The 121,896-nt window shown below is 55.7% G+C and overlaps 9 protein-coding genes across 38 annotated transcripts; 4 read left to right on the plus strand and 5 right to left on the minus strand.

The window, feature by feature from the left end:
- The first annotated feature begins 901 nt into the window (after positions 1 to 901).
- Positions 902 to 6,842, plus strand: NRGN (neurogranin). 2 transcript variants are annotated; one of them, XM_037409879.1, is made up of 3 exons: positions 902 to 1,071; positions 3,222 to 3,431; positions 5,825 to 6,842. In XM_037409879.1, the coding sequence occupies exons 1-2, from the start codon at positions 1,057 to 1,059 to the stop codon at positions 3,429 to 3,431; spliced, it is 225 nt and encodes a 74-aa protein (XP_037265776.1). In that variant the 5' UTR covers positions 902 to 1,056; the 3' UTR covers positions 5,825 to 6,842. The 2 variants fall into 2 exon arrangements, with proteins under 2 accessions (XP_037265776.1, XP_037265777.1); XM_037409880.1 differs by having other exon boundaries at positions 3,225 to 3,431.
- Positions 6,795 to 19,943, minus strand: ESAM (endothelial cell adhesion molecule). 3 transcript variants are annotated; one of them, XM_037409874.1, is made up of 8 exons: positions 19,305 to 19,598; positions 18,951 to 19,069; positions 12,637 to 12,794; positions 11,232 to 11,445; positions 10,983 to 11,138; positions 8,195 to 8,317; positions 7,918 to 8,056; positions 6,795 to 7,462 (listed from the first exon to the last, which is right to left on the minus strand). In XM_037409874.1, exons 1-8 carry the CDS (start codon positions 19,511 to 19,513, stop codon positions 7,111 to 7,113), a joined length of 1,470 nt encoding a protein of 489 aa, XP_037265771.1. In that variant the 5' UTR covers positions 19,514 to 19,598; the 3' UTR covers positions 6,795 to 7,110. The 3 variants fall into 3 exon arrangements, with proteins under 3 accessions (XP_037265771.1, XP_037265772.1, XP_037265774.1); XM_037409875.1 differs by lacking the exon at positions 10,983 to 11,138 and having other exon boundaries at positions 19,305 to 19,943; XM_037409877.1 differs by lacking the exons at positions 18,951 to 19,069; positions 19,305 to 19,598 and adding an exon at positions 18,472 to 18,554.
- A 255-nt stretch (positions 19,944 to 20,198) lies between these two features.
- MSANTD2 (Myb/SANT DNA binding domain containing 2) lies at positions 20,199 to 44,124 on the minus strand. Of its 14 annotated transcripts, XR_005107806.1 has the most exons (6): positions 43,603 to 44,124; positions 34,007 to 34,076; positions 33,885 to 33,931; positions 32,313 to 32,395; positions 31,620 to 31,664; positions 30,940 to 30,987 (listed from the first exon to the last, which is right to left on the minus strand). XR_005107806.1 is itself a non-coding variant. In XM_037409832.1 (5 exons), exons 1-5 carry the CDS (start codon positions 44,107 to 44,109, stop codon positions 20,869 to 20,871), a joined length of 1,725 nt encoding a protein of 574 aa, XP_037265729.1. In that variant the 5' UTR covers positions 44,110 to 44,124; the 3' UTR covers positions 20,199 to 20,868. The 14 variants fall into 14 exon arrangements, 9 of the variants coding, with proteins under 9 accessions (XP_037265729.1, XP_037265723.1, XP_037265720.1 ...); XM_037409832.1 differs by lacking the exons at positions 32,313 to 32,395; positions 33,885 to 33,931; positions 34,007 to 34,076 and adding exons at positions 20,199 to 21,721; positions 28,855 to 28,915 and having other exon boundaries at positions 30,729 to 30,987; XM_037409826.1 differs by lacking the exons at positions 33,885 to 33,931; positions 34,007 to 34,076; positions 43,603 to 44,124 and adding exons at positions 20,199 to 21,721; positions 28,855 to 28,915 and having other exon boundaries at positions 30,729 to 30,987; positions 31,620 to 31,661; positions 32,313 to 33,627.
- Positions 44,125 to 53,115: 8,991 nt separating this feature from the next.
- ROBO3 (roundabout guidance receptor 3) lies at positions 53,116 to 64,931 on the plus strand. The gene is given in 25 exon segments (XM_037410079.1): positions 53,116 to 53,263; positions 55,689 to 56,015; positions 56,779 to 56,936; positions 57,024 to 57,144; positions 57,223 to 57,361; positions 57,918 to 58,045; positions 58,131 to 58,255; positions 58,845 to 59,016; positions 59,114 to 59,325; positions 59,759 to 60,093; positions 60,180 to 60,346; positions 60,700 to 60,821; positions 60,903 to 61,122; positions 61,200 to 61,312; positions 61,449 to 61,620; positions 61,740 to 61,925; positions 62,011 to 62,137; positions 62,216 to 62,382; positions 62,384 to 62,551; positions 62,718 to 62,862; positions 62,935 to 63,102; positions 63,245 to 63,299; positions 64,281 to 64,407; positions 64,488 to 64,595; positions 64,678 to 64,931. Coding segments are annotated over 25 exon segments (4,125 nt in total). The 3' UTR covers positions 64,893 to 64,931.
- A 14-nt stretch (positions 64,932 to 64,945) lies between these two features.
- Positions 64,946 to 73,242, minus strand: ROBO4 (roundabout guidance receptor 4). 4 transcript variants are annotated; one of them, XM_037409975.1, is made up of 20 exons: positions 73,121 to 73,242; positions 72,948 to 72,992; positions 72,555 to 72,833; positions 72,339 to 72,477; positions 72,137 to 72,264; positions 71,271 to 71,383; positions 70,937 to 71,156; positions 70,720 to 70,841; positions 70,184 to 70,355; positions 69,953 to 70,103; positions 69,736 to 69,866; positions 69,005 to 69,181; positions 68,628 to 68,922; positions 68,049 to 68,534; positions 67,569 to 67,958; positions 67,299 to 67,448; positions 67,035 to 67,184; positions 66,638 to 66,954; positions 66,385 to 66,522; positions 64,946 to 66,290 (listed from the first exon to the last, which is right to left on the minus strand). In XM_037409975.1, the coding sequence occupies exons 1-20, from the start codon at positions 73,182 to 73,184 to the stop codon at positions 66,145 to 66,147; spliced, it is 3,813 nt and encodes a 1,270-aa protein (XP_037265872.1). In that variant the 5' UTR covers positions 73,185 to 73,242; the 3' UTR covers positions 64,946 to 66,144. The 4 variants fall into 4 exon arrangements, with proteins under 4 accessions (XP_037265872.1, XP_037265871.1, XP_037265870.1 ...); XM_037409974.1 differs by having other exon boundaries at positions 67,569 to 67,961; XM_037409973.1 differs by having other exon boundaries at positions 66,385 to 66,519; positions 67,569 to 68,534.
- Positions 73,243 to 75,175: 1,933 nt separating this feature from the next.
- On the minus strand, positions 75,176 to 80,184 carry HEPACAM (hepatic and glial cell adhesion molecule). The gene is made up of 7 exons (XM_037410105.1): positions 79,843 to 80,184; positions 77,180 to 77,521; positions 76,692 to 76,973; positions 76,490 to 76,583; positions 75,815 to 75,888; positions 75,660 to 75,730; positions 75,176 to 75,577 (listed from the first exon to the last, which is right to left on the minus strand). The coding sequence occupies exons 1-7, from the start codon at positions 79,925 to 79,927 to the stop codon at positions 75,290 to 75,292; spliced, it is 1,236 nt and encodes a 411-aa protein (XP_037266002.1). The 5' UTR covers positions 79,928 to 80,184; the 3' UTR covers positions 75,176 to 75,289.
- Positions 80,185 to 80,591: 407 nt separating this feature from the next.
- On the plus strand, positions 80,592 to 97,255 carry CCDC15 (coiled-coil domain containing 15). 5 transcript variants are annotated; one of them, XM_037409919.1, is made up of 11 exons: positions 80,592 to 80,687; positions 82,059 to 82,253; positions 84,364 to 84,513; positions 85,386 to 85,568; positions 86,445 to 86,549; positions 90,265 to 90,429; positions 91,612 to 91,731; positions 93,475 to 93,578; positions 95,834 to 96,013; positions 96,079 to 96,227; positions 96,848 to 97,255. In XM_037409919.1, exons 2-11 carry the CDS (start codon positions 82,083 to 82,085, stop codon positions 97,189 to 97,191), a joined length of 1,671 nt encoding a protein of 556 aa, XP_037265816.1. In that variant the 5' UTR covers positions 80,592 to 80,687; positions 82,059 to 82,082; the 3' UTR covers positions 97,192 to 97,255. The 5 variants fall into 5 exon arrangements, with proteins under 5 accessions (XP_037265816.1, XP_037265815.1, XP_037265818.1 ...); XM_037409918.1 differs by lacking the exon at positions 80,592 to 80,687 and adding an exon at positions 81,381 to 81,434; XM_037409921.1 differs by lacking the exon at positions 80,592 to 80,687 and adding an exon at positions 81,381 to 81,434 and having other exon boundaries at positions 96,901 to 97,143.
- A 1,459-nt stretch (positions 97,256 to 98,714) lies between these two features.
- SLC37A2 (solute carrier family 37 member 2) lies at positions 98,715 to 109,054 on the plus strand. Of its 6 annotated transcripts, XM_037409989.1 has the most exons (20): positions 98,715 to 98,808; positions 101,264 to 101,345; positions 101,440 to 101,527; positions 101,867 to 101,945; positions 102,132 to 102,267; positions 102,702 to 102,778; positions 102,874 to 103,040; positions 103,466 to 103,503; positions 103,741 to 103,923; positions 104,096 to 104,186; positions 104,265 to 104,327; positions 104,836 to 104,921; positions 105,816 to 105,864; positions 106,171 to 106,244; positions 106,726 to 106,804; positions 106,921 to 107,018; positions 107,366 to 107,430; positions 107,709 to 107,757; positions 108,287 to 108,319; positions 108,797 to 109,054. In XM_037409989.1, the coding sequence occupies exons 1-18, from the start codon at positions 98,750 to 98,752 to the stop codon at positions 107,749 to 107,751; spliced, it is 1,557 nt and encodes a 518-aa protein (XP_037265886.1). In that variant the 5' UTR covers positions 98,715 to 98,749; the 3' UTR covers positions 107,752 to 107,757; positions 108,287 to 108,319; positions 108,797 to 109,054. The 6 variants fall into 6 exon arrangements, with proteins under 6 accessions (XP_037265886.1, XP_037265884.1, XP_037265885.1 ...); XM_037409987.1 differs by lacking the exon at positions 108,287 to 108,319; XM_037409988.1 differs by lacking the exon at positions 108,797 to 109,054 and having other exon boundaries at positions 108,287 to 108,789.
- A 5,118-nt stretch (positions 109,055 to 114,172) lies between these two features.
- Positions 114,173 to 117,116, minus strand: TMEM218 (transmembrane protein 218). 2 transcript variants are annotated; one of them, XR_005107824.1, is made up of 4 exons: positions 116,991 to 117,116; positions 116,805 to 116,907; positions 114,509 to 114,732; positions 114,173 to 114,314 (listed from the first exon to the last, which is right to left on the minus strand). XR_005107824.1 is itself a non-coding variant. In XM_037410056.1 (3 exons), exons 1-3 carry the CDS (start codon positions 117,098 to 117,100, stop codon positions 114,598 to 114,600), a joined length of 348 nt encoding a protein of 115 aa, XP_037265953.1. In that variant the 5' UTR covers positions 117,101 to 117,116; the 3' UTR covers positions 114,173 to 114,597. The 2 variants fall into 2 exon arrangements, 1 of the variants encoding a protein (XP_037265953.1); XM_037410056.1 differs by having other exon boundaries at positions 114,173 to 114,732.
- Between the last annotated feature and the right edge of the window lie 4,780 nt (positions 117,117 to 121,896).

Here is a 121,896-nt window from a genome sequence, read left to right on the forward strand (position 1 = left end):
CTTATGCAGTTGCTTAGCAACTCCCAAACCCGGATTAGAGGCGAGTGAGGCAGGCGATGGGGGGGCTGCGAGCTGCAGCCCCCCACATTGCCCTGGGCATCTCTCCTCTTTCCTGGGGTCCCCCCATCTCACCCCATCAGCCCTGGCACCTTGGCGTGGTCTGAAGGCAAAAGCAGGGTCCGCAGATAGCACCAAGGGCTGGAAAAATGGCTGGGTCTGCAGGTCTGACTGGCAACCCCCCCACATTTGGGGGGTGGGATGCTCCTGTGAGCAGGGGAGGGATCCCCAAACCTCAAAAATAGAGCCCCCTCCTCTGCGTAGAGTCCACGTCTGGGCACATCACCCCGGGCCTTCAGCAGATGCTCGGTGGGATGTAGTGTCCCGCCATGCCCACCCTTCCTTGTCATCCTCATCCTCGCCATCCTCGTCCTTACCATCCTCATCCTCACACTCCTCAGGACCAAGACCGAAGTAGGTCATGAAGGTTTTACCCCCGTGTCCCGTGCAAACAAACCCAGGGGGCAAAACCCTCCTCCAGCATCACTGGGGGCCAAGCAACACCCCCCCCAGACAAATAACCCATCACCCCCCTTTTGTCGCAGCTTCACCCCTCTCCGTCCCCCAAAAAGTCACTGCAAATTTCAGCACGGCCCTATTAAACCCGCCACACCGAGGGCGAAACCCGAAAGCGCCGTTAAATATTTGATCGCATCCTCTGCGTGTAATTTTATATTACACAAAACTCCGACGCGAGCTGCCGGCTCCTTTAAGCATTAGGAGGGAGTTGGAGGCTGCGAAATAAAATTGGAGGAGGTTAAAAAAAAAAAAAAAAAAAAAAAAAGAGGAGAAAGGGAAAAAAAAAAAAAAAAAAAAATAAAAACCCCCCCAACTAAAAGCCTGGCAGGGGTGTAGGGCTGATAGGCTCGCCCGGAGGAAAGCACATTACGTAGGCAAGCGGCTCCGCTCAACTTGCCACCTGCGCCGGGAGAGCTGCCGGGGAAGCGAGACCCTGCCGGAGCCCCTCGCCCATCGCTGGCCGCCCACCCGTCCTCCGCCATGGACTGCTGCAACGTAGGTTTCCCCCTTTCCCCCCAGCATCTCACCTTTCTGCATTTAATTGATTAATATTGTTATTGCCCCCCCCTCCCCCCCAACCTCCTCCTGGAGCGGGGTACGGGGGCGGTGGAGGGGATTTGGGGTGGTGATGTAGGTGGGGGGGTATTTGCAGGGGGGTGATGCTGCGGATGGGTGCTGCACCCAACAGCTCAACCAACTCTGCGTCCATCCCCCCCTCACCCGGTGCTGCTGCAGCCCCCCAGGCCCATACCCCCACCCCAGAGCCCCCCCCCCCTCCCATTTCACACCAGTTCAGGATCCATCCCGCTGGGGCCAGCAGCCAGCCTGCACCATGGGCAGCATCCCATATCCCGGTCAGGAAAGTCCCCCCATCCCCAAATCCAGCTGCCAGGATGAGGGGTTCTGCTTTTATTCAGCTTTTTCTCACTTCACCCCCTGCTCCCCGCCCCCCCCCCCCAATTCCAATTACTCTCCAGGCAGGATCAGGGGTGGCTTGATGAATAAAGGGATAAATTGGGGCAAGCAAGGGGGCTGTACCCCTCCGTCCCCACCTGAGGGTGAGCACCCCTTGCCACCCAACCGCCAGTCGGCTCAGGGAGCTGATCCAGCGGGAAAGCACAACGTTTTTCCTCCCTTTCTCCCTCCCCTCCCTCTTTTTTTCCCCCTTTCCCCCCTTTTTTCCCCTTTTTCCCCCTCCTGCTTAGCCGCCAGCAGACAGTAGCTCCCATCTCCCCTCCTGGGCACCTCCAGAGAGGCAAAGCCCACCCTGGGTATAGGATTTATCCCCCCTGGATATAGGATATTCCCCGCCATATATAGGATTTCTCCCTCTAAATTTAGGATTTTTCCCTGGATACAGGTTTTTACCCTCTGCATGTAGGATTTCTCCCCCTGGATATAGGATTTCTCCTCTGGATATAGGTGTCTGTCATCGTCCCCCCATATAGGATTTCTCCCCTGCATATAGGATTTCTTTCCTGGATATAGGCTTTCTCCCCCTGGGTATAGGTTTTCTCTCCTGAATATAGGATTTCTTTCCTGGATATAGTATTTCTCCCCCTGGATATAGGATTTCTCTCCTGGATATAGGTCCCTGCTCCCCCATATAGGATTTCTCCCCTGAATATAGGATTCCTTCCCCCTGGATATAGGATTTCTTCCCCCTGGATATAGGATTTCTCCCATGGATATAGGATTTCCAGCCCTGGCTATAACATTTCCACCCTGGACATATCATTTCCCCCTCGGACCCGTCACTTAAGCCGCCGCCGCTCTTTTGCTCCCCTCACCTTTCACGACAGTAAAACAACCCGAGCAACTTTACGGAGCCGCGGCAAGCTCCGAGGGGAAGAGCATCCTCCTCAAATCTGCAGCTTCCAAAAAAACCCAAAACTCTTTTTAAGTCCTTTAAAGCCCTCCTGGGGTGATGAGAAGGATGCACCCCCGCCGCTGCTGGCACCAGAGTGTCCAGCACCAGCTTGCTCCTGTCTCGTTTATTTTTCCCGTGGGATTTTTCCCTCCTTGACCTCGGCGCTGGGTCCAACCGCTCCGGTGGGATGTGGCAGCAGGGGAGTGGGCTGTGGTGATTTATCCCTGGGGAGGCTTTTCCTCCCCTCCGGCATCACTCCCTTCCCTAATTTCCTGGTGTTTTCAGCCAAAGCCCTGAGGAGGTATGCGGGAAGATGCAACAGGCTGTGAGGGAAGGGGAAACTGAGGCAGAGCCAGCTTGGCTTGTGCAGTGTGACCCCCCCTGTGCCAAAAATCCCCTCCCTCAAACCCACCCTCTGCTCCCATGGATGTTCCTCTCCCTGTATCACACCCTTCGAGGAAGCAGGATCCAGCCCCAGCGGGGCTGGTGGGGTCCGGCTTCCTGCAGCCAGGTGGTCCAGGGGATAGATTTAGGGACGAGCAGGGGGCGAAGCATCTCCCCCTGCCGCACCTTCGGTTGCCCATCCCCTGAGACACCCGCAAGGCACCCTGATTTTTAGCAAAGGACCCTGATTTTTAACAAAGGACCCTGATTTTTAGCCAAGAAACCTAACTTTTAGCACAGGGGCTAATTTAGGACCTTATTTAATGGATTTAATTGGGGAGGGATGCCCTTTCTGGCGTGCCACCGGCCATAACCCTCCTGTTGGCGCCAGCAGGAGGGAGCCTGCACAAAGCTGGACGAGGACATCCTGGACATCCCTTTGGATGATCCTGACGCCAACGCGGCGGCCGCCAAGATCCAGGCTAGTTTCCGCGGCCATATGACCCGCAAGAAGATCAAAGGGGGTGAGATCGATCGGAAAACCAAGGACGCCGAGTGCGCCAACAGCACCCGCGGCGGCGACCTCCGCAACGGCGACTAGGTACGCCCCGAATCTCCCTTTTTCCCTCCAAAATCAGGTCATTTTTACAAGGATGCTGCTCCAAGCATCCTTCCCCATGCCGATTCGGGACGGAGAAGGGATTTTTCTTCCCAGGAGGTAAAAGCACGCAGGCAGGCAGCCCCTGCCTGCCCTAATTTTGGGAGCGCGCCGTAGTAGTTAGCATGGGAAGGCGAAGCCCTAGATTTGAATTGAATTTCTCCCTTAGCAACACCACCCCAAACGCCTCGCCTCAGCACATGCTATTTTTAAAAGCCTATGTCACAGTCTCCTGGCAGGAAAAGGTAAATTTAAAAAGCGCCCACGATGCCGAGGCCGCGTGGCATTGGGGCCTGGGGGGTGGTTGTGCCATGCCCTGTGCCGTGCCGGCGTGGCGAGCAGAGAACGGCCCCGGCTGCGCCGAAGGCTGGTTTGGGATTAGTGGTGGGGAGGTCTTGCTGCCGGCTTGGCCACGTGTGTGTGTGTCGGGGCTGGTGGGGATGCAGATGGGATGGAACTGGGGTGCAGTGGGGATTCAACGGGGATGAAGCAGGGATGCGGTAAGGATGCAATGGGGGTACAGTGAGAGTTCAGTGGGGATGCACTAAAGGATGCAGTGGGAATGCAGTAGGAAAGAACTGGGGATGCAGTGGGGACCAAACTAAAGATGCAGTGGGGATGCAGTGGGGATGCAAGCGGGATGAACTGGGTATGCAGTGAGGATGCAGTGAGAATGCAGTGGGAATGAGCTGAGGATGCAACAGGGATTCAGTGAGGATGCGATGAGCACGGACTGAGTATGCAGTGGGGATGCAATCGGGATGCAGTGGGGATTCAGCGAGGGTGCTGTGGGGCTGCACTGGAAAGGCAATGGGAAAGCAACGGGCAGTCAGTGGGGCTGCAGTGGGGATTCAGCGAGGATGCAGTCGGGAGTCAGTGGGACTGCAGGGAGGATGCCATGGGGATGCAACAGGGAAGCAACTGCCAAGTGCAGGGGCTGTGAAGCTTATTAGGGCCATGGGGTTTGTTAGGGCTGCCTCGTTAGGTGGGCTGGGCAGGCTTGCATCGGGTGAGCTGGGTTCACCCCCTCCCACCGGGGTCCTCTGGCCTGGGGGGCCCAGGCTGGGTGTCCCCCCACCCCCGGCTGCTGGGATGGGGCTGGGCGAGGGCAGGTTGCAGGCAGCAGGACACGGGTGCAGGAGCAGGGCACAGGCAGGGTGTGGGCGGGCTGCAAGTAGGGCATGGGCAGGGTGCAGGCAGGGTGTGGGCAGGGCATGGAGAGGATGAGAGCTGCAGGAGCAGGGCGTGGGCAGGGTGCAGGCAGGGGTGCTGGCAGGGGGGGGACGGGGCACGGAGAGGGTGCAGGATGCAGCAGCAAGGTGCAAGAACAGGGCACGGGCAGGGTAGGGGCAGGGTGGAGGGGCAGGGTGCAGGCAGGGTGCAGGCAGGACACAGGGTGCAGGAGCAGGGTGCAGGGACAGGGTGCAGGCAGGACACAGGGTGCAGGAGCAGGGTGCAGCAGCAGGGTGTGGGCAGGGTGCAGGCAGGGCGCAGGGTGCAGCAGCAGGGTGTGGGCAGGGTGCAGGGTGCAGGAGCAGGGTGCAGGCAGGGCACAGGGTGCAGCAGCAGGGTGCAGGAGCAGGGTGCAGGAGCAGGGTGCAGGCAGGGCACAGGGTGCAGGAGCAGGGTGCAGGAGCAGGGTGCAGGAGCAGGGTGCAGGAGCAGGGTGCAGGCAGGGCACAGGGTGCAGGAGCAGGGTGCAGGAGCAGGGTGCAGGAGCAGGGTGCAGGAGCAGGGTGCAGGCAGGGCGCAGGGTGCAGGAGCAGGGTGCAGGAGCAGGGTGCAGGAGCAGGGTGCAGGAGCAGGGTGCAGGCAGGGCGCAGGGTGCAGGAGCAGGGTGCAGGAGCAGGGTGCAGGAACACGGTGCAGGGTGCAGGAGCAGGGTGCAGGCAGGGCGCAGGGTGCAGGAGCAGGGTGTGGGCAGGGCGCAGGGTGCAGGAGCAGGGTGCAGGAGCAGGGTGCAGGCAGGGCACAGGGTGCAGCAGCAGGGTGCAGCAGCAGGGTGCAGGAGCAGGGTGCAGGAGCAGGGTGCAGGCAGGGCGCAGGGTGCAGGAGCAGGGTGCAGGAGCAGGGTGCAGGCAGGGCGCAGGGTGCAGGAGCAGGGTGCAGGAGCAGGGTGCGGGCAGGGCGCAGGGTGCAGGAGCAGGGTGCAGGAGCAGGGTGCAGGCAGGGCGCAGGGTGCAGGAGCAGGGTGCAGGAGCAAGGTGCAGGCAGGGCGCAGGGTGCAGGAGCAGGGTGCAAGCAGGGCGCAGGGTGCAGGGTGCAGGAGCAGGGTGCAGGAGCAGGGTGCAGGAGCAGGGTGCAGGCAGGGCTGACTGCTCTCTCCTTGCTTGCAGGGGCCACCAGGCGCTCCCCGGACCCCCTCACCGCCGAGCCCCCGCTGACCACAGAGGCCCAGGAGCCCCCGCTTCGCCCCGCCACCCCCCCGCATGCACCCCCCGGGGTCCCCCCACAGCCAGGCTCTGCCCCTGCCCCCGGCCGCTGCCCCCTGCCCCAGCCCCCCCCCACCCCAATAAACATCCCTGCCAGAGGCCCTGCCTGTCCTTTGTGCCCTTCGATGTCACCCGGCAGAGTGGTGAGGTCACAGCGGTGCGAAGGTGGGATGGTCACGGGGCGGGTGATGCCATACATGCATGTGTGACGTCACTGGCAGGCGTGTGGTGGCTGGTGTGACACCATCCAGCCACATGTGACATCACTGCAGGGCGTGCGATGGCTGGCGTGACGTCACGCAAGCGTGCGTGGTATGGCATGATGCCGCTCCTGAGTGGGAGACAGCTCATGTCACGCTTTGCAGCCATGAGCTGGGTGGTGTGACGTCACTGCTGGACGTGTGACAGCTGGTGTGACATCACATAGGCATGTGTCATGTCACCCCTGGCTGTGTGATGGCGGGTGTGACATCACACAGGCGCACACGACATCGCCGATGGATGCGGCAGCCAGCGGGGGGTCACACCGGCATGAGCTGGGTGCTGTGATGTCACACACTCGTTGTGACATCATCCTGCCTGACACAGGGTGTGACATCACGGTGACGGACCAGCGATGGGCCTTGGGGTGTGACAACACACACATGCCACAGAGGCTACCCTGAGGACCCCGGCCGGTGCGCTGTGACATCACACAGCCGCTATGACATCACCCGGAGGGACATGGGGCCCCCAACTCCCTGAATCCCCACAAACTCACCCAAAACGAAGGCGCCGAACAGCGCGGCCACTTTTAATCAGAAAACCCCTAAAAAAAGTGCGTGCCCCACCCCCACCCCCGACCCCTCGTTTGCCCCCCCTGCTTCTAATGCTCTTTTATGAAAAAATCCCCCATTTCAACTGATATATATATATATATATATATATATATATATAAAAAATAAGAGGATCCCCCCCTCCAGGCGGGGCCAGGGCTATTTTGGGGTGTTATATTTACGGGGAGACTCGGCCCCCCCAAACCCGAGGAGCCTCCCGCATCCATTAAACAACCCCACGACGAGTCCAGCTGCTTGAGGCGTCTTTTAAAAAGGAAAAAACCAACCCAAAAAGGGGAAAAAAAACACCCCAGAAAATGAGGGGGTGTCTGCGTTCTGCATACGAGCACCCCTTTCTTTTGGGGGTGGGGGGGCTCACACCAAGGAGCCGGCTCGGCTCTGTGCCGGCACCATGACGGGGATGGCGCCTGCCCGTGCCAAGCTGGAGGGGGGCAACGACCCCGGGGGGGCGGCCGGATCCTGGCGGCGCTGGGGGACCCCGTTAATGGTGGGGGGGGAGAGGCTGGGGACGCGTCCCCCTCCCCGGGGTGGGGGTCCCCGGTAGCTGCCGGTGGTGGTGAGGATGGAGGCGGTGTCGGAGGGGGGTTTGGCACCGTAGGGTCTCTCCCGGGTGCCGGCGATGGAGGACAAGGTGCTGGTTTTGGAGATGGTGTCCGAAGCCGGGCTCCTCGCCCACGTGGGGGTTTTGGGGGCCACGGCGTCTTCCCTGCCGAGAGGGGACAACGTCGGAGAGATCAGCGCTGAGCAAGCCCAATATTCCCCTCCCCAGCAGCCCCCCACCAAAGCAATGGGGCCCCCAAGGTGGTGCCACAGCTCCTGGACCCCAAAAGAGGGGAGCAAGAGGGAAAGGGGGGGGAAACAGAAGCGGAAAATGCCCTTGTTAATTCTGAAACCTAATGACGGCTGGCTGGAGATGGAAACCTCCTCCCCCATTAGCTCTGAAAACTAGCAATGACTGGCCAGAAATGGAAACCTCCTCCCCACTCCCGTTAACTCTGAAACCTAATGATGACTGGCCAGAGATGGAAACCTTCCTCCCCACCCCTCGTTAACTCTGAAACCTAATGATGACTGGCCAGAGATGGAAACCTCCTCCTCCCTCATTAACCCTGAAAGCTAGCGATGACAACTTGAACCGCCTCCGCAGGAGGGGCGCCTCACTTGATCTCGTTGGCTGCCTCCTCCTGGCAGTCACGTTTCTTCCTCCGGTAGCCAACGACTCGCTGGGCGAAGAAGATGACAGTGGCAAGGGCACCCAGGGAGCCCAGCACGGCGCCGGCGATGACTGCTTTGGTGCTAGCTGCCGGAGAGAGGCAGGGAGGTGGCGGGGACGGGGGGAGGTCGCCTCCCTCCTTATTTCCATGTGGACCCCACAGGGACCTCGTGGGGACCGTGCTCCCACACTCCCCAGCCCTGTGGACACGTACTCAGTACTCACTTGAGTGCACCTCCAGGAGGATGCTGCACTCGGCTGAACCCGCTTGGTTCTCAGCCACGCAGACGTAGAGACCCGACATGTCCAGGGAGAGGTTGGTCAGCTTGAGGGTGCCCCTGGCCCGGTCTGCGGGCGAGAAATTCAGGTGCTGCCCTGGGACCACCGGCCTGTGCCCCCCAAAACCTCCTTGGACAGGGAGCGGGCAGGGTTAGGGGGACATTGCCCTGGGGCAGGGTTAGGGGGACACTCTCCTGGGGCAGGGTTAGGGGGACACTCCCCTGGGGCAGGGTTAGGGGGACATTCCCCTGGGGCAGGGTTAAGGGGACAGTGCCCTGGGGCAGGGTTAGGGGGACACTCTCCTGGGGCAGGGTTAGGGGGACACTCTCCTGGGGCAGGGTTAGGGGGACATTCCCCTGGGGCAGGGTTAGGGGGACACTCCCCTGGGGCAGGGTTAGGGGGACATTGCCCTGGGGCAGGGTTAGGGGGACACTCTCCTGGGGCAGGGTTAGGGGGACACTCCCCTGGGGCAGGGTTAGGGGGACATTGCCCTGGGGCAGGGTTAGGGGGACACTCTCCTGGGGCAGGGTTAGGGGGACACTCTCCTGGGGCAGGGTTAGGGGGACACTCTCCTGGGGCAGGGTTAGGGGGACATTCCCCTGGGGCAGGGTTAGGGGGACACTCCCCTGGGGCAGGGTTAGGGGGACATTGCCCTGGGGCAGGGTTAGGGGGACATTGCCCTGGGGCAGGGTTAGGGGGACACTCTCCTGGGGCAGGGTTAGGGGGACAGTGCCCTGGGGCAGGGTTAGGGGGACACTCTCCTGGGGCAGGGTTAGGGGGACACTCCCCTGGGGCAGGGTTAGGGGGACAGTGCCCTGGGGCAGGGTTAGGGGGACATTGCCCTGGGGCAGGGTTTGGGGGGACACTCTCCTGGGGCAGGGTTAGGGGACACTCTCTGGGGCAGGGTTAGGGGGACATTGCCTGGGGCAGGGTTAGGGGGACACTCTCCTGGGGCAGGGTTCGGGGGACACTCCCCTGGGGCAGGGTTTGGGGGGACATTGCCCTGGGGCAGGGTTAGGGGGACACTCTCCTGGGGCGGGTTAGGGGGACACTTCTGGGGCAGGGTTAGGGGGACACTCTCCCTGGGGCAGGGTTAGGGGGACATTGCCCTGGGGCAGGGTTAGGGGGACACTCTCCTGGGGCAGGGTTAGGGGGACACTTCCTGGGGCAGGGTTAGGGGACATTGCCCTGGGGCAGGGTTAGGGGACACTCTCTGGGGCAGGGTTAGGGGGACATTGCCTGGGGCTGGGTTAGGGGGACACTCTCCTGGGGCAGGGTTAGGGGGACACTCTCCTGGGGCAGGGTTTAGGGGGACATTGCCCTGGGGCAGGGTTAGGGGGACACTCTCCTGGGGCGGGTTAGGGGGACACTTCTGGGGCAGGGTTAGGGGGACACTCTCCCTGGGGCAGGGTTAGGGGGACATTGCCCTGGGGCAGGGTTAGGGGGACACTCTCCTGGGGCAGGGTTAGGGGGACACTCTCCTGGGGCAGGGTTAGGGGGACATTGCCCTGGGGCAGGGTTAGGGGGACATTGCCCTGGGGCAGGGTTAGGGGGACACTCTCCTGGGGCAGGGTTGGGGGACATTGCCCTGGGGCAGGGTTAGGGGGACATTCCTGGGGCAGGGTTAGGGGGACACTCCCTGGGGCAGGGTTAGGGGGACACTCTCCTGGGGCAGGGTTAGGGGACACTCTGGGGCAGGGTTAGGGGGACACTCCCTGGGCAGGGTTAGGGGGACATTGCCCTGGGCAGGGTTAGGGGGACACTCTCCTGGGGCAGGGTTAGGGGGACACTCCCTGGGGCAGGGTTAGGGGACATTGCCCTGGGGCAGGGTTAGGGGGACACTCCCTGGGGCAGGGTTAGGGGGACACTCTCCTGGGGCAGGGTTAGGGGGACATTGCCCTGGGGCAGGGTTAGGGGGACATGCCTGGGGCAGGGTTAGGGGGACACTCCCTGGGGCAGGGTTAGGGGGACACTCCCTGGGGCAGGGTTAGGGGACATTGCCCTGGGCAGGGTTAGGGGGACAGTGCCCTGGGGCAGGGTTAGGGGGACATTGCCCTGGGGCAGGGTTAGGGGGACACTCTCCTGGGGCAGGGTTAGGGGGACACTCTCCTGGGGCAGGGTTAGGGGGACATTGCCCTGGGGCAGGGTTAGGGGGACAGTGCCCTGGGGCAGGGTTAGGGGGACACTCCCCTGGGGCAGGGTTAGGGGGACAGTGCCCTGGGGCAGGGTTAGGGGGACACTCCCCTGGGGCAGGGTTAGGGGGACATTGCCCTGGGGCAGGGTTAGGGGGACACTCCCCTGGGGCAGGGTTAGGGGGACATTGCCCTGGGGCAGGGTTAGGGGGACAGTGCCCTGGGGCAGGGTTAGGGGGACACTCCCCTGGGGCAGGGTTAGGGGGACACTCTCCTGGGGCAGGGTTAGGGGGACATTGCCCTGGGGCAGGGTTAGGGGGACACTCCCCTGGGGCAGGGTTAGGGGGGACACTCTCCTGGGGCAGGGTTAGGGGGACATTGCCCTGGGGCAGGGTTAGGGGGACACTCTCCTGGGGCAGGGTTAGGGGGACACTCTCCTGGGGCAGGGTTAGGGGGACATTGCCCTGGGGCAGGGTTAGGGGGACACTCTCCTGGGGCAGGGTTAGGGGGACAAAGCTGAAAGCATCCCCCAGCTGAAGCTTCCCAGGATTTTCCAACCCCCCCGCCCCCCGCCCCGCCAGCCCCCCGCTGTGCCACCTTACCCTGGGCAGGGGGGAAGAAGACCTGCAGGGTGGGGGCCGTGCGCTGCCACTGGTACCCGGGCGAGGGCTTCCCCTTCTCGGAGGCACAGCTCAGCGTCACGTTGGCTCCCACGGTGGGGCTGCCGTGCAGCTGGCAGCTGGGGGTGGCTGGTGGCACTGCAGGCACCCACATTAATCCCCAGAGACACCGGGGTGGGGGTGGGGGAGGGGGATTGTCCAAAGGAGCCGGGGTGACCAGCCGAGCCTTACCCAGGACGGTGAGGTTGATGACACCGATGTTCTTGCCTGTGCTGGTGTCGTCATCCACCACGTTGACGGTGCACATGTACTGGCCCGAGTCACGCTCCCGGGTGGCGTTGATGAACACCGAGATGTTGTGGGTGAGGATGGGGTACAGGAATCCCACGCGGGGCTTCAGCTCTGTCTCCTCCACCTTTGCCACCCCGTCCAGGTAGGTCAGGATCTGCATGGGGGAAAACACCTGCTTGGTCACATCTGGATGGTGTTGCAGGAGAGGAACCCCTCTGACAAATCCTGAATTTTGTGGAGTAGCCGTTGCTGCAGGAGCTCCCCGCATCCTCAGGTGTCCTGAGCATCCATGGCATGGGAACCGTGGGCATCTCCCCACCGTGGGCAGCACAAGTACCCCCCTGCCATGGGCACCATGAGCAGCTACCCTGTCATGAGCATCTCCCCATCATGGGCACCACGCGCATCCTCCCATCACGGGCACCACACGCATCCTCCCATCACGGGCATCTCCCCATCACAGGTACCATGAGCACCTCCCCAGCACAGGCACTATGATCATGCCCCCACTGTGGGCATCTCTGCATCATGGGCACCATGAGCATCCCCCAGTCCTGGGCATCTTCCCTTCATGGGTATCTCCCTGTTGCAAGCACCACAGACATGCTCCCATCGTGGGCACCGACCCATCATCACGAGCTTCCCCCCATTGCAGGCACCTCTGCATCATGGGCACCACAATCATCCCCCCACTGTGGGCACCTCCCCAGTGTGGGCACCATGAGCATCTTCCTACCAAGGGCATCTCCCCATCTTGGCTACCTCCCCACTGTGGGCACCACAAGCATCTCCCCATTGCAGGCACCACAGACATGACCTCATCGTGGGCATCTACACGTCACCATCACCATGAGCATCTCCCCATCAAGGGCGCCTCTCCATTGCAGGCACCATGAGCTTGCCTGTCATGGGCACCGTGGGCACCTCCATGTAGTGGGCACCTCTGCATGGTGGGCACCATGAGCAGCTCCCCATCATGGGCACCTCCCCATCATGGGCACCACTCCATGGTGGGCACCACGAGCATCTCCCCATCATGGGCACCATGGGCACCACTCCATCACGGGTACCATGAGCATCTCGCCATCATGGGCGCCACTCCATCATGGGCACCATGAGCTTTCCCCCACCACAGGCACCACAGGCACCTCCCCATTGCAGGCGCTACTGGCATGGCCCCATCATAGCCATCTCCCCATCACAAGTACCATGGGCACCTTCCCGTGGTGGACCTCTCCTCATCATAGGCACCACAAGCATCTCCCCATCGCGGGCACCTCCCCACCATGGGCACTGCCTGGCTTGTCCCCTCCCTCTCCCCCCACATCCCCTCCCCACTTCTCACCTGGAAGGGGCCAGCATCTTCCTTGTTCAGCAGCCAGGTGATGTAGGGCTTCTTCTGGGAGTGGCTGGTGTACCAGGCGGGCAGCACCGCTTGCTGCCCCTCCACCGAGAAGACCAAGCTTGTCCCCACGTGCACCTCCAGCACAGCCGAGGAGACACCTGCCCACAGCCGGAGAGAGAAGAAAACGGGACGTGACTCAACCCCATGCCATTTTCCCACAAAACCCCACCAATTGTTGCAAATCCTCCCCATTCCCAAGGGAAACCCCAACAATCCCAAGTTATTGCCGGGAGCTGGGCCAGCAGAACGTTCTTCCTCCTTCCCTGCCATGGGAAGGGCTTTCCGGCCGCTCTGGAGGATGCAGGACAATGCCGCTCCCTCCCATCCCCCTTTTACCCCCTGCCTGGGGTGGGGAAACCCCCCCAACTCCTGGGGGACCGCTGCCTCTCCCCAGGGGGCTCCCGCAGCCGGACACCCCCCTTTAGCACAGCACTGGGGTACCCCTGACCACCCCGATGCTGCACCAGATCCTCCATCCCATGGGATTTATTTTGAGGGGAGGCGCCCACATGCACCCCACAAGGCCTTCCTGTCATCCCAGCACCCCCCCTTTCTGCTGCTGGTGCTAAACTGGGATTATTCACGGGTGGCCTCCCCTGAACCCCCATCTCACCCCATCCCAACTCCTATCCCATCCCAAATACCCCATCCTTACACTCCCTGTGTCCCAGCATCCCCCCCAAACGCCACTGGGAGGAGGCAATGGGATACCAGTGGGTACCACGGACCGGAGAAGGATGCTCCGGCTCCCAGGGGAAGATTACTCCCCGGCTTTGCCTGTAAGGCTCAGCTGGAAAATTAATCGGCTCAGGCGAGGTCGGGTTTGCGCTGGGGTTGGTTTGTTTTTTTTTTTTCCCGGGGGAATGCCACCGAGGACCTGCATCCCGGCAGCTCCATCCCTGCATCCCGCCCATCGATCCATGTCCCCAGCTGGCCCCAGTCCTGCCAGCGCCCCAGGGATGCTCTGGGTTGGGATGCAGGGTGGGAAGGATGATGCTACCCCATCATCCCAAATCTTTGCTGCCACCTGGAATTTGGGGGAAAAAAACCTGGTTTTGAAGGATTTAGGGAGGCTCCAACAGCCTCACCTTCTTCTCTACAGACTCAAGGGTTTTAATTTGATATTTCCAGGGTGGGAAGAGGAAAACAAGGCCCCAGGGGGTATTTTTAGCCTCCTCCCTGCATCCGTTCATCCCCCTCCCGACAAGGCATCGGCACAGTTTCCGGACGGAGCCTTCCAGCTCCAGGCAGGAAACTCTGCTTCGGCCGATAAGTCTTCCCAGGAATTTAAAAAAAAAAATAAAAAAAATCAAATTTCCCTTCTCTGGTGAAAAACCGGGAGAAATCAGCCCCAGTCTGGTGAGGATGCTTAAAAATAGCTCACCCAGGCTAAGAACATAAACCCTTAAGTCCTGGCGAGGGGGAAGAAAAACGGCTGCCGGGCGAGGGAGGTGGCAGGGGGGAGCCTGCGTGCCACCCTAGCGTGGGCAAAATAATTGCTGCTATTATTATTATTAATTATAGACAGCTATGGCATGGAATAAAATCAACAGTATGGAAAAAGGACGTTAATTGTCTTGGAAATCTATGTCACGATCAAGATAGTTGTATTAAATTTAGTATAGAAGAAAATATATGATATCTAATAATTCTGTTGTAATTTATATAGTAAAATAGATAAGAGATAATATGCATTCTATAATCATAAATATACATATATAGTATAATAATCACAAATAAGCATATGTTTTTATAAGAACAGTGATAATAGTGGGGATGTGATAGTGCTATTAGTTACCATAACACTCATAGGAATGATAGTAGTGATAAAACCGATGTTAATTCTAATAATAATGATGTTAATGTTAATGCTAATAATAATAATAATAATATAGTTCATTAATGATGCAGATGGCATCATTAAATGACACCAGAGCTCCTAAACTTCTGTGCATCCCCAACAGCTGGGAAAATCCAGGTTTTTTCAGCCCAGCTTCTCCATCACTGTACATATAATTGTATTAAATTTAGATAATCTAGAAGAAAATATGATGTATATAATAATTATATTGTATTTTCTATAATAAAAGAGATAATGTCATGTACATTATATAATAATTATGAATATAATTATATTTTATAACAATGAAAATGATAGTTATATTAATTATATTATTGTTATTATTATTATGGCTCATTAATGATGCTAATGGCATCATTAAATGACACCACAACTCCTAAACCTCTGTGCGTCCCCAACAGCTGGGAAAATCCCGGTTTTCCAGCCCGGCTTCTCCATCAGCAACATTTTTTGGGCACAAAAAAGGTGATGGGCCAACAGGCGCTGCGGGTCCCTGGGGAAATCCAGGCTCTGGAAGATGAAAAGATGCTCCGGCACCGCCTGTCGTACCCCAAGGCATCCAAACAGCCCCATGTACTGCAACTGCAGCAAACCTGCCGGTGCCGGCTGCGGGCCAGGCCCCCCGTGTCCTCACCAGGGTGTGTTAACTCTGAAACCTAATGATGACGATGTTAATAGCGCTCTGTGGTTGCAGCTTTGCTCTGTCATCCTGAAACCGCGGTGGCAGGAGATTGCAGCTCCATCATCCCCCCCTCCAGCACAACAGGGAGAGGTGGATGGATCCAAATCTGGAGGCTGCTCGGTCCCCAAAATCCCCTTTTTCTTGCAGAATTCACCCCAAATTTCTCATCTGGGACAAATCTGACCCTAAAAAAGGGTTGGGAGAGCTGGTGCTCGAGCTGCAGGCAGGGGACCGAACCCTTTGGCATCAGCTCCAGCTTTAGCCACCTCGCCGCTTCAAATCCTCTAATGCTTTAACCAGATCGAAAAAATTAAGCTGCTCCCAGTGCTCATAGGCATATCAGCGGGGGTGGGGGGGAACCCTGGGACCGCCCGGCTGCTCTTTGGGCTGAAAAATCTGGATTTTTATCCAGCTGCCCTGAGCTAAGCACCTGCCCAGGAGTTTTCCCTCTGCTCCAGGCCATCTGCTTGGATTTTTTTCCATATGGAAAAAAAACCCCTTTACATTTACCTTTCGAAATACTTTTACATTTTTCCCCCCCCCCACGGAAAAAAAAAATAAATCTTTAAATGCACCTTTGAATTTTTTCCCTAGGAAAAAAATACCTTTAAATCCTTGCGCACCTGCAGCAACCTCGGGATTCATCCCCACACCTATATTAAACACCCCATCCTCATCCAAAATCGCATCGTTTCACCCCAAAAAAGCTGCTTCCCAGCTCAAGGTGCAGCCTGGACCTCCCCCCAAATTATCCCCCCCTCCCCAAATCAGCATTCCCCCCCCCCCCCCCCCCCCCCCCCCCCCCGACCCTATAAGCTATTAACCGTATGGGGAATTAATGCCTGGAGGCGGTTGGGGTTTGATGACCCCATTCGATAGGATTAAGGCGCCGGAGTCATGTGAAACCCAGACCCAAATTAAATCCTGAGAGACCAAGTTTGGGATTTAAAACACACAGCGGGAATCTGGCCGGAAAAATGAGTCCTTAAAAAAAAAAAATAACCCTTGGAAAAAGGTCAAGGAGCATCTCAGCGATGCGACGCAGCCACCCAGCTTTTTTTTTTTATTATTTTTGGGGGATTTTTTTTTTTTTCTCCCCTTAACTCCAACTATTTATAAACGGGCAGATAGGAGATGCCGGGCTGCGGAGCAGCGTCCGTTGGGAAAATCCACGGTGGCTTTTCTCATGACCCTGGGCGGGGGTGAGGGGCAGAAAGCGCCGTATCCTCCAGAGAGACCAAATTTGGGGAAAAAGAATTAAATAAAATAATAATAATACTACTACGTGACTTTGCTACAGATGGAAACGCGCTTTAATTCCTGATGCGGGAGAAGGAGGCGGCGATGGGATGGGAATGGGGATGGGATGGGGACAGGGATGCTGAGCATCACCCCTCATTCCGCTTATCCCCATCACGATCCCGTACGGAGCCTGCAGGGTGGGGACGGGCTGTTTGAAAGCGAATTTCCAAGGAATAACACCCGTTTGGGGCTTCAAAGCATCTTTTTGCTGCGGTTTTGTGCTCTTGGGCTCTACAGCATCACCCCCCAGGGCTCGGCATGACTTTTCTGGGGGGATCCATGAGGACCCCATGCAAATTAACGCTGTCGGGCTGCAGCAAAGGAGCATCCCGGTGGGATTTAAGGATGAAGTGACCACCACGCCTCATCTCAACGCCCTTCAATTAACTTTTATCAAGGAAAAAAAAACCTTCCAGGAGGGAAAATCAGTGGCTCCGGGTGCAGGGACCCCCACCCAGCATCCCGCCAGGGAGGAAACGCCACTGCCATTGTTTTTGGGGCCATTTCCTTTCCCCAAAGGCCTCTCCTCCGCTGGGAACGCCAAGGGATGTTTGCCTTTGGAGCAACCATGGCGTTTCCAAAAAACCTCAAATAGGGCTAGAGATTAGGGGGGGAAGGAGGGGAAAATGCCAGAGACAGAGGGAGGTTGAGACCCGTCACCCCAAAACCCACTGGGGTGGCCGTAAAGCACCAGTCAACAAGGGAAGGGGCAGGTTTTTATGGGAAAGAGGAAAAAAATTTGATTTTTTCCTGCCCGACGCCATGCAGGGAGGTGAATTACTGGCTCTGGCACATCGGGGTCCCCCCGCCATGGGGTGGCTTTTGGTTTGGGGGTGCTGGAAGGTGCCATTCAGCAGCTCCAAGGAACAAAGTGGCTTTTCCCGGGGGACCCTGATTTCTTCCTCTTGGGGCACCCCAAAGAGGGGATGGGGGTGGATCGCCACACACACACCCCCCCCAGCACCCACTTTCCTGTTGGGGTGGGGGGATCGAGAGCACGGAGAGGGGCTGGGGAGTGCCATGAGTCCCCCGGTACCCCTGTGTCCCACCCGGTGCCCCATGAAAGCTCCCCAGGGGGGGTCCCTGGGCTCCCATGCATCTGGCTGGATGCCACCCCACTGCTCCGCACCCTGCTCAGTGAGCCCCCAGTACCCCCGCGTCCTGCCCGGTGCCCCCCAGCTCCTCCACGCCCTGCCTGGTGCATCCCGGTACCCCCATGTCCTGCCCGGTGCCCCCACAGAACCCATAGGTCCTGTCCGGTGCTCTCCCAGTACCCCTGGGTCCTGCCTGGTGCGCCCCCCAGTATCCCGGGTCCTACCTGGTGCCCCACCAGTACCACCCCAGTACCCCATGTCCCGCCCGGTGCACCCCCCCCCAGTATTCCGGGTCCTCCCCGGTGCCCCCCCCCCCCCCGGTACACCGGGTCCTCCCCAGTACCCCCCCAGTACCCCTGGGTCCTGCGCGGTACCCACCCGGTACCCCGGGTCCTCCTCGGTGCCCCCCCCGGTACCTTGGGTCCTGCCCGGTGCCCTCCTCGGTACCCCCCGGTACCCTGGGTCCTGCCCGGTGCCCTCCCCCGGTACCAACCCGTACCCCGGGTCCTGCCCGGTGCCCTCCTCGATACCCCCCGGCACCCCCCGGGTACCGCGGGTCCTGCACGGTGCCTGCCCCCGGTACCCCCCGGTAACCCCCCGGCACCCCATGTCCTGCTCGGTGCCATCCCCGGTACCGCGGGTCCTGCCCGGTGCCCTCCCCCGGTACCCCCCGGTACCCCGGGTCCTGCCCGGTGCCATCCCCGGTACCCCGGGTCCTGCCCGCTGCTTCTCTGGCTCCTGCACATCCTGCCCGGTCCCCCCCAGCTCGCCCCCCCCCCCCCGCAACCCCCCGGTCCCCCCGGTCCCCCCGGTCCCCCCGGTGCGGCGGGGCTCACCCAGCAGCGCAGCCAGCGCCAGCGCAGCCCGCGGCAGCGCGCCCATGGCCGGACCCGCAGGTGCCAGAGGGGGGGGGCCGGGACCCGGGGGGGGGGGGGGGGGGGGGAGCCGCCCGCAGGTGGGGGCGGAGCCTCCGAGGGGGAGGGGCATGGGGAAGGGGCGGGGCCTCTTCCCACCCCAGGGGGGGTATCCCAGCCCCAGGCACTGCCCTCCCCCCCCCACACCGGGGTCCAAAGCAGCCCCCAGCCCCAGGCATGAAAACCAGCCCTGCACCGACAAATCGGTGGTAATCATTAATTATTTGGGTTATTATTAATTATGATATTAAGGGCACAATGTGGCACCCCAATGTCACCCACTGGGGGGGGCACAGGGACCCCTAAACCCTCCCCGGCTCCATCCTTCACCCTCCTCCTGCCAACACCCCCAGGGACCTTCAGATAAACACATTCATCCTTAAAAGCAAATCAAAAAATACCCCAAAAAAGGAGATTTGGGATTCTCCGGCTCCAGCTCCCTGGTTTCACGGAGCCTCGGGACGAATCCTGCCCGGCTCGGCCCAGGTTATCCCGGTCCTCGATCCAACCGGGGTCAGACCTCAAAGCAGGAGAGATTAGACGGTGGAGGAGGAGGAGGAGGAGGAGGAGGAGGGGCGGGGGGGGGGTTGGAATTAATCCCTTCTCGCCCTCGTCTCCCCCTCTAAATCCAGCCCGGCCGCCGGGATTGCAGGATCCCGCCTCGGGGAGCGAGGAAGCTTTGGGGGGATCAACCTGGCCAGATCCCACCGGGATCCCACCTTCCCCCTGCCAGCACCTCCTGCCTACCACCTCACCTCCTGGTCCACCTGACGCTTCGCTCTCGCTCCTGGCAGAGGCTCCTGGGGGCAACTCGCCCTCTTTTGGGGACGTTCACCCTATTTCGGGCACCGGGAGTGAGGGATCGACCCCATCCTCCTCCTCCTCCTCCTCCTCCTCCTCCTCCTCCTCCTCCTCCTCTTCCTTCTCCTCTTCCTCTCTCCGCCATCTCAGGGCTCAACTGCATCCGAAGATGACGCCAAACGCCAGCCGGGCAGCGGTCCTCACATTTTCAAACATTTTAGGCATCTCCACGGGGAAGGAAACCAGCTCCAGCGGCACTCCCCCCCCCCCCCCCCAAAGAAAAATAAAAATTAAACATCTCACATAATAACGACCCCTGGAACAAAGCCCTGGTGGAAATAACCCAGGAGAAGACCTCCGCATCCCGCCAGAATTCCCCCCTCGAGGAGGAGAAAGACATTTGCCGACGCCCGTACGTGTTTGTTTGATTTTATTAGGACCGACACATTCATCGTATGTCACAACTTCACCGATCGATGAGCTTTAGAAAATAAAAAACAACCGAAACCGCCAGCGCCAGCCAGCAAGATAATGGGGCTTATATAGTAACACGTCTGAAAAAGGCATTAAATGCGTCCTCCCCGTCCCCGTGTCCCCCCCCCGTCCCCATGTCCCTCCCCATCCCCAAATCCCACTTCCCCATTCTCACAGCTTTGATTGTATCCATAAGCATGGTTTGACAGGAAAAAAAAAAAAAAAAATGTTTCCCAGCTGCCAGGTTATTCTCACAAAGAGGCTAACTAGAATTAAAAAAAAAAAAACAACCAAAAAAAAAACCAACCAAAAAACCCCCAAACCCCCCCACCCCCCCAAAAAAAAACCCCACAACAAACAAACAAAAAAAAAAAAAAAAAGAAAAATAAAAAGGCCAGGAATTATTTTAATGTTAAAAAATAAAATAAAATAAAAGCAGATATGGCAACACTACTAGTAAAGTGGAATACATCACAGAAACCAAAGTCTTTTTGCAGGCAACACTGTTTGGAGAGAGGAGAACACTTGATGGGTGAAAAAAGTGAAGTTCTAAATTATATACAATAGTATCTAAGGGTGGCTTTGAAAAACAGTCTCCTTTAACGTGATTCAAGGTTTAACTTGCCGTTATCTATTGCTTATTTATTCAGATCCATAATAACACTTAGAGAGACGGATGCGTAAAAATGAGACACCGTGGAATAAAGAAAAACCAAAAAAACCAGCTTTTCGTATGAAAACGCCACGTGTACGCGCTTGTCCAATGTGGAATGTACCTACAGTCATTTCATGGGCCGGGGGCTTCTCCTCGCTGCGCCGCTCCGGTGGGAAAACCGGCCGGTCCGGCTGGCGGGAGAGCCAGGACGCGCTCGCCTGCTGGCGATGAGCTCGTGGGAAGCGCCCACAAGCCTCTTATCACCCCAAAACTCGTTTCCAGGCGGAAAAGTCTGACTTGCCCGGCTGTGAACGGACAGGATCCGAAAGCGTCTGGTAGCGAGATGGAAAAAAGGGGCAGAAAGCCCTGATCCTTATGAAGGACGAGACTCAGTTGTTAAATTTTAAGGGGTATCCGATGGCTTTTTCCAGGCACTCTACCAAAGAGCCGGCGGAAAGAAAATCCCTCTCCACTTCCACAAATTTGATGTAGATGGATTTGGGCGACACGCCGGGCTCAACGATGCAGTTCTGAGATAAAAAGGCGTTGATCCCGACCCAATCTTTGCTGAAGGTTTTGGTGTTTGCCTGAAAGTGTAAAAACAGGCACTGCTGGAGAGTCCGGACCTCGGCGATGCCGAGGTAACAGTAGATAATCCGGGCGGATTCCATGTCCACCCGGAGGGAGGCTTGCGGCGAAGGGACCTCCAGCTCCCCTTGAGTCTCATTGCCAGGATCGGTCCCCCTGTGCTCGGCTAGCGGGGAGAGGGGCTTCTCGTGGCACTCTTCATAACCGATGGCGTACAAGCCGGGGCTTTTGGGGATCCCTCCCGGCAATAAATACTGGACGACGTTTCCCCCGGTGGGTTTGGAGTGAGCAATAGGTATCCAGTCGATCTCCATGTGCAGCTCCAGGCATCGGGCTTCGCTGATGGTGATCTCCAGGAATTTGTAATAAACGTTTTTCCAGTTCATTTTCTGCACTCTGGTCATGATAACCCGACCCTCCGGTTTTTCCGAGTTGAAATATTCCCGGAGCCGCTTGCCGAGGGGTACCTGCGAGCTGATCTCCGCGTAGTGGTAACGAATATCCTCCTTCCAGCGGGTGTTGTAACCGATGCCGAAAATGGCCAGTTTGTTAGAAAGATGTAGCCGGGAGAAGTCCGTCCAGCTCTGAAACAGCTCCCACTTCAACTGGACCGACTCCAAGATTTGCATAATATTCTGCATGACGTCACGCTTCCTGGAAATTAAAAAACACAGACAGAAGCATAAAGGCATCAGTAAACTGGCGCTGTGAAACCATCCTGGCAACCTGCAGAAAATATTAATCCCCTTCAGCTTCCTCAGCTGCTTTTTAAGCCATAGGTATTTTATTACTATATACCTCCTATATTGCTACGTGACTTTCTGGTTTATAACCCCGCCCCGATGGTTGCTTTTTAATTAATCTCAGCAAAATCACAGAAAAACCCAACCCAACCCCCTTCCAGTATCGGAAGCAAACTCCGATCTCTGCTGGAAATGGAATTGCATGCCAAAAGTTCTGCGGGAGAGAACCCGGGAAAGCAAACGATCGCCGATAAACCCCCAAGTCCAGCTTCCAAGAACGATTTCTGCTCTTCCCAACCCCCAAAAAAGACACAGCATGGAAACGTCCTTCTCCCACCTGCGTTGGTCCGAAGCAACCGCAAGCGAACACGTGCCCGGCACCACTGAACAAACTCAGTTTCTGGGAGAGTAACTGTAAAAAATAATGACAGCCCGCGGTCTGTCACAGACCACCGGAGCTGCAGCCCTAATTTGCAGCTGCCACTCAAAAAGCTTCCATTTCAAATTTACCCCCAAATTAAGTCCAGCGAATGAGGCTGGAATTGTAAAAACCACAAAGCGGTGCGCCAAGCCCCTCCGAAAGGCTCGGTCCCGGAGCTGCATCCCAAACACGGCTCAAGGGACCGACCCCGCAGGGCAGAAGATGCCGGTGAAGGTGACACAACCGATGCGGCCACCCGCTGCGGGACGGACGGCAGAAATCCCTCTGGAGAGCCAATAAAGAAATCCCCGCGTTTCCAAAAGTTTCTTTTCGCTTCCAGTAACGACGCCGGCATCCAAGCAAGTTTCCACGGATGGATTTACGCTTTGCTAAGCCATCGGGAGAACGCGTTCGCGTGCGCCTGAAGCAAGCTGGAACGGCTTCCTCTAGGATGAATGAGGCAGTTAGGGCGTAATTAGCTAGTGAGGAGAACTACTAATTTTAGGAGTTATTGTCCTATAATCAAAGCTGTAGGAAGATAATGCGACTCGCTTGGTAATAGAGAAATCTCTCTCGGTCCAACAAACGGGATTTAAGTTTGCTCCGTGCAAGCCCTCGCCTGTAGCTGCTGTGCCGCACCTGTAAAGCCGAACTGCAATCACACCGGGGTCCCCACGTGCCCACAAGGACCTTTCCTCCCCCCACGAGGACCCTTTCTCCCCCCCCATCCCACCAGGAGAACATCTTCAGTTCCACGTGACACCAGTTTTCTTCTTTTCAAACCTCCCTCCTCTCGCCGGTTCCTTTGCCGCAGTTGCTGGCGGGCCGGAGATCAGCCTTTCCCAGCAGCTTCCCAGTGGAGTCCAGCACGAGACTGGTGAGGGACACGGAAGGCTTTAAGCAAGAGCAGATATGACCTCCCTCAAACGGCACAAGGAAACCCCTGGGACTGACACTCTGGCAGCTGCATTTCTGCCCAATAAATCTCTACTTGGAGATTCTTCCATCAAATCAACATAGAGTTTCAAAAAATAGAACAAGGGTTGGGAGCTGCAGACCCCGGCTGTGGTGCTGGAGAGGTCCAACCTCGCAGCACCCGCTCTTATAGGTGTGAACACAACGCAGGTGATTTTGGGAAGGTTCTCCAAGCGCTGGTTGTCCTTTAGGTGATCCGGTACCCACGGGGCAGAGCGCGGGCACCAGGCTCAGCACTGCGGAGCTTCGTGTCGAGCAGTTCCGTGCACGACGGCTGGAGCACACCAGCGCTGCCAACCTCCAAGCTCCCCGGAGTGGGTCCGAGCAGTCCAGGCTGGGATCGCTCACTCCTCGGAGCGACAGGAGGGACCACATCCATCCACGTGCCGTCTATCCTAACTATTTAGCAGCAGTATCCATGCCAGAAGATTCCCGGATAGACCTTCAGAGGCGTTTTGGCAAGCACACCTCCGCCACCATCGGAGATCGGAGCCTAAACGAGTTTCCAGAGCACCAAGGAGGGGACCTGCCTGGCAAGCGGGGCTGAGTTTGAACCAGGGGGGTTTAGAAACGCCTGTTGCACTGTCAACAAACTCCTGCCCCTTATTTTAAGAGACTTCTGAGGAGTCATTTCCACTTCCCCCCGTCTAGCAGCAAGGGGAGGAACACCATACAAGAGAAACCCAAATTCACCCCAAATCCATTTCTGTTTACATACAAGCACCGCGGCACTCCCGAACTGTTTCAAAGCTTCTCTACAGCTTCTTCAGATGCCGAGCAGCACGGCACGGCTACGTTTGGAAAATGTCTTTTTTTTTTTTTAGGCTTTTGGATGTTGTGGGTTTATTAGTAAAATTAAGGTTTGCATCTGAAACCAAAGGTTTATATGAAAAACGTAGCATTGTTCACCCATTAAGGAAAAGTATAAAATCGAAGAGCTCCGAGGATGGGACACGGCTGTAGCCGACTATGAGGAATCCACTGGGACGGCAACTCCCTGCAACACCCCACAGAGGGTGGAGCGGAGCGGAGCCTCCGTGGTGATAAATGGGAAAAAATGGTCCTCTAGCACTGATAACCAGCCCATCTGGTCCCCTGAGCCAACGGTTTCTTGAGACCTTGCCGAAGTGCTATCCTCTTGTGAACTTTGCCCATTTTAGTATCATTTTAATACCAAAACGCACCTCCACCCCGAAGGCTACCCGCCTCCAAGAAGCGACCGCTCCTCTCTGAGTCTGCGTCCTCCATTTCTTGTCAACTATACCTTTACGTGAAGCGAGAGAAACGTACACCGATCGTGGTAAAAGGTACGTAGGACTACAGTCGCTCAAACTCCACCTCGAAGGTAGAAAGGATATAAAATAGCCAGGGAAATGGGGAATTTTTGGAGGAGAAGATATCACTGTGGGCAAGTCAAGGGAAATTCCATCTCAGCCTACCGGGATCGGCCGACGGGCTGAGCCTTGCTTCTCCCCCCCTTGGGTGAGATTGACACTGAGCACTTTTCTCAGGAATCTTAAAAAAAAAAATCTCTCTAGAGAGTACTCCCTAACATTTATAGCCAGGCTGTGTTATTTATAACCTTTTCATGCATTTTATACTTAATAACATCATATTTGCACGCGCTTTCTTGCAGGCAGAAATCACCGGCAATCCAAAAAACCCCGTTATATCTGTTGCACAAATAAAACCGCAACGTTTAAGTAGCCACTTGTCACAGTTTCTCACTGAACACGACCAAACCCTGGAGTATGACAGGACTGAAGGTGCAGACCACTCTTAGTGCATCCAGAACAGTGATGGTTTAATTTACACATTAAACATGACAGGACTAGTAGTGGCAAATTGGATATCACTCAGAATTGAAACCTTGCTGCACCCAACCTCCCGTTCCGGTGAGGAGAGTTGGAAAGCAAGGGGGTTTACTTTCTGCCAAATTTCTCCATCTCTTGGAGCGTAACAGATGTGCAAGGCCACCTTTGGGGGGGGACGATGGACACGGCCAGCGCTGGCGGAGCATCGGGCTGTTTGGTGGCACGCAGCCGCGTTCCCCTGCTGTTACACACTCAGCCGACTCGAGACAGACAGCTGAAGTCAATTTAAAGAAATCAGCCCCATCCAAACCCAGAGACAGGAGAAAGCAGCGTGGGTAGATTTTCATTCAACAGAGCTAAGAACCGAGAGAGAGAGAGGAAAAAAAAAAAAAAAAAAAAAAAAAAAAAGGAAGAAAAAAGCCCCCACCTTTATTAATTACACTATAAATACTGTCGCTAAGTTTAGTGCGGCACAAAATAGAGCTGAAGCTCTGGTGAAAAAAATTAGTCACTCAAACTGCTCCTGCTGGGAAGAGGAATAATTTTGCTAGAGATGATCTCCAGCAGCACCTCACGTATGGGAGAGAAGGGCTTTCCACAGGGGGAATCCATCACTTCGAGCCCAGAGGAAGCAATAGGAAAACCAGAATTTTAAAAAGCTCTGCTTTTTGGTTTTAGCATCTCCTCTTCCTGCTTCCACCAGGACTTGATGGCTCGGGGCATCCTGCTGAGCTTTGCTTTCCCAGGCTTTATCCAGCATCTCCACAACTCAGCCGAGCAGAGGTATTACAAGCAGCAAAGAGTCAAACTGTTACCATTATTTATTTTTCAACAGAAAAAAAAAATCTCAGCTAGCAGAGGGTTTTTACCCTGTGTCACAGGACAATCTCATTTTTCATCTGCAGAAGGTGCCCTAGAGCTTGATTTCACCCTATCGTCACACCACTACCTCCCTGCTGGAGACTGGCCATCTGCATTTCTTTCTCCTCGGAAGCTTTTGCAATTCAAATGAGGAAACACGCGAGACAAGACGTGGTGCAAATTTGTTCTAAGGCTGTTTCCAAACAAAAGCAGACTTCAAAGAGGCTGAAACAGCTGGTTTCAGTGAAGGACCCAGCTCCCCGAGCTTTTTCTAGTTCATCTTCACAAAGCCCGCAAGTGAATCAAACCGCTCCTCAAATAAATTGAAAATAGCAGAACAGAGTCTTAAGTAGCGTTTCACTTTTTCAAAACAGTTTATTTGGAGGCAGCAGCGTGCCAAGGGGATGCAACAGCCGAGCCGACGTGGGGAAGGAGCATCCAGTTGACGGAGCACAGGACCTGGATGCAGCTTACCTATTGCTCTTCGCTTCTTACACCGCTGAAAATTAGGCGGCCCAGGAAATTCTTACACACCTTGGAGGCCAGTTATTTACTACCTGAAGCTAAGGGAGGCAGCGCTGCCCGTGCTAACGTGCCGTGCAGCTTGCTTGGAGACGCAACGTGTTAGGTTTGCTGGTGCGTGATCAGGTCCCGGCACCGGCAAGAACAGCCGAACCCTCGCAGGCAGCAGCAGCAAAGCGAGTTCCCTCTGTCTCTGCAGGTTTGTGGCCAGTTGACAGCGACAGAAGCCTCACAGGTGTGTGTTTTATTGGGAAAAGAAGGGCCAGAACAAATTCCAGCACCCAAAGGGCTCAGGGATAAATTTCCCATAGCGAGCATCTCGGTGGCACTCTCCCACCCTTCTCTGCTAGAAAAATAATGTCATGGTGCACATCTGCTCCCGTGGTTTTCTGCAAGCTGCTTAGCTCCAAAAAAGCCCTTCGAGAAAACCCAGGGGAGGGACAGAAGGAAGCAAAAGCAAGATTTTAGCAATACATGTGCTTATAGTCCAGCATGGTCACTTTGCAATTTCTCTGTGTCAATAATCACATCACAAGGTTCAGCAAAGAATTTGAAAGCGCTGCCGCTCCCCCCAATTTTATTGAGATTATTTCTCCCAAGAATCTGCACTTGACCAAGAATGCAGATGAACCGAAGCCCCCTACCTTCTTTGAAATAAGTTATACGTATTTCAGAACGCTGGCCAAAGAGGTGAAAAAGTTTGGCATCTATTTATCGTCTGTGGCTTTTAAGAATGGGCGCAATTTTACTTTTTGAAGATAATAAATAAATACTCAGCTTATCTTCACATCAGCCATGCTTCCCCTGACTGCTTTTAATCTACTAAGTCAGAGTTTAAAAGTTCCTTGCTCTCATAAAGCAGGGGGAAAAAGCAGTTTTCTGCAAAACTCTGTGTTGGAAGATACTTTGTGCTTCCACTGAGCACGTAAGATGTGCTTATCACCCGCACGCTTCACAAAATATCCGACAGTTCAGAGACTTCTGTGCACTTTACAGGGAGCTTGGGGAGGGCAGAGGGGAAGACCAGAAAACTCTGGAAGGTCTAATCTACCAAATCTAATCCAGCCGTCCATCTGCACATCAAAACCTGAAGAGAAGATTCAGGCAGTTCAAGCCTCCACCCCAGAAAATTCAGGATTATTTTCTATGCAGCTCCCTAAAGCACACCTTGAAAGGTAGAATTATCCCAGAACAGTCCTAAGAAACCGTTCAAAGAGGTAATAGTAACATTTATCGTGAAAAAAATTAATTTTTCTCCATGTCATCCCTGACTTGCTAAACCGAATTTGCTCCACGTTAGCAAAAGAGTCACCTGCAGGTACTGTGAAAATCCATCTGAAGCAAGGAGTTTGATGCAGTGAGGCCATTACAATGAAAACCGCTGCTGCTTTTTTTGTTGTTGTTGTTTTGGAGGATATTTTTTATTTAGTTACAGTAAAAAGCCTCTGTTGCATTACTAACCAGGGACACTACATTAATGTATACCACGCTGATGGCTTCCTACCCTACAGGAGCTCCTCTTCCAGCGAAGGAAACACCAGATTGATTCTGGATGACTCTACAAATGCCTGTCGGGGATCTCGCGTGTGGAACCCACCCAGAGGGGTCTGCGAGCCAATTTGTGACGGGTCACTCCCTCTGCAGAGAGATCTGCAACCACCCTGCACGTTTTAAACCCCCCTAAAGGTCAGAAGCAAGCAGACCCTGGTCCGAGTAAACACGGCACAATTCCTTTCATTTTTTGCAATGCTCTGTGTTATTGTTGGCGAGGCAAGGGACGTTCGCATGCTCAAAGCATTTGAAATGCTCCAGTATACGTCTGATTAAACTGATCCAAAAGGTTACAAGTCAGCTCTGGAAAGTTATAAAAATAATAATAATAAAAAATAACAAGCTTTGGCATGCCTTCCCACCAAGGGGGAGAGATGCATGAACTTTTCCTGCAAGCATTACTCACACCAAGCCAACAGTACACACCACTACTGGGTTGATGCGTCCCTCTTCTCGCTCTTTCTTTCCTCCTGTATTCTCCTTTTTCCTTACATCCAAAGGAGCAAACTTCAGGCAAATGGGAAAAAACCCCACCAAAACCCAATCAAAACCAGGATTACAAATAAATCCAAGAGTTTGGCCTCGTGTCACGATACCCACAGCCTGCTCAAACACAGCCCTGATGAATCTGATATGTATTTTATCCACATTTTAAGTCCTTGCATTCATGTAGTAAGTTCTTGTTTCATTTGCTGAATGACGAAGCCAAGAAGAAACAGAGTTGTGAAGCTTTTCAGATGTTCTGAGGTAACTGGAATAATGCATAAAGCAGATTCAACTGTATGAATAGTCTTGCACAATGTATTTATAATTATAATCAGAAGTCTCAAATATCCTCCCCTCCTGCACAGCATCCCCAGGGAAATACTTTTCAGGGTAAAACATTCATAAATTACTTACTGTGCATCTTCTGAAGATTCCTGTTTTATCTTTAAAGTTCTTTTTGTGGTAGGCATTTCATCTGAAAGGTAAAATTCCAACACATTATTATATTTTAAATAACGTTCCCGGGGCATTTTTTTTTTTTTTTAAAGGCCAAAATTAAATAAAAAAAATAAATCAGAGTTACTTCCTAAGCTAGGCTAGAGTTCTGCACGAGACAGCCCCAGTTCCTAAATCCTGCATAATTGAACAGTGTTGGGGCGTTTTTTTCTCCTTGGAAGTTAAGATCTGCATCTATCTCTGCAAGTGCAAAACCTTTCAAGTACAAGACTACAATTCCTGCTATTAAATCACAAATCATTTTAATTGCAAACTACATTGTTTAAAAAAAAAAAAAAAAAAAAGGGAAAAAGAAAGAAAAAAGGCTGGTCTGCTTTCAATGGTGCGTTTGAAGAGCAAGGACCCGAACAAATGCATCTGTATTCCATTTAGATGCTGTGTGCTAAGTGCTTTTCTCATAACTTCTCTGAACATTACGAATATTGTCAGCCCAAGTGCACGCAAATGCCTCCGATTTGACTGAAGGAAAATGGTGACAAACTGGGAAACCACAGTTTGACTCACTAGAACGAGTCGAACTAGATTGAATTACCCATCGTTTACATACATTTTGGAACACACTCTTCTCCCCACTGTTTCTCTCCCATATATTTCTGACTTCTAAATCCCCTGGGGAAGGAGTCGGCGGGAACTGGAATGCAGTTAACAACCAACTCACAAATTTTAACGTTAAACTGTGATTTAAGCCTCTTTCAAAGCATCCCAATTCACCGGTCCCCCGAACACAGGTGAGTACAGATACATGACTGCATCTCCTCTCCCTGTTTCATCCTACAAACCACAACGGAAAAAAACCCATCATCGTACCATAAGCCTTTTTATCCAATTCACCTCCTAACTACTGCTTCGCTTGGGTGTCCGTTGAATTTGACCGACTTAAATTTGATGCTGTGAAAACAACCCCCTTGCTCAGACGATGGAGGAACACGCACCCTTAGGATCAGTGGCTCAAGAGAGATAAATATGCTTAAAGAAACCCACTTCTCCACAGAACTACTCAGATCAGTGTGCGTTTTCAAGCAAAATGTGGTACCTTGCTCCATGTGACACAGTTCAGTAAGCCACAAGCAACAACCAAGTCTCCAAATTAATTAATATATTGATCTTTCTGCAGAGACACCAGTAATTCAGGCAAGAAAAGCATGCGGAAGAGTTCAGTTTAGGTTTCAATTCTGGAGCTTGAGCTTGCCTTTTTTTTTTTTTATTTAAAAAGGCCACACATCTGGATATAAGCATATTTACATGTGGAAAACATGTATACAGAGTATAAGTGAAGAAGGAGTAACATTCTTTTTTTATAGTCATTGGTATTAATAGCAGCAGTTTGAAGTTCTGTTCATAATTAAAGCCAACGGGGTTTGAACAGCAACGTCCAGGTTCAACTGGCACCCAAGGACCTCCAAAGCATGGCAGCACTGAAAGGGAAAGTGTCTCCCTAATCCTGCGAGGGGAAGTAAAACTGAGGGGAAGGAGAGACAGGGAATGCATCACCTCCTCCCTCCACCGTTTCTGGCCACACAGCCCTTATTTCCTCCTGTTAGGCTCCTTAAACTCAAGTCCTGATGATAAAATACTTCAGGAACCACGGTTTGCTTTTGATGACGATCTGGGGAATTTCCTTCCCTTTTCTCCCCAAGGACATCCCAGCGTCTCGAGCACATCATGTCCAAAATGTGGAAGCTGGTACTGAGATATGCACACACCAGATAGGTATGAGCACAGAGCACAGGTAAAATCAGAGGATGAAGATCCTCCAAGGTGGGATTTCTTACCCAATTCCTGTTCACCGGTCTGGTAGCAATGAAGATCCTGACTGTGGTTTCCCCAGTCCTCCTGGGAATACTCCTCCATCGTGCTGCCGTCCGACTCCAGCTCCTGGTACAAGCCGCTGCTGTTGATGAGGACAGGCTGGCAGGGCTGGGAGTCCCATCCTCCCTGCCCAAACACCTGCTCCAGCTGTTCAAACGTGTAGCTGCTTTTCCTCTTCCCAACACCATGCTCCTTCACGCGGCTGTAGCACCTGCGAAGGGTCTAAGACAGAAAAAAAGCACGTTAATCAGGGGGCAACCGGTTGGAAGGACATACATTCACTTGCAGACAGTTACACAGCTGCTAGGCAGAGTTTAGGGTTTGGGTTTTTTACTTGTGCTGATGAGTATTTGTCTCAGGCTCACGAGCTAAATGCAATGCTCCCGAATTAATCTACACCCACCAGGAAGCATTGTACGTATCTGACATTGCCACTGCAGCAATTTAGCGTTAACATCTACGACACAGGACAAAGTTGTGTAGCAGCTACAGGTTCGTCAGATTTAACTTGGGCGATTTATTCTCTTCCCCACGTCAAAAAAATCCCCAGATCTGCTATGTAACAAAGGGGGAAAAAAAAAAAAAATATTATATAACAAAAATACCAAGAAACCCCCAGTCAGAGATACCAACCAGCCAAGAAAATGCACACCTACTACGAGGAGGAGAAAAGCAGAGCTGGTGTTGTGCCCACAGCTTGGAGAAGGTGAAGCAGGGAGGGGAGAGAAAAGAAAAGAGAAAGAAGAGTCCCCCAAAGCAAAGACGGTCCAACCTTCCTCACTCTGGTAAGAAGACACAAAGGTGCAAAATGTATATGCCTAAACTATTTAGCTAGGAAAATATATATTACTTACATATTTTGCATTCCTTACTAACTCACTCTGCCTCTTGTGAAGCTGCTGAAATTTAAAAGAGGTCAAATCAATAATGCTCCAAATTCCCAGACTTCGATATCAAGCATTAAGAAACAATGCTAAGACGGCTCTGTCTAATAAACCTTTAAAAACAGCGCTGAGGCCGAAACCTCCCACACAGACAAGATGCAAAAGCCTCATCTACTTTTGGGGATCCCTTTAACACCCCGCACTGATGGCTGACGCTGCACAATCGCAAGGCAAAGCCATAGAAGCCTACAATCTCCATCCGTTTTCCCCTGAATCCGGAGGAACACACAACTATTTGGGGGTAAAAAAATAAAAATACATCTTTATGCGCATCCCTCAACGTGGTTTTCATTTTAGCGCTGCTCTGCTTTTGAAAAATAATGATGCGCCCCAGGTTTGATGGACTTTGATGGTTTTCAGATTGGTAGAGCGCTAGAAAATATTTTTTTTCATATTAAATCTATTAGATTGTTCAGGTTCTAGCTTGAATGACAAAGCCGCCTCTGTACTTCAAGAGAGGCATTAATTTGGGAAGAGCTAGTCCTGTCACCTTGCTTTCTGGAGAAGGACTGTAACGGACTTTCAAACACATACAATTGCAAAAACCGCTTGTTTTTTCCCCCCAAAAAGCAACTTTTACATCTCCAGCAAGCTCAAACCTACCTAATGCTCCTCATATACTGGTTTAACAGCATCAGCGGGAAAGGAATACATTTCTAACCAGTTTCCTCGTCATATTCAGAGCCCTGGGGGCAGAAGCAAAACTGCTAAGCAGCAAGTCAGTTTTACCCTGCTGTTTCAAAAACAAACACACACACACAAAAAAAGACACACACAGAAAGAACACAAAATAAAAAAAAACCCATATAAATACACAGGGAGCAATAAGCAGAGTTATTCAGTGGTTTAAGGTGGAACCTTTCCCAGTTCTGCCTTCGCTACCTCTCGGGATAAACAGGCAGATCCTCTTTGGATGGGCACCAGCACATTTTCAGTTTCTGTCTGCAAGCAGGGTAGAAAACAACCGCCTATGTCAACCTGAAACCAAAGACCCGGCCAAGAAACCTGTCAATATTCACCGGATGCAAACTAGGTGTCCTAGCACTTGGGGTACAGATAAATTTGGTTGTTAAAAATTGGGTTTTTCACTCCCATTTCTCTCCTTTCAGCTCAAATCTCACCGAGCGATACAGGCGAGCTCTTGTTTCGCTCCCAAACTCTTTCTCTAATCCACCCAGGTCAGATTTTCTTGAAATATATTTCCCAAACCCCAGTTCTTACATCTGCCTCAGCTTATCCGTCGGAGTTAACCGCAGATTTAGAGCCTCTAGCTGAATTATTATTAGCAGCCTTTAAGCTAAGCAAACCGTCTCCAGTGCAGTTAACCAAAAACCATCAAAACTCTTGCCCAAGCCCTCTCGGGAACCCTCAACATCCACAGTCACTTGCTCTGTTTTAAGCGTGTGCTTCAAACATCTCTCTCTACCGATGGAGCTAGAGTATCTCACGCCAGGTTGCAGTCTAGTAGCAATTAATTATTTCATTCAGGCTGCAAACTGGCTTATTTTACCATGAAAATAACTTGGCATCAAGTCGATGGAGACTAGGACAAGAATTAAAGGGAGCAATGCAGAAAGGGGGCAAAAATAAATGAACAATACTCTCACTGCTCATTAGTCTTGCAAATCAAGAGTACTTTTGAGGTTCCTGCCTAGATGCTTCTGGACCTGACTGCGTGAGCTATCTTTTACCTCCACTTCTGGCGGCAGATAACCTAAGACTTGAGTGAGGTAATCTCACATTTGGTGCTTTCAAAAGCACCACAAGGCCTGTGGCCAAGCAGCTGGTGGCTCCTTGGTCTTGCTTCCTGGAGAACAGAGATTCCCCACTAGCTCTTTCTTCTTGGAGGCACTCTCCAGTTTCTCCAACAGGCAGCCCCCAACGCTTCTCTAAGTGATGTTCACCTCTGCATAACACGGGTCAGGTCCATTTCATGGATGCCCACACGCTTCTACGTGGCAGGGGGTGAGGCGGACCAGATCGATGGTTCTTCTTCTGCGGTCGTTTGCACCTCCCATGATGGTTTTCTTCAGAGACCTTGGTAAGACCTAAATAACTGCTCTGACTTCGGCAAACCTCCCCTGGACATTTTATAGCACTCAATGGTTCAGACACCTTTCTCCCAGCAGGTTATTCTGACTGCCAAGATTTAAGATTTAGGTTTTTCTTACGCACCTCCTCTATTCCTCCCGGTGTCCAGCTCAACTCCTGCTCCGTGGTTCCTAAAGTGCACATACATATATTGATACATACAGACAAGAAACCAGTAAATTTAGGACAAGTAACTGAAAACAGACCTGATAACTGCCCAGTGACTGCACAGACTGGAAGAGACCGAGGCTTTTGCTTATTGTTCTGCAGCACTGCCTGCAATACGAAGACAGATTATCCCGCTTAATTTGGAATTATGAAATCCGAAGGAGGAGACAGTCAAAAGCTCAACGTGGTTCTTCCTCACCGTTTCTAACTTACGAGCCCTCATCTTCTCTACAAGTGAAGCCACAGGAGAACTGATCACTCTGCAGGAACTACAGCACGACAATCAGAAACACTGGTCAGAAAAGCCTTAGGAAACGACTTCGAGGAAGCCTGTAGACAAAGTTCTCCTCCCAGCAAAAAATAAGATGAGGGAGAACCACACCACAGCAAGCTTTTTCTATATAACCCCAGAGATGGTCCAACACAAGAAACTCCAGATCCCTGATCCGAGATGTGCTCTTACTCAGGGAGATGCTACAAGCTCTGCAGAGCAGCTGGGTGGCCTACAGGTGTGTCCACTTTAATCTATTTAAGTCAATTAAATGATAGCAGTTGCCCTAGAAGGGGTCCCAATGGCACAGAGCACCACTTAGCACAACACTCAGCTCTGAAGATGCTCTTTTACTTAATGGGAGAGAGAAGTTCTTGGCTTTACGTCCCCAAATGAAGAACAGCAGTATCAAATAGCTTCCTCCCTCATCGTGCCAGGATACTCACAAGCAACACGAGATGAAACTATAGCAAGGCAAAAGAAATGGCTTCTGAAACCTGGAGTGGCTGTAGGGCATGGAGGGCCAACCGGCACAGCGGAAGGTCTTGCCGTCTTCATTCCCAGGTTAGATGGTGGGAGTACAAGAGAACAGGGCTACAGCAGCTGGACAGCTCTGCTCAATCCGCTAGCTCACAAACTTTCAGGTTAAAAGGCGTGTGCAAGGAGAACATGAGACCTACACAGGATATTTCTGTGGTCTGTTCAGAATAAAAGAAGAAAGAGCACCTTAAACTCTCAAGAGAGCCATATATCACTGCGGAAAGGTAGCTGAGGATTTCAATGTGTCTCCAACACAAGACACCAAGTTGTAATACTCCTCTGCAAAATACAAGCAGCCCTGTACAAACCCACCCCCACCCCCCCTCAGACTTTGCAGGTGTGCACTGCAGGAGCTGCTGGACCTTTCTGCAAAGGCTCCAGCCCCACAGGTGGCTGCACATCTGCCAGATCACAGCACTCAGGGACACACCAGCAGTCAAAATAAATCACGCCTTGCACTGAAGAGCAAAGCCTCAATTGTATCCTGATGTGCCCCAAACCCACAGGACTTCCTGCAGGATTTGGCTCTGGCCCAGAGGTCTCTGGTATGGAACAAGGAAAGCGATGAGAATGTCCCGAGAGGAGAAAGGCGGTGAGGGGGAACACAGACAAGTTGATCATCTGATCGAGATAGGAATCGGAGATCTCTCTGGACAATGACATGAAGCAGCAAAGTCACCGCAGAAGACACAGATAAGGGATGTCAGTCAAGGCAGGTAAGCCATGTGTTTTCAAGTTAGGTTAGTTAGCGAGAGCTAGAACCCAACAAAAAAAACACACAGCAGATTTTCTACCGCTGCCGATTTCTAAATCACAATTAAACGTATTAAAAAAATAAGCTCTTGCCCGGACAGGAATGATTTACAGAAACACTACAGCCAATTGCAGAGGTAAACATAGATGAGGCAGGACTTTGCCAGTGACCAAGAGAGAACGAAGCCAGGGTACAACGAGCTGTGGGCCAGCCAGGTGAGGAAGTCACGCAGCGATACGTGGTGCTGAGAGCCAATGAACTTCCCCACAGCAGTGGCAGACTGCACCTCACATCTCAAAATAGTCACCTGCAAAGATGCCCTGTGAGTTGCTGCTATTAGAGAGCTGAGAATAAAATTATTCATACCCTTCTCAGGGATTTGATGTTAATCAGGCTAGACAGAGAGAAGAAACTCTCCAGTATTGCCTGTGGAAAGGTACCTCCACACCTGGGCACCTCCATCTGTCGACGTACTGAGCTCCTGGTTTAAGACAGCACTGGAGGAAGAGTAACTAGTTAGAGCTTGAGAAGGCAGGCCAGGAAAACCTTCTGCCATGCCCACACCCACCACAGCCAACAACTTTTGGCTCTGTGAAGAGTCTCCATGGGATGGATGCATCCCACAGGCGGAGCCTGGCTTCCAGAGATGCATGAGTAAGGTTCAGCCCACTCCTGGCATGACCTGCTCTAACCCGTTGCTACTCACTTTAGAGCAACGAAAGCCACACTTCAGTAGATTGTCTTGCTTTCAGAAACACCCAATTCCTAAAATCAAACTTGGAAGTTTCACACCTCCACTGCGATCAGGACAGACATCTTTATGCCACCCACAAAACCTTCCTTTCAAGGAACACACGAACTGCAGCAGTGTAGACCAAAGAGGTCCGAGATGTCCTCAAGAGGTCACATCTCTGCTATCAGCAAGCCACAAGAGACCACACAGACTCAAATTCCTGCTGGTTCTCACTCTCACATGAACAAGTGGAGCAAGGCCAGAAGCCCCTCCAGAAGATGAAAAGCAGCACAAACCTTCCCACAAGTGGGAGGGAAAACGCTCCTCTCCAGAACAAGCTTCAGCCGAGTGACATGAAGCATCAGTGTGGGTGGCACCACGGGGCAAGCTTCTCATGCAGTTCAGAAAGCTAAAAACTTTACAGACAACAGCATCCTAGTAGCGTGTCGCTGCCAATCCTGGGGCCGAGGGTCTCTAGAGGAAGGTCCATGCCATTTGCCTTCAGCAGTGTTGAGAAAATGTCACCAGTGGAAAGCAATACCTAAATCCACAGGAAAAGCTGGAAGTGAAATACCAAAGGTAGCTTTAACTCCAATTTTCACCAGGACCAGTGGTTGAGGGTTGGTGACTAATGAGACCACAACAGTTCGGAGAGCATCACCTACTCGGCCCTCAAATTTATACACCTAACAGCACGGACCATAACCAGGGAGAGTCATAAAAGTGAATCTGCCTCTGCACTGGTGCTCAAAGCTGTGTGCTTTCACACCAGCTTCATTCCGGTGAGCATTTCAGGTGCATCCAGTCACTTCTGAAATAATTAAAGTCCATGATCAACCATCCAACACCTCCTGCACTGTTGCTGTTGGCACTCTTCCCTGATGTCAAAACAGCCTCTGCAATAACTGATGCTGATGGGATGTCCAAAATTTCTGCCTGCCTGCATGTGCTGGGCTAAGGGCAAGTGATAAAAATCGGGAGGAGGATTTTTAACACCTTCCCAAGTCAAAGAGCATGACAGGGAAAAATTGTGTGCTCCCACACAAAGATTTAATGTTCATACATCTCCCAAACTGAGATTTAATGTTCAAGTTTAACAAGTTTGTCCTTCTGCAATGAGATCCTGGCCATCAATCCTTTCTGCCTCAATGACATATCCTGCCAGCTCGCTCCCAACTCCCTCTGGGAATCATTTTGCACCCATGCAATGAGCGCTGGCCGACCCAGGTACACCAGAATGACCAGACGAGAACATCAGAGAGGCACAGCGTGGCTGGAGAAGCTGCTGGACAGTGAAGACACTAATCCTGCATGTGCAACGTGAGCCAGGTTCCTACCAGCACAACACTGCTCCGCAAATACCCCGGCTGAAGAGAGTGGATACAGCTGCTCTGCAAGAGGGTTTGCTCCACATGATGCTCACCTCCCAGAGATGCTCCTCTGCTGCAGCCCCACAGTACGTCCAAGAAGGAGTAAAACAAATAAATCTGTTCTTTGTTACTGAAAAGTTTAGTTTTTCCAGCTTATACATGTCAACAGAAAGTTGCTCCAAACTACCGGGGCCCGTGATACCCTCCAGTGAGAAGCTGGGCTGCTGGAGAGGATTCAAGAAATGGCAAGAAACACCCAGCCTGGAAAACCCAGCACATCTGAATCTATTTAAGCCAAAGAAAGATCTGGAGGTAACCTGAACGCTGCCTGCACACACTGCAGCCGGTGGAGCTACCGGGACAAGGACCTGAGCCTGAGATAACAAACACAAGACAAAGACAAAAGGCATTAAAAATAAATAGGAAGCAAAGCTGTTTTGAAGGTGGGCAGTTGGCTACGAAATGTACTGATGCTCCATCATTTGAGGTCTTCCAATTAAAAGAGAGCCACTCTGCTCAACACCATTGGACCCAATGATGAAATTCTGGGTGAAATCCCATCTCCCATATCACACAGGAGGTCAAACTAGATTACAGCAAGCATCACTTCTGACACAGTCTAGTTAGCGCAGCTTTTCCTTCCTTAAATCTTGAGTGAAGTTGTTTTTAAAATTAGATTGTTTACATTGTAGAGCAGCTGAAACCACAGCCCCATTACAAATAAGCCCCTGTTGTCATTGCTTTACATATGGCTTAAAGCAAGAAAACACCAAGAGCTGATACTCAGGTGTAATTTTTCACTCCTTCCCATTTCATGTGGGTTCGTGGCACTCCCTTCTCCCCTTTGTGCCCGCATTGTCTATGAGTGCTTAAGCAGTGTCTTCAAGGTATTTATTTTTCCTTTGAAAAATGAATGACATGTTTAGCGGACAACCACAACCCCGCAGAATCCTCCAGTCACTCATCCAGGGCGAGGAGGAGGTCACTACATACAGAAAATCCATCACCAGGGGAGCAGGTTTGAGATCGGCAGTGAGACTCACGAATTCCTGCAGCCAGGAGTTACATGTTGAAGCTGCTTCTCTTTGAATCAATGCCTTGGCATCAACTCCGGGGAGAAGCAAACAAATTTCAGTGATGCTCTCACCAAATAAAAGCAGAAGCTGCATTTCCGCAGTAGCTGAAGAACTGACATGTTAAAAATGCCCCTGAATTAATTTTAACAGTCTCCTGCCGCTGAATGGCAACTTTTAAGGAGGGATTTATCTCTGCTTGAGAAAGGCTCGCTAGCCCCAACCGCAGCCAGGGAATCTCTAGCACTGAAACACTCTCGCAGCTCAGCTAAGCAAAGCGCTGTCAGGAGAGCGGGTCTTTGATTTCTTTCTTCCAGGAAGAAAGATGCATGCAACAGAAGTAGAAATTCTTCCACGGATTTAAAAAAATGCCTAAGATCCGGTATCGAAAAAAAAAACCAAACCCACAACTGGAGCACATAAATTCAAGAACACTCCTTTAAAATAAAGCAAGACTTTGTTGCCTGAAAATTCCCCTTGACTCGCACAGCTCTGCGCTCTCAGCAGCAACTGTAAAACCTGAGCTCACCTGCACTTTCCCAGAGTATCCCCCTGCCACTGCAGCCACGTGTGAAGGCTGGAAGAGGATGAAACGATGATGTCCCGGCGTATTACCCGATGGAAAGCGATCTCAAAGAACACATACTGCATATGTCGACTTTTGGCCTTCATACGGCAACTTCACAGCATGAGGCGACGGCTCATTTTTCTGTGGTTAAAAGCAGCTCAAGTTAACAGCTAACCTCCCGCTCCCTGGCTGATCCACCACCACCAGGGGAAGGGCACAAAAATCAGCGCGCAAGTCTGGGAAGGGTTTTGCCAAATATTCCGTTGCCTGCCTCAAAACACCAGCGCTAAGGTCAAACCTTAAAACTTAAAAGGCTCTCCACGCACTTGCTGCGGAGAGGCGACGAGTTTCAGGATACACAAACCAGGCTAAATCCTTCACCGGGAACATACTTGGGAAATAGGAGGAGGGCTGGATGAAAAGCACGTGCGCTTTTGTAAATTACTCTAACGAGAGCTCTGCATCAAAGGGACAGTCAGAATACATTGCTAAACAAGCAAGGATTAAGGATACAACTTGACATGCCAGGATGAGGAAAACTACAGAGCACAAGACAGCTTTTCCAGGAACCTAACAGGCAGAAATCGAGACGTTTCAATCCTCCTGCAGCTCCCAGTCACTGAGCTCACCAATCCACTGACCTCAGAGCCAACTCAGAGTCATGGTCTCTTTCCAAAGGAAGAAACCAGCAAAAGCTGCTGGAACTCTTACATGTGAATCCCTAAATTTGAAACAGACACTTCCAGAGCGGCTCAAACCCAACAGCAGTCTCATTCCCAGCTTGCAGGCCAGCACTGCTTATGTGCAGAAAAGCACATGCAGATGTTAAAGAGACAGACGAAAATCTGAACCGGGACCTTACTTTGCATCCTGTTTGAATTAGGAGAGAATGCATCTATGCGATACAACTGGAAAACTTTCTTCTTCGGAGTTGACTTTTTCCTTTCCAGCTCATTTCTAACTCGCTCTTCAAGATCTGGCAGAGTCCAGGGAAGGCAGGTGTCCCGAAGAAAGCCAGTATCGAGTTCTTATCTAAAACGCATTTATAAAAGAAGTTGAATCCAATACGGTTTAAGCACGATTTACATTTATAATACATCAGCAAAACCTTCACACTACTGTCCCTCGGTGGGCATTAAGTATCCCATAAAATCATGGAAATATGGAACATTACGGATAATAAATGGGATGATGCAGCTATATGCTCCTTCATCACCATCTCCCCGGTTCTATTTTCAGCTCAGACAGCTGACAGTGGAGGACCACGGAGTACCTGTGACCTCCTTGTTCCAACAGTGCGTTCAAGTCGTCCTACTCTGTCTTAGAGATGACTTCAGGCATTGACCCTCCACACCCAGAAGCGATTTTCACTCTTGGCCAAGCTTGAGAGCCAAGCAGCCGATTCCACCTGGAATCCGACAAAAATTGGAATCTTAGGGTTGGGAGAAGCTACCGCAACTATCCTGACAATCCCCGTACGAAGGTCAACTCTTGGCTCTCACAAGAAACCCCAGCTTTCAATGAGCATTCATTTCACAGCGATTCCAGTCAAAAAACCTACGGGGAGCCCAAAGGCTTTGAAAATGACAAACATTTTTGCTCCTCCAGATGAAGACCCCCATGGAGGGAAATCCAGGATATGCAAAAGCTCAGGTAGGTGTAGGGCACCGGACACAACTGATGTCAAACTGTTCTTCACCCGGCAGATGGCCTGAGGACAGGCCAACCTGTGAGTGACCACAGGCACAAGACAGCACACAGATGGAAAGCGGACAACTCCCTTCCAGCCAGACCTTTCAACTGGACGTTACAGTACTGAAGAAAAATCCGCCCTGATGTACTGCGTGTTGATCTAGAAACACCTAACAGGTCTGCTCTCAGAGCTGTTGCAAGGTGATAAATATAAGCCTTGAGGTCTTTTATTCCCTCTGCGCTGTTTGACAGGTGCGTGATGTGTGGTTCTTTCAAGCTTGAACATTTCACGGGCAAAATGTGTTCAAGCATCACTTCTTAAGGGAAAGGGGGGAATTGTCCTCTCCGACAAGCTCACAAACCGCTGGGAGGACGGGATCTTCCAGCAGTCACCACAACGCTTGCTCTGGCCCCAAAGCAGCCACAACCTGCAACCAGCTCCATCCAAAAGCATCATCTGAACTGGAAAAGCTAGCTCTGGGCTGCTTGAGTAGCGAGACCTCTCCTCACAACCTGCTCAGCATCCCCCAAAGCACTGATGGTTGCAGAGTCTGCAGCCAAAATTGGGGTAATGATCCTCTGCATTTGCTGCCCAAACTCCCACCACAACCCGAAACCATCAGAGTCTTGCGGACAAAGACAAACCACGTCAAGCAACTTTTCCATCGTGCATCAGCCTCCGGCAAAGCCCGAAGTTTTACAGAACCAATTTAAGCAACAAGCACCTTGAAAGCCTCTGAGAAAACAAGGGGCTCAAAGAGGTTTCACGGTGCAACAACATTCCTCTCAAAAATATTTGGATGCATTCAGGAGAAATAAATCCCTGAGCAGCAAATACGTGGAGTCAATGAGATGACACAAGGAAAATACACTGAGAAACTAAAATTTCCATAGGAAGGGCATTTGTTTTGACCAACTACTTGAAGAGATGAAGGCTGTTCTAATTAACAGGGACTAGAGGGCGAGTCTCTCACTTATTCCTGGGCATCCTCGATACTGCAGAATACCTTAATTCATGTATTTTGCAAATCAAAAACAGCCCGGGCATATACACCTGCAGAATCCCAGCCTAGTTGGGCTGGCTCAGCTGTATTTAATGGATGAGAAGAGGAACAGAGAAACAAACAGCCTCACTGACCCCTAGCAATAACAAGATACTACTTTTTAAACTGATCGGTATTTTAAGCAGCTGCATGGGCAGGGAAAAGGGGAAAATAAAAGCCGGAGGAAGCTTGGAACATTTAACTTGCCCTTCCAACCTTCATTCACATTTAGAAACTGAAAACCCCACAGAAATTCCCACCCCATTCCATGACCCTTCCAAATATCTCCTCTTCAGAAAAGCAGGATGCGTGGAGCGGCTGCTCCCAAGATGGACACCAAACCCAGCCTTTCCCTTTTCCCCAGGGAACGATGCAACTGGAAAGATCCCTCTTTAAAACCTGCCGCCAAAGGAAACGCAGCCCATCAGGCTGTTTAACGCAGCTCAATTATTAAAGGGGTTTCTGAGACTGCAGCACGCTCTGGTGCAAGCCAGGGGAAGACGTACCCTGTTAAGCAACTCCAAAGCAATGGAGGGAGCCACAAGTGTAAGAGGGCAACCAGAGGCCAAGCCACCCATCATCACTGGATTAACTGGGAGCCCCCTTTTGCAATGGGGGTTCAGGGAGCAGCAAGTGCCACCCTCTCACAGGCAGAAGATGCTGGAGGACATGTAAGGGGGCTGAGTCAACCCATCCAAGGCCACAGTGCCCACCACACTCGGGGCTGAAGGAGGCAACCCAGGGGATGCAGTGCCCAAAAACCCAGGGGAAATGATGCTGCTGGGGGCTGTCCACGCAAGCTGTCCACAGACGGCTGGGACGCTGTGTCCCTCCCCCCTCAGGACCAAAGGATGCTGCCTCAGCCCATCCATGGAGGAGCAACTGAGTGGCTGAACCCAAAGAATGCAGCACTTGGGTCTGAAAGATGCTGCTGGAGGCTGCAGGTGTTAGGGGTGAACCCACAGGACGCAGCCCCCAGCCCACTCCTGGCCAGGAGATACCAACTGGGTGTTGCAGGGAGCCAGTGCACTGAGCCCAGAAGTAGGGTGCCCTGCACCCAGGGGCACAAAGGCTGGGCTGAGCCCAGGGGACATCCGCAGCCAAGGCAAAGATGCTCCAGAAAACTGCCTGTGTGGGGAAACCCTGACCGGGTGCGCCCAGGAGATGGGCTGCCCCACACCCAAGGCCAAAGGATGCTGGGGAAAACTGCTGCTGTGGAGAGACCCTGAAAGGCTGAGCCCTGGGGACACGGTGCCCCCAAACCCAGGGCCAGAGGAAGGGCTGAGCTCAGGGGACGCCCACAGCCACGGCCAAAGGAGGCTTCAGGGAAGATCCGGAAAGGATGGAGCTCAGGGGACGCGGTACCCCCGCACCTCGGGCCAAAACCCGGGCTGAGCCCTGGGGACACAGCGGCTCTGTGACACAGGATGCTCTGGAAGACGGCTGGCGTGGGGACACCCCGCGGGGTGATCGCACGGACGGGCCGCGCCCCCCCCCACCCCAGGGCCACAGGACGCCCCGGGAGATGGCCACCCGGGCCACCCCCGCCCCGCGCCCCGGGGACGAGCCGCCCGCCACCCGCCGGGGTACCTTGATGCGCTCCCGGCACTGGGAGGGGGTGCGCTCGTAGCCCAGCTCGGCCAGGGCGCGGGAGACGCGCTCGTACATGGCGGGCCCGGGGGCCTTGCTGCCGAAGACGGTGCCGGCGCCCTCCAGCTGCTGGTACCGCGCCTCCACGAGCCGCTCGTTGCCCCAGACGGCGATCAGCGCGTTGGTCTCCGCCGGCGTCCAGGACATCCCGCGGCAAGCGGCGGCAGCGGCGGCGGCGGCGGCGCCGCCCGGCGAGAAGGAGACGGAGGGCGAGGCCCCGCCGCGGCCCCCCGCCCCGCCGCCGCCGCCCCCCAGCCCGGCCCCGCCGGCCGCTGGCCCCGGCCCCGGGCCGAGAGGGGAGGCGCCGCTGGGGGTGGAGGGGTCGGAGAGGCTGGGGTTGCCGTCGCTCAGCGCTCCCGGCGAGCCCGGCGACAGCACCTCCATCTTGGGGATCTTCAGCGGCGGCTCGGCAGCCGGGAGCTGCGAGGAGCCGCAGGACGCCGCCATATTGGAGATGCCGGACCGAGCGGGCGGAAGTGACGCGAGGCTCCCCCGGCGGGCGGGACTTCCGGCACGGCCGCCGCGGCGGGCGGGGCGGGGCCAACGGGGGCGGGGCCCGGTGCGGGGAGGGAGACAAGGGGCGTGGCTTGATGCCAGGGGGCGTGTCCCGCGGGGCCAGGGGGCGGGGCGTGCTGCCGGGGGTGCGGTCGTGAGGGAAGAGGCGTGGCCAATGGGGGAGGGGCGTGGTTTGGATGGAGGGGGCGTGGCCAGAGCGGGGCGGGGCTCATAGGGTGAGGCCAAGGGGGAGTGGGCGTGGTTCCGGGAGTGGGCGTGGCCCCGGGGCTCCGTCCCGAGGAGTCCCCATAGGCCCTGCGCGCTTAGAGCCCACGGACCCCGTAGGGGCAGGGAATCCCACCAGGGACAGCGGCGCCCCAAACCCCTCATAACCCTCCGGGCCGCATGCGCCTGGGGGCTGAGCACGCCCCGAATGTGGGGCTGAGCATCCCCCACATGTCGGGCTGAGCATCCTCTAGCCCTGGGCCTGAGCACCCCCCGAATGTGGGGCTGAGCATCCCCCAACCCTGGCGCTGAGCACCCCCGGATGCGGGCCTGCGCACCCCTCACGTATAGGGCTGCCCCTCCCCAGGCACTGAGCCCCCCAAACAGCAGGGCTCCCCTCGCCCTCGGGGCCCGGGGGGGGCCACGCCCGCAGCTGCCCCCCAGCCCCGGTGCCGGCCCGGAGGGAGCCCCCCCCGCCCGCCGAGCTCCCCGTTACCGGGGCTGCGGGGCGAGGGGGGGCAGCTGCGGGAGGGGCGGGGCAGCTCGGCGGGGGGGTCCCGGCCCCCAGCTGCGCCCCCAGCTCTGCTTTAAGCCGACACTGACAAGCGCCGATGAGATCTGATCCCCCCAAGCTCCCCCCCGCCCCCCCCGAGCAGCGGGGATGGGTTTGGGGGTCCTATGGGGCCCCCCCGGCTTGGCATCGCGGTCCGGGCTCCTTAATTAAACGCTTTAATTAGGGCCATGTTGGTTAAACAAAATGGGGGGGGGGGGTGCGGAGAAAGGGCAGGATTAGGGGGGGCTGCCCGCTCCTGCCTGCTGCAGCACATCTGGCAGGAGAGCGGCCGGGAGCAATCAGGGGCCGTAATTATCCCCTTCTAATTACGGGGATTAGGGGCTGGCGGAGGTGCGGGGCTGCGGCGGGGGGGGGGGGGGGGGGCGGACGACATTAACCCCCGCCTTACCGGGCAGGGGCCGGCAGGCTCTTTGTCGCCGGCTGCCTATCCCCAGGGGGATGTCCCCAGTGCCAGCCCTGGGACCCTCCCCAAAGGGGTGGCCAGCCCTGTGTCCCCAAAGGGATGTCCCCAGTGCCACCCCTGTGTCATGTCCCCAAAGGGACGTACCCGCCGCCACCCTTGTGGAGTGTCCCCAAAGGGTAATACCCACTGCCACCCCTGTGGAGTGTCCCCAAAGGGATGTCCCCAGTGCCACCCCTGTGTCCCCAAAGGGATGTACCCGCCGCCACCCTTGTGGAGTGTCCCCAAAGGGTTGTCCTCACTGCCACCCTTGTGGAGTGTCCCCAAAGGGATGTCCCCAGTGCCACCCCTGTGTCCCCAAAGGGATGTACCCGCCGCCACCATTGCCACCATGTCCCTAAAGGGATATCCCCACTGCCACCCCTGTGTCATGTCCCCAGTTCCACCCCTGTGTCCCCAAAGGGATGTACCCGCCGCCACCCTTGTGGAGTGTCCCCAAAGGGTTGTACTCACTGCCACCCCTGTGGCGTGTCCCCAAAGGGATGTCCCCAGTGCCACCCCTGTGACCCCAAAGGGATGTACCCACTGTCACCCTTGTGGAGTGTCCCCAAAGGGTTGTACTCACTGCCACCCCTGTGGCGTGTCCCCAAAGGGATGTCCCCAGTGCCACCCCTGTGTCCCCAAAGGGATGTACCCACTGCCACCCTTGTGGAGTGTCCCCAAAGGGTTGTACTCACTGCCACCCCTGTGGTGTGTCCCCAAAGGGATGTCCCCAGTGCCACCCCTGTGATCCCAAAGGGATGTCCCCACTGTCACCCTTGTGGAGTGTCCCCAAAGGGTTGTACTCACTGCCACCCCTGTGGCGTGTCCCCAAAGGGATGTCCCCAGTGCCACCCCTGTGTCCCCAAAGGGATGTACCCACTGCCACCCTTGTGGAGTGTCCCCAAAGGGTTGTACTCACTGCCACCCCTGTGGTGTGTCCCCAAAGGGATGTCCCCAGTGCCACCCCTGTGTCCCCAAAGGGATGTCCCCACTGCCACCCTTGTGGAGTGTCCCCAAAGGGTTGTACTCACTGCCACCCCTGTGGTGTGTCCCCAAAGGGATGTCCCCAGTGCCACCCCTGTGTCCCCAAAGGGATGTCCCCACTGCCACCCCTGTGGAGTGTCCCCAAAGGGATGTACCTGCTGCCACCCTTGTGGAATGTCCCCAAAGGGTTGTACGCACTGCCAGCCCTGTGCCATGTCCCCAAAGAGATGTCCCTACTGCCACCCCTGTGTCCCCAAAGGGATGTCCCTGCCACCACCATAAACCCAAAGAGATGTGCCCATTGCCACCATGTCCCTAAAGGGATATCCCCACTGCCACCCATGTGTCATGTCCCCAAAGGGACGTACCCACTGCCACCCCTGTGGAGTGTCCCCAAAAAGATGTGCCCACTGCAACTGTGTTCCCAAAGGGCTGCACCCGCTGCCACCCCTGTGTCCCCAAAGGGATGTCCCCACTGCGAGCCCTACATTGTGTCCCCAGAGCGCTGTACCCACCATCAGCCTTGCCATGTGTCCACAAAGCAGGGTCCCCAAAGGGATGTCCCCACTGCTGCCGGTGTCCCCAGAGCCAGCTGTCCATGGGGACACACCCACTGCCAGCGTGTCCCCGAGCCTAGGGGGCCACCAGCCCCTTCCCCCCATCCCTGAGCCCACCAGTGCTGAGCCGTATGGAAACACCCCTGCTCAGGAGCTAATCAGGCCCCAATTAGAGGGGCTCGCTGTAAGCTGGGGGAGGAATGCAAATGAGGTTAACGGTTAATTAGGGATTGAAAAATTCATTATTCCTCTAGAGCAGCTGATTGCGATGCAGCCCCGCGTCCCCATTAGGGCCATTTGACCGCTTGCTAATGACACAGCAGCAGGGGGCTCGTGGGTGTCCCCCAACCCACTAAATGCCTCAGAGACTCATTCCTGTAGCGAGTTGTGCCTGTTCTCAGCCTCCCTGCAGTGGGGCACCGTGAGCAACGAGCTGTGGCTGTTCTCAGTGGGGCTCACCCGTGCACCGAGTTGTAGCTGTTCTCAGTGGGGCTCACCCATGCAATGAGTTGTGGTCGTTCTCAGTGGGAATCACCTGTGCAATGAGTTGTGGCCATCCTCAGCTCCCCAGGAACAGGGGAATGGCAGGACAAGCAGCTTGGGGCAGCGGTGGGGAAGCAACCCCTGCTCCCCGGCGCTCCCCTGCTGCCTCGTTCAAGCCAACCTTCCAATTCAGTAAGGATAATTAACAATTAGCCAAAAAGCCAAGCAGACAAGTCATTAGATACAGCTTAGTGTTTACTGCAATTTTCTGACCAGTTCATAATTAACCTCCCGTCTCCCAAATATGCTGCCAAAAAGAAGTATAAACTTATTAATGGTGATGGTGGCTAATTAAAGCCAAAGCTCTAATTATCCTGAGACATGGCCGCAGGCAGGAAACCGTGGTGACCGATGAAAGGCGAGCAACGATGCTGGATGCAATATTTAGGATGATGCGGGGATGCTGAGCGAGGCAGCGCCCTGCTGCCATGTGCTGGTACCCATCAGCATCCTCAGGGGCTGCATCCTACATCCAGCTGCCCTGCCGGCTGCACAAAGGGGACCCAGGCGGGCTAATTCGGCGTGGGGGCCAGCGCCACGCCTCTGCCTTTGTCTCCCTTTCAAAGCCAATATCCCGGCCCCAGATGGGTTAATACATAATGCAGACAAGCAAGTAATTGCTTGCCTTTGTAGGGCCGTCAGCGCTGGGTCCCCGGCCCTCTGATCCCCCATTAGCGGCCATGCAAACAAGCCTTCCACCCAATTAAGCCCAGCTTTGATAGAGCCTTTCCCAATGATGTGCTGGTCCCAAACTAGCGATTCGCACATGAGCCACTACCTGTTAAACCCGGAGTCAGCTTCCTTCGGGGATGAGCATCCCTCGCCTCTCACCGTGACCCAGCTGCCGAGCTCTGCCTGGCTTCCCCTGGCCCTGAAGGGAGCCTTGGCTGATAAATGATCTCGACAAACTCTATATTAAAGAGGTGGAAATGGGATGTTAATATACCCCGAGTCGCTTGTCTTGAGAACACATGGGCTCCGGCTTCCCGAAGACGGCAGTAATGAGGCAGGCTGGGATGCCCCACAAGGAGACCTCAACCCACCGGCCTCCTGCGTCTGCCAGGTGTGGAGGAAAGACAGCCTGACACCCGTCCTCCAAGGCATCCCACACCATCCCACGGAGCATCCCCAGGTCATCCCCTAAAGCATCTCAATCTGCTCACCTAAAGCATCCCAGCATCATCCCCTAAAGCATGTCAATGTGCTCCCCTAAACCATCTCAGTGTTATCCATCCCTTAGCGCATGCTGGCACCATCCCCTAACGCATCCCAGCACCATTCCCTAAAGCATCCCAGCATCATCCCCTAAAGCATCCCAGTGCACTCCCCTAAAGCATCCCAGTGTGCTCCCCCAAAGCTTCCCAGTGTCATCCCCTCAAGCACCCCAACAGGCTCCCCTAAAGCATCCCTGCACCATCCCCTAAAAGATCCTGGCATCAGCTCCTACAGCAACCCTAAAGGATCCTACTATCATCCCCTAAAGCTTCCCAGGATCATTCTCTTTCACATCCAGACACCAGCCTCTAAAACATCCCACCATCATCTGAAGTTTCCCAATACGCTCACCTAAAACATCCCAGTGTATCTCACTGTCACCCCCCAATACCTCCCAGCATCCCTCCATGCATGCCAGCATCATCCCCTGAGGCATTTCAGTGACATCCCCTACAGCATCCCAGCATTATCCTCCAAATCATTCCCATATGCTCCCCTAAAACATGCCAGCTTCCTTCCTTAAAACATCCCACCATCATCTCCTAAAGCACCCCAGTAAGCTCCCTGAAAACATCCCAGCATCTTTCCTTAGGGCATGGCAGCAGCACCCCCTAAAGCATCCCACCATCATCCCCTAAAGCATCCCAGTGTCGTTCTGTAAAGCATCCCAGTACGCTCACCAAAAACATCCCACCATCATCCCCTAAAGCATTCCACCATCATCCCCTAAAGTATCCCAGTGTCATCCCCCACAGCATCCCAGTATCATTCCTGTATGCTCCCCTAAAACACCTCAGCATCATTCCTTAGCGCTTCCCACTATTATCCCCTAATTCATCCCAGTATGTTCCCCCCAAACATCCCACCATCATCCCTTAGCGCGTCCTGGCATCACCCCCTAAAGCATCCCAGTAGAATCCCCTACAGCATCCCAGTGTCACCCCCTACAGCATCCCAGTAGGCTCCCCAAAACCCTCGCAACATCACCCCCAATTGCCTCAGTGTCACCCCCCAACCCACTCAAGCACCCTCCCCCAGCACCCCAGCACTGCCCCTCTCCAGACTGCCCCCCCCCCAGCCCCTCTCTGTGTATGTGTGTCCCCCCCCCAGCCCATGTGCCGTGCCACAACCTCTATAAATATTCAAAAAGCCGCATTTTCTGGCAAACTGCCCAGCTCGGGGTGGGGGGCTCTCAGGGGGGATGGTAATAACGGAGCTGTGAGGGATTTACACCACCCCCCCCCCCATCGGCACAGGGGGGTCCCAGCCGTTCATTTGCCCATACAAATATCTTGTCGCTCGTCATTGCTGCCAGCTCCTTTGTGCCTCAGTTTCCCCACCCTGATGCTGCCCGGCGATGCTGTGGAGGGTTGGGAAAGATAAGGATAAATAACGATGGAGCAAAAATAAGGAGGAATAACGAGGATATTGAAGTCCAGGGGAAGCTTCCCCCCCACCCTCCAAAAAATTTTGGGAGGTGATTTTGGGCTGTGGCAGCGAGAGGTTTGGGCAAAGCCTGCGCAAACAGCTGCTAATCGCCGAATAAAAGGGCAATTAAACGCCTTGGTAGCGGTAATAAATCTGCTAACAAGGAGGCGATGCCCCCCGCGCTCGCTGTTTGCCCAGCTGATTAACGGGGATGAATGGGGGGGGGAGGATTATCCATCGGGATGAGGCTGCTCCTTTGTCTCCGTTCCCCATCCCAAGCCGTTCTGGAGGAGGTATCAGCGATGTGCCACCCCCGGGAGACCCTCGCCGCAGCCTTGGGCCTTGGAGTGGGATTAACACAGAGGTGCTTCCATTCCTGGGGTTCCCCAAAAGCTCCGGGATTCCCATTACAAACTCTCCTCTCTTGAAAACGCTCCATGAAATGAGGCCCAAAAGCTCTCCGGGGATTAACATCCCTTTCCATCCCCGATTCCCGGGTCGGAGATGTCCCATCCCCATGGCTCAGCTTTTCAGGGACACCCAAAAGGAGACGTGGAGGGACAAAATGCCACCACATTTAATATTCCAGCATCACCTGAAATTCCCATCCCAGAGAATTATTTGGATAATAGTTGGACAAACCTGCTCTTCTATGGCTAATTTATTTTTCCTTCTTCTTCTTTTTTTTTTTTTTTGTTTTAATCCTATCGGGAAATCCTTGGGCTGCCGCATCCCCAGCAGGAGAAACGGAAAAGCTTTGTGGTCCTATTAAATTAATATTTATTTACTTTCTCCAGGCCTGGCTATGAGAGGGAGGGATGAATAATGCATCGCCCCCAAGACGCCCAGGTCGGAGCTTTGCTGCCGCTGGCACTGCCGGGACCGGGCAGATTTGGTGGGATACAGAGAGCCTGGAGACTGCCGGGGAGGCTGAGCAGTCCCAGATGTGTGCAGAGGTCCAGATGTGCACCTGTCTGCAGCCCCAGCACAGCTCTGAGTGGAGGTGACCGTGCTTATGTGAGCTCTCCAGATGTGTGCCCAGATGTGTGCTTGCCCATCTCCTACCTGCGACTCCAGATGTGCACGAATGCAAAGCACCCGGCTCGCCAGATGTGCTTGGGCACTCCTGTGCCTTCAGATGTGTGCACAGCTGTGACCCAGGGACCCCTCCAGCTGTGGCCTGAGCCCTCCAGCTGTTTGCCTGAATGTGCACGCATCCCCCAGACCACCCAACCCTCCCAGATGTGAACATCACGGAGACCCTCAGTGCCCCAGATGTGCATGGAAAAGCCCCCCCCCTCCCCCAGCTGTACCCCAAGAGCCCTCCAGATGTGAACCCCCTTTGGGTCACGTCCATACCCCCTCCAGATGAGCAAAAGCGCACGGGCCCACTTCACCTACTGCTGCGCATCCAGATGTGAGACCCCTTCTCCTGCTCACCCTGCCCATCGTGCCCCAGATGTGTATGTCCCTCCCGGTCCCCCCCCATCGCCCCTTCCCCTCCCTACCCCACCTCCTCTCTCCGCCCCAGGCTGCCCAATCCACCCCCCCCCCCCCCCCGGGGTCCCCCTGCTTCTGACACCCCCTTTCCCCCTGCCATCCCCCCTCATCACACCCACCTTTGCCCTACGCCAAGGTGATCGTTAGTGCCACCGTAACAAAGCCCCCCCCATAACAAGCCCCCCAGTAACAAGCTGGGGGTCTTACTGGAAGAGGCGCATTGCTTCACACCTCAGCCCCAGCGCATTAATTAAGTAGCTAATTGCTAATTATGAATTCAGCAGCATCATTCACTGCTGCTTGTCGTCATGTCCCCCCGCCCCCCCAAGTTCAAGGCCACGGGTGGTCCCAGCACCCCCAGAAGTGGCACCTGCCTCTGCCAGGGCCCCCCGGTGCCGGGGTGAGGACCACATTCCCCGGGGGGGGTGAACTGCCTTTTGGGGTTCACTGCGGGGGGGGGGGGGGGGGCGGGGGGGACTGCGGCTGGGGGGGGCAGCCCCGGGAGGAGCCGTGCTGCTGGGGTGAGGCTGGGCAGCTGCTGCCTCTCTGCCCCTCTTCCTCCTCCTCCCTCCTCCAGCCCGACCCCCCCACCCCACTTTCCTCTGCCCCCCGCAAAGGTCACCCCAACCCCCCTCCGCTCCCTACCACGGCGCCCCCATCACATATCCCCCCCTTCACCCCCATCCCCCTTCTCAAAAGGGGGGGGGGCAGGGACCCCCCCACCCCCTCTCACGGCGCTGACCGCGCCCCCGCTCCCCGCCGGACCCGGGGGGCGGCGCCGCGGGCTGAGCCGAGCCGAGCTGAGCCGTGCGGGGCTGAGCCGGGCTCAGCCGAGCTCAGCCGCGCTGGGTCGGGTCGTGCAGAGCCCAACCAAACCGAGCCGAACTGAGCCGTGCGGGGCCGGACCGAGCTGAGACGAGCTGAGCCGCGCTGGGTCGGACCGAGCTGAGCCGGACCGAACCGAGCCGCGCTGGGTCGGACCGAGCTGAGCCGAGCCGAGCTGAGCCGTGCTGGGTCAGACTGACCTGAGCCGAGCCGAGCTGAGCCGCGCTGGGTCGGACCGAGCTGAGCCGGACCGAACCGAGCCGCGCTGGGTCGGACCGAGCTGAGCCGTGCTGGGTCAGACTGACCTGAGCCGAGCCGAGCTGAGCCGTGCTGGGTCGGACCGTGCTGAGCCGAGCCGAGCTGAGCCGCGCTGGGTCGGACCGTGCTGAGCCGAGCCGAGCTGAGCCGCGCTGGGTCGGACCGTGCTGAGCCGAGCCGAGCTGAGCCGCGCTGGGTCGGACCGTGCTGAGCCGAGCCGACCTGAGCCGTGCTGGGTCGGACCGTGCTGGGTCGGACCGTGCTGAGCCGAGCCGAGCTGAGCCGTGCTGGGTCGGACCGCGCTGAGTCGGACCGTGCTGGGTCGGACCGCGCTGGGTCGGACCGCGCTGAGCCGAGCCAAGTTGTGCAGAGCCGAGCTCAGCAGAGCCGAGCCGAGCCGAGCCAGGATGCTGCGGTACCTGCTGAAGACGCTGCTGCAGATGAACCTGTTCGCCGACTCGCTGGGGGCCGAGGGCTCCAACTCCTCCCAGCTGCTGCTGGGCATCAACCGCAGCATCGCCGCGCTGCACCTCCCCGGCCTCGGCCCCGGCAACGGTACGTGCCCACGGGTCCCGCTGTCCCCGTGTCCCGCTGTCCTGGGGTCCTGGAATCCCGCTGTCCCCGTGGTCCCGCTATCCCCGTGTCCCGGGGCCCCCGTGTCCCTGTGTCCCCGCTGTCCCGGGATCCCTCTGTCCCGTCCCCGGGTCCACTGTTCCCGTGTCCCGCTATCCCGTGGTCTCGGGCTGCTGTTGTCCGGGTGTCCCACCATCCCGGTGTCCCACTGTCCTGGTGTCCCTGGTCCCGGTGTACTGGTGATGCTGGCAATAGCCGCAGTCCCTCAGCCCCAGCTGAGACCCCACCGGGACCAGCGCCGGGTTCCCAGACCGCAAACCGGGAGTGATTCCGTGTCCCGAGATAGTCCCCATGACCCCAAACCGGGACCGTCCCCAAATTTGGAACAACCCCGTGTCTCCAAACCGGCCCCTAGACCCCAAGCCAGGACCATCCCGGTGTCCCCAAGCCAGGTCTGTGTCCCCAGATCCTGAACCAGGAGCTAACCCCTGTTCCCAAACTGGCCCGTGTCCCTACACTGGCCCCCAGACCATGAACCAGGACTGACCCTGTGTCCCCAGATTGTCCCCACACCAATTCCCAGACTCGGAACCAGGACTACCCCCAAACTCCCTGTGTCTCCAAACCAACCCCCAGACCCTGAGCTGGGGGGACCCCAGTGTCCCTAAACCAGCCTGGTGTCCCCAAACCATCCCCATATCCCCGAGCTGGGATGGAGTGGGAGGGCAGAGGGGGACAGCCCGGGCCAGCTATGGGTACTCTGGGTGAGGGAGGGGGTGTCTGCCTGAATTTTAAGGCTTTTTGAGCTTTTCCTCTCTTTTTAGTCTGAACTTCCCTCTCCAGCTGTCTCAGGGTGTCTGATGACAGGGGGGGTGCCCCCAAACCCCCCCTGGGACCCCCTGCCCCAGCACAGCCACCCAGGCACAGGAGGGGGCCTGGTCTGACCCCCTGGTCATCCCAATTAGCCACTGGGCCCAGCTGCGGCCCCTTTGCCCCCCGCTGTGCCCACCCCATCCCGCTGCTGCCCCACGGGGTACCCAGTACCCCGCAGCATCCCTCCTCGTCCCCATGGCAGCTGCATCCCATCCCCATGGCAACCCATCCCGCCTGCCCAGGGTGCCCCAAGTCGCAGCCATCCCCCTGCCACCCTGTGATGCTCAGGAGCTGGGCCAGGAGCAGGCAAAGGGCGTGTGTGCATGCGTGTGTGTGTGTGCAAATGGGGGGGCACGTGTGTGCAGTGGGCATGCATGTGCATGCGTGTGCATGTGTGGATATGCAGGGATGTGGGTGAGCACAGGCTTGTGCAACCCACATGAATGCGTGTGTGGATGTTCATGGATGTGCACACCCGTGTGCATGTGCAAATGCGTGTGCAAGTGCATGTCTGTGTGTGCATACGTGCCCCTGTGGGAATACACGTGTGTGTGCACCTCTGTGTGTGCATAGGTTCGTGCATGCACACCCCTGTGTGAATGCACACGTGTGCATGCATCTGCATGTCCATGTGCATGCAGGCATGCCCCTGCACAAATGCATGCATACACATGTGCACCTGCATGTGCATGTGTGTAAGTGCATGCACATGTGCAAATGCGTGCTGGTGCATACACACCTGCCTCCGCCTGGCAGCATGCTGGTTCATGCATGTGGGTGCATGTGCGTGCACACACGTGTGGGTGCAAGCTGCACGCGTGTGAATGCACATGCACGCCTGGGTGTGCGTTTGCATGTGCGTGTGCATGCAGCTGGTGTCTGGGACAGCAGTGACACTCAGTGACCACAGCCTGAACTGCAGTGCCAGCCGGGGGTGGCACTGGGGACACGGGTGGGCCATGCCATCCGGACCCAGCCAGTTAGACCCCAGCATTAATGAGTGTTAATTATCCCAGCATTAATGAGCATTCATTAATTCCTGTGCCTTAACGGTGGGGATTTTCCTGAAACAACCCCACAGACCCAACATATTTTTTTAAACTTAAAATTAAGTGTTTTCTGTAACACCAGCACCGCTACAGAAAATCGTCACTTGCAGCTGATGGAAAAATCCCCTTTTTGGGTGAATTTAGCGCCAGTCCCATTTCCCCAGGAATGCCCAGTTGGAAAATGGGTAGAAAAGCGGCGCTACTGGGAGCAGAGCTGCTTTGGCCCCCTGTCCCCATCCCCTGGTGTGTCTGAGGCCTGACGCCCACCCAGTCCTGCTCCCACCCTGCGCTGGGGGGGTGCACACAGCTGAGACCTGGCCACACTTCATCTCACCTCCTGCCCACCAAGCAAAGCAGGGGATGGTGCCCCAAAAACCCCAGCTGATGGAGGATGCTCACTCCCCACAAGGCCCCCCTCCCCACCTCCCTGGGAGCAAGGGGGGGCTAGTGGGGACACCCCCCCCCCCCCCTTACTTTTCCTGCAGGGTCCCACCCTCAGCTGGAGGACACAGCACCCCGTATTGTGGAGCATCCCACGGATCTCCTGGTCTCCAAGGGGGAACCGGCCACCTTGAGCTGCAAAGCTGAGGGGCGCCCATCCCCGGCAGTGGAGTGGTACAAAGATGGGGAGCGGGTGGAGACGGACCGGGAGGACCCCCGCTCTCACCGCACCCTCCTGCCGGGGGGGTCCCTCTTCTTCCTCCGCATCCTCCACGGCCGCCGGGGGAAGCCTGACGAGGGGGTCTATGTCTGCGTGGCCAGGAATTACCTGGGGGAGGCCACCAGCAGGAATGCCTCCCTGGAGGTGGCCGGTGAGTCCCTGGAGGGGGGACAATGGGGAGGTGCTGGGGTTGGGGGGGCGTTTTGGGTTGGGGGGGGGATTTGGGGGGGCTGGGGGAGTCTGGTGTCACCGCTGAGCCTACCACGTAGGCAGCTGTGGGGGTGAGGGGCTGCAAACCCCCCAGGCTGCTGGGTGAAAAGAGGTGAAAGGAAGTGAAAATAGAAGAAAAGGAGTGAAAAGAAATGAAAATAATTGAAAATAAGTGAAAAGAAATGAAAAGTAGTGAAAATCAGTATAAACAGATGAAAGTGAAAAGAAGCAAAGAAGTGAAAATAATTGAAAATCAATGCAAAGAAATGAAAATAAGTGAAAACTAATGAAATTAATCAGAAATACTTGAAAATTAATCAAAACAAATTAAAATCAATGAAAACACTGTCCCTGGGGCTCCCCCCAGCCCCCCCCCCCCCCAGCTTTGGCTGCTGGATGGCTCCGGGTGTCCCGCTGAGCCGCAGCTCAGGGTCAGACCCAGGACCGGGATGATGCCGGAGTTAAATCCAGACCAGGCTTAGACCGGGATGAGCGCTCAGCTCAGTCACCAGGGGTTATTCGGGGGGGACGGGGTAGGTTTGGGGGGGGTCACACCCTGCTTTGGGGGTCAGACCCAGGTCCTGCATTGCTAAGCTTTATTATCTCCATGGGGGGAAAGGGGGGGGATCCCCAGCACAAGGGGTGCAGGGGTGGGGAAACTGAGGCAGAGCTGACATCATGCCCCCCCCCCCCCCCCCCCGCAGTGCTGCGGGATGATTTTCGGCAGCCCCCCGGGGACGTGGTGGTGGCGGCAGGTGAACCAGCTGTCCTGGAGTGCGTCCCCCCCCGCGGCCACCCTGAACCCAGTGTCTCCTGGAAGAAGAATGGTGCCCGGCTCAGCGACAAGGACGAGCGCCTGACGGTGAGGGATACATAGGGGGGGGTGGTCCCAAAATCTGGGTTGGGGGGTCTGAGCCCCCCACCCCGGTTGAGTGGGACTGCTTGGCAGATCCGCGGTGGGAAGCTGATGCTGGCCAGCACCCGCAAGAGCGACGCCGGCATCTACGTCTGCGTGGCCACCAACGTGGTGGGGGAGAGGGACAGCGAGCCGGCAGAGCTGGTGGTCTTCGGTGCGTGGGGACAGGGATGTCCTTTTTGGGGTGTTGTGGGTGGCTGCCATCCCGGCAGGACTGATGGCTGCTCCACAGAGCGCCCGGCGTTCGGCAAGAGGCCCCTCAACCAAGCGGTGCTGGTGGAGGGGACGGTGGAGTTTCCCTGCGAGGTGGTGGGGGACCCCCGGCCAGTGGCTCGCTGGCGCAAGGAGGAGGGCGAGATGCCACCGGGAAGGTAAGCGCTGGGTGAGGGGGTGGCTGAGGGGCGGCTGGGTGGCGTCGCTGCCTGCTGGTCTGGTGTGCTCGTCGCATCCCGCATCCCCATGGCTGCAAGCATCCCCATCACATCCCATATCCCTGTTGCATCCTCCATCCCACATCCCCACTGCATCTCGCATCCTCGTTGCATCCTGCCTCCCCATTGCAGCCCCCATTTCCCTTGCATCCCAGACCCCCACTGTACCCACACCCCATCGTACCCACACTCCCAATGCATCCCACATCCTCATCGCACCCCGCATCCTCGTTGCATCCTGCCTTCCCATTGCAGCCCCATTTCCCTTGCATCCCCCACCCCCACTGCATCCCACATCCCCACTGCATCCCGCATCCTCGCTGCATCCTGCATCCCCATTGCAGCCCCCAATTCCCTTGCATCCCAGACCCCTGTCGTACCCCCACCCCCAACGTATCCCACATCCCCATCGCATCCCACCTCCCTGTGGCACCCTGCGCTCTCGTGGTGCCCCGGCACCCTGCCGGCGCCGCGGCCTCGTGGGGTTCCCCCCCAGGTGGGAGGTGCTGCCCAACAACACCCTGCGGATCAGCCGGCTGCGGGCGGAGGACGAGGGCACCTACACCTGCGTGGCCGACAACAGCGTGGGCAGGTCGGAGGCGTCAGGCACCCTCACTGTGCACGGTAAGGGGGGTGGTCCCTGAGGGAGCACCCATGGGTGCTGGCAAAGCAGCCAGGCAAGCCCTTCTCTTTCCCTGCGGTGTGGCAGTGCCCCCCCAGCTCGTTACCGGGCCCCGTGACCAGACTGTTGCCCCCGGCCAGAGCGTGACCTTCCAGTGCCAGAGCAAGGGCAACCCGCCGCCCGCCGTGTTTTGGCAGAAGGAGGGTAGCCAGGTCTGTCCCTGTCCTCATCCTTGCCCCTGTCCCCATCCCCATTCCTTCCGCATCCTTATTCCCATCTCATCTCATCCCATCCCAGTTCCCATCCTTGTCCCCATTCCATCCCTGTCCCAACTGCCATCTCTGTCCCAATTCCCATCCTTATCTTCAGTCCCCATCCTTGCCTGCATCCCATCCCAGTCTCAGTTCCCATCCCTGTTCCCATCCCATTCCTGTCCCTGTTTCCATCCCATTCCCATTCCTGTCCCAATTTCCATCCCTATCCCCATCCCATTCCCATCTCTGTTCTGATTTCCATCCCATTCCCATTCCTGTCCCAATTCCTATCCTTGTGTCCATCCCATCCCAGTCCCAGTTCCCATCCCTGTCCCTATCCCATCGCTGTCCTCATTCCAGTCTCATCCCTGTCCCAATTCCCAACCCTGCCCCCATCCCAATCCCCATCTTTGTCCCCATCCCATCCTTGTGTCCATATTCCCATCCCCATCCCACCCCAGTCCCCATCCCCATCCCATCTCAATTCCCACCCCATCCCCTGCCCCCCCCCTACTCAGCAGCCCTCTCGCCCCTCCCTCCCCCGCAGACCCTGCTGTTCCCTGGCCAGCCCCCACACCCCGCTGGCCGTTTCTTGGTCAGCCCCGGCGGTGCCATGACCATCACCGCCGTGCAGTCCGCCGATGCCGGCTACTACCTGTGCCAGGCCATCAGCGTGGCCGGCAGCGTGTTGGCCAAGGCGCGGCTGGACGTGGAAGAGGGTAAGTCCCATGCCGGCAGAGAACGGGCGCATTCAGTGCATGAGTGGCATCCATCCCATCGCTGAGGAATTCCTGGTTTTCCCCCCATTTGCGGTAGCTCTGGCTGAGCACCGGCCGCCGGTGATCCGCCGGGGTCCTGCTAACCAGACGGTGCTGCCGGTGGGGGCCACGGCGTGGCTTCCTTGCTGGGTGGGGGGCGGTGGCCCCCCGGTCAGCGTCGGGTGGCTGAAGGACGGGAGCACCCTGGTGGGTGCCCAGCCCCGCGCCAGCCTGCTGGAGAATGGCACCCTGCAAATCACCGGCCTCCGGGTGAGCCGGCCTGGAGCTGGGGCTCAGGGCACCCACCCTGGGACCACCCATGGCGGGGCACTGCAGGGGTGGGAGGGGCTCCTGGGGTGGGGAGGGGGGGGTGTGGGTGCTCAGGGTGGTGGGTGCAAAGGGAGGTGGGTGCCCAGGGCAGATGGGTGCAAAGGAAATTGGGTGCTCGGGGTGGTGGGTGCTCGGGGTGGTGGGTGCTCAGGGTGGTGGGTGCTCGGGGTGGTGGGTGCTCGGGGTGGTGGGTGCTCAGGGTGGTGGGTGCCCAGGGCAGGTGGGTGCTCGGGGTGGTAAGTACTGGGGGTAATGGGTGCAAAGGAGATAGGTGCTCAGGGTGGGGGGTCTTCAGGGTGGTGGGTGCATAGGGTGGCGGGTGCCAAGGTGACGGGTGCTCAGGGTGATGGGGCAGGAGCTCTTCCCCTCGCAGGTGACGGACTCTGGGCACTATGAGTGTGTGGCCACCAGCTCGGTGGGCGAGACACGCTGGGGCAGCTCCCTGGAGGTGCAAGGTGGGTCACGGGGACATCACTGCGCTGGAGATGACGTGGCATCGCGGACCACCCCACCCCAGATCTCCATGCACCTCCCTGCAGGCGATGGATCCAACCTCTCCCCACCTTCCCCCGAGCCCGGTGTTCTCCCCGGGCCACCCTCCACCCCTGTGGTCACCAACATCACCAAAAGCAGTGTCACCCTGAGCTGGAAAGGGAACAAGGACAGCAGTGCCACCGATGTCACCTCCTACATAGTGGAGGCTTTCAGGTATCACACCGGTGTCCTCTCTGGCTGCAGGGGTGACGTGGTGGCCTGGTGCCACCCCGCCACGGGTCACCCCTGTTCCCTGGCAGCCAGGCGGTGGGTGGCCCATGGCAGACAGTGGCAGCTGACGTGGAGGGTGAGACCCACACGGTGACCGGCCTCATCCCTGACACTGTCTACCTCTTCTTGGTGCGGGCAGTCAACTCCTACGGGCTCAGCGACCCCAGCGGCATCTCGGAGCCCGTGCGCACCCAAGGTGAGACCTGGCAGTGACGCCAGTGGAGGTGTCCATGAACCCATCACCCTTGGGTGCAGCTCCTCTTGGTGATGTTGATGGGAGGTGCCCATGCACCCACCACCCTTGGGACCATCTCCGCTTGGTGACACCAATGGAGGTGCCCATGCACCCACCACTCTTGGGTGCATCCCTGCTTGGTGATGCTGATGGAGGTGCCCACACACCCAGAACCTTCGGGTGTATCCCCGCCCAGTGATGCCAGTGGAGGTTCCCATGGACCCACCATGGGAATGTAGCACCACCATGGCATCCCCACTTGGTGACACCAGTGGAGGTGCCCATGGCCCTCCACTCTCTCATGTTTTTGTCAGACGCCAGCCCCACGCAGCCAGGGCTGGACCCCGAGCAGGTGCAGCGGGAGCTGGCACAAGTGGCCGTGCACCTCCAGGAACCTGTGGTGCTGCCACCGGGTGCCGTCCGCCTCTCCTGGACTGTGAGTGCTGTGCTGCGCTGCCGGTACAGGGCTCCCAGTGCCGAGCATCCTCCCCATCCCACCCTCCCCTTGGGTCCCCAGGTGGAGCGCCAAGCACCCTTCCTTCAGGGCTACCGGGTGCTGTACCGGCGGCGTGGCGGGCGCTGGGAGGAGGCGCGGGCAGTGTGGGCACCAGGGGAGCGGGGGGCCCTGCTCACAGACCTGCGCCGGGGCCAGGACTACGAGGTCAAGGTCCGACCCTACTTCCATCACCTCCATGGTCCTGACAGTGCCGTGCGTGCCTTGCGCACCCCCGAGGCAGGTGAGTGGGGATGAAGGGGATGGCAGAGGTCCCTGGGGACACCCTGGAGGTGAAATCCCACCTGTCCCTCCCCACAGCCCCCAGCGCTCCGCCGCGAGCTGTCAGTGTGGTTGGTAATGGCACCAGTGTCCGCATCTCGTGGCAGCCACCGCCACCAGCTGAGCAGAACGGCATCATCCGCGATTACCGGGTAATGGCAGGTGGTGGTGGGGACGTGGCGGGTCCCCTCTGTCCCCCCATGACACCATGTCATTGTGTTCCTATGGATGTCCCACATTGTTTCCCACACTCTCCCCCCCCCCCCGCCCCCCCCCCGCCCCCCCCAGATTTGGTGCCTGGGCAACGAAAGCCGTTTCCACATCAACCAGAGCGTGGAGGGGACCGTGCTGGCGACGGTGCTGCAGGGACTGGTCCCCGGTGTCCCTTACCATGCCGAAGTCGCCGCTGCCACCGGTGCCGGTGTGGGTGCCCGCAGTGCCCCTGTCCCCATCCACATCGGTGAGTCCCTTGTCACCACTGCTGCACCCATGGGTGGGGGTGGCAGGGGTCACCTCAGTGCTGGGGACGGCTCCTCGGCACCCCTGCCGGTGTGTCCCCCTTCCCCATGTTGCTTGCAGCCCCCCCGGCAGAGCAGGATGCGGGGCCGGCGGGCGGGAGCAGCGTGGCCGAGCGTTTGGCCGAGGTGGCCAGGCGGCCGGCCTTCATCGCCGGTGTCGGCGGTGCCTGCTGGGTCATCCTCGCTGCCGCTGCCGCTTGGCTCTACAGCCGCCGCCGCAGGAAGAAAGAGCTCAGCCACTTTGCCGGTATGGCGTGGGGTGCTCTCCCTGGGACCCCCCTCACCCTGGCACCCATTACCCCACCAGCCACCCACCACCTCTCTCTTTCCAGCATCCTTTGCCTATACACCCACTGGTAAGCCTATAGGTGCTGCGGGGACCCGGCACGGCCCCTCGCCGCCCTCACCCCCACCTCTTTCCGCAGTCACTTTCCCAGCTCCAGTGCGCGGCAGCCCCAGGTAACCCCCCGGTATCCCCACCGCTCCCCGGGACCCCCAGCGCCAACCGGCAGCACCCCTCACCCTGTCTCCTTGCAGGGCAGCCGCTGCTGGGGGTTACCCGTGGCTGGCAGACGCGTGGCGCGGTGGCGGGGCAGCCGGTGCCACCACTGGCTTGGGGACCACTGAGAGATACTACAATGGTGAGGGATCATCACGGGAACGGGTGGCTTGGACTGGGGGGGTCACTGTCAGCCCTGATGGCACTGGCACCCTCTGCAGATGCTGGCATCACCCGTTACATCGCCCAGACGGAGCAATTTGGGGCCGGGGCCAGCGAGGGTCCGGTTTACAGCACCATCGAGGCGGGCGGCGAGGAGCTCCGCACCTTCCCCCGTCCCTTCTCACAGCATGGGACCCCCTACCCTGGGGGGGGTCCCCAGCTGATGGATGCCCCAGCTCCTCAGGCACCCCGTGGCTGGGCCGAGCACGGTAGGGCGGTGGGATGGGTAGGGGACACACATGGGTGCCAGTGGTGCGGTCCCCTCCCCGCAGCCCCCCCCCCCCCCTCCAGCATCCTTCCTCACTGCAGGGGCCAAAGGGAAGAAGCTGGGGCAAGCGGTGAAACCGCCGGCTGTGAGCTGGACAGAGCTGCTGCCCCCGCCACCTTCAGCCAGCGAGCTCAGCCAGTGCGCCCAGGAGGATGAGGAGGAAGAGGAGGAGGAAGAGGAAGAAGCAGCCAGAGGGTGAGTGTGGGGGTCTGGGGGGACTGGGGCATGCTGGCCCCCAGCACCCACCCTACGGCCCCCACCCCGCAGGCTGGGGACGGAGGAGTGGTACCTTGGTGAGGATGTCCCCTGTGTCACCGCTGCATCCTCGCCCACCGCCTCCTCTGGCTGCCGGTCCACCGCCACCCTGACACCATCACCCTGTGCCACCGAGGACATCCCCCGCCTCCGCAACTTTGATAGCCCCCGCCTGCCCCGGTAGGAGATGGGCCTTGCTGGTCCTGGCTGTGCCATCAGGGTCTGGCTGTGCCATCAGGGTCCGGATGTCCCATTGGGGTCTGGATGTCCCACCATGGTCTGGGGATCCCCATTGTGATTCCACTGTGTTGTCACTATCCAGTCCGGCCTTGCCATCATGGTCTGACTGTGTCATTGGGGTCCAGATGTCTTATAGGGTTCCAGATGTCTCATTTGGGTCCAGATGTTCCATTGGGGTCTGGATGTCCCATCACAATCCAGCCATGCTGTCATGATCCAGCCCTACTCTGCTGTCAGGTCCAGCCGTGCCGTTGGGGTCTGGATGTTCCACTGGGGTCCGGATGTCCCACCATGCTCCAGATGTCCCTTCGTGGTCCATCCATGTTGTTACCATCCATCCCTGAGGTCCAGCTCTGCTCTGGCCATGCTGTCATGATCCACCTGTGATGCTGTGGGCTGGTCATGGCATAGCAATCCAGCTGTGCCTTCGTGATGCAGCTGTGCTGTCACCAGCTAGCTGGGGCATTGCCATCCAGCTGTTCTGTCACGGCTCAGCTCTGCCACCGTCCAGCAGTGCTATTGCAATCCAGCTATGCTGTTGCAATGCTGGCATGCCACTGCAATCCAGCTGTGCCATCAGGGGCCAGCTGTACCATTGCAATACAGCTGTGCAGTCACAGCCTAGCTGTGCTGTGATCCAGCTGTGCGGCTGTGATCGAGTTGAGCAGTTGTTATCCAGCTGTGTGCCGGCTGTGCCATTGTGAGCCAGCCGTGTCATGGCCAACCCTGCCATGCAGCTGTGATCCAGCTGTGGCCCTACCATCCAGCTGTGGTACTCTCACCCAGCCATGCCACTGCACTCATCCAGCTGCCCTGTGCAAGTCCAGCTGTGCAGGTGCAACCCAGCTGTGCCAGCACCACATGGTTACCCCCCACTCCAGCACAGCACGGCGCTGGGGGGTTGTGCCGGCACTGTGGTGGCCACCAAGTCCCCCACCACACTGCCCCCAGCCTGGTTTCACCCTACACCCCCTCTTTGCCAGGAGACCCCCCCATGGTGCCGGCACCCCTCCGCAGGCACCCAGTCCCCCACTGAGTCCAGATGCTGGCGAGGGCCACCTGCCCCGAGCCCGCTGCCCCCCCAGCAGAGGTGAGCCCTGGGGGGCCATTTTGGGTAGGTGGGGGCTTCATCAGCTGGGGGGGTGCTGACACTGCCATCACCTCCAGGGAAAACCCGTGGGGAGACCCCAAAAAGTCACCCGAAGCCCAAATGCAGCCGCTACCGCCGGGAAAAGCAGCTGGGAGGTGAGTGTGGGGGGAAAATGTGGGGGTCCGGGGTGGGGTGTCCATGGTGGACTTAGCCCTCTCCTTCCTCTCTGCCACAGACCTGCCGCCACCACCGCTGCCACCACCGGGTGAGACCCCCGGCCCCTCACCAGAGCGGGATCCAAGCGGGGCCGAGCGCAAGGTCACCCATCGCCCACCCCGCAGTGGTAAGCCAGAGCTGCTGACCCCGTGCCAGAGGGGTTGGGGGGGTGTCACTGCTGAACCCCAGCCTTGTCCCCTCCCTTGCAGACGAGGTTGTCCCCTATGGCAAACCCTCCTGCCTGCCCCGCGGGCAGGTGTCCGGCAGCTGCTCCACGACGGGCAGCGTCTCGTCCCGTGGCTCCACCAGCTCGCGCGGCCACGGCTCAGGGCGCAGCCGGACACCAGGGGACCGCGGTGAAGGGACCGGCCATCGCCGCCGCCCGGGTCCCCCATTTCCCTGCCCGTTGCAGGAGAAACGATAAAGCAGAGGACGAGCTGGTGGCAGGGTTGGGGACACGGGGATGGGGACATGGGGGGGATGGGAGGGATGCTTTTTAATTTCTGAGTGGCACCAAATAGGGTTGCACAGAGCCAGCAGCCCGTGGGCAGCAGCGTGAGGGGGGAACAAGGATGCTCGTGGTGGGACAAGGACAGTCACCTTGGGGGGGACAAAGATGCTCAGGAGGGGTGAGGAGCCTGGAGACAAGGACAATTGGGAGAGACGAGGATGCTTGAAGGAGGATGAGGATGCTTGTGGAGACCAGGGACAGTCGCGACGGATGAGGATGCTGGGGAGGGATGAGGAGGATGCTCAGGGAAGGACAAGGATCCTGGGGACAAGGACATTTGGGAGGGATGAGGATGCTGGGGAGGGACAAGGACAGTCACTGGGGAGGGGGAAGGATGCTGGAGAGGCATGAGGAGGGTGCTTAGGCAGGACAAGGACAATTGGGAGGGCCAAGGACACTGGGGAGGACCAAGGGTGGCCTGGAGGGATGAGGATGCTTGGAAGGGATGACATTTGTGGGGACAAGCATACATGGGAGGGACAAGGACACTGCAGAGGGATGAGGATGTGGGGGAGGGACAAGGAAGGTTGGGGGGGATGAGGACACTGCAGAAGGATGAGGATGCCCAGGGGCTGAGGATCACTGCAGGGAAGAGGACACTTGGGAAAGACAAGGTTACTTGGGAGGGACAAGGACAGTAGGGAGGGATGAGGAGGATGGTCACAGGGGGATGAGGATGGTAGGGAGGGACGAGGAGACTGGGGGGGTGAGGACAGTTGAGGAAGGATAAGGATACTCAGGAGGGATGAGAATGATTAGGAGGAATAAGGACACTCGGAAAGGGCACAAGGTTGTTCAGGAGGGACAAGGTGGCTTAGGAGGGATGAGGACAGCTGGGAGGGCCAGGGGTGGTTGAGGTGGGACAGGGATGCTGAGGAAGGATGAGGACAGTCAGGAGGAATGAGAACAGTCAGCGGGGATGAGGACGGTCAAGGGGACAATGACCCTGGGGAAGGACAGGGACACTTGGAATGGACAACAGTGTTTGGGTTGGACAAGGATGGCTGGGGGGACGAGGATGCTGGGGAAGAAGGACGCTGGGAAGGGATGGGGAGACTTGGGGAGGACAAGGAAGCTGGAGAAGGAGGGACACCCGCCCATCTTGGTGCCACCTACCCTTTGTGGGTGGCTTTTGCTAGCAAAGAGCCCCTTTTTGGGGAACCGCTTAATAAAGCTGGATTTTAGCCGAGCCAAGGGGACTCTGGCTTTGCTGTGTCCTACACCCTGGGGACCGCCACGCTTCTGTCCCTCCTGTCCCTGGCTCGCCACTTGCCCTGGCCCAGGGGCTGCCACTCTCAGACCTGTGGCCACCTGGAAAGAAAAGCACATTTTTCAGCACCACGCAACAGATGACACCCTGCACCACCCCCGGTGCCCATCACCCCAGTGTCAGGGCACCTCTCACCATGCTGTGGGATGCCCATGGCCGCCTCTGTCCTCACTCTCCGTGGGACCCCTAGCACTGTCCCCCAGTCCCAGGGGGGGATGGGGACCCCAGGTGAGAAGACCCCCTCCAAGGGTGATGGTGGTGGTGAGGGACCTGCTGGGGAGAAGGCAGGAGATGGTGGCATCACTGTGGTGTCATGATGGGGCCACCTTCCCCAAGGAGGTGATGATACTCGGGGTCAGAGGGGGGGGTCTGGGGACCCTTCGCTCACCCCCGTAGGCTCCATCGGTGTCCTCGAGGCCAAAGCAGAGGCCATCAACGGCCACAGCCAGCGCCCGGGCGAAGCTGGCGTCCAGGAGGAAGGAGCCATCGCAGGAGCTCACTAAGCTGCAGCGGGCGCTGGCGAAGTTGTCCTCTGAGACAGACCCCCAGCCGTTCAGCAAGGACCCCTCTGGCGAGCCCCGCGTTGCTGGCTGCTCTTCCTCCTCCTCCTCCTCCTCCTCACCCAGCTCAGAGGCTGGTGGCCCATAGATATATCCATATGTGTGCAGTGGCGAGAAGGACCGTGATGTTGTTGGTGCTGGGGGGCTGTGGGGGACACGGCAAGGACACTGCTGGCACCGGGGGATGCTACCACCATGGAGGTGTCCCAGGGGAACAGGGCATACCTGGGGCAGGTGGTGTTCTGGTCCATCTCCAGATCCTCAGCCACCCGCTGCTGCGTGAGGACCCCATCACTGAATGCTGGCGAGAGGCGCCCGGGAACCGGGGATGTGTCCCTTGGGTGCTTGGTGGCCGGGGACATGTCCTTGAGGTACCTGGTGGCCAGAAACATGTTCCTTAGGTGCCTGGTCACCAGTGATGGGTCCCTGAGGTGCCTGGTGTCTAGGAACATGTCCTTCTGGGTGACCAGGGGCATGTCCTTGAGGTACCTGTTGCCCAAGAACATGTCCCTCTGGTGACCAGTGACTGGGGACATATCTTCAGAGTGCCTGGTGCCTGGAGATGTGTCCCTTGGGTGCCTGGTGGCTGGAGGTGTGTCCTTGGGATGCCTCATGTCCGGTGATGTGTCCTCAGTATACCTGGTGATAAGGAACATATCTCTTGGGTGCCTGGTCACTGGTGATTGGTTCCTGGGGCACCTGGTGGCCTGGGACACATCCTTGTGGTACCTGCTGACCAGGGACATGTCCCTGGGGTACCTGCTGCCCAAGAATGTGTCCTTGCGGTGACCAGGGATTGGAGACATCTCCTCAGGGTTCCTGGTGCCAGGAGATGTGTCCCTTGGGTGCCTGGTGGTGGGGGATGTGTCCTTGGGATGCCTGGTGACTGGTGACATGTCCTTTGGGTGTCTGGTGGCCAGAAATGTGTCCCTTGGGTGCCTGGTCACTGGTGATGCGTCCCTGGAGTACCTGGTGGATGGGGACATGTCCTTGGGGTATCTGGTGCCCAAGAACTTGTTCCTGCAGTGCCCGGGGACTGGGGACATCTCCTCAGGGTGCCTGGTGCCTGGGGATGTGTCCCTGGGGGGGGCAGTGGCTGAAAATTTATCCATGGGATGCCTGGTGACTGGTGACATGTCTCCGGGGTACCTGCTGGACAGGAACACGTCCCTTGGGTGCCTGGTCACCAGTGATAGGTCCCTGGGGTGCCTGGTGGCCAGAGACACGTCCTTGCAGTACCTGGTGGCCAGGAACTTGTCCCTCTGGTGCCCAGTGGCTGGGGACTTCTCCCTGGGGAGCCTGGTGACTGGAGAGGTGTTCCCACTGGCTGGGGACGTGTCATCAGGGTGCCTGGTGGCTGGTGACATGTCCCTCTGGCACTTGGTCACTGGTGATGCATCCCTAGATTGCCTGGTGACCACAGACATGTCCCTGGGGCAGCTGGTGACCAGGGATGTGTCCTCAGGGTGCTTGGTGGCCAAGGCTGTGTCCCTTTGGTGCCTCGTGGCTGGTGATGGGTCCTTGGAGTGCCTGGTGGCCTGTGACATGTCCCTGGGATGCCTGGTGACTGGTGACGCATCCCTGGGGCTCTCAGTGACCGGGGATGTGTCCCTGGGGTGCTGAGAGGCTGGAGACATGTCCCTGGGGATCCCAGTGACTGGGAACATGTCCTTGGGGCGCCTGGTGACCGGGGATATGTCCCTGGGGCACACAGTGGCCGGGGACCTGCAGGTGCAAGGGACACGGTGGCTTTTGCATCACAGGGTTGGGGTGCAGGGCACACATCTGTGTCCCCAGAGTGGGGACACCCAGACTCACCGGGTCACTGGTGGGTGCCAGGCATGGGGTGGTCTTGGTGGTGTCGCTGGTGATCTGGTGACACTGGAGGCCAGAGAGGCACTGCCCCGTCGCGGCTTTGGGGAGCTGAAGACTGGCAGCTGCTGCCGGTCCCCTCCAGCCATCATGACAGTGGCAGTGTCACCATCATGTCCCCTTTGCTGAGGCCACCCAGCTGCCAGCCCAAAATCCGTCCCCCACTCGCCTCCACTTCCAGTGACAGGGATGTGGCCAGGGCCACCCGTGAGCAGCGGGGTGCTGTGCACTTGATGCAGCTCTGCGCAGGGGAGGGTGGACACAGCACCATGAGCCACCTCCCTGGTGTCCCCTGTGTCCCCCCATGTCTCCCCCGTACCCACCTCTCTTGCAGATGTGCTCCCAGGGTGCTGGGTTCAGGGTGCTGGGTGAGGTGCACACTCCGGGGTGCCCCCCACCACAGCATCCCGTGTCCCCAGGGGGCAGTGGGTGCCCCCCACGGAGGGTGCTGTGGGTGGGGGGCGTGGGAGGGCTGAGGCTTGGTGGCTCCAAGGACAGGGCTGGAAGGGTGAGAGAGGTCAAGGCACCCATGGGTGCTAAGCTGGGTGTCCCTTGTCCCCTCTATTCTTCTCTCGGTCCCCAGGTCCCTGCTACCTGCAAAGAGGCAATGGGGGGCACCCAGGGTGGGGGTCCCATGGCACCAGGGCATCCCAGGCATAGGGTGGGAGTATGGGGTACCTTTTGCTGATCCCACAGCACTCTGTGAGGGTCTTACGCACTGGATGGGGGTCCCATGGCGTCATATGTGGGTCTCATTGGGATGGGTGGGGGTCCCATGGCACTGGGTGGGGATCCCACAGCATCACGTGAAGGTCTTATTGGGATGGGTGGGGGTCCCATGGCACTGGGTAGGGTCCCATGGCATCATGTGAGAGTCTCATTGGGATGGGTAGGGGTCCCATGGCACCGGGTGGGGGTCCCAGCCCTGGGGCTCTCTGGAGGGATCAGCGGTCCCTTGGCACTGGGTGGGGGTCCCACAGCATCATGTGAGGGTCTCATTGGCATGGGTGGGGGTTCCATGGCACCGGGTGGGGGTCCCAGCCCTGGGGCTCACTGGAGGGGTGGGGGTCCCTGCCATCGCTGCCCAGGAGCCGGCTGCTGAGGCTGCTGCTGCTGCTGAGGTTTTGGGGTGCACAGCCAGGTTTCCAGGGACCACTGAGCCACGGTGAGTCACCAGCCACCAGCCTGTGGGGTGAGGCATCCCGTCAGGGCATCCCATCCCCACCATTCTGGGGACCCCCCGCCGTGTTCCCCACTCCATGGCCACTCACCTGCGGCGAGCCGCAGCGTCCTGCCTGGCACGGCGCTGGCAGAGGAGGAGGAGGAGGGCGAGCAAGGCCAACCAGAGCAATGAGCCGGCAGCTGCGATGACGACGGGCTGCCGCATCACCCGGGCCACCCTGGTGCTCCCCGCTGTCAGCCCTGCAACGGTCCCACCAGTGTCACCCCTGTGCCATCCCTCTGACCCCCACCTGCACCCCACCTCACGCCCCGTCCCCTACCCAGGATGCTGCAGGTGGCATTGCTGGGGACCCCCAGTCCCGCGCTGTTGAAAGCCGCCACCTGGACGCAGAATTCGGCCCCAGGGCTTGGGAGGAGGGTTTCCAGGTAGTGGGTGCCTCCGTCCACTGTCCTGTTCATGGGGTGTTGCCAGCCCTCACCCATGGACCAGACCTGGCAGGCACCGAGAGGATGGGCTCCCTTAGATTAACCCCCTTGATGGGCCCCCATTGATGTGTCCCTCTTGGATGGACCCTCTTGGATGAATCCCCTTGATGGACCCCTTTGGATGAGCTCCCTTGCATGAATGCTGCCAGAATGGATGCCCTGGGATCGACCTCCACCTTGGCTGGCCCCTTTGGATGAACCCCTGTTGAGATCCCCCCTTGGATTGACCCCTTGGATGGATCCCCCCTTGGATGGCCACCCTTGGATAGATCCCCACCTTTGACAGACTCTCTTCTTGGATGGATCCCCCTTAGACAGACCCCTGGGATGGGACCTCAGAGCCCCCCAGCCCCGCCCCGTCACCCCAAACCTTGTAGCCCCGGATGATGCCATTGTGGGCCTCAGGAGGAGGCGGCTCCCAGCTCACAACCACGGTGCCGTTCCCCGTCTCAGCCTGGCCCAGGGTGACGTGCTGGGGTGCCGCGCTTGGCACTGCCAAAAACAGGGGTGCTGAGACACCTGGGACACCCAGCCAACCCCCCATCCTCCACCTGGACATCCCTGGAGGCACCCAATGCCCAACGCACCTTCCTCGGGTATCCAGAGGTGCCTGCTGTTGCTGTCCAAGCCCTGGGTCCCTCCAATGTAGGGTCGGACCTTGAACTCATACTTGTAGCCCCTGCGGAGCGCAGGGATGATGGCGCTGAGCTCCCTGCCTGCGTCATGTTGGATCCAGGAGGAGCTGGCAGGGAGCAGGCAGCGGTACAGCACCATGTAGCCCACCGGCACCGGCGCTGGCACCAGCATCTGAAGAGGATGGGAAAGATTATGAGTCATGGTGGGACCTGGGGACGTGGCTCCAGCCTCACCACTCTGTCCCATCCCACCCCTTCAGTGGGGCCATCCTGGCATCAGACCAACCCGCCAGCGGAGCCGGACAGCGGCGGTGAGCAGCGCGGTGCCGTTGTCCAGGTGCAGCCGCACGGCCAGCAGGTCCCACGGTGCAGCCTCCCGCCGGCCCGTCGGCAGCCGGTCTGTGGGGCAGAGGGATGCTAACAGCAGTGCCGGGCAGGAGCGGGGTCCTCTGGTGCCTGCCCACGCGCTCACTTCAGACACCCATGCCTGGAGACCCTGATGTCTCCCTGGATGGACCCACTCAAATGGACTCCTTGGATGGACCCCTTATGGATGGAACCCCCTTGGACAGACACCTTTTGATGGGTCTGTCTTGGATGGACTGTCTTTGATGGACCCCATGATAGACCCCTACTGATGCATCCCTCTTAGATTCACCCTTTTCATGGATATTTCTTCTTCAATCCCCCTTTAATGGACCCCTCACCCTGGACAGACCCCCTTAAATGGATCCTGCTGGAGGAACCCGCTTGGGTGGATCCCCTTTAAATGGACTTTCTTAAATGGATCCTCTTGGCTGGACCCCAACTGGATGCATCCCTTTAGGTGGATCCCCTTACATGGACATGCTTGGATGGATGCTTTAAGATGGACCTCCTGAGATGGCCTCCCCTTCAGAAGTACTTTGATGGACCCTCCTTGAGTGGACCCCGTTAGATGACTCAATTGGATGGACCCTTTTTTGGTGAACCCCCTTGAACAGACCTTCTTGATGCCCTTGGATGAACCCCCATGGATGGACTCCCCTTGGATGGACCCCTCTTGGACAGACTCCCCTTGGATGAACCCCATTAGATGGATGCCCTTGCATGGACCCCCAGATGGCCCTGGGTGCCCATGATGGTAGAGGTCACAGAGGTCCCACCACTGACCCTCCACGCGGAGGAGGGTGGTGGCGGCGGCAGTGCCCAGCTGGCTCTGTGCTGTACACACGTAGGTGCCGGCATCGGCGGGTGTCACGGCGTAGAGGCGCAAAGTGTGTTCCACATCCACCTCGTGCCTGTGGGTCACCAGCTCTCCATCAGCCCCATCCCCACCCTGGGGATGGGACACATCCACCCTGCCACCACCTACCTGCCCCAAGGCAGGTCCCCATGTTCCTTGTGCCACTGCACCCGCGGCACTGGGTCACCTTGGGCACTGCAGCCCAGCTCCACGGTGCTGCCGGCCACCGCCATGGCATCGCTCGGGTGCCGCACGATGGTTGGCTTCTCTGCAGGGCGACATCGAGGATGTGGCACCAAGGTTGGCCATGACATGTCCACCACCCATGGGAGACCCTTGGCTTACCCAGGACGGAGACATGGGCACCCCGGCTCTCCCTCTTGCCCGCCGCGTTGGACGCCACACAGATGTAGACCCCGGAGTCACTCCGTCGCGCCGGTGCCACCCGCAGCTTCCCGTTGGTGACCACATACCTGTCACCCGCCAAGTCCAAGGTCACCCCATCCTTCTTCCAGGTGACGTGGGGTTCAGGGTGCCCCGACGGGGGGACACAATCCAGCTCCAATGATTGGCCCACTGTGGCCACCAAATCACCCGGCTGCAGGCGGAAATTGTCCCGCAGCGCTGTGGTGGGGAGGGGACACCATGGGTGGGGGGGACACACCATGGCAGGGGGGGGGAATACACAGGATTCTTTGGGGTCCCCCCACCCATATCATCCCCACAGGATGTCCTTACCAGCTGTGGTTTGGGGTGCTGTGGCCACGCCGGGGGGGTGGCAGCCTGTGGGGTGACAAGGAGGCGGTGGGGGTGCTGGTGGGTGCACCGAGTGGGCACAGTCTCAGCCCCCATGGGTGAGGTCGGCAGAATTAAGGGTGTTGCCCCCCACCCACCCTGGGGGGCACACTCACCTCCCCGGCGCAGCGCGGCGAGGCAGAGCCCCAAGCCCAGCGCCAGTGTCCAGCTGCCCGCCATGCCGGCCCCAGCCAGCCTTCCCACTTCCTCCAGAAATCCCAGTCCCTCCCCACCAGCACAGGGGCCGGATCCAGCTCCGGATGGGGGGGACAATAGCCGGACGCGGGGGCTGGGAAGTGCCGGAGGGGGGGGGAGTGGATGCAAAGAGCTCAGCCAAGCCATGGCGGAGGGAACGCCCAGGCATGATGGCACTGGCAGCACCTGGAGGCAGTGGGGTTGGGGATGCCAGTGGTTAATGAGCTTAATTAGTCAGAAGAAATTCCTCCCCCCCAGCCCCCGCCCCCAGCATCTTCAATTCAAGATGAATTAAGAAGACACAAGCTCTCAGCTGGGAACACCATCAGTAGGGACCAGAGTGAACGGCCCAGGGTCTCCCAGGCTCTGCGAGCTCAAATTTGGGTGCCAGCCAGGTGCGTTGAGCTCGTCCAGTCTCAGCTGTCACCCACCTCTCGTGTCGCCCTACCCCGGGAGGGGCCACCCTGTCCCACAAAGACACCCAAGGGTGCTGTCACCGGCCGGGTAGTACGTTTAGTTTATTGGTTAGTAGCGCACCCTGAGCACCCCGGGGTGCCCCAGCACCCACCCCGGGTGCTCCGGGGCCTGGCTCGTTTGGCCGGCCGCTCTCCGGTTTTCATCCTAAACCTATTTCCCGGGAAGGCCTGGGGGAGAGGCAATGGTGCGCGCCCCCAAAACGGGGGATTTTCACAGAAAATCCAGGCGCGGCGGAGGGGCAGCGCTCAGGCCAGGGGGTCGAGCCCACGTTGAGGGGACAGTGCAGCCGGGGGGAGGGGGCAGCTCCCCCATTGAGGCCACCGGCACGTGTGCGCGCTTGGGCGAGCTTGCGTGCTAGCATGCTCCCAGCTCTGTGCAGCGCCGGGGGCTGCATGCCTGGGTCTGTGCGCCGCGGCGGGTGGGCACGGCGCTCGTGTGTGCTCGCCTGGCACGCTCGTGCACAACTGTAGCCGCACGCTTCACGCGTGCTCTTCTCACATGCTCCGTGCATATCCCTTCTGCGTGCTCCGTGCATGCCTTCTGCAAGCACCACCTATGCACTCACTCGTAACACTCTTTGCATGCTCGCTGTGTGCTCCGTGAATGCCATGTGCAAGTGCTGCATGCAGGTGCTCTGCGCAGGCGCTGTGCATGCCCTCTCGCAAGCTTCATGTGTGCTCTTCTCTCACTTTCCCTGCGTGGCCTGTGCACGTTCTTTGCAAACAATGCATGCACAGTCTGCTCTCTCCACATACCCTGTGCACACTCTGCACAGATCCTCTGCACACTCCATGCATGCTCGGACGGCACTCCCAATGCTGGCACATGCACTTGCAAATGCCAGGCACAGCCCTGCACGTTCCATGCACGCTCTCTGCATGCATGCACACTTACTCCACATCCTCCATGTGCATGCTTTCCACACAATCCATGCAGTGTTAGCTGCAAGCTCTGTGCATGCCCTGTTTGTGCACTGCAAGCATGGTCTCTCCGCACACCCTTGTGCATGCTCCCTTGCACTCTCTCTGCATGTTCCAGACGTGCTCTGTCCCCATGCTCTGGGCAAGTCCTCTTGCACACTCAATCTGTCTGAACACCCTGTGCATGCTCTCTCCGCATGCTTTGTGTATGACATCCCTGCCCGTGCTGCATACACTCTCTCTGCACATTGCGCGCACGCCCTCTTGCATGCTCCGTGCACAGGCTCTCTGCACGCTCCCCGCATGCTAACCCTGCACCCTCTGTGCACACTCTCTCTGCATGTTCTGTACATGTCCTCTCATATGCCATCTGCATGCTCGCTCTGTGCAGTGTGCATGCTTTCTCTGCACGCCCTGTACACACCCTCTTGCACACTCTTCTTATGCACTGCATGCACACTCTCTCCTGCACGCTCCCAGCATGCCCGTGCGCTTTCTGCACGCTCGTCCCGGCGAGAAAGCCATTAAAGCGGCGCCCCAGGAAGATGGGGGGACGGAAGAGGGGAGCTCCGGGTGGGATCAATAGCAAATTAGTGACTTTACGTCGAGCTGAACGATGCCCAGTGGCGGGAGCGGGGCCGTGCTGGTGTCCCCACTTGCTCACCGCCACCGAAGCGCACATGTCCCCCCTGCTCAGGCGCTGATCTCCACGGCGTTGGCCTCCTCCTGCTCCCGGATGACGTGGACGCCGGCAGTCCGCAGCAGCCGTGGGGCGCCGCGGGAGCGTGCCGGTGAACCCGGCGGTGACCTGTGCGTCCGCGTCGAGGCGGGGGAGCGAGCTGGCGAGCGATGGTAACGACGAGTCGAGCGCCCCACGGGCCCCGGCGAGCGCCCCGCTGCTGGCACTGGTGAACTGGTGTAGCTCGGTTCAACCGTGCCGCGGGGTTCGGGCGGCGAATCCTCCTCCGCCTCCGGCGAGTCCTGCCAAAAGCCAAGGGTAGCCGAGCATGCGCAGCATGCTGCACCGAGCCAGCGTGCTACCAGCACGCTCCTGGCCACTCACCTTGTCCTTGAGGATGTACAAGGCCACCGGGTTTTTGCGCTCATGCTCACTGCTCCGCGTGATGCCCTCGGCTGCGTGGAGGCAAGGCATGGCTTACCACGCCGGCAGTGCTGGCATGCCCAACCTGCCACCGCCACGCCAGGGCTGGCACTCACCCTCATGTTTCAGGCGCTCCTCATCCTGCTCTGCATATTCTGAGGCTGGTTGTGTCTCCGCTTGCCGCTTCTCCCTGGGGAAGGGACAGGGGATGGGGCAGCACCAGCACCGTGGTGGGGCAGCAGGGGGACTGCCTGCGGCTCGGCTGGGGAGGGGACCCAGTGTTGCCATGAGGGAGAGATGTGATGCAGTGGGATGGGGTGAGATGGGATGGGATTGGACAGGAAGGATGGACTAAGGCAGGTTGGGATGGGATGGGGTGGGATGGGATGGGATGGAATGGGATGGGATGGGATGGGATGGGATGGATGGGTCAAGACAGGGTGCAATGGGATGGGATGGGATGGGATGGGATGGGATGGTTTGGACCAAGACAGGGTGCAATGGGATGGGATGGGTCAATGTCCTGGTTTCAGATGGGTCAAGATGGGATGGGAGGGGACAGATGGGTCAAGGCAGGATGGCATGGGATGAGATGAGACTAAACGAGATGAGGCAAGATGGGACAAGATAAGATGGGATGGGATAGATCAAGACAGGGACAGGATGTGATGGGGTGTGATGGGACACAATGAGGTACGATGGGAAGAGATGAGATGGGACGGGACAGGATGGGGCAAGACAGGACAGGATAAGACAAACCCCCTTTGGCTCCCGCGTTACCCCAGCCGTACTTCTTGGAGGGTTTCCAGCAGGCACAAACAGTCACCAGGGTGACGAGGAGGAAGATGCCGCCCGTGGAGAGGATGATGTAGAGGGAGCTCCGGCCTTGGAGAGAGGAATGAGGGGGCACAATCCCCCCAGAATTTTAGCTAGGAGCATCTGCAAGGGCTGGCCAGCCCCTGGGGGTGTGGGAGTGGGAAACAGGTGGCTTACGGTAGACGGTGAGCTTCACGGGGACGCTGCGGCCATGGCTGATGGGGTTCTCCACTAGGCAGCTGTAGACATCGTCATCAGCCATGAGGACACGGGTGATGGTCAGGATCTTCTGGTCGGGGGAGAGGAGCAGGCGGGAGTCGTTGCTCAGCGGCCGCCCATCCTTCAGCCAGGTATAGGTAGGCTTGGTGCCATTCTCGTGTGAGCAGTTGAGGGTGAAGAACTCACTGAGCTCCAGCACCGTGGAGGAGGCCACCAGCACTTGTGGCTTGGAGATGGGGACTGTGGGCAAGCAGGGGAACCACAGTGACACTGTGTCTTGGGGGACAGATGGGCTCAGGGGATGGGAAGGGGGGCGTAGCTTGGCTGTATGAGGTGGCTGAACCCCCAGAACCACCTCCCAGTTGGAGAAAGGCCTCCCAAAAAGAGGTTGGGGAAGACAACCCATGGGGAACCCAGTCTCCACTGGGCATCCTTCTTGTACTTACTGTCCACAGTGAGGTTGATGGTCTTCTCGCCGGTGAAGGTGTCATCAGTGATGGACACCTCCACTTCGTAAGCGCCTTCATCAGCCAACTGCAAGGGACTGATGAGCAACGAGCCGTTCTCCAGCACCCGGATGCGGTCACGGTAATCGGGTCGTAGGTTGCCGATGATCTCGGTGCCGATGGACTGGACGACGGTGACAGGTTTGTCACGCTTCAGCTGCCACTTGACCACTGGCTTGTCAGCGCTGGCACTGGCGTAGCGCACCGACAGCAGCGCTGCTTTGCCCGCCGTGCCGCGGACCAGCGGTGTGGGGCTGGTGATGTTCACCCCTGCAAGCAGACCTTGGGATGGGGAGAGAAAGTGGGGTGCCAAGTCCAAGCAGGCTTCCTGTTCCTCTGAGCCTGGAGAAAAATGGGGAACCCCCTTCCGGAGCTGTGCTGAGCACCCTCAAAATACATCACCAGTGCTGGGATGCCCAGCCATGGTGCAAGCGGGCTGTTTGCACAACTCTTTGCAAAGATGCACGTATGGCCCCGAAAAGTGCATGGGGGTGGGAGGCCTCCTGCCCCCAGGTCAATGCAACACTTTGCAAAAATGCAGGCACTGCCCTCAAAACTGCATAGGGGTGGGAGCAATTCTTTACCCAGGTTGATGCAATGCTTTGCAAAAATGAATGCATTTCTCCAGAAAATTGCATCAGGGGTGGGTGGGAGTGCTCCTGCACCCAGGTTGATGCAAACCTTTGGGAGATGCATGCATCACCCCAAAAAGTGCATTGTGCATAGGAGGTGGGTCAATGCAACCCTTTGCAAAGATGCATGCATGACCCCCAAAAGGTGCATGAAGGGTGGGAGCACTCCTGCATCCAGGTGGAAGCAACCAACTCTCTGCAAAAATGCATCACTCTCCCAAAATGCCATCACTCCCAAAAATGCGTGGGGGGTGGGAGACCTCCTGTTGCTAGGTTGATGCAATGCTGTGCAAAAATGCACGCATCACCCCAAAAAAACCTAAATGGGAGGCAGGAGTGCTCCTGCAAGCCAGGCTGGTGTGACTCTGCAAAGATGCATGCATCACCCCCAAAAATTGCATGGTGGGGTGGGACCCCTTCTGTGCCTGGGTCATTGCAAAGCTTTGCAAAGATGCATGCATTGCCCCCAAAATTGCAGAGGCAGGGGGAATTTTGCATCCCAGCCCCCGTTTTAGTTAAAGCCCCATCCTCTGCATCACGGGGTTCAGTGCATGTCCATTGCTCTTCATCACAGGTTTTCAGCCAAAAAAGGCAGTGAAAAAATGGAAAAAAAAAAAATCTGGGGGGGGAGGACTCCCCAAAACAGCCTCTGTCCCCCAAATATCGTAGCCTCTTCTCCCCATTTGTCAGCTTGGGGGTCCCATCCTCAGACTCCCCTCCGGATGCCGTCATGCGACAGCGAACAAACCCCATATTGAAGCGGGGGGAGAGTGGGAAAACCAGCTGGGGAGGGCAAAGCGGGAGCAAGAAAGGCTTTAAACAAGCCCGAAAAGTCATGGGACCTATTGGTATGCAGCATCCGTCCGTCCGTCCTCCCTGGCAGCGCAGAGCTCAGCCCTGAAAACATGCCCCAGCCTGAAAAATTCAGGGAAGCCCCATAGGAAAAACCCCAGCATGGGATAGGGATGTGGCGTTTAATGCATCCTTGCAGTCCATGCACCCCCATATCGTTGTTTTTTAACCTTTTCTTGACTTTTTTAACCCAATGGCTCATTTTTGCTCCACTTCGGGTAATAAATTCAGGAGTTGATTAAGAAGTCAGAAAATATTCCCATTTCCTACAGCATTCCTGGTTTAGGGATGGAGACCTCCCAGCTTTTCTGGCTGTTTTTTTGCTACAAATAGAAAAAAAAATGCTCCAAAAATCCTCATTCCCTTCAGTATTTTGTGGAATAATTCCCTATTTCTTTGGAAAAAGCACAGCAGCGCTTTTGGGGTGCTGTGGCTGCAGCTCTGGTGCTTTTTTAGGGTATAAATCAAAACCAGTGGCGTGCAAAACCAGCTGGCTTGGCTTTGCATCCTCGGCTCATCCCGGGGAAATGGGGCCTCCCCGGGGCTGGCTTCAGGGCCAAACTTTGGGAAAATGGTGCAAAAATATTGCAGAGGATTTTTTTTGCATTGGCCAATCCGTGATGGGGCAGTTTGGGGCTCACCGAGACCCAAAATGTGGGTAATTAGGGGATAAATGATGGAGGCGACCAGGGCTGAAGCAGAATGGGACGAAGAGGATCAAACCTAGAAATGGGGTGAAAAAATGGCCTTTTGGGGAAAGCTGAAGGATGGGTAAGAAAATAATTTTGGGGATGCTGGGAAAGGAGGAAAAGGGGTTTTGGGGGAAGATGAAAAGCTGGGGAGATGCTGGGGGGGGGGGAGGCGGTGCCAGATCCACCCCCCAGCAGGACCTGCTTGGCTCCGGAAAAGTGTTTTCCCAGTTTTTATTCCCAATTTTCCCCCCTTTTTTCCCTCTCCCAAGTGGAGGGGATGCTCTGTGGTGCAGCAACCCCCCCCAACCCCCCCCTTCGTCGAGTACCACCACCCCCATCGCCCACCCACCCGCCATCCTCCATCTGGATAGATCGAAAAACCATGGAAAAATGGGAAAACCCATGGAAAAACGCGCAAAGGCCCTACCTGCGTGCAGCGCCAGGAGCCAGGTCACCGGCAGCAAGCAGGGGGGAGCGGGGGGACCCCGCGGGGCGGCCAGCGCTCCCCACATTTCGGGTAGGCTCGCCCCCCGAATCGCTCCGCTTCCCCACTCCGGGCACGTCCCTCGGAGCTCCCAGCTTGGCACCTCGCCCGGCTAATTTTTTTTTTTTTTTCCCCTTCTTTTTTTTGTTCTTTCCTTTCTCAATAGAGCCCTGTGTCCTGGTAGCTTTCGCCTGCCCGGCGGCCTCGAACTGGCATTTATTTGGGGAAAAAACACTCAGATTTGCAATTTTCCTCCCGTTACACACACCCCCCCCCCTATTTCTGGTCTTGGGGAGATGCTCGAGGTCGGGGCTGTCTCCCCATTGAGCCCAGCTAAAGTTTGCCATCCCGTCTGCAGGCACTCCCATGGGATTTAGGGCTCTAAGCATCCCCTTAAGTTGTTTTTTTCTTTTTTTTTTTCTTTTTTTTGAGGGCGGGGGGATTTTTCAAAGCTGGATACCTGCCCCAATATGTCCCCCCCTTTTTTTTTTCTCTTCCTAGGCTTTAAAATGAAGCTGCGGTCACAACCAGGCTTCGTTCCAGCTCGGGTGCCAATTAGCACCGGTTCCCTGGGCATCGCTGAATAGGGCAGCAGGGATGCAGGGCAGGATGCCCAGAGCCGCTTCCCCCCCACCCCCCACCCCCCCCCTCTGAGACCTGCCAAGCTCATCACCCCAGTGAGCCATCGCCCACCCCCCAAGGGGCTCCCCAGCCCTGGAAAGGGGCTGATCCGAGTATCCTGCCCCACCGGGATGGAGATGCTCTGGGGGAGGCTTGGGGGGGACACGGTATGGGGGGGGCGCGGTGGGGAGGTGTTTGGGAGGGCAGTGGGGGGGTTGCTGTAAGGTTTGGGGGGGGGCTGTACGGAGGAGCTTCGAGGGACTGTTTGGGGGGCATTAAGGGGGTGCTACGGGGGGTGGGGGAGATGCTTTGGGGTGATGATAGAGAGAGATGCTATGGGGGGCTTTTGGGGGGGACACTGTGGGCAGATGTTATGAGAAGGTATTTTAGGGGGTTCAGGGGTGCTGTGGGGGACGCTATAGGGATATTTTGGGGGGGTTCAGGGGTGCTGTGGTAGACGCTATAGGGATATTTTGGGGGGTTCAGGGATGCTGTGGTGGATATTTTAGGGGGGTTTAGGGATGCTGTGGTGGACACTATAGGGCTATTTTGGGGGGGTCAGAGACGCTGTGGTGGACTCTACAAGGCTATTTTGGGGGGCTTCAGGGATGCTCTGGGGGTTGTTTCAGGGATACTCTGCAGGGGGACACAGGGCTGTCACTGTCCCCCCCCTCCTTGACTCTCCGGCAGCGGGACGCGAACCCTGGTCTCTGGCACCCTGGCGGGCGGGGGTCGGACGGGCGGCTGCGCGGGGGCGGGGCCAAGGCAAGAAGGCGGGGCTAAGGCCGGGGCCAGCGCGATGGGCGGGGCTAGAGCAGGAGGCGGGCCCACGGGGGGGCGGGGCCAGGGAGGGGCCGGGCGGGCGGAAGTGGCGCGGGGATTCAAAGCGGCGGTTGAGGCGGAAGTGGCGGTTGGTGGGTGCCAGGCGGGGGAGGGATGGCGGGGCCTCAGGGGCTGGGGGTGCTCAGGGGGTGCACTAGGATGCCCAAGGGGTAAGGGGGGGGGTCTGAGGGGTGAGTGGAGCCTCAGGGGAGGCCTGGGGGGTGGGGGAGGCCTCGGGGGGAGCCTTAGGGGAGTGTAGGGGGGGCTGGGGGGTGAGGGAGGCCTCGGGGAGGGCCTGGGGGATGAAGGAGGCCTCGAGGGGGCCTGGGGGGTGAGGGAGGCCTTGGGGAGGGCTTTGGGAGCGTAGGGGGGGCCTGGGGGGTGAGGGGAGCCGAAGAGGGGGGTTACAGGGGGGATGAGGGGTTATGGTGCTGGTAGGGATGGGGAAATAAGGGTGCAGTGGGGTGGGGGATGCTGGGGGTACTTGTCCACGAAGGATTGGGGGCCCCCAGTCAGTGGGGGGGGGGGCTGCAGAGTTACCATGGGCTGCCCTGCGGTTGGGTAACCAGGGGGTGCAGTGGAGTGGGGGGGTGCCCTGTGGCTGAGGGGAGGTGGGCAGGGAGGGCAGGAAACGGGGCCTGGGGCAGGGTGGGGGGCTATGGGTGCAGGGCAGGGTGCCTGGGGGGGCATGCTTACCTCCTCTGCCCCTTCCCCAGGACTGACTCCACCACGGTGCTGGGATGTTGCCACCCCCGAAGGATCGGCCCCGGGGGGCTGGGGAGCAGCTGGGGGGGCGTCGGGCGAGAGCCCCACGGCAGAGCTGGCAGGTGCTGGCGGAGAGGAACCAGTGTGTGGCCCCCGTGGGGATCTGGGTGGAGAGTGCCCCCCAGCTGGAGCAGAGCCTGGCCTTCGTGAGTGCTGCCGCGGGGGTCCTGGGCACCGTCCGGGCTCATGGGTGTCTCCAGCCCCCCCAGTTATGCCAGTAAACCCCATGGGGGCAATCTGAGCCAAAAATGAGCTTTCTCTCCCTTTGAGGGTGCTAGGAACACTGCTTCTAAAAAGAATTCTTTTTAGTAGGGTCAGAAGTCCCCCTGATCCCCACATAGCCGGGTGTCCTAGTGACACAAGCCCACAGCACCTCTCCAAGTTGATCCCCCTCAGATAAACTGCATTTTTAGGGGGAGAAATGCATCGGTTGTAAACATCAGTTGGGTGGGAAAGCCAGCCAGTGCTCTAATCAGCTGCTGTTTGTTGCTTAATTAGTTGTAATGTGTGCTCTGGGCTTGTTAATTTTAGCTGGACCTATAGATTTTCAACATGTCACTAGAAGCTGCCTTCTGGCGTAGGTAGCACAGCTGAAATTTAGCGGGTTTGTGCCCCGCTGCGTAAGTTTTTCTCACTGTTCCTGGCTGCTCCTTGGTTTCTCAGTGCCAGGTTTGGAGCTCCACACCATAGCTTTGCATTTGAGGTGTCCGTGCCGTACCCAACCGACCCGTCCCCGCTGTATCAATGCTGTTCTTTGCTTTCCTGTTCATCCGTAAAGGATGTCAGTCAACCAAGATTTTTATTCCACGTTGCCGATTTAGGAAAAAAAAAAAAAAAGCTGAATGTTTCAGGGTCTGGAGCCAATCTCTGCTGTACCCCATTAGAAACACTTAAGAAAATCTTTATGGATGCTTATCTCGGGGATTTCTGCTTAGAGGGTTATTATAAGAGGACTAAAAGTGCATTAAATATAGGATGATGAGTTCAGTCCCCTGTAATTAATGTCTAAACGTTACAGAAGCTCCTGCCCTTCTGAGATGATTTATTTCTATATTGTAATTTAAATCCTGAAAGGTTGAGACAATATATGGAAATGAATGATCGCCATATTCCGCATAACTTCCATCTCGGCACCGTGAAACTTCTAAGGGAGCTGAACTCTTGCTGACTGCTTCGGGGGCCTCCCCCAGTGGGGGGGCTTTCACGTGCCTTTGGGTGTGGGTGAAGGTGCGGAGGGTTACCGGAGTTTATTTGATATGCTTCTATATGCCAGCAGATCATACTAAGAAAAAATATATATATTAATGCCTCCTGTATCAGAATTACTAATGAGGTTGCCAGCAGGGAGTGGATGTCTGTCAATGGTGCTGTTTGGTGTCACCGTTAACGGGGCAGATCTCTCCCCGTCTCCCTGCTTGCTTTGGCTGCGCTGACCTTGCTTTGCTGCTGGTAACATTCCTGGCAGTCAGCGGGATGTAGGGACCATCCAACCTGGCGTTTACCAAGTTGTTTTTCAGACTCGCCTTTTTCCTCCATCTCTTCAGACTCTTGATTTTTCTTGCTTTAGGCTGTGCTGCAGTGACAGCCCAGAGAGCAATACCGCTTTTCTTTAAACTGTGGTAGTATCAGTAGAACAGCTCGGCATGGCTTTAACTGGGAACCTTTTAAAAAAAATAAAAAAAAGCACACCCCACACACCCCACAAAAAACCCAACCGCCTGATTTTTTGCTTTTAATCTTTTACTTTAGATGGTAAAAATAATTTGGGAAGGGTTAGCCCTTCCCATGCTGTGCTCTGTAAACAGCTTCTTTGACATTCCTCCAGCCTTGCAGACTGTTAATGGGATCAGAGGCTGGTCTGTTCCTTTTGGATCCAGGCACTGAATATTTGAGCATCCTTTCATGGGAGCAGGAGCTGGGAGTTGCTGTATGAGGCTGCCTTCTTATTTCTTTCTGCGTGCGTTGCAGAGGCTTAAAGGAAGAGGTGTGCACGCTCCGTGTCTGGCTAGCGAGATTCCATCCGAGCTCGGAGTAATTCGGTAGACGTCGTCCAAATTCAATCCAAGCTTGTAGTAATTCAGTAGACGTCATCCAAGCTGTTATTGCACAGATTTGGAAACAAAACATTGTTAGGTTTGCTCTGGGTGCTCTTTGCCTGGCTTGTAGACACAGGTGTGGGAAGGGAAGATGGAATACAAGCTGTTATAATGCTGCCATGTAGCAAAAATCATGGAAATCTGCTTTCACCTCTTGCAGGCTTCAGCATTTCAGGTAGAGGAGGAGCTGAAGGAGCAGCAACGGGAGAAGGCAGCCAGCCTGAGACGTTTCCAGGGGGAGGTGAAGCAGCGGGTGAACCAGCAGGTCAGGATGAGAAGAAAGCAGCAGCTGCAGAAGTCCTACGAAGCGGTAAGTAGATCTCTGTCCCTGCCTTGCCAGGAGACTTGGAGGAGAAACTCCTCTGAAACCAACATAAATTGGAAAATAAAAAAAAATCACTAGACCTCAAGTCAAGGTGTTAATAAGAAAAAAATGAGGAATCTCACGGTCACGGCAGACTCCATGGCCGCAAATGGTGTCCCCTCAGCTGAGGTCAGTGTGACACCTTGGCTCGCTCTGATGCCGAAGGTGCTTTAAGCCCTTTGCCTCCCTGCAGAAAGGTCACTGGCTCTCTTGGGCAGCAGCAGAACAGAGTCCTGGTGCCCTGTGCTGAATTGGAGTTAAAAAATAGCCAGGCCAGAGCTGTGAATGGTGTGGAAGTCTCCTGCTTCTGTTTGAAGTGAAGCAGCTTATTTCTCCTGTCACTTTTCCAGGGCAGTCAGATAGTTCACAAGCAACACCTGCACGCTGCCTCCACGTTCCTGTTTCCCCCGTGGGCTTGTTTTAGATTATCCTGTGAATATATATAAACCTCTCTGCTTTTAAACAACTGCCAGGGAGACTCGCCAGAAGGTGACTGTGGAGCAAGAAGGGAACGCACTGAAATGTCAACTGTTTTGGCCACCTTGGGGTGTTTGGGCTGTTGCCAGGGCTTGGGAGACATGAGTGGGGATGTCCTCCTGTAACTGCTAGCACTGCCCAAACTGAAAGCCCGTGGATGCCTTTGGCTCCTGAGAGCCTGATGGCTTTGTGCCCTTCTCAGCACAGAGAGCAAAAAAGTTTGTCCCAAGAAATGCCACCAAACTGCACCGGCGACTCCTGTGTGGCACTGGTGGTGCCATGCTAGATGATGGGTAGAGATTTGCACGTGGTTTTTAACTGTGAGGTCTGTGTCCCGGCAGGCGGAGAGGGAGAGGTGTGTTGCCATGCAGTACTCCGACTCCGCGCTGCGCTCCATCCCCAGGAAGAACACGTGCCTGTTCCGGCGGCACCCCACGCCTGCCATCGGCGGTCCTGGTGCTCCCACCATGCCAACGCAGGGGCAAGGGGTGCAAAGCGAGCCCTTCCAGCAGCAAGCTGCCAAGGTGAGTGGGTCCCCTCGTGCATTTTTCATCCTTTGTCATTCTGGATGCTCGTGATTTGAAGTGGAGGACAAGCAATATTTTTTCTTTTACAATGCATCCCTAAATATTTTTATTTTTTTTAATACTGAGTGAACATTGCTGACAATTTCACTCTGGTTTACTGAATATTGTTGTACTCCTCCACAGCACTCATCAGAGCATCAAAACGGGTAGTAGATGTTGTCTTGGGGGATGCTGCAGTTGAACTTGCCTCGTTGCCTGTAGGCAGAGCGAATTTTCCCTCCGTGTGCAGGGACTCGTTGCTGTGCAGGCACGTTGTGTCGAAGAGGTGGCACTAGGTGGTGCCACCTCATTGCGGCTTGTCTCCTGCAGACCGGGAGTATGGCACTGCAAAATCTTGGAAAAACCTGCCTGTAAGGACTGTTTTAAGCTTTGCTTTTTTTCATAGTGATGCTTATGCTGCGTTTGGCATTTTATAAAGCACGTGCAGCTGCCTAGGAGCTGGAGTTATTCCAGCTGAATTCCCTTGGGGTGGAGAATCACTTCTGGCTGGACACCAGGCAGGAGGATTGGAAATCTGGGACTTCTGGTATCTCAACAAAGTGTTGTGGGAACTGATGAGCTGTACCCAAGCCCTCTACCTCGACTGAATCAGGAATTCAGTGCGTTGGGGCAGCTTTGAAAGGCACTTTGGGTTGTAGGTTACCTTATACCTCTTTGTGAAGGTAATTGTGTGTTGAGTTGCGTTCCCTTGATAAAGCAGCTTGGTTGAAGCAGGGTACATTAGGAGATCTCTTCTGTGCAGCTAAACTTCTTGGTGTTGCCCTCACGGAGAGCAGCTAGTGACTGCTGCTTTTGTTTTGTCTTTGCCGGCAGCTTAGCAAAACCGTGAAGCAAGTCCGACACAGGCTGGCATCCTGCAAAACCATGCCCCAAGGAGCGGGTCCTCCCGAACTCCCCGGTGGTGTCTGGAGGCGAGAGGTGAGTGGTGGGGTGTCTGGGGTAGGGTGAAAGGAATGATCTTGCAGACTGTTGAAGATCTGGTTCTAATCAGCAAATCCAAAGCATAGTTCTGTGAGTTTCTCCAGCAGGAGTGAAACAAACTGGGCTTTTGTGACCCACCTGATCACCCACAGATTTTGGTGGCCCAGGGGTTCTGCCCCTCTGTTCTTGCTGCCTTTCAGAGAAGGCAGCAGGATAAAGTGGGTGAAAATGTCTCTTGTTTGCAAAGACTAAGGAGAGAGAAACTAGGAAACAAGAATTCAAACAAGAATTTTTTTGAAGGCTGAGATTGTGATCTGGGTATCTAGGAGGAATGTGATGATCAGCCCTCCCCTTAGGTGCCTTTTTCTTCAACAAACCTCAACAACTCTTTCCCTTACATCAGTCCCTTGTTTTGTGTGGGTGGCAAAGATCTGGAGGGTTTTCCTCACCCAGGGCTGGCTTCTGGTAGAGAATTGTTGGCATGCATCTGCTTTCCTCGAAGCAGCGCATAGGAGCCGTGTAAGGAGGTCAGGCCCAAGTGCCTCACCTTTTGTTCTGTTGAATTTCATCCTGTTTTTGTCACTCCAGTTCTCAAGAGCAGCTTTGTGTCGCAGCTATTATCTTGCTTTCTACGCCAAGACCTTTCTTAAACTGATGTACTTGTCCACCCTGGAGAACACCAGCAGCAACCCAGCCTGGTATTTTGTCTTATTGCCTCCTCCGGAGCCAGTTTCCTGCCCGTCTTGCAATTCTTCATTCCCATCCCTTTCTCGGGTTCATCAAAGGTTGAAGTAGTTCTTGGCTGGCTGTTATCTAGAAAATACTTTTATATAAGGGCTGGTCTGGCTCTTCCTCTGCTTACTGTTGGATTTCTGTTCAAGGAAGTCAGCTTTGCGAACAAGAGTTGCAGAAACACTGTAATTATGGGCTTGAAAACCTCATTAACTATTTCCGACACCAAACGTAACCTTCTGTTTAAGTCCTCAATGCGTTCGGACTGCTCAGCAAGATGGAGTGAGTCATTACTTCACTATTAGCAGCACTAAAGCCTCACATGAATAATACAGCTGCTGCCTGTGCAAGCCAGAGGGTTACAGGAGACAGCAAGCCTGATGCGTGGGAGTCCCGTGGCGAGTCATCCACAGCAGCGAGGAAGAAGGCTGGGAGGGATCCGGGGCCACCCTCCCAGCTGAACCTTACTGCAGCTACAGTTCATCTACACTCTCTTCAAATCTCTGGCGAGGAGGATTTAACAGCTTCCCTTGGCAATTTATTCCGGGAGGAATATATTGATTTATTGCCTTAGTCTGTTTTATTACTCCAAGATAGTAGAAGGGGGGGGAAAAAAAAAGCAGCTCTAATATTAATCAGAAATTTTCTCTCTGTACGAAGGTTTGCCATGTTCACAGCTAGGCAGGATGGCAACTTCTTCCCTTCTCTTCAGGTATAGAAGGATGCTGTGTACTTAACCGCCTGGCAATTGCTGCCCTAGCGCCCTGCCCTGCCCTTTGCTTTCATCCTCCCTGAATTTCCTTGTGCTGCCTATTTCAGCTGATTCCTTTGGTTTGAACCCAAACTCAAGCACTTCTGCAACTTCAAATGGCTTGGTGGGGTGGCTAAATGTGATCAAGATGCTGCTTTCTTCCATTGTCCAGGCTGATAATGAAATTAGCGGAGTACTTCTTACTCTGGTTTTGTGCAATGAACTCTTGAGACTGAATCTAGGTAATGTTTTTAATCAGTGTTGTACCTCCTGTATAGTAGTTTTATCTAACAGATATTTCTTTATACAAGTGTCGGATGAGGCCATGGCACAAGCTAAGCTAAAATCGGGATGTCGTCTGCTGCGCTTTGCCTGAGGCCTCTGTCTTCTATTGCAGGAGAAAATCAAACCAGCTAGCCACGACTTGCACTTGACAAATTTATGCTGATTGCTGCTTATCTTGTTTTCTAGCTGCTTACAGGCAGTTTGCAAGGTGGTTTCCTCTTGTTTTTCCAGAAGTCAGGCAGTAAAACTCTGGAGGCTAAAATCTCTTTAGCATTTCCTTTTCCTGCCTGCTTAAAAACTTCAGCTGACTTTTTCTTCCCAGTAATAATCCAAGATTTTTCTTGCTGCTGTTACTAGCTCAGAGCAAGCCTTTGGCTGAACACCAATGCCCAGCAGCATAAAACGCTTGTTCTTGGTGTCCTCTGATAGCTGTCCTTCTTGAGTAGCAAGTCCTTTAGTCTCTCTTACTAAAGCCTGACTTGTTATCTTGATCTCTCTTGTTTTACTTAGAGCTTTGGCCTTTCTGGCATTTGTCTTGTTTTTTTGTCCCCCCCGTGCTTGTGTTGTCTCTGTGATTCTTTCAGTAATCTGACCCATGCTCTGCTTCCTTCTGCTCGCATGGATCGTGGGTCTGAGAAGAGCTTGGGGCTTAGCCAGGGCTGTCTCGTACTGTGCTGCTTGTCTTTCCGCTCTAGCCAGGTAGTTTGCATTTGTTCTCTTTAAAGGAACTGTTGCTTCTCCTTCAGTCCTGTTTTGTGGTTTGTTTTTGTTTTGGTTTTTTTTTTTTTCCATCTTCTTCCCTCTAAAGAGTTGCATTCACTGCCATCAAAACAGTCCATGTTCCCAAAATTATTGCTCTTCCTCTCTCCTAGAGATTTTTTTTCAGGTCAAAAACATCCAAAGAGTCTCTTCCCTGCTTTGCTAAGGAGAGACCTAGATGGTAATCACGTGGAAATGATCTGTCCGGTGTTTCAGATGATCCTGTTCAAGTCTTCAGTTGCTTTGCCTTTAGGGTTTGGTAGACTGCTGTAGGTCCCCAGCATGACGGCACCCAAATTCTTTTCCCTAGCTGATCATTCCCCAAAGGTGGTGGGTTTTTTCCACAGTTTCGCTTCCTTCTACCTTCAGGGCTTCAGAGCATCCTTACAAAGCAGTAACTGTTCCTCTCTATTCCCTTGTCCTCACCAAAGCAGCTTTTCTGCGTTGTGTTTGTCGTAACAGGGTTGATAGAGTCATTCCTGTGCTTATCCGATAACTTCATGTTCAGGCTGACTCTGGGCTATCCTCGATCCTTCCTGTATTGCAGCAGAGCCATCTCAAGGGATCCCTGGTGTGACCTGCTCTCCTGTTGATCCATCCTCTCCCTTTGTCAACAGTCCTGCTTTTCCTTTCCTAGCGTGCTGAAGGGACGGCAAGGCAGGAAAAAAAAAAAAAAAAAAATCCTGGCTCCAAGCTTGCTTCTGGCATTTTAATTTTTTAGTTTGTAGGAAACAATCTGCTGCCTCTCAAAATATTGTTAATTGCCACTGGGGAGCCTGCCCACTTACCATCTGAAGGAGTACGCTACGTACTCGAGTGTCACTCCAGAGATCCCACCATCCCCCAACGCCTTGCAGTTGCGAAACAGCGCCTGGAGAGGTCTTTTCCTTGTCTTCCCTCCACCCCACGCACGTCTGTCCCTCTGTTTCTGCAGTTGGTGAGAACGTAATCACGAGCTGCCCTGCTAAATGGAGATTTTCTGGCTCTCGTGCCCTGTGGTGATGCTTGAACACATCGTGCTGCTGCTTGCCAGATCTCAACTCACTCTCCAGAACAAGGAACAACCCGTGTGCAAGGGTGTTGAATTTGCCCTGGGCACCAAAGCAGCCCCATCTGAATTCCCTATTTACACCTTTTTTTTTTTTTTTTTTTTACACTATTTAAATCTCCTTCTTTCTCCTCCAGAAATCGGAGCCTTGCAAGACAGCCACGGTGCCCGCAGGAGATGAGGGTGAGGAACTGCTTCTGGCGGGACATCACGATCTTCCAGCTGAACTGCAAGACCAGGGGACAGCCCCCCACCAGGCTGAGCAAGACGATGGCTTCTACATCAAAATCCAATTTGAAAATGTACGACTCCAGTGGGGCTGGGCCAGTTGGTCTTAAGAGGTTTGAATCGTTGGGGTTTGTATTTATTTCAGCAGAGACAGTGAGGCTGCTGTTGTAGTAGAGCAGTTGCTCCCTCAGGCCTGGTTAACTCTTAAGCCTACTGCCGTCAAAACAGACTCGAGAGCAGCGGCAAAGCTAAGCGAGACTGGCAGCTTCTGTTTCACTGCTTTCATCTTACAGCTGTGGTTTCAAAAGGGTTTTTTTTTACTTGTGCCTGCCTCGTGATGCCAGTTGGCCAGGGCTCAGCAGAAATCTGAAACTGAGCGTGTGCAATCGCATCGTATGGTCAACTGAACTCCAGGCTGCGGCCAGCAGGACCTGCAGCTGCCTCTGGTCCAGCTGCCCTGCTTGGAGACAGCAGCAGGGTGGAAGAGCTGTGGATGGGGCATTATATCAGCTGGAAACCACTTACAAAAGAGCCAGGCGAGAGGTGGGGGGAAAGCTTTGCGTCGGCGGAAGGAGCTGGCTGTGACAATTCCTGCGCCTCGGGCTGGTGAAACACTTCCCTGAGAGGCAGTGTGAATCCCTCTGCTTGCGCGGCCTGAGCTAATGTATTTATCAATTCCCCTTTTGTCTTCAGGCAGACTTTGGTTAATAGTCTGAGGTGTGGAAATGTTTCACCCTGATTACCTGGAGTAGTTAGCAAATACTTGATGGCTATAGCAGCCGGTGCCCAGTCTTCGCCGAGGAGCAGAAATACTGGCTTGACAAATATTGAGTGGAGGGAAGAAGGCGGAGATTGATGCTGAGGTTGATGCTGAGGTTTTGGGAGATGGCTGTTGAATTCCCCAGCTGCTGTTGTTGTTTTTATTATTGTTGGTTTCCTGGCACTTCATGGAGTTTGTAATGGAAGTCTGGGGAGGGCAGATGTGAATCGTGTTTAAACTAAACCAGAAGTCTCCTGTAAGGGCACCTTCTTAGAATTGTTTTGACAAAGCTTTGGTGCTCAGGCTCCTGCATGGAGATGTTGCATTGTGTCTCTCCTGTCTGTAACCACTCTACACCCTGAAAAAAGCGCAGCTCACAGGTGGATGTAGGGGTCATACATAGAGGACTCTCCTCCAGCGAGGAGTGTTTTGCTGAGGGAAGATGAAACACTTGACTGTGAAGATGCTGATGCTGCTCTCTTACATTATCTTCTAGTTCTGTGATGGATCGGTGAAGGACTCGAGCTCGCCTGAGCCTCCCCAGAGGCTGCACACCCAGTACCAAGCTCCCCTCGTACTCTGGACTGGTGTAGACCAAGAGGAAACAAAGAAGCAGGTTTGTCCGCTGGGGCCAAGTCCTCTTTGTTTCATCTCCATTTCAGGACTGAAGGGTATTGAGCTTGGGGGATGCTGCTAGCTCGGATAAGAAGCCTCCAGGGCAGCCTTGCTGTACGAAGCATCTGCTAGGTTTGCAAGTTCGTCAGCGGTGGTGGTGTGTCTCAGGTCGTGGGCAGACCTACCGGGTTCTTTTTTTAAGGTCCATTGTGACTGTAAGTGCAACTGTTAGGCGCTCCTCCTGCAAAATGTGGGATCCGAATAACGCTGAAGGGTTGAGGGAGAAACAGGCTTCATTCATTCTGCCTGGCAAAACAAAGGTGTCGCTTTCTGTAGTTGCATGGGGAGCGAGAAGCTGCCAAAAATGCTTGGGGGAAAAAAATAAAAAGAACAAAACCCACTTTATCTGGTGTGGGTATAAGACTGGGAATATAAAGATTTCTACCATATCAGCACCTAACAGGCATCAGGATGGCAGCATTCAAGCACAGACTGCAGGCCTGGTGCTGAGCATCTGATTTAACAGTGAGACCTTCCCAGCCTGCGTCCAGGAGAGTTTTGGTTCCTGCTAATCTAGGTGATGGAAAGGTGATGTTTGTCTTGGATGCCTAAAGGAAGTGATTTATTTTGCTGCTTTGTTCTGATGTGAAGAGGAACACTTCCCTCTTGTCACCTTTCTTGCAGCAAGCATAAAACTCAAAAAGGCTTTGAACAAACTGCCTTTTTTTTTTGCCTTTTTTTTTTTTGTTGTTCCTTACATGCATTTTCCAACAAGCTGATCCAAAATTGGGTTGTGGTTTCTAGATGGCATGACAGCAGCTGGGGCTCATCAGGCTGCTCCTTCCCCCAGTGGTTCCCTCTGCCCCTTTTTATCTCCTTGGCTCTGATCCACCCTGAGATAACTGGTTTTGCAGCACTGTCTTCCACGTGGGGTTTTTTCCATCCAGCTTTCTCCACTTTCAGCCTGGCGGTCTCTTATGCTCCTTTATCTCCAGCTATATGGGGATCTCACTGCTGGGTGAGCTGGACAAACTCAGCCCAAAACCTCCTGATGTTGATGAGGAAAAAACCCCAAACCCCTCAGGCTTTCTGGCATCGCGGAACTCAAGCTAGCTGTGTACCAACTGCAGGTGGGAGGACTTCTGGTGTGGGCTTTAGCCAGGAGGTTTCCCTCTCCTTGCTGCATCCATGGGGTTAAGCCAAAGCCCAGATATCAAACCTCTTCACGTGGTCAGTACCCTGCAGGGCTCTTGGGTTTGTCTCAGCAGTGAGTTTGCTGCCTCTGTGGTTGTCCTGCATGTCGTGGGTCCAGCTCGGTGCTGTACATTTACTTTTTTTGGAGATACAGGCTTCCAGTGAACTGCGGAGGGACCGCCAGCCCCCAGGTGGATCAGAATTCTTGGACTGTAGCTTGTAGTGCTCTGAAGTGGGTTGAAGTGGGAACCAGCTCCTTTACCCCCAGGAAGGGGAGAGTTTAGGGATTTGTCGGGTGGCAGAGCTTCCATCCACAGGAAGGTTCAGTCAAGGGATGCCAGTACAATGCTTTTCGGTGCTCTTGGTCCTCCTCTCCTAGCTAACTGCTGTCTCTCCAGCTTCTCTGTTCAGTGGCCATGTGCACTAGGAGATGTTTGAGGATCACTTGGGGAAGAAGCAAGGTTTCTATTCTGATGGATATGCACTCCAGAAATCGAGCCGAGTGCTGATCCCAGACGACCTTCTCAAAGGTGCCTCTTCTTCCCTGCAGCGTCAGAACGAGTACCTGAGGTACAGGCGCCTCTTCATGAATATCGAGCGAGAGCAAGTGAAGGAACAGCAGAGGCAGAAAGAGAGGCAGAAGAGAATCGCCAGGTGAGTACATGCCAACCTTTTGGTATCACCTCCTTCATCGCAGGCAGGACCCTTCTGAAGGCTGGAAAGGTCTGGTGTGAACCAGGCAATGGTATTTCGGAAAGCGCTTCTGCAGCCCAAATGCAGATGCTTTGAGAAGACTGTCCAGCTTGGTATGAAAAAAACCCCACCCAACCCCCATTTTAATGGGTTTAATGGATTAAAAAGGCCGCCTGACAACTGTTTAAAAATCAGGGAGTGTGTTGAAAGAAGTTCTGCGATATGAATGCCAGTTGTAAAGCCGGACTTACCTCTTGGTTTTATTTTCATGCCCAATCTGTTGACCTTGGAGTGGGGTTCATTCAACCAGCCTCCTGATCAAGACCCTTGGGCTGTGTTGAGTCCTTCAGAGGTCCTTGGCCCTTCTCTGTCTGCTTTCTGAGGCCCCGTGCAGCTTTGGATAGGAGTTGGGAGCTGAAACATCGGACTGGGAGAGTCACAGCTCGCAAACCGTGACTCCTGGGAGGCGATCCCCAGACCCTGTGCCGCAGTCCCTGTATAGAAACCGCGGGATGAGGTCATGTCATTGTTGTTAAACAGACTTATCTCGGGGGGTTTTAATATCGGACCTTCACCCTCACGGCTATAAACATATAGTGTAATAAATAAGATTTCCAGGACTTGGTTTAGTGGTTTAGTCATCTTTTTCCTTGGAAGGGGTTTGTTAAGGAGGCGCTCTGCAGATTCACACCCAAAGAGGAAAGATGCTCTAATTTTCTCTTTTTTTTTTTTTTTTTTTTTTTTCCTCTGGCTGCTCTGAAATAAAATAATGTAGCCTTGACCATCTTGGTCTCTAATGCTGGCTCTGCAGCAGGCAGCCCTTGTTGGGAGCAGGACAGGCACGAGGGCAGGATTTTCACAATCGCTTTTCAGAGACAAATGACCAGTCTGAAGAAATGCTCCTCCAGCCGCATTCCTGGTGTTTAAATTGGCACTTGGGAGCTTCAGAGACCTTTTCTTGCCCTGCTAGAGCTGGTGAGACATCAGGGACTTCCTAGTTAGCATGATATCTTTTTATTTCCCCTCCCCCCCCAGTTGTAGAGGAGCTGCAAGCTGCTCGGAGTATATGCAGAAAAGAGCTGGTTTTGTAATTACTTAGTGTAAAGCCTTAAGTTGGCCTTGGCCTTAGTTTCTATAGCAGAAGATTTATGGTGCTGTAGTTAAGGCTCTATTACCACTTCATTTAAAAAACATTTTGGAGTTTATAACTTGACTAGAGAAGCTTGGCTTCAGCACTTTCCTTCTGGATGTAAAGATTTGACCCCCCAAATGGAGTAACATCCAAAATGTCTCGTTCGGTTATGCTTTCTTCCCCTGGCTTCTACCCAGCCTTGATTTATTTTATTTTTTTTTAAATGCCTTTTGGCAGTGATCAGCCTGTAACATGTTATTGCATTTGGTACTCATCAGAGGGAATAAAATGGCAGATGCTTCAGTTTAAAGTCTCCGTGCTTTGTAATTGCTGCTTGTCAAGGGAATGTGCTTTGCGTTTGGTGCAACTTACACAACCCAGATTCCACTGAAAGGGCTGGAGTGCCGTGTAGGTGCAAGGGAGACTGAGGGAACAGAGGAAGATTTGGTTAAAAAATGCCTCTTAAAGCCTATTTTGGACTAGATGTGGGATCCCTGGAGCTTCTCTGCTGTACTCTGCACTCTTCTACAGCCCTGGGCTTCTCCCTTATCCTGGAAGCTGCAAGAACAGCTTATGGTAGGATGCAAGCTGCCCCGTGATCAGAAGAAATCAGAAACGGCGAAGCTGAACTTCTGGTCCTTTCTGGTAGATATTAAAGAGCCCAGACGCAGCTCTTGGTTTTGGAAGGGCAGAAGAGCAGCTCTTTTGGGGAACTGCAGGTGGCACTTAACAGGAGCACGTGTGAATGTGCTGTGGGAAGGGAGCTGGAAGGAGAAGTCCATGGTGGTGAGAAAACATGCAGGCAGGAGGAGGTTAAGGGCAGGAGAGCGTTCATAGGCTGGTATTTCCGTATGGGGGAAAGACAGGAGGCTCAGAAAGCACTTTTGACCATTTTACGTTTAAAGCTGTCCAAAAGTCAATGCTGTAATTAATGCAGAGTTACTTTTGCCTGCCGTGGGTAGTTTGGGCAAAAGCAGCAGCAGCGGCATAGAGATGCCCTTGCTCCAGTCCTACAACCAGGGGCTGGCGGGGGATGGAGGCTGGGATGGGGAAGCTCCTTCTCTAAGCGTCTGTGTGCCTACAGGATTAAGAGCAAGAAGGAACGCCAGCGCCGGGCGGAAGAGGAGAGGATGCAGGAGATGGCTGAGCAGCTCGAACCCTCCCCCCGAGAGGGAGCCTGTGAGACCCTGTCCCAGCTTAAACTGGAGGAGAGGAGGCTGAAGAAGCTTAAGGAAAACCAGCAGCGGAAAAAAGAGTACATGAGGTATGGCCAGATCCCCGCGCAGAGCCGGGTGTTACTGGCAAAGGTGAATGTTTTATCCCTTGCAGGTACATCGAAGCTCTAAGAGCCCAGATGAGGGAGAAGATAAAACTATATAACATTGACTTGCCGCCGCTGTGCTCCTGCGGGTCTGATTTCTGGGACTCCCACCCGGATACCTGCGCCAACAACTGTGTCTTCTACAAAAACCACAAAGGTAGGAGCTCCTGCTTCGGGAGGGGGAGCGCCTAGACCTGGATCCCTGATTATACAGGGAGAAATCAAACCTGGCTAGATGTTTCCAAGGTCCTGGGCCGCTGTGTAGAGATGCTCTTAGGAACGTACTCCGGAGAGGGCAAGTCAGGGGCTTTGCTGCTCGTTTCGAAGCTGAACTGTTGCTCTCCCCATCAGTGGCATCCCCAGCAGAGCACCAGCCTCCAGAGTGCATTAAATAGCGCTGCTGTAGTACGTGTGTGTGTTGGTAGGGGGGCACAGAAAACCTGATTGCCTTAAAACACCAAATCCTCTGCTGGGAGGATGCACGAAGGTGGAAATTGCCTTCGTGGGGTGACAGACTGCTGTGATCTTGAGGACAGCTTGGAAAAATGCCTGGCTGAGTAACCGGGAGTCATCTTCTATGGGAGAGGAAAAAAAAAAGAAATTGGGGCTTTATAAAAAAAATAAATCCTTGTCTTTCCTGCTTCGGCTTGCATACCGCTTGTACTCGGGAGCACACGAACAAGCATGCGGAAAACTAGAGCCGTGTTGATTTATCTTAGAAACCAGTTCTTCTCTCTCTGCTTTACGGTGAGAGGCTGAAGCCAAGCCCTGTTTCAGGCTGTAAGCGAAACTCTCTTCTCCTAACGCTGCTCCTGTGTCCCGTCCCTCAGCCTACAGCCGCGCTCTGCAGTCCGTCATCGCCTCCTGCGACCCGGCGGCCGGCCGGCCCTCGGCCAGGCTGTCGCTCCGAGACTTGGCCACCCTCTACGCTCGCTCGGGGAAGCACCTGTGACGAGGGCAGCTGCGTGTGTCGTGTCCCCATCATGTCCCCCACTCCCTGTGTTTCGGTGACCATTGCAAGTGGAGAGCAGGGCTGTGCCCTGTGCCGCCTGCTCCTGCCTGTCCCTCTGCTCCGGCTGCACCTCTCCCGGCTGGTGCCGGAGCAGATTGCTGGTTTATAGGCAGGCACTTGGCATTTTGGCGTTCAGCTGCAGAATAAACTGTTTTCAAGGGTTGTTTGTCTCATTTGGAGTGTGAAATGATGAGAAACAAGGCGCCTGGGGTCAATATCTCTTATGGTTAGAAACACTCCTGCTTTTCCTTTTCCTTCCCACTCCTGCAGTTCCTGCCTCTTGGGTCACGGTCCAGAGCCAGGTGTTTATTGCTCCTCTGCTTTTTTCCGGGTGAGGACCTCTGCTCCGGTACCATCCACCCATGCGCCCACGGCCTCAATTTTGTTCCAGAAAGGGCTTTTTCCAAGGGGACAAAAAAAATAATCCCTATTTAATCTCCAGGAGAGCATTCCTCCTTGCTGTGCTGCTGCAGCCCCTCAGCAGGGCTTGCTGGAGCAGGATATTTTCTACCAAAAATGATGGCGGTGGGGTAGTGTGTTCCTGGACGGAGGTTGCACCATAACCTGTCATTAATATTTACTGCTTGCTGGCCCCTTTCCCGCTGCCTCTCCAATATTAACTGCGGCAGGAAGAATGGGTGGCCGAGCGTGCCGGGTGATTTCTTTTCCCTGTTACCATCCCGCTGGGTGCGAAGCAAACCCACGACCCCGGTCCAGAGGTAGCGGGGAGGTGCTGAGCCGGGGGATGCTCCTCTGTTCCCACTGGAGAATCATTCACCCACCTATCCGTGGTGGCTGGTGCTATTTATTAACTGCCGTTTGCGTCAGGGGAAGGTGCTGCGGACCTGATAGGGGGTGCTGAGTGCATTTGTAAAGGGCAGGATCTGGCCCCTGAGGTTTTTTCCACGTGGTGGAGCTGGGGAAGCAAAGGGCTCAAGCTGCAACTGCGGGTTGCGTTATATTTTTTTAAAAGCTGATTTCAGGGCAGGGATTTGTGCCGGGGTAGCTGAGGACAAGTGTTCCCTTGGCTGGTCCCCAAGCCCTTGCTCGCAGCGTGGGGACCCCTGTTCCCACCTCGCCGGAGGGGCTGGAGCACCCCCCGAAGGGCCGTGGGCTGGTTTGGGGCTCAGGTTGGAGCAGTGATGGTTAAACAAAGCTACTGCTGCTCCCTGGCCTCACGGTCGGTCCCTTGCTCCGGGTGTAAATGCGATCCCTGGATGCTGGGGGCTTCTCCTGCTGCAAAACCCACGGGAGAGGAGCGCGTGGCTCCCCAAATCCCCACGAATAACCCCAAAAGCATGTCGGGGAGGGGGGGGGGGGCTTAGCTGAAATCGGGGCACCACAGCCTTTTTGGGGGGTGATGGGGAAGTGAGTGGAAAAATGAATCCCAGCATTTTCCGCTGGATAAGCAGCATCTGGGGAACATCCCAGAGCCCCGCGGCCCCTGTGTGTGTGTGTGTGTCCCAGGCTTCATGTTTCCCTCTTTCCAGGCGGTTCGGGAGCCGCTCCCCGCGGTGAGGGGCTGGGGGCCGCCCCGGTGTCGCCCCCCGGGGCCGGGGGAGGCGGGCAGGGCCGGGCCGGGGCGGGACCGGGCCGGGGCGGGGAGCGGCGGCCCCGCGGGGCGGTGAAAAGGAGCCGCGGGGGCAGCGGCAGCTCCGCCGCCCGTCATGAGGGCAGCGCTCGCCCCCGGCGTCCGCCTGCTCCGCGCCCTCCCCCGGGACAGCCGGTGAGCGGGAGGGGGGCGGCGGAGCACCGGGATGGGGGCAGGCACTGGGATGGGGGTACCGGGGCACCGGGAGGGGGCCGGCACCGGGCTGGGGGCACCGGACTTGGGGTACCGGGGCACCGCGCCTGGGGACAGGCACCGGGCTGGGGGCACCGGGGCACCGGGCTGGGGGCACCGGACTCGGGGCCGGCACCGGGCTGGGGGCACCGGGGCACCGGACCTGGGGTACCGGGGCACCGCGCTTGGGACAGGCACCGGGCTGGGGGCACCGGGACCCGGCGATGGGGGGCAGGCACCGGGGTGCGGGCAGCGGCACCGGGATGGGGACGGGCACCGGGATAGGAACTGGCTCTGGACCAGGGGACCGGCACAGGGATGGGGGCAAGCTCTGCCCCGGGGTCAGTCGCCCGGGGACCGGCACGGGGATGGGGACCGGCTGTGCACCGGGGTCACTTGCCCGGGAACCAGCCCTGGACTAGACCAGCAGCGGGATGGGGACCAGCCCTGGGGTGGGCACCGGCTCTGCACTGGGGTCATTCACCCGGGGACCAGCACCAGGATGTGCCCTAGACCCAGGGACAGGCACCGGGCTGGGGACTGGCTCAGCACTGGGGTCACTTGCCCCGGGACTGACACTGGGATGTGCCCCGGACCCAGGGACTGGCACTGGGGTGGGGACCAGCACTGGAGCAGGGTTCCCTTGCCCCAAGGAACCAACACTGGGCGGGGGGTCACTTGCCCAGGGACCAGCACCAGAATGGGGACTGGCCCTGGACCAGTGGCCACTCGCCCGGGGACAAGCATCGCCCCTTGGGCTCTGGGTCCTCCCTGAGATGGGACCCGGTGCAGCACGGGCAGCGATCCTGGGGGCTGGGCATGGCCCGGAGCTGGAGCCCCCCTCGCAGGGCCGGAGGGCACCGAGCCCCACGCAGCCACTGCGGGGCTGCAGGGGGATGCGCGGGGACCCCGAGATGGGCAGCAGCACGCGCTGAGCCTCAAACTGTCCCTCCCGCATGTGCCAGGCCCTTGCCTTCAAATTTCGGTGGGATGTGGCCAACACGGAGATAACGCTGGTTCCCCTCCTTTTCAGCGAGGTGACAAGCTCGCTGCTGGTTTGATTTTATTTAATGTATTTATTTTTTGAAAGCCTGTTGCCAAACAACCCCCGTGCTTTTCCATCAGCAGTAATTTTCCCTGCCAGAACACATGGGGTAAAAAAAAAAAAACCAACCCCAAGCATTCGGCCCAGTCGGGTACCGCACATGGAGTTTCTCTTCCCCTTCCTCGCTGTGGCCTCTCTGCTCCCCTCTGGTCAGCCCTGCAGCCAGCAGCGGTGATTTTGGTGGGGTTTGTTTATTTTTTGGGAGTGGGAACCAGCAATTTTTCAGCTGCTGTGCAGTCTCGAAGCTGCCCTGGATTTGCAGGGTGCCTGTACTTGCTGCTGTTTAGTAAATCGAAACTGTGAAGAGGAGAAGAGGGGTAGGCTGGGTTAAAACTGAAAAAAAACCAACCAACCCACAATGTTTTTTTTTTTTCTTCTAAACTTCAGTAACCCGTGACACTTCTCGGTGCCGCAGCTGCCCCTGACCACTCAAATCCACTGCACTATCGTAAAACCCTCTGCAAAACCCTCCCTAAATGCAGGATGAGACCCCTTGGAGATGTTCATCCCGCTCTGGAGGACGCTGCATCTTATTTTGGATTCTCCAGGCTTTATCCATCAGCTTTCCTGGCAGCAGCATGCCCATCCCTGAGCCCAGACCCTTTTCCACCCCACCCACCCCCAGTTGTTTTTTTTTTCCCAGTTTGTCTTAATAATCAGCAATGGGAATGATGATGAATCAGCTGCGATCTGGTGCCCTGTTTCCACTGTGACGCCGGGAAGGTGCTTGCTCACCCCCCGGTTTGCTGGGACAGCTGCTTGGGGAAGGGGAAATGCTGATGAGCACTCTCCCCAAAGCTCAGCTGATCTTTTTAAGCCACATCCTTAGCAATTTTTGGCGAGGAATGTGCGTGGTCGCCTCCCTACAGGCTTGCCTGAGCCGGTTCAGCTCACCGGTCCGGCAGCAGAGTCCCCGTTTGGTGCTGAGAGAATATTTTGTTGGGGAAACAAGCAGAAACGACCCCATTTTTCCCCTTTTCCCATGTGTTTCTCAGACCCCCACAGGTTAAATGGCACCGGAGCTGCATGTGTGCATCCTAAAGTCACATCTGCATCCGGAGTGGCTTCAACCTGGCACGGCGGTGGCTCTCGCCGCCTTTACCTGATAGTTTTCTTCAAGAAGCATGAATTTTGGGGTTGGGGAAAGAAGAGCACGGCTATCGCTGAGGCTGGAGATAGCCGAGACATCCCTGCCAGGCTGGGCTTTGCTAGCTGGGATGGTGACAGGCCCCCCCACCCCGTCCCCATCCTTGCCCCCCTACCCCTGACCTCTCTACTGGCTTTATCCTGCAGCTATCGGGGACTGACGCTGGTGCTGACCTTCCTCTGCTACACCAGCTACCACCTCTCCCGAAAACCCATCAGCATCGTCAAGGTTAGCTCCAGCCTCGCACCCCCCACACCTGCGGGGAGAGAGGACACGGGGGGTCCTTGAGCATCCCGCTTTCACCCCTTCCCTCCCCCCGCAGAGCCAGCTGCACCCCAATTGCTCAGCCTTGGGTCCGAACCCCCGCAATGACTCCAACAGCACCACGTGGTGCAGCTGGGCACCCTTCGGTAAGGCTAAGCCCCCCCCCCCCATCACCCCAAAACTGACCCCCATGGCAGCAGAGATGGGCTCCCCCCCATGCCCTTAGCCAGGTCGTGGCCAGAGATTTTGGCAGGGGGCCGGCTGCTCGTTAGGCAGCCGGAGGTAATTAAGTGGCACGCCTCTGCCCGGTGCTCCCGGGCCGAAGGGCAGCAGCGGGTGGTGAAACCGGGGCTGGGATGGGAGCGGGTCCCAATGCCGATGGCACCCGGCCATGCTCCGAGAGCCGCCCCCCGGGAAGGAGGGTTTTGGGGACAGGGGACGAAGACGGGGGTCAGGCTGACGTGGCCCCCATATTTCTTTTCCAGATGGGGACAACTACAAGGAGCTTTTTGGGGCGCTGGATAATGCCTTCCTGGTGGCCTATGCCATCGGGATGTTTATCAGGTACCCAAGTCCTTTGCAACCCTTTCCCTCCACACACCAGTATGCACCAGTTTACCAGGAATGCTAATGGGAAAGGAGCTGGGCACTGGGATCCACTTGGGATTCAGGCACTAGCTCAGTGCGGTAACACACGTTGGTGGCATCACCCGTGACAGCTCCTGGCTGCGCTCTTCCCTCTCTCCCCAGTGGCATTTTCGGGGAGCGCCTCCCCCTGCGCTACTACCTGTCGGGGGGGATGGTGCTGAGTGGGCTCTTCACCGCACTCTTTGGTCTCGGCTACTTCTGGGACATCCACGTCCTCTGGTACTTCATCCTCGTGCAGGTGCGTCCGCGCTGGAGGATGCTCTGGCTCTGGATTTTACCACCATGGCCTCATCCAGGGGTTTTTTGGTGGCTTTTGGGGACAAGAGTGGCCCAGTTCCCGAGCAGGGGAATGCGAGGCATTTCCACTCCCTGCAAAACCTGGTTGCACGTGGCGTGGGTGCCGAAACCACCGAGTGTGCCTGTCCCGATAAGCAGGGCGGGCAGGCGGTTTGGCAACACCAGCCGCTCCCAATTTAGCCACGGGAAGGATCCGAATGGCTCCAGATTGCCCCAGCAGGAAAAAAAACCAACCCAAACTGGGTGTTTTCTTGACAGTTTTGGGATGGGGGTGGCTATTTTTGAGCCCAAAATGGCATGGGGGGCTGTGTGGATCGAGTCCATGCCGTGCCAGGTGCCCGACGGCACCGCGTGGTGCTGCCTGTCTCTTGCCAGGTCTGCAACGGGCTGGTGCAGACGACGGGCTGGCCCTCCGTCGTGGCATGCGTCGGAAACTGGTTTGGGAAAGGAAAGTGAGTGTTTCTCCGGCATGTCCCACCCCGGTCCTGGTCCCTGCCAGCCCCGGCAGCCGCCCTGGCGATACTGACCCTGGCTCTGTCCCCTCCAGGAGAGGTTTGATCATGGGCATCTGGAACTCCCACACGTCCGTCGGCAACATCTTAGGGTCACTCATCGCTGGCGTTTGGGTTTCGTCTGCCTGGGGCCTGTCCTTCATCGTGCCCGGCATCATCATCGCCGCCGTGGGCATCGTCTGCTTCTTCTTCCTGGTGGAGTGTGAGTGGCATCATCTGGGGCACCGCAGGTGACTGGTGTCACACTGATATCAGCAGGGCCACAATTTTTCACCTTACTCGTCTCCAAGTGTCTTTGGCAACCCCAAATACTGACTGCCAGCTTGTGGCAAGCAGGGATGTGGACCATGACCACCACGGGGATGCTCAGCATCCTTTGGGGTCATCCAGGCAGGCTCAGCCCCTGTGCTGGTTGCTCCTCTCAGCCTGTCTTTCTTAGAAACATTTGCGAAGCCCTTTGGGATTTTACTGGGGGTTTTCACTGCTGGGAAGCGAGTACCTGGAGATGCTGCCCAGCTCTGGGGGTTCCCAGCCCCACGTTTCTCCTCTGCAGTGTCAGATGCTGGAGGGAGAGCAGGTGGACCAGGGCTGGTCCAGGCTCTCACGGGATCTCCTTTCTCCCTGCAGATCCCGAGGACGTTGGCTGCAGTCCACCTCTGCATCATGTGAGTTGAATCGATTTCCAGTGGGCTTGTCCTGGGTGGGGTGGTCGCTCTTTACAGTGAAACAACCAGGGCATCAGGTCATAACATCAGAAATCAGAGCGATGTTCAGTTGTCACAGAGGATGCTCGTTGCTATTCTGGTGTAAGCATCCCCCGGGTCACATTCTGGCAGCAAACTGGATGTTTCAGCTCCTTCCAGCAATGAGAGCCACGTCTCCTGCTCTTGGCTTGCTTTTAGATGGCCTCCAACGAGGAGGATGCTGGAGGAGTGACCACCAATGCGAAGGATCCCGAAGCGGTCACGTCCAACGAGGGGCCGCTGAGCATCTCCGGCCAGAGCACTGCGGAGTGCTCCGACAGCCCCAAGGAGCCAGCTGAGGAGCCCGAAGCCATCAGCTTCCTCGGGGCGCTCCGGATACCCGTGAGTCGCAGGATGCCTCTGGCATCGTGATGGGGATGGAGGAAAGAGCAAAACCAGGGCAGCTCACCCCATCAGTGGGGTGCCCACAGGGCAGAAAACTGGGGGGAAAACCCACCCTCTGGAGGAAGCTGGGAGGAGGAGGAGGCTCTGATGTCTTCTCCTTTCCTCCCAGGGTGTGGTGGAGTTCTCCCTTTGCCTGCTCTTTGCCAAGCTGGTGAGCTACACCTTCCTGTACTGGCTGCCCCTCTACATCGTGAACGTGGGTGAGTTTTTGGGGGTGGTGAGGCAGGAGCAAGCCTGCTCAGGGGAGCATCTCCTCACCCCTCTTCTCTCCCTCGCAGCTCATTTTGGTGCCAAGGAAGCTGGGGACCTGTCCACCCTCTTCGACGCTGGGGGCATTTTAGGTTTGTCACATACCTGGGCAGAGGGGGTGGATCGGGATTGATTTGGGGACAATCCTGGCCTTGACTGAAAATCCCCTCCACAGGTAGGTAGCACAATCCTTTTCCCTGGAGCACCATGGTGAGGTTTACTCGGCATTCATAGCACTCAGTAGGCAGCAAAACCCCCTTGCTTTTATTTTGCCATCCACGTGACCATCACAACACCTTTCCTCGGGTCTCGCTTGCTCAGGCTCTCCTTTTTCTTAGATTAATAATACATTTTACAAGCGTGGAGGAGAGCAGAGCTGCATGCAAGTGTAGGGAAACCATCTGCAGTGAGAAAGTGGTAGGGATAAATCAAAGCTCTTCACTCTGATATTATTATATTTAGCCTTGGGGGCATTTTGCTCAAAAGTTGGGGGATGAAAGAGCACCACGGTGCAGCTTCCCATTGGATTTTGGGCTCAGCTAGGGCAAAGCTTTGCTGCTGCATGGTGGCGTGACTGACACCTGCGACTTCTTCTTGCAGGGGGGATCTTTGCTGGCCTCATCTCTGACTACACCGGCGGCAGAGCCACCACGTGCTGCGTGATGCTCATCGTCGCTGCTCCCATGGTGCGTTGTCACATAGGGAAAAACCTCAGTCACGAGGGTTTCCTCTCCTCCAGCTCCTTTGAGTCACGGCTGCCTTCTTCTTCCCAAGCACCCGGGATAAGCTGGTCACGCGCTCGGCCGAGATGAGAGCTGGGGGATCGATCCACGTGCCCAGATGTTCCCAGGGTGGATGTGCAGATCGGGGGGCTGGGAGGGGATTGTAGAGTCTTTGACAGCTAAAAAGAAACCCCATTATGGTTTTTTTTCCCCTCCATCCTGCCATAGCCCTGCTCTGTCTTAAAGCCTTGGGGGTTCCACTGAGCTGGTCCAGCTTGGTCCCTTTGCTTTGCATCCCAAAAGCCCCCGTGCCGATGGCCTCATGCTCCACCGGCGCTTGGCTGGGCCGTCCTTCCCGAGCACCTGCAAGGCGCTCGTTTGGCTTTGCCGCCACAAAAAGGCGGCTAATTAGCTGTAATCCAAGCCTGGCTGGCGCTGGCTTGTGAGCCTCTCCCCTCCGAAGAGGCTGGCACATGCTGAAAAGCAGAGGGGCTGCGTCACCTCCCCGTCCCCCCGCAGTGCCGGCAGGCGAGTTCCCGTCTGCCTTCAGCCGGCGAGGAGGCGTGTGAGCCTCGCTGGGCCATAAATCGCGGCAGCACCTCTGTTCGCCGGCTGCCAGGTATTTCATCTGGCAGGCAGACGGCGGGACGCAGAGCCAAGGGCACGCTCAGCTCCCCATCCCGGCTGGGGCTCTCCTGTCCCGACGCTGCGTAGCGGCAGGAGCCTGCCAAGCTTGGCGCCCGTGATAATTCAAGTCCCCACCTTCTCCATCCTGTCCCCAGGGTGCTGCTGCAAGGAAAACGCTTGGGAAAACAGCTGGAATAACCATGACTGGTTAATCTCGTGTCTCTTTTCCAGCTGTTCCTGTATAACCACATCGGCCAGAACGGCATCGGCACGTCGATAGGTAAGGAGCTCCCCAGCGCCTGTCGCTGAAGGGGCGGTGGGACACGCTGCGGACTCACTTGCCTTTATTTCTCCTCTGGAGCTGAGCTCCCGGTCCAGGATCTGGGAGAGGGTGGCGCTGGATGAGTCTTTGCTGCCCGCGGGGTGGGATGTCTGGGGGAAAACAGAGATGGACGGGAGGTGGATGTGTGGAACAGCAATGGCCACACATGGGCCGGGGATGATGGCCCCAACGTCCTGCTGTTCCTTGCACTTAAAAGATTTAATCTCTTCCTGGGTATCTCGGCGGCTGGCATGTTCCTCACAGCGATGCTGATAGTCTGCGGTGCCCTGGTGAACGGACCCTATGCTCTCATCACGACAGCAGTTTCGGCAGATTTGGTAAGAGGCACACCTCAGACCCTGGCACGCCGCTCTTGCACACCCACAAGCGGCTCCCTTTCTTCCCAGAGGGATGTTTGCTTCCATTTCTGCATTTTAGCTGTTTCCCAATGCCTCTGGAGCCCAGCGGAGAAGGGCAGGGCTCTCACACCTCGTGCTGCGGTTCACACCCTCCTTTAAACACAGCCTTTTGTCCCATTACCTTGGCTGTGTGACTCTACTTCAGCCCTGCTGCACCTCCCTCGGAGCACAGAGTGGGAAAATTTGCTGGGAAACCTGGGATGGCTGCTCGCTGTTGGCGATCCAGGTTTTACCGGGGTTTGGCTGCGGGCAGCGTCCGAGTTCGGATCTTTTTGCCCACAGCTGGGTCTGATACATGGGAATTGCCGCCCGGGGTGTGAACGGCCTCACACTAGGACTTGCCAGCTGTGGCCCCCGAGGTTGTTTTTCTTTTTGATATTTTACTCCTCCATCCCTGCAGGGAACCCACGAGTCTCTCAAAGGCAATGCCAAAGCCCTTTCCACTGTCACGGCCATCATTGATGGCACAGGATCCATAGGTATGTATGCCTGGGGGATGCAGAGCGCTGATTTCCCCCTGTGCTGGGGGGGGTCCTGGTCCCCTCTCCCCCCCCCAAACAGGGCATCGCCTAATGTGGCTCATGTCCCCTCACAGGTGCTGCGCTGGGGCCGCTGCTCGCAGGAATCATCTCTCCCACGGGCTGGAATAACGTCTTCTACATGCTGATAGCAGCCGATGTCTTGGCTTGCCTGGTAGGTTGCTCCTCGCTGGGACTTGTTTTGCTCCCCTGGATATTCAAGGGCTCCCTTTTAGCTGCCCGCTCGCCCCTGGAGGGCAGGGATGGTCCCTGGGAACAGCCAGGTACTGGGCATATTGCAAAGCCCCGTATGCTCTCCAGACCTTTGCCTCCATTCATTTGGCTTTTTCCAATGACCTCCTCTGTTCATGGTTGTAGCTCACGCGCTCTTCCCTTGCAAAAGCCTTAAAATTTCCCTCCTGGTGGTGGAAATGCTCACGCTGGGGCTGATGGCTTTGCAGTCTCCGGTGGCTGCAGACCCGTCAGCCCCACAAGGATACCCCCCCCTCTTTCCCTCTGCAGCTCCTCACTCGTGTGGTGGTCAAAGAAGTCCGTGGGTGGTGTGGCTACATGGTGAGGAAGAGAGGGTACGTACGTACCACCCCAGGGTGGCCTCTGGTCCCACAGTGCCAAAACACGGCATCGATGCTGCTCTGGAAAGACGTGTGTTATCCCTTGCTGTCACTGCTGCATCACTGCACGGGCATCACGTCAGGCGTCGCGAGGCCGGCTGCCTGATGTCTCACTCCTGTGGGCACAGAGAGACATTTCCACCTCGAGCCAGGGCAGCACCCAGGGGATTTTAGCCACCTGAGCCTCGAGAAACTCCCTTGGTGCTAAAGACGCCATCCTTGTATCTTTGTAGCTCTAGCGTGCAGCTCACAGAGTCAGTGCTGGATGGGAAGTAGCTCAGTGTGAGTATCTCCGCTTGAGCCCCAAGGATTAAATGCAAATGCAAGCCTGATTCGCCCTGATTTCGAGTTTCGCTTGGCAGGCTCAGCCTAGACACAGCCTCTCCAGTGAAAATGTAAAGGCTGAGATCAAGCTTGGGAATCAAAGGATGAAATTGCAATGGCCGAGGAAGAGTGTGGACGGGCGGGTGGGCGGCGCATCCTTGCCTTCAGCTGACTCACGAGATGCTAGCCCAGATACCCAATCGATTGGCATTGATTAATGCACCTAAAATGGCCAAATTTATAGGCTGACTTGCCCCCTGTGCTAATGAGCTTGATTAACACAGAGTCTGGGCTCACTAATCAAATCCACGGCCAAATCACTGCAGTGAGGGTATAAATAATCTCCAAATCAGCACTGGCCCGACTCCCATCGCACCGAAGTCCCCTCCCCTGCGAGCGCTGAGGGGTGAGGGGCCACAGGCAGTCCCGGTGGTGGGGGTGCCAGACCTCCCGCGAACGTTTGGTCCTTTATGTCTTGTGTTTGCAGGTGAAAGAACAATAGTCTGGGCCTTGCGCTGCGGTAAGTGCAGCCCAAACCTCCTTCCCCGGCCGCCCGCGGAGGGCTGTGGGGCTCCGCTCTCTTGTGCCGGGGCTGGTTGGGGCAAGGACTGTCCTGGCTGGGTTGGCACCATCCTGCCGCCGTATACACCAAAAATCTGGCTGTTTTGTGCTGGGGAAGCAGCTGGTTTGGGGAATGGAGCTTTGGGAATGCGTTGTCTCCTCAGCAGCTTGCAAAGAGGAGGCGCAAAGGCTGGGGGTATCTTGGGTGATATTTCAGCTTTGACCAGACCAAAACCGGTGGCCAGTTCTCCTCTTGGCGCCTGCTTCCCCTCTGGGCTTGTGGTGCAGATGGGGCTGAGCTTTTCCAGCAGAGACGCTTCCCTTTCCATCGCTCCGGCAGTGCTGCGGCACCATCACCCATCGCAGCACCATCACCCACCCTGACACCTCTGACCGCCGCCTGCCGCGCTCAGCCCCTCGCTTCTCTCCTTTGCAGGTTTAAGGAGTTTTGAGGTGCCCCCCGCGAGCCGCCCCGAGCCGAGAGGCCCGGAGGGAGGAGAGGGGCCGGGGCACGCCGGGAATGGGTTCACCTGGGCAGAGCCAAGGCACGGCTCAGGCTCGGCCCCGCGGGCTCGCACTGCCAGCGTGGGTTTGCTTCGGAGGGAGGCAGCGGCCAGGAGCAGTCCAAGGGCCCCCACTGACCGGTTTTCTGGGCTGATTCTTTGCCCTTGGCCATTTTATTAATAAAAACATGCAAAACTGGTGTTGCTACTCCATGCCACTTCCTGGTGGGGCTCGGCCAGGGGTGGTGATCGCACCCCTCTCCTTGCTTTTGTCCACGGGCAGCCTCTTGTTCCTGAGCCTGCCCCATCCTGGCACTTGGTATTTCACAATACTGGTCAGGAGGAGGGTGCCGAAGCACTTAAAGCACTGCCTCACCACCAAAGCACCAATTCTTTTAAGTAATGAGCATCCCCAGGCTTTCCACTGAGCCCAGATTAGGCTGGTTTTACTCCTCGTCTCATCCCGCTGCAAAAAACCAAACCCAAACAGCATTCTTCCCAATTATTATATTTCCTAATTCATACCATTTAGCTGCAAAAGGAGAACCCGCAGCCGTGTATCAGCCCCCACAGCAACCAGCTGCTCACACACTGTGGCCGCTCCGGGTCCAGCTGATGGTCTTCGTTAGATGCCGCGTAATTAGGAGCCCCCAGGAGGTTCAACTGGCGCCGCTGGCCTGTCAGCCACGCAGGCTCCCCGGGGAAGAGTTGGGTCTCGGAGGCCCCGGCAGCATCACTTGATTAAGGCTGGGGCCAGCTGTGCAGCCAGCTGTGTGCTGACGGCAGGGGCCCCGACTTTGATGTGCGAGGCGCTGGGGCGCACGGGGCGTTGACGAGCTGCGGGGTGTGTTTCCCAGCCTGCTCGCCATCCAGGGATTGCACCCGGGCCGGCTCCGGCTCTCCGCCCCGGGGAGAGCAGTACCAGGGGCCAGGGGCTGTGTTTATGCCCAGTATAAATCTGAACTCTAATTGACTTCACCTCCTTGGATCTTAACCCAAGGAGAAAACATCTGGGCCTGATGTGGTTTTATTAAGTGCTGATTTCATCAGCAAAGGGGAAAAAAAGAAAAAAAAAAAAAAAAAAAAAAAAGAAAACTTGCTGGCCAGTTGGATCAGCTCCCTGGAAGGCGATGGAGCGGGACAAGGGGACAGGGAAGCTGGAGAGTGGCAGCTGCATGTTGGAGGTGGCTGGTGGCTGGATGATGACAGCCTTCAGTCCCCTCCACGCTGACAGGAGGGATGCTCGATGGGGCTTGGAAACTTGCCAGTTGCCTGCAGGTCCCTGGGGGAGAAAGCAGGAAAACGATGGGGCAGGCAGAGAAAAGCAAAATCCCCAGTTACCCTTTCTCCCAGGAAAATAACGCCCTCCCTGGGGCAAACGGCGATGGAGCCGTAGGAAGAGGTGTCGGGATGGGGTCTGCTCCTGGCACACGGGGCCTCTGACAGACAGCACAAGGCTCCACGATGCCAGCAGAACACATTTCCAAGCAAAAGATCCCACAAGCCCTGACACACACACAGGGGTGTTGCAAAAGCAAGTTGGTTGGGGGCTCTTTGGTGGTTTTTTTTCCCCCTTTTCTTCCTTGCGCCCCCCACCACCTCCTGCTGAAGCTGCTCATAGTTTTTCCGGGACAAATTTAGGTCTGGGCTGTGTCCCACTCGTGTTTGGAAAGTCTGAGCAGCCTTGGCTGCACTGCTGGGAGCGAGGAGAAAGGGCAGACAGCCCGCAGCAGTTTCAAACTTTAAAAAAAAAAAAAAAAAAAAAAAAAAAAAAAAAGAGCCAAATGCCAAAGAAAACCCCAGATCTCCACGAGATTTTTGAGACTGAGGGGTGGGCAGGAAAGCCGGGGGGGGGGATCCCCTGGGTTTGCCCCAGCCAAAGGACTGTTTAAACTGAGCTGAGTTTTTTTGGTAGAAGTCTGTAAGACTCACCTCGCCTCGTTCCTCCTCTGCAGGAGCGGGGGCTGCTGCTTTTCCCCCCGCCACGAGCCCCCGCCCCACAGCATCACAGGAGAGCATGAACGCGTGGCCGCTGCTGTCCTGCGGATGGGGAAAAAACCACGTCGTGCCTGAAACGAGCTCATTAGGAGCCGTTTGGTGAACACAGATCTATAGGTGACACCACGGCCCCCACTGCAGCGATACCGTTTCAGCCCAGCTTTGCCAGGAGCTGGCCTGGGGAGGGGTCGCACGTCTTTTTGGAGGAATGCTATCGGTCCACCGGGCTGCTGGGAAGGTGAAGAGGTGGCTGGGTCACGGTCCGTAATTACCTATGCAAGGAGCAGCCGGCAAACGCTGAAGGGCTTTTTAATTAGCAGCCAAAGGCAAAGTGGGATTCAACAGCAGGGAAGCTGAAGTCAGCAAAGTCAAGGTGGAAATAAGAGGCCAGCTTTTACCAGTGAGGGTAATTAAGTGCCGGCAGAACGCAGCATGAGGCGTGAGGAATTGCAGTCATTGAAGGACCTTAAATCAAGGAGAGGAGTTTCTCCTGCAGACGCCTGCACTCCCTCCATCCCTGCTCCGGCACTGCTCGCCACCCAGCCTCGGGCAGGAGGGACCGGCTGCCCTCAGGTCGCTCGAGCCTCTGGCGAGCTGGGTACCAGCATCCCAGTGCGGGAGCATCCCTGCACGTTTCTAACGAGCCAGGCAGGGAATTTAGCAGGGACAAGGGCTGTTCTCCCACCTGACCTGAAAGCAGCTTGGCCGCCCTCCTCCTGATGCAGGCAGAATCTTGTGTAAACATCCCTTCTGGCATGACAGGTTTCTCTCGCTGGATTTAGCAGGATTTTTCGCCTGCATGGGGCTGGCACCTCAGGACACGGAGCACCCGGCGCTCCCACCCTGCAAGAGGAAATGGAGGATCATTTGCTCGCAGTTTTGGGAGAAAGCTAGGGTGGAGCAGGGCTCCTTGGCTATAACACCTCCCGAGCTCCCAACACCTTTGCCAGCAACTGAGAGATTGGGATTTAAGCCAAACCCGCCCTCCTGCTGCACATTAATTGCAAAAGAAAATAATCAGGGTGCTAGATGGAGGTGGATGTGCTGGCGAAAGGTTATCCTCCAGGAGCTGAAGGTTTGGGTGGGGGATGGCAGCAAAAAATCACCATTTGGGGCTGGTTGGAAAGCAGCTACAGCTCATACCGATTCATTGATGCGGTCTTTCCTTTCCCAAAAATAAACAGGAACTGTCTGGAAAGCCCCTGCACGGGGAGGAGCAGGATTGCCCAGAATAAATAAATACACAGAGAGAGCTCATGTTGAGTTCATCCAGCCGGTCGTTCCCCGCTGCCGAGGGTGGCGAGGGATGAGGATGGAGCTCAGAGTGTCCCGGGGGGGGGCTCTTTTCCCAATTAACAGGGTTTCTGGGAGAGCGCTGAAATGGCCTCCTCCTGCAGCGTCGCGTTCCGCTCTCCCCAAAACATCCCCGGCACCACGAGCCTTTTGACTCATTTCAGTTACAACCAGATTAAGCCAACAGAAACAGCAAATATCTTGGGTGTATTTATGGTGCGAAACTGGAAAAAGCTTCACATTCCTGCTTTTAGGGTTGATTTTTTTTTTTTTTCAGTGCGCCAGCCGCTTTTGCTGCGGTTTCCCCATTTGTCGGACTGGAAGCCTGGCAAGGTGCTGCCATCTCCGGCTGGCACCGTTTGCCACCGCGGCACACCAAGCACGGGGAATAAAGACACGGCAGCCATGGAGCCGGAGCGAGCTGTGAGACTAGCTTCGTGTTCATAAATGTTATTAAGATGATGAATTAAATATGAATTTTGTTTCAGGCATAACTTCGAAATCACCAAGAGACCCGATGCGCTTGTGTTGCATAAATGCTCGGCGTGTTCCTTAACACGATAGTTCAACTCCCTTGGACATAGGCTCCAGGATGGGAAGGGATTGAGCATTTACGCAGCTCAGAAGTAGACACCTCTCCTCTGCCCTTTTTTTGAAATGTACTTACACATTTTTAGCTGGTTGAGTTAGGGCTCCTGTGTCCTGGGGCATTTTCTGCAGGGGAAGTGTCATCTCCGAGCCCGCTCGCTCCGCCTTATTAATCTTGCATGTCCGGATGTTAATATTTTGTGACTGACAACTGTCAGGACAGGGCTGGGAGAAGCTGGCCGGTTCTTTTATTTACCATTCACCATCTTCAGTTCAAAATGAAAAAAAAAAAAAAAAAAAAAAAGCCAAAAGAAAAAGAATCTCTAAAAACGGGTGGGGGTGGGGGGGAAATATCTCTATGAGAGCTGTGTTTCTTGCCCTCAGGTTTTTGGCTATATTGCCTCCAAACACAACTCAGGGCTGCGGCACTGGCTCGCGCTCGGCTTTATCCTCACAGCAATACCCACTGGCCACTCAGCCGTGAAATGCTGAGCAGCTCCATCCCTCCAGGGTTGGAAAACACGAGCTCTAGCATAACTCACCTCACCCAGCTACTGCGAGGCACCTGTGGGAACCTCTCCCCAGCACAGCATAGATGGTGACGGCTCCTTCCCTGCTCCAAAACCAGTCACACGATACTCCGGGCCACCAAAATGCTTTTCTCCTGCAAGAAATCTAAAAGCCTTGTGAGACTTCACGCAAGAAATCATCTCTACTGAGGGATGGCTAAGACAGCCAAAGCAGTAATTATTGCTAGTTAAGTACAGCACAAGCTGCTATCAACAGATTGATTTGCAGCACAGGCTCGAGACGGAGGTATCTGACAGCCAACAGCTTGGCTCAGTCTCCCTGCTACACTTCAGCAGGGCTGTTCCCCCCAGTTTCAATGCCAAAATTGGGAGAGAAATGGGATTTGACCCCGTCGCTGCTGCTGGAAAACATAAAAAGCGTTTTTCCCCCACAAAAGGAAAGGTAGTGGAGTCTATTACAAACTCCAAACATCTGCACTAGCGTGAGCAACACTTCAATGTTTTAGGGTAGCAGAAACCATAAGCCTTCAACTCCCCACCCAGGATGACAACTCGAGGTGGCAACACACACTGGAGACGCTTGAGCTTTGAAAAGCAGGAGGGGTTTTTGTGGGCTGGCAGGATTGTTTAGCGCAGGGAGAGATGAGACCTGGCTTTCCTCTGCATTCTTGCAGAAGGGAGATTTTAATTTGCCTGTTTGGGCATTATTTTGCATGTTGTTCTTTCCTCACTCCAAAGCATCGGGTTTCCAGTCAAAAGGATCGTTTCCAACAATCCACAACCACAGGCTGAATTTCCTAAAAAAACCCCACATCTGCCACAGCAAAAGGCAGTTTTCAGAGACACTGGCACCAAAGGGTGGCAAAAGGTGACATTCCTGGAGAATAAATGAAGCCTGAGTCGGGGTTTCTCAGAGAGTTTTATTAAAATAAGGTGAAAAAGGCATGGTAACAAACCATCTCTTGTGGATAACGATAACAAACCATCTCGGTTCAGTTCATTACACTGAAGTGTAGTACAAAGTGCATGGATTTCAACTCTCCTGTAAAAGAGAAGAGAGAGGTTAAAACACCTTTGCAGTCTACAGAGGCTTGAACCCCCCTGGAGAGTCAGGCGAGTGCTCATGCTCAGTTCAAATTCTGCTTTTCAAGATGAAACACACAGCACTGGATGCAAGCGACACACTTCACTTGCTTTGCCGGTTCTTTCTGAGCTCAGAAAAAACGATACATTCACCTCCAGAACAGTCTCCTGGTCTCCCTTCCTGGTTTATTTTCCATGAAATTGGGATTTCCTCTTTCAGGGATTGCTGTCTCCAGCTGTCGCTAGCTGCTGTGGAGTGGCTTGGCATGCACTGGCTCCATGAGGTGGTAAATCAGGAGCAGGAACAGGCACCCAAGTAGGACCAGGCTCATCACGGCCAGGAGGACGAAGCGGCCAATAAAGAAGGTGTCCACGATCTGCAGAGAATGGAAAAAAAACCCCAAAAGACCACAAAACATGTTACCACCTTGGTCTGCTCCGGGAGCCTGGAAGGAGCATGCCAATGTCCTGGAAAAGAGTACTGTCAGAGAAGATCACCCCAGGAGGAAAAGCTTTGGGGTTCCCCCAGATTTCTCCACTTGCTTTTCATTCCTGACATAGGAGCTCCCTGTTGGAAGTGGGGTGTGTGACAAATGATTGAAAGAATCTCTTTTCTCTGAAAAAAGTCACTCGCGGGAAAGCTACTGCGGAGGAAAGGAGCAGCACAGTACTGAACACAGGGAAGAAATGCCAGTCAGATCCTGCAGCAGCACTCCCCAGTCACGAACCTACCAGTGCTGCAAGGAACTGCAAACGATTCTTCCCTTTTAGAGGGGAAATGGGGAGAAAAAGAAAAAAAAGATTTTTAAAAAGAGGATACAGTGGCAAGACAAGACACAATGAGAAGCCAGCTGCAAGAAGGTTGGTTACGAAATCATCCTCTGCTCCTGAGACTACCCCAAAGCCTGGCTCACCCCCAGCTCAGTTTTATAAATTGCATTAGCACACGCTCAGCCTTGGTGTTGCTGCAGAAAGAGTCTCTTGTGAGCAAAGCGTTGGCTCCTTCTGCACGTTTCACTTTTTAATTAGCCAATTAGCAGAGTTTCAGTGCAGAAAACCCAAGTCATGTATTATTGATAGTCAGGGCAGGTCCAGTCCAATTGAAGATCCAAAAAAAAAAAACCACCAAGCGCTTTCCCATTCCATCGGCCTCCCGGGCACAAACACGCGCTCAGCTGCCCTTCATCTTGCTTCTAACCTTTACACGAGCAGGTCCCATGCAAGGCAGAGAAAAGAAAAAACTTACAAGTATCTTTAGTAAGGATTTACACAGATCAAGATCTAGAAAAGCAATAATTAATGTGCATTAATAATAGAACAGAGGAAATGGCACCTAAAACGCCACAAAACTTTGTGTATTCAAAGCCCAACGAGCTGTGGGAGAGCTCAAGATGGCAGCTCAGGCAGCCTGATGTGACCCAGAACTGGGGTAGATCCCTGTGCCTGTCAACATAGACAAGGCGCTGTCTAAAAATGCAGATGGCTCCACGCTTGAGCACGGTAGTAACCTACAAGAGAGCTGAAGAGCAGTTACTAGGCTTCAAAATAGAAAACAGAGCTGGGGCAAAGCGAAAGGCTGCAGAATTAGAGGGGAAATTATCAAAGCTCCCTGCCACATGGCTATCGGCACGCTCCGGGGTGCGATGGAAGATGGAGAGCTGTGGACTAAACTGCGCAAGGGGGTGGCAAAGGGGGAGCAGCAGCTGCTGGAGCTCAGGGCTGAGCTGGGAGGGAAAAAAATAGGAGTGGGATTCCTGCACAGAGCCCCTTGGGCCTGGGCCTGGGAGAATGGGAGCTAAAACCCACGGGTCATGTACAACAGCATGTAAATAAGGGATTTGGTTAAAGAGATAAATAGATACTTGTTCCATGAGCGACACAGCCTGCACCAACAGGAGCCTGCACCAGAGATGGAGCCGCAGGAGACTCAAAAGGAAGCACAGGCCCATCCCCGAGGCAAAGGCCCATCCCTGGGACCTAGGGCAGCTGCTGGGGCCCACCCGGAGGAAAAGACCCATCCCCAGGGCCCACCCTGAGGTAAAGTGCCATCCCCAGGGCTTGGGGGTGCCCTTGGGGGCCACCCCTGAGGTAAAGGCCCACCCCCAAGGCCTACCCTGAGGTAAAGGCCCATCCCCTGGGCCTGGGGGTGCCCATGGGGGCCACCCCTGAGGAAAAGACCCATCCCCAGGGCCCAGGGGCACCCTTAGGGCCACCCCTGAGGTAAAGGCCCATCCCCAAGGCCTTGAGGTGCCCATGGGGGGCCATCCCTGAGGTAAAGGGCCATGCCCTGGGCCTGGGGGCGACCTTGGGGCATCCCTGAGGTAAAGGCCCATCCCCAGGGCCTGGGGGCGCCCATGGGGGCCGCCTCTGACATAAAGGCCCATCCCTGAGGTAATGCCCCGCTATCCCCGGGCCCGCTTGGCTACGCAAAGCCGCGGCGTGGGCTCACCTCATCGGCGACGGCTGCGGGCGGACCCTTGTCCTCCCGGGGGAAGAGCAGTAGCGCGGCGCTGAGAACGGCGGCTCCAAGCGTCACCAGCACCACGGCGAGCCTGCGGGGAGAGGCGAGCGGAGCGGCCTCAGCACCAAAGCCGGCCTGGTCTGCACCTTCCACACCCCCTTTCCCGCTGCTCACCGGGCCCGCCCGGCCGCCCGGGAAAGCGCCAGGCAGAGCAACAGCACCAGCCCCCAGAGCAGCTGCAGCACCAGCACCCCCGGCCCAACGCCCAGCTCCATGCCCGCCATGCCGCCCGCCACGGCCGCTTCCGCCTAGCAACCGCGCCGCGCCTCCGTGGCCAAGCCAATCAGCGCCGCCCGCCTCTCGGTCGTCTCTTCCCATTGGCTGCGGGGCAGGGCGCGGGGGCGGGGGCAGGGCGCGGGGGCGGGGGCAGGGCTTTTCCCGCGCCGCGAGAGGCAGGGGCGCGCCACAGGGCTCTGTACACGTGGGCCCTGGCCTTGGCCCTCCTGACGGCCGGTAACTCCACGAACGCTCCTCCAGCCGCTGCCCTTCCCGTGGCTGAGTCCACCATCCCGGTTCTGGCAGGTGGTCCCGGTGCAACGGGGATTTCCCTTATCCCTGCTCCCGCTGCAAACGGATCGGTGCTTAATTAAGCCAGCGTTGCTCGTTGTATAGGCTGTACCACCGGCCCTAGCTGCCAGCAAGATCCTGCCCACCCTGCTGCAGGGAGCACCTTGCTCGAGCAAAGCCTCAGCCCCCAAACCCTGGAAAGGTATCTGCCCATGTTCCCAAAATATTTAGGGCCGACATCAGGTCCCTTTGGTTAACACAGGCACGCAGACGCGGCTGGCTATGGCAGGGTCTTACATGGCTGTGGGACAGCCATGGTGGGGGTCGGGGGGCTGCCACACCAAGTTGAGCAGGTTTGTCAATGCACCGAGTGTATTTGAATACCAAGACAAGAGGGGCTTCCATTTTAAACCCATTTTCAAATCCTCTTCCTTGCCCATCAGACTGGCCAGTGTGGTTTGATGGGTGACTTGATGCCAGTACTCAGGGCTTATCTACCAGTTAACTTGGAAAAAAAAAAAAATGTTGATATATTCAGTTTTTCCTCTCAATGACTTGAAGTCTGATGATACTTTCACTGCATAAAATGTCACTTAGCTGCTGTTTTCTTTCTGTCATTTCTTTCAATGGGAGGAATAAACTAGTGATTAATTATGCTGCGCGGCATCGACCTGCCTTTTCCTGCGATGAAATCAAAGTTGCCAGCGTGACATCAACCAGTTCGGCAAGCAGAGCGCAAACTGTCTCCGACACCTGCCTTTACTTGGCATCTAGTAGGAACCAGCTGCCAACATATTAAAAACGTATGTTTGACAGCAAACTCCTTCCCGCACTGTCTCATGCCGTTAATCCCACCAGAGAGGGTGGTTGGTTTTTTTTCCCTCTGCAAACCCCACATTGGCAATGTCCGTCTTAGGCATCATTTTCCCAGCCCTTGTCTTCTGTTACTGCCCACGCTTCCTACTCCTGTTGGCAATCGGAAATTATAAATTTGCTCCTGTTGTTTGAGACTCTCTCTTTGCTTTTCTCTGTTTTCCTGCTTCTTTGCATTTTTCGACCCCAGTAATTTATCAAACCCCAAATTTCTTCTTCACAGCCTCATTTTCACAGGGACCCTTCTCTTTCTGCGCTTCCTCTTCCACCCTTTGGCTTTCCATCTAAAAGCGCTGATTTTTGTTCACCAGCAAACGAGGCCTTTCTTTTAGTGAATTTCCCCTTCTCCCTTTTATCCGCAGCTTTTATAGTGGCATCTTTAACCCTCTCCTGTTATCGACCGGGTCTTTTCACTATTTATTATCTCCTTCATCTCAGTGCTGCCTGGTGGTTTCTTGATGCCAGCAACGACAACATTAAGCAAGTTTGAGAGGTTGCAGCAGAGGGCTTGAATCATCCAGCTATTGAACCCACTGCTGGACCATCACGCATCCCAGATATTTGGCCAGAGGACAAAGAATAAATCTGACCTATGCCCCGACAACCACATCCAGCGGCCAGGTTTTAGTCATGCTGCTTGTTGGTTTTAATCCTATCTGTTGTATCCATCACAGTTGGGCTGATGGTAACTCAAGCGCTAAGATTTGGAGTTGAAATGATGCCCAGCAGCCCAAAATATCCCTGTAATATTTATTTATACGGCACATAGGGTATTGCAGCAGGGCTATGGGTTTCTTTGAGCACAATGGAGGTAAACTGTAAATCTGCAGCTAAGGAATTGGGAGAAGGGACCTGGGAAAACCAGCCTCATCGGGGTGATATTTCCAAGCACAACCTTCCTTAGAAATGTCTTCAACTCATCTGCAATAAAACACATCGTCCTAAACAACCTCTTCTTTATCTCAGCCTCCCCCCAGCATCAGGAATGCCTTGGTGGGGATTTGCCTTATGGGACTGCTCTGGCAGCTGGTCAGTTGAATGCAAAGATTGGATTTTTATGGCCAAAGAATAATTTATTGCTGTCCTAAAATGAGTTTGTTTTCCAGCTTTTACCTCCAAGGATTTGATATCATTTACTGCTTGTGTCAGAGTTGCATTGCACCTGTAAAAAAAAAAACAGAAAGGGGGGGAAAAAAAAGCAATGCTGAATATAAAATGTGAATTTAAAAAAGTAGGAAAGGCGTAGAAATCAGAGGATTCTTGCATTGTTTGCCGTGATTGCATGACCCTGCAAGAAACTTAATATTTGTGCTGTTTTTTTCCAGGATAACAGCTGGTGCGGGGATGTCTGCTGGTATTACAGAGCCAGGTTTCTCCAAGAATTTTGATTTGCACCACGTGGCATCTGCATCCAAACCCTTGTGCTGGGGACAGGACACATCAAACCGGTGACAAACAATGTGGTAAGGATTAATTCCAGGTCCAATGTATTTGATGTCAATAACCTAGGTACCATAAAACCTCTACTGGCAAGGCTCTCGAGCATTACCATGCTTTAAATAAGGAGAAGCAGAGTCGTCGGGATGCTGTTATAGAATCTTAGGATAGTTTGGGTTGGAAGGGACCTTTAAAGGTCCCCTAGTCCAGCCCTCCTGCAGGGACATCTTTCAGCAGATCAGGTTGCTCAGAGCCCCATCCAATCTGACCTGGGCTGTTTCCAGGGATGGGGCGTCCTACCACATCTCTGGGCAACATGTTCCAGTGTTTCACCATTCTTGTAAAAAAATTCTTATTTATATCTAGGCTAAATCTACCCTCTTTCAGTTTAAAACCATTGCCCCTTGTCCTATTGCAACAAGCCGTGCTAAAAGGTCTGTTGGATGCTTGCAGCCCAGCAAAACCCAATGCAAAGGTTTTATATTATATTTATATTTATTTATTTATATTATATTATATTATATTATATTAGATTAGATTAGATTAGATTAGATAGATTATACTGATAATGCAGGTGGTCTCCAAAGGATGTGAGATGCTATTCCGCCAAGGAATAGTTTGAAAGATGCTTTGTCACTGCAGGTGGTTTTTCCTAAGGAAAAGATCAGGGGACTGCGGTGTTTCTTGGCAAAGGCATGAAAAAGATCCTGATGTTGGAATTGGACAAAATGGACTTGGCAGAGAGATGCAATTAGTGCCGAGGCTAATTAAATGCTTGGCCCAGGAGGGCAGAGCGGTCACCTTCCTTCAAGGGCTGCAAGGCAGGATCACATGGATCAAAGCTCTTTTGTTGTAAGAAGCCACTCAAGGAACAGCCCTTGGAAACAGGGAAGGTTTGGGTCAAGATAGCCTTTTTTTGGTTAAAAACTGCAAATTCACCATGCCCGGCTCATCCCAGTGGCCAAAATTACCAACATGGTCTAATATCAAATGATATTAAATGATCAAACTCTCGGCGACGGAGTTGAAAGTGCTGAGGGAATTGATTTAAAACTCTTTGCGCAGTCGTAAAACTTGCAGTTTTATGGCTGGAGCTCCCCGACGCTCAAATATTAGAATTAAAAAGAAACAGGCGTTGATGCAAGCAAGAAAATATTCTGCTCCTGATTTAAAGACTAGCGAATTGCTAAATATTTTTATTAGCGGCAAATTTGCAGCTTGCTGGAACTAATTTCACGCCCGATAGATATGGAGCTTAAGCTGGGGATGGCGTTAAATTACTCTCTTGTAAAGGTATTTAAGCCTTATGATGGGGATGCTGTTAGATGGTGGGGACCTGGCTGGGGACCCCTTTTTTGGGGTGGCTCCTGGTGGGCTGGGAGCCTGGGGACAGTGGCTGACGAAAGGTGAGCTCTTGCAGTGTTGGTGCAAACGCATAATTTCTCCTCATTTGCATAAATTTTGCTTATGGAGGTTTGCTATGAACCAGCACAGGAGTGAGATGGTCGTGGAGCCCCAGGATTCTCCAGCCTGGAAAGATCCTTTATTTTAGGGTTATATATATATAAAATATATAAGGTTATATTTTAGGGGGTTTTCTGGCGTATTTTGGAGATTATTGAGGATATTCAGAGTTTAGTTGATTTGATTAATTTTTAAATGTATTGAATTGATTTTAAAAAATATTTAATGGATTTTATTTTTTTTTATTGAGGATATTCAATATTGAGGATAGTGAGGATATTATTGTTTTAAGAGATGGGTAAAGGCGGGCACAGCTCGCTCCCCCAGTGCCACTTGCCCTCTGTGCCCATTATTTCCACATCGTTTTTGTTGGCCAGAGGTTTTACCCCTTGGAGATGGTTTTCCAGCCTGAATCCCTCCATCCTCCTTCTGCAAAGCCTTCGGGTGCACCAGGAACTACCCGGCTTAATGCAATGGGAAAAGCCCATTCCAGTTCAGTTTGCCTGGATATGAACTGGAACAGGTGCAGGGATGGGGTCGGAGGATGCGGAGCCTGAGAAAGCAAAGCGAAGGCGTCAAGAGGATCTGATTACCCCTCTAAAAATACTGCCGGGAGGGTGGCGGTGGTAAACAAGAGCTATTTAAATCCCCCAGTCCACTTTCTGCAGTGGAGATGCAGGAGGTTAAATAGTTCTCCCTGACTTCTTGGAGGACGTGTATGGCTGAGAAGTGCTAAGTT

The sequence above is a fragment of the Falco rusticolus genome, chromosome 16 (assembly GCF_015220075.1).
Source record: "Falco rusticolus isolate bFalRus1 chromosome 16, bFalRus1.pri, whole genome shotgun sequence".
Lineage (NCBI taxonomy): Eukaryota > Metazoa > Chordata > Aves > Falconiformes > Falconidae > Falco > Falco rusticolus.

What these genes read in the sequence shown, in the direction of transcription:
- ESAM (XM_037409874.1), bottom strand. Translation starts at nt 19,513, where the DNA reads ATGCAGTTGAGCCCTGAGATGGCGGAGAGAGGAAGAGGAGAAGGAAGA. An exon ending in CCCAAATCTCCTTTTTTGGG is followed by an intron (nt 12,795 to 18,950) that starts GTATTTTTTGAT and finishes GGCTGTGGGCAG; the next exon opens with GTGTCTCCTCGGCTGTGCTG. An exon ending in CTTCTTCCCCCCTGCCCAGG is followed by an intron (nt 8,318 to 10,982) that starts GTAAGGTGGCAC and finishes TCTCGCCCGCAG; the next exon opens with ACCGGGCCAGGGGCACCCTC.
- MSANTD2 (XM_037409832.1), bottom strand. Translation starts at nt 44,109, where the DNA reads ATGGCGGCGTCCTGCGGCTCCTCGCAGCTCCCGGCTGCCGAGCCGCCG. An exon ending in TAGTAAGGAATGCAAAATAT is followed by an intron (nt 30,988 to 31,619) that starts GTAAGTAATATA and finishes TTTCTGTCTTAG; the next exon opens with ACCCTTCGCAGGTGCTACAG. An exon ending in GAATCTTCAGAAGATGCACA is followed by an intron (nt 21,722 to 28,854) that starts GTAAGTAATTTA and finishes TTTAATTTCCAG; the next exon opens with GAAGCGTGACGTCATGCAGA.
- ROBO4 (XM_037409972.1), bottom strand. Translation starts at nt 73,184, where the DNA reads ATGGCGGGCAGCTGGACACTGGCGCTGGGCTTGGGGCTCTGCCTCGCC. An exon ending in TGCCCATGTCTCCGTCCTGG is followed by an intron (nt 72,478 to 72,554) that starts GTAAGCCAAGGG and finishes GTCGCCCTGCAG; the next exon opens with AGAAGCCAACCATCGTGCGG. An exon ending in CAGAACACCACCTGCCCCAG is followed by an intron (nt 66,955 to 67,034) that starts GTATGCCCTGTT and finishes TGTCCCCCACAG; the next exon opens with CCCCCCAGCACCAACAACAT.
- HEPACAM (XM_037410105.1), bottom strand. Translation starts at nt 79,927, where the DNA reads ATGTGGGGAGCGCTGGCCGCCCCGCGGGGTCCCCCCGCTCCCCCCTGC. An exon ending in CGTGAAGCTCACCGTCTACC is followed by an intron (nt 76,584 to 76,691) that starts GTAAGCCACCTG and finishes CCTCTCTCCAAG; the next exon opens with GCCGGAGCTCCCTCTACATC. An exon ending in TGCTGGAAACCCTCCAAGAA is followed by an intron (nt 75,889 to 76,489) that starts GTACGGCTGGGG and finishes TCCCTTCCCCAG; the next exon opens with GGAGAAGCGGCAAGCGGAGA.
- CCDC15 (XM_037409919.1), top strand. Translation starts at nt 82,083, where the DNA reads ATGTTGCCACCCCCGAAGGATCGGCCCCGGGGGGCTGGGGAGCAGCTG. An exon ending in TGGAGCAGAGCCTGGCCTTC is followed by an intron (nt 82,254 to 84,363) that starts GTGAGTGCTGCC and finishes CACCTCTTGCAG; the next exon opens with GCTTCAGCATTTCAGGTAGA. An exon ending in TGCAGAAGTCCTACGAAGCG is followed by an intron (nt 84,514 to 85,385) that starts GTAAGTAGATCT and finishes GTGTCCCGGCAG; the next exon opens with GCGGAGAGGGAGAGGTGTGT.
- SLC37A2 (XM_037409984.1), top strand. Translation starts at nt 98,750, where the DNA reads ATGAGGGCAGCGCTCGCCCCCGGCGTCCGCCTGCTCCGCGCCCTCCCC. An exon ending in GTGCAGCTGGGCACCCTTCG is followed by an intron (nt 101,528 to 101,866) that starts GTAAGGCTAAGC and finishes TTTCTTTTCCAG; the next exon opens with ATGGGGACAACTACAAGGAG. An exon ending in AACTGGTTTGGGAAAGGAAA is followed by an intron (nt 102,779 to 102,873) that starts GTGAGTGTTTCT and finishes TGTCCCCTCCAG; the next exon opens with GAGAGGTTTGATCATGGGCA.
- TMEM218 (XM_037410056.1), bottom strand. Translation starts at nt 117,100, where the DNA reads ATGGCGGGCATGGAGCTGGGCGTTGGGCCGGGGGTGCTGGTGCTGCAG. An exon ending in CGGGCGGCCGGGCGGGCCCG is followed by an intron (nt 116,908 to 116,990) that starts GTGAGCAGCGGG and finishes CTCTCCCCGCAG; the next exon opens with GCTCGCCGTGGTGCTGGTGA. An exon ending in CCGCAGCCGTCGCCGATGAG is followed by an intron (nt 114,733 to 116,804) that starts GTGAGCCCACGC and finishes CATTCTCTGCAG; the next exon opens with ATCGTGGACACCTTCTTTAT.